Below are 121,896 nucleotides of genomic sequence, written 5' to 3' on the forward strand. Positions count from 1 at the left end.
TTAAACATATATGCATGAAATGGTGTGGCATCTAAATTCCTAAAGGAGAAGTTGAGAGTTGCAAGAAGAAAATAGACAGCAAAACTATAATAGTGGGAGATCTCAACCTTACTCTGGTCTTCTCATCAAGAAATCTTGAAAGTCCTTTATTTCATTAAGTATATATTTCTCCCCCCTCCCTCCCCACCAAGGGATTATATATTCAATTTTGCTGGATAGGTGATTATAAATTGTAATCTCCTTTTCTCTCTGGAATATCATCTTCCAAGCTCTCTCATCCTTTAATGTAGAAGCTGTTAGATACTGAAAGACTTAACAGAAGGGTTTGTTTCTATAAATTCAGAGTAGCATTTAGTAGAAGGATCAGATAAAATAAAATGTAATTGGTTCTACCTTGCTCAAGGTTAGGAGGTAGTTAAATAAGGTAAAGGTTAAGCTTTGTTTGGAGTGTTCATGTGCAATAAGTTCATAAATAATAATTTCTTCTCCTCTGGAAGAGCAAAGGCTTATTTTAGTGGTCATACAATGTATGTGGTGGGAGAGGAAACATATCTGTGTGGTAAATATGTAATAAGCATACTGGAAAGATGTACACCCTATCATTACCCATCAATGGGGAAACAGGAGAGGGACTTTGTGGTTGACAAGAGGGATATAATACTTGCTCTTGCCTCTGTAAAGTTTATTTATTCTATAGACACCTGCTACTGCAGTTGCATAAGACAGACTTTTAATCTCAACTCTTCTGAGTCCAAGAGGTTTATTTTTTCACAATCTTATGTTAATCTGACTGTGGCCCCGTGATATTTTAATTATTTCTTTCTGGATGCTTGCAATATTTTCTTCTTGAACTGGAAGCTTTGGCTTAGGCTATAATATTCCTAAGAGTTTTCATTTTGTAATCTCAGGAGGTAATTGGTGGATTCTTTCAATTTCTATTTTACCCTCTGGTTCTGATGTCAGAGCAATTTTTCTTGACAATTTCTTAGAAGATGATGTCTAGGTTCTATTTTTCATCATGGTTTTCATGTAGTCGAATAATTTTAAAAGTATCTCTTCTGGATTTATTTTCCAGGTCAGTTGTTTTTCTTATGAGATATTTCACATTCTTTTCTTTTTTCCCATTCTTTTGATTTTGTTTTAATGTTTCTTTATTTATTATGTTCAATTCTAATTTTTAAAAAAATTTCTGGTTATACACATTAAAAAATACATTTCCTTATGAATTATGTTAGGAGAGAAAATTCAAAACAAAAGGAAAAAAATGAGAAAAAAAGAAAGCATAGGATGTGGTGATTTGCATTCAGTCTTCATAGTTCTCTCTCTGGATGCAGATGACATTTTCCATCCAAAGTTTATTGGGATTGCCTTGGATCACTGAACTGAAAAACTATGTCTTTCATAGTTGATAATTGCACAATCTTGCTGTTGCTGTGTACAATGTATTCTGGTTCTGCTGGTTTCACTCAGCATCAGTTTGTGTAAATCAGCTTTTTCATATTTTTTGGTAGAATAATATCAATTCTAATTTTTAAGGAATAAATTTTCTTCAGTGAGTTTAGTATATCTCTTTTTTAATTTGGCCAATTCTATTTTTAAAGTAGTTTTTTTCCCCCTTCAGTGAACTTTTGTGCCTCTTTCCAATTGGTCTAATATTCTGGATTTTGTTTGTTTGTTTGTTTTTGCTGAGACAAGTGAGGTTAAATGACTTGTCCAGGGTCACACAGCTAAGAAGTATTAAGAGTCTAAGTCTCAGGTCTCCTGACTTCAGGGCTGATACTCTATCCACTGTACCACCTAGCTGCCCCTACTTTCTACTCTTAAGAAAAAAGTCAAGATATTGGTTCTTCCTATTACTTCTGCCATTCTTCATCTTGCACAGTTCATTCCCCCTAGCCATCCCTCAAAAATATTCAAATAGATATTTGGGCTCTACATAGTATTTAATTAGCTAGGAAGTATCCTTCTCAGCTTAGCTTCAGAGATGGTTTTGGAGGATGGGAGAGCTAATGAGGGGTTGTGTTGGGCATAATTCCAAATTGCTCTTCAGAAAATTTAGATTACTTCACAATTCTGCCAACAATGCATTAGTAAGGGACCATACTTAAGCTAAAGATTTTGTTTTCTTTCTTTCACACTTCAATGATTAACATAGTGACAACAAAGTAGATACTTTACACCTTTGAATGTATTAAAAAAAAAACTAATCAGTTAATAATTTTAATTCCCATTGATGGGAGTGAATCCTGAAACTAAATTCGGGATCTCAGACTCTGAAAAGTTTTGGGGGAAAAGCATACTTTCCCAGACAAGCCCTTCCCCAGTTAAGCAGCATCATTCAATTGGAGATCTTAGTCAAATCACTCTCCATTGATCTTTTGGGGGTGACCTGGATCCCCTTCAGCAAATTCTAGACTCTTTTTTTAAAAAAAGCCTTCAAAAGGATTTCATTCAATTGCGTACCCCGGGCCAAAATTTACCCATAAAACAGGGGTCTCTTAACACACTCTTGCAAAATTTCTTATTAGGAATTTGTCCACTAAGAGAGCTTCTTAGTGAACAATAAAAGTTCCTTTTTGCCACAAATTTTGGGTTTGTGAATTCTTTTGCATTTGGACCTGCATTTCTAGGCAGAAGGGATGTCTTCCCCTTATTCCCACACCTCATCACTATTACTCTAAATTCTTATTGTTATCAAATGAAGAATTAACTATCATGCCTCATTAACTAAACCAATTTATAAGCTATTGAGCCAAGAGAAAGGAGAATTATTCCTTTTCCAAAGGTAGAATAATTTTCTGTCTTCTAACTATTAATTAAAGTGGACACAGTGTAATATAGTGGAACTACATTAAATTTGAAATCAGTTTGAATTTCAGCTCCCTTATTACTAGGATTGATGAGAGTAAAACTCTGTATGACTTGAGTGAGCCTGTAAAATTATGTAAAATCACCAAAAAAATGTCTCCTTTGATCTACAAACCCAAATGTTCTTAAAGAAAGAAAAGCTTTCTTGGAGTAAGTCACAACTCCAGGCAACATTTCACATTCACTTGAGATTTCCCTTAGACTTATGCATAAAATGGGTTTTCAGAAAATGACTCTTTACAGATCACTTCTTTCTTGAGAATGATATAGCCACCAAGAGAATGCCTCTTGGTGTTTCTTTAACAATAAAGCTTTTTTTTTTTTTTTTTAAACCATAGCCTTTGGGTTTAGCGAATTCCTTCCCTTCTAACCCTAGCCTTGGCCTTGGATAACGGAACCCCACCCATTCCTGCCTAACCTCTCCATCTCATCCCTCATCAGGATGACCTTGAGCTAGTTTATCTCTCTCCTCTGAGCTTCAGTTTTCTTAAGCTATGAAACGAGGAGAGACAAAATGATGTTTCTTCCTTCCTCTGTTTCTCAGTCATTTTAAGAAGTTAGTAGGAGGAAAGGGAGACAGGACTGAGTGGGATAAAAGATGATTAGGGAACCAATTTTTCTCATCTTTCCTGTCCCTTTGAATTTGGCAGAAATTCTAGTCTTTTTTCTGAACATCTCAGTTGTAACTGGGAAGGTATTTGTAGTGAACTACCACAGAGGAAAGCCCCACTGGTGAGCAGAAAGAAGGAATGTATTTAGATAAAAGAACAAACAAACAGGCCTGGAAAGGGAGAAGCCAAAACAAACCCAAAGTAAAAAGGCCCATGGTCACCACCTCAGCTGGGTCTCAGCCAGGAAGAGAGGAAGAACAAGCCAAAGATACTGCTGCACATACGTGCAGGCAGACACATTGTTTACGGGACCAGAGATCTAGAATCCAAAGTGACTACTGCAAAGAATCTACACCCTTCATTTAACAGAGCAGGAAACTGAGTCCTAGGGTCACACACCTAATCAGTCAACAGAATTCATTCATTAAGTACTTACTATTTGTCAAGCACTGGGAATACAAAGAGAAGCTGATAGTCCTTTTCCTCAAGATGCCAACTTTCTAATGGGAAAACAAGGAAAAGTAACACAGAAAGTAGCTGGGAAGCATTGGAGGTGTTATGCAGAAGCATGGTATAGAAAGTACTATGGAGATAGGTCAGCAGTGCATCTTTGAGAGGAATGTAGACATCTTTGGCCTTGTAAGAACTAGGATTCACTCCATCTTCTTCAAGTTCATTTTAAAAAATTATTGTTATTATACCCTTCCTGTTCCTTCTACTTTTATTACCTTGGGCCTAAGTACCTGAAAGAAGTTAACTTGTGGGGTCTGGATCTGAGAATACCTTGTATTTATGACAGATATATTCCTTTTTCAAGATGTGAAACTCAGGTGCTAACAGCAATCCCTGACCCAGAGTAGGGATGACAATTAGTGACTAATTATCTGAGAGAGGCAGTGGAGTGCTTTTGGAGTCAAATGACCTGAATTCAAAATCAGACTGCTATTTCAGCTCATTTATCTCTCTGGACCAATTTTCTCAACTATAATTTGAAGGGATTGGACTTGACTTCTAAATTTCCTTCCACTCTAAATTCTGTCACCAAGTATAATAGAAAAATATTGACAAAAAGTTTCAGTTATTACTGTCTTGTTTTCAGGCACTTGGACTGAAAGCAACTATTTTAAAACAAATTAAAGCAGAATTATTTTATGTTCTTCCGAACCACTTATTTGATTAAAGAGACAATCACAAAATTTCAGAGTTGGAAGGAAACTCAGATGCCATATAATTGAAATGTACCCAAATAAGAATGACCTCAAGAACAAGGGTGCTTAATGCGAAGCTCAAAGATCCCCAAAGAGTCTATTGATAAGTAAGATTTCAAGATATCCATGAACTTGTAGAAGGAAAGAAAATATACATACTTATTTTCACTAAACTTTGCTTTCCTTTATAATCCTGTGTATTTTATTTTATATCTTTAAAAATATCATGTGAAAGGATTTATAGGCTTCATCAGACAGCTGTCTGGTCCATGCCACAAGAAAAGTTAGGAATCCCTATGCTGGAATATATTCAACAAATGGTCATTCAGTCTTGGAAGATCTCCAGTGAAGGAGAATCTATAATCTCCTAAAATAGTAATATTGCCTCTTATGGCCTTGCCATTGAATTCTTTACCTCCTCATTACTGAGGGAAGTTGTCAAAGTCTCTGTCCTAGATAGGCCCTGGTATCCTGGCAGATGAATGATAGCCTGGAGTTGAATATAGAAGGTTAAAGTGATAATTAGCAACCTTCTACTTCAGTCAGGGCAGCTATGCTATAGGTTGAACCTCAGAGTTGAATGAATTAGCTCCCCCCACAGAGGAAGAGTATTTAGAGAACCACATGGTCACTGTTCTAAACGGTGAAAGAAGGCAGTTGGCAAGATAGCTATGCTAGTTAGGCCCAAAATCTTACTAGGACAGCTGGATGGGGATCACTGGTCCACAAGGCCCAGCAGAAATAGATCCAACTGGATCAAAAGTAATCTTTCTAGGTCCTCTTTTATACTATAATCTGAGGATGCTGGTGGAAGTTTCAGTCCTGGAAGTCACTTTTCTCTCAACAGATCCCTAAACATTTCTGCCATCAGAACATATCTCTGGGCCTTTAGTCCTTCTTTCCCTTTCAGAGTCCCAAGCTAATTATGGCTTTTTGGGGGGAGAGGCAAGAGTTTATTAATTACAAGGTAAACAACAAAAAAATCTATAAAAGCAAACAAAAAAGCTATAAGCCCTAAGCATCTGGTCTTAGCCTCATTCTAAAACCTAGCATAATAAAACATCCCATGGCTTGTGGCCCTCTTTCAGGTAATATTTAAATGAGAGAGTGTAGAGGGCCAGAACTCTGGAGAAGTATACTTGAAATAAGCTTACAAGGTGTTTACTCAGTGTGATTGATGAGATAATAGTTCTCTAGTTCACATATATCTAGTAGGATATGATGTAATCACTCTAGTTTGATATAATGATATAATCACTTTAGTTGGCATATACTCAGTATGTTGTAATGATGTAATTATAATAGAATAAAGGGCTGAGCGAACTGGGGACATAGTCAGTCAGCCTGGGACAGACTGTGAAGGAGACAGACTGTGATGGAGACAATAAAGACTTTAGACTCTATTCCTGACCATCCTTGTGGTAACTATCCTGCTGAGAATAAGGCCTGTCTGGAGGACCTCTGGAAAGCTAGCCCCCCGACATTACATTTTGGCACCCAACATGGGGCCCATGACCCTGAGATTAAGAGTCTCGTGCTCTACGGACTGAGCTAGCCTCAGAAGGAGGGCTTCACAGGCAGGAAATGAAACACTCAAAATGTAGTATTCTGGGGAATTTCAGGGAATTAAAAAAAAAAAAAAACAGTGGTAGCAATCATGATCTTAGACAAGGCAACAATAAAGTTATATTTAAAGACACAATAGATAATATCATTACTTCATTATACACACCAAAAGGCATGCCATCTAAGTACTTGAAAGAAAAGTTCATGGAATTACCAGGAAAAATTAGTGGCTAAACTATTATTAGCTGAGGATTCCTTTTAGACTTAGATACATCTAACAAAAAGATAAATAATAAAAAATCTAAAGCTTAAAAAAGTTAATAAGATCTATGATGATTACTGAATAGGACTATAAAATGTGACTTTTTTTAATTGTCTAGGTATGACATTAGGGCATAAAACTGCACAAATACATAAAAATTGAAATATTGTTACTGATCACTATTTACTAAATATTTGCTGGCTACAATAAAATAAAAATTATACACAATAAAAAGCCTTTGAGGAGAGTTTAAAACTGTAAGGAGACTTATTAATTGAATTCTAAAGAATTAGTCATCAAGGAACAAATCACAGAAACAAAATTCTACCACAAAATTACAACATTGAGACAAAACTTTTGGGATATAGCTAAAATAATATTTGTAGGGAGATGGATATCACTGAACATTTTTCATTAACAAGAGATCAAAGAATTAAACAACTAAAAAATTATCTACTAAAGGCATGCAAAAAACAGAAATGTTGAAAATCAAAGAAACAAATTGAAAATCAAAAAAAAATGAAATGATAAAACTAGGGTCTGGCTTTAAGGGGGAAAAAACTTAATAGACAAGATATTAGCTAATATACCCAAGAGAAAAAAACCAAATTGTCAATACCCCCAAATAAAGCAATTAGAAACCCCTCAATTGGGATAAAAAATGCAATTATGGGTATGTGGATGTATAAACAGATATGATGACAACTACTGAAAAAAAAAAAAAAAAAAAGCCTGGGAAAACTTGGGTTGATCAAGTGAAATGAGCAAAACCAGAACAATTTTTATCTCATAACATTAGAAACAATCCTTGCTTTTTTGGCTATCCTTGTATATGAGATTGGTCATGATTTTCTAGTTCACAATCATTTTAAAACATGAATGGCAAGCAATGAGAAATACTAGTACATTAATACCCCTGAGAAATATAAAAGCCTCCAGCATGTTGGATATATCTTTATCATTTGCACTCCTGCTATACCTTTAGGAGTAGTAGGCCTTTTCATCTATACTGTATATGAGCCCTCCTATGAGGATCCCTCGATAGGTCTTGAGATGTGAATGAATTCCTGGAGAATGAGATTCTCTCACTTTTCTATTTTATGTCCCTAACACTTAGCATAGAGGCCTGTACAACATAAGAGCTTACTCAAATGCTTTTTCATTCATTTATCATCTAGAAAGGATTTATGAAGTAGAATGAGAAAGTGGTGAGGGAAAAACATGGATCCACCAATCAGAAGGAAGGCTTCACAGACGGGAAATGAAAGATCCCCCTCCCTTTCAGTGGCCAGGAATCCTATGGGAGAAAAACTGTGGGGTGACAGACACTAAAACAGTGATACAGAAAGGTCAGAAAGAAAGAAGATTCTGGTTTCTGAAAAAAAAATTTACTCAGACCCAAACAACAACAACAAAAAAACAAACAAATTTTTCCGTCACAGTCTTTTTTTTTTTTTTTTTTTTTAAATTTCAGGACCCTGAACCAATGGCCTTCTCTAGGATAGGGGCAGAAAACTCAAAAACCCATACCAGGATTTCTCTTTAAGAGCCTGAAAAATGGGCAGGGAAGCAAGATTCCCAAGAGCCCAGAGTAGGAAAAGTGAAAAGGAGAACCATGGTCCAGCATAATGTAGAGAGGAAAATATGGCTATCCAGGTGAGAAAGCAGAACTCCATTCCAACTACTTGGGTGTAACACGGAAGACTCGAATATGGATGGCCGAGTTATTTCGGGTTCGGGTTAATGGCTCCCGAGTGTTAGTCTCAGGCTCCAGCTCATCTACCAGTTCCACAGTGGAAGTGTTGGCAGCTACTTGCAAGGCCCCAAAGCTTCCAGCCTGCAACTGCAGGGCAATGTTGATGGCTCGATTAATGGCCAGGCCCAGGCCATGAATGTAAATCTCAGGACACCCACCCTGTCCCCTACCCCCTCCACCACCCTCCAGAAGCTTCTGACATCGAGCCAGCTGGGCCTTGAAGTCAGTCTTCATATTAACATAGATGTCATTTGGTCTTCGGGGAAGACGATGGGGAAGCCGTTTTCGAAGAGTGTACTCCACTGGGTCCAGTTCAGCCTCACTGGCTCCCCATAACTCTCCATTCTCAGCCATAGCTCCTATGTCCTGTGGATACATGGAAGGAAAGGGGTCAGCTACACTGGATCCCATTCAACCCAGGATGAGAACTTGAGGAGGGACCCACATCTGGACTTTTCCCGCTTCATTCTTCTAAATAACCCAAGAATGCTAGTTCTATCTAGAACATACCTCAGAGTTCATGCAGATTAGATGTTCTTAACCATTTTTGTGTAGGGATCTCTTTGGCCATCTGGCAAAACTTATAGATCCTTCTTAGAGTAATACTTTTAAATGTGTAACATAAAATGCATAGGATTACAGAATAAACCAATTATGTTAATATGCCATTATGAGAATATTTTTTAAAAGTTCATGAATCTTAGATTAAGAATCCCTGATCTAGGCCAATTAGCTCATTTTACAGATAAGGCAACTGATGCTCAGAAGACTCTTGCCAAAGATCACACAGATATTTAATAGTCAGCCTCTCTGACCCTAGCCCCAGTTTTCATTAGGACGGAATGGCAGATACTTAAAAGCATGCAGCATTTAATAAGTACTTGGCATAATTTTCATTTAGCCTTACGATGATCACCACCTTCTCCACACAGAGAGGTGAGGACATCAAAGTGTTAACAGCCGAGAGTCCTGAGCCCTCCCCCCCCCCTTGTTAAAAGAGGGTGAGAAAAGAACTTAGGGATCCTGGGCTCAAAGAGCCCACTAAGGTTCTCCTAAATTCTTTCTCAACACTGACTGACAGATGGAAAAGTGACACACATATGTAATTATATTTATATATCTTTGTATTTCATTCATCAGCTTCCACCCAATTTGGTTGCCCACTGACATCTACCCCCCCCCCCCAACTTACACGCACAGCCACACCTACCCCTCCTCCACACACCGTAACACACTACGTACATAACACACCCACCACACATGTACACTACACACTTACATACCATGCACACTACTCATCACACACAGATTATGCAACTACACACACCACACACACACTCTCTCCTCCGCCACAACATTCATCAAACACATCACACACACACCCCCCGCCACTTGTCCCGGTCCCACTCCGTCTCCCTACTGGCACTCACCGGCCGGGGGAGGGGGCGTCTTCCGCCCGCAGTGCTGGGGCCGGCTAGTTCCTCACACGGCAGAAGCACCTCGGGAAGGAACTGCCTGGGAGACAACGCAGCCACCCTAGCTGTAAAAGTAGTGCAAGGCTCTCAAAGCTTGAGTAACAATGCGCACGCGCACATTGCCTCCCTCTTTGCACCAATCGCCTTTCCTTTTCTTGAACTCTCCCCTTCCCTTTTCATCCCCTCCCCTTCCTTTTCCTTACTCCTCTCTTGGCTGGCTAAAGCGTATTTTGGAGTCTCGCGATGTTTCTAAAAGGTCGATGGGATCTCTCGGGTGGAAGAAAGTATCACATGAATGGAGGGGGACGGAGTTCTAAAGGAGAGGGTCGGGCGTTTGAAGGGACTTGAGTTTTCTCGGAGAGAGCTCGAGATGTACTTACTACCTTGGGGCTGCTGACTTGTAGTTACTTTGCTATGCGAGGGAAAGTGGAGGAATCTGGGCAGGCGATGGGGTAAGAAGGCCTCCGCTGGTGAATTACCTAGCCCCCGGCGTTCAGGCCAAATCTGCGGACAGCCCTGTGGAACCATCATTACCACTCTTCGTCCCCTGGGGTCAGAAAGACCTGAGTTCAAATGGGGATGAATGAAAATGTTCTAGAGACAAGAGCTTTAGTTTCTCATCTAAAATTATCCGGAGAAAGAATTAGCAAACAACTCCAGCATCTCTGCCAAGAAAACCTAAATGAGGTCGTGAAAAGTCAGATAAGACAAAGGAGTGAACACCAAAGTGCCTTATTCACATCTTATTCTTTGTAAGGAGTGAGGTAGAAGAGCAAAGAGAGGGCAGAGTACAAGAGGAAAGAGAGAAATACACAGTTATCTTAACCGGGAATTTGAATAGGATGAACTCATTAATTAAGAGAAGTGTATTAGAAATAAAATGTCTATACTTTTTGACCCAGAGATTCCACTGCTAGATATACATCCCAAGGTGTTTTATAAAACAGAATATTTATAGCAGCACTTTTTGTGGTAGCAAAGAACAGGACACAGTAGGTGCCCATCATCTGTGGAATGGCTAGACAAATTATTAAATGTAAATTAAATATTCCAGTGTTATAGGAAATGATGAAGCATGGAAAGACATGAACTGGAGTAAAATGAAATAAGTAGGGCTAGGAAAACAATACACAAATTGACTTACAATATAAATGGAAAAAAATATATAAAATAATCTAAACTTAATGTTATGAAAATATAAGAATAAGTTTAGTCCTCAGAAAGGGAAGAGACCATCTCCTGCACCTTTCTCAGAGGTTGGAGCCCATAAGTGTAGAATTTTTTTTCAATGTCACTTTTTTGTGATTTTTTAAAATCTTCCTTAAAATTTTTTTTTTTATTACATGGAGTTATTAAAATCACTGGAGATCAGCCAAAAAATTTCTTTATTGTAAAGCTCCCTCAGAAATATACAAAAGGAAATTAAGTTAATGTAAAAAACAAAAAAAGTCAAAAATGCATTTTAGAAAAAAACAACCAAGCAATAGTTTACAAGAAACACACTTGAAATAGAAAGATTCACAAAAAATTAATATAAGAGACTAGGGCAAAATTTTTTTAAAATGAGCAATCACAATCTCAAAAAAAAAAGATAAGAGCAAAAATTTGATGAAAAGAGAGAAAAAGAATTTTTATGTTTAAATATGCTTAAAGATGCCAAAAACAATATAGTAATATACTTAATATTTAATTTGCACCAAATAGCATAGCACCTAAATAAAAGGAAAAGTTAATAGATTCAGAGAAATAAAGACCAAAACTATAGTGTATACACATAGATACTACTACCACAACTTAACACTGACCATCACCACCATTGTTACTGTTCCCAATTACAATAATAGCAGGGAATCTCAATGTACTCCTCTCAAACTAAGACAATTCAAACCAAAAGATAAACAAGAAAGTTAAGGACCTGATTAGAACTTAAAAAAAAAAAAAAAAAAGAATAGTTCTCTGGTAATTCAGTGGAATTAGAAAGAAATACATATCTTTCTCAGGTATCTACAGCACCTTTACCAAAATTAACTATGCATTATAGTGTATCAGCACCCATTCCCACAATATAGGAAAACAGATATATTAAACACATCTTTTATTGACCACAGTATAATAAAAATTATGTTGAATAAAGGGTCTTTGAAGAGATGATTGAAATTTGTTGAGGTTAAATAACACAAAGAATAAATCACAGAAACAATAGACATTTTAATCAAAGAAAAAAAATACAACATATCAAAACTTTTGGGATCCAAACAAATTAGTTTTTAGGAGGAAAATTATACATCCAAACACTTTTGTCAACAAAAAAGGTAGAGAGCAGGTTGATGAATTCGCATGCAAGTAAAAAAGAAAAACAACAGATTTGAAGAAGCCCCATTTAAACACTCAAAAATAAATTTTGAAAATGAAGGAAGAGCTTGACAAAATCAGAGATAAGCTATTAAACAGATTATCTTTTAGAAATTTTAGCTAGCTTGATTTTTTTTAAAGAAAACTAAATTGTTGGTATAAAAAATTAAAAAGAAGATGGTGGAAAGGAGATACATTTTACATCTTTATCTGAGCATTTCTGATGTCTATCAGATCAACATCAAATCAAGCTTCTAAACTGGTATAACAAAACCCACAAATATTTGTAGTGTAACAAATTTATAGCAGAACATATTTTGAAAGAACTTTACAAAAAGTCTGTTTCAATGGGGAATAGGGAAAAGAAGACAGCTGAGTGCAGGCACAGTGTAGATACCAGTCCACATGCCATAGAATCTATGGAGAGGCTCTTAGCCAAAATACATCAGTTTTGGCTACTCTGTTCTGGCTACCAACCCCTGGATCAGCAGATTAACTGAGACATCCAACACAAATAGAAAAGGCAAATAGCTTCTGAACCCCAGAATAATGTGGGACTTGGCCATGCCCACTCAGCACTGGAAGTTAGTATCACCTACCCAGGTTAGCTGCTGAAGCCCGTACAGGAAGCTTGGGAAAATCTCCCCTTTGCCATAAGAGCAGATCTCAATTTTTTTTTAAATGAGCAAAAAAGCAAAAAGAACTCTGACCATAGATAGTTTTTATGGAAAAAGAAAAGAACAGACCTCAAACCCTAAGGACGCTAAAAGTAAATCATCTCCAGATGAAGCCCCAAAGGGTGACAGTAGTTTGTTCCCATCTCACATGATTTTCTTAGAAGAATTCAAAAAGGATTTTAAAAGAAAGAAGAAAAATGGGGAAAGGAAATGAGAATATTGAAGGAGAATTTTGAAAAGGAAACACAGAAATTATCTGAAGAAAACTCCTTACAAAATAGATTTAGTGAAATGGAAAAAGCATATAACTCTTTACAAAGTATATTTGACAAAAAAGGGGAAAAAACAACTCCTTGAAAGATAGAATTTGTGAAATGGAAAAAAAATCCATTGAACAAAACAACTCTTTTAAAAATTCAACTGGCCAAATACAAAAGGAGCTTAAAAAAAAAAAAGGTAACTGAAGAAAAGGTAACTCACTAAAAATTAGAATTGAATGGAAATAAATGACTCAATGAAACATCAAGAATCAGTCAAACAAGACCAAAAAAAAAAAAAAAGAAAAAGAAAAAAATAGAAGAAAATCTAAAATACCTCTTTGGAAAAACAACTGACCTGGAAAATAGATCTAGGAGAGACAATTTAAAAAAAAATATTTTATTTTATTTTATAATAACTTTATATTGACAGAATCCATGCCAGGGTAATTTTTTTACATTATCTCTGGCACTCATTTCTGTTCCGATTTTTTCCCTCCCTCCCTCCACCCCCTCCCCTAGATGGCAAGCAGTCCTATATATGTTAGATATGTTGCTATATATCCTAGATACAATAAATGTTTGCAGAACCGAACAGTTCTCTTGTTGCACAGGGAGAATTGGATTCAGAAGGTAAAAATAACCCAGGAAGAAAAACAAAAACGCAAATAGTTCACATTCGTTTCCCAGTGTTCTTTCTTTGGATGTAGCTGCTTCTGTCCATTTATCAATTGAAACTCAGTTAGGTCTCCTTGTCAAAGAAATAGGAGAGACAATTTAAGAATTATTGACTTCCTAAAAACTATAATGAATAAAAGCGCCTAGACATCATCTTTCAGGAAATCATCAAGAAAAATTGATATTCTGATGTTCTAGAACCAGAAAGTAAAATAGCTATTGAAAGAATTCACCAATCTCCTCCTAAAAGATACTCCAAAATGAAAACTCCAAGGAATATCGTACCTAAATTTCAGAATTATTGGATCAAAGAGAAAATGTTGCAAGCAGCCAAAAAGAAACAATTCAAATATTAAGGAGCCACAATCAACATTACCCACAACCTAGCAGCTTCCACTTTAAAGGATCAAAGGGCCTGGAATCTGATATTCTTAAAGGCAAAGGAACTTGAATTGTAGCCAAGAATCAACTACCCAGCAAAAGGGAAGAAGATGGACAAGTAAATACCAAATTTGAAATTCTGAAAATAAAAGGGGAGATTAATAAAATTGAAAGTAAAAAAAAATTATTGAACTACTCAACTAAGAGCTGGTTTTATGAAAAAACCAACAAAAAATAAACCTTTAGTTGATTTGATTAGAAAAAGGAAAGAAGAAAATTAAATTGTTAGTATCTAAAAGGAAAAGAGTCAACTTTCTACCAGTGAAGAGGAAATTAGAGCAATAATTAGGAGATTTTTTGCACAACTGTATGCCAATAAATATGACAATCTAAGTGAAAATAATGAATATTTACAAAAATATAGATTGCCTAACTGAACAGAGGAAATAGATTACTCTAATAGTCCCATTTTGGACAAAGAAATTGAACAAGCTATTAATCAACTCCCTAAGAAAAGATCTCTAGGGCCAGATGGATTTACAAGTGAATTCCACCAACATTTAAAGAATTAATTCCAATATTATGCAAACTTTGGGAAAAAAAAGAAGGAATCCTACCATCAGTTGGAGAATAGCTGAATAAATTATGGCATATGAATATTATAGAATATTATTGTTTTAACCAATTAGTAGGATGATTTCAGAGAGGTCTGGAGAGACTTACATGAATTAAGTGAGTGAGTGAAGTAAGCAGAGCCAGGAGATCATTGTACATGGCAACAACAAGATTATATAAACATCATTCTGATGGACATGGCTCTTCTCAACAATGAGATGATTCAGGCCAGTTCCAATGGTCTTGTGATGAAGAGAGCCATCTGTACTGAGAGAGAGGTCTGTAGAAACTGAGTGTGGATCAAAACATAGTTTTTTACTTTTTTGTTGTTTGCTTGTACTTTGTTTTCTTTCTCTTTTTTTCCCCTTTTTGATCTGATATTTCTTGTGCAGCATGATAACTGTGGAAATATGTATAGAATAACTGCATGTATTTAACATATATTGAATTATTTGCCATCTAGGAGAGGAGGTGAGAGGAAGGGATAGAAAAAAATTGGAACACAAGGTTTTGCAAGGGTGAATGTTGAAAATTATCCATGCATATATTTTGAAAATAAAATGCTTTAATAAAAAAGGGAAAAAAGACAAATTAAAAAGAAGAAACCACAAGTGTAGAAAAAAATTATGAAAATTCTTAGAAATTATTTTGTCCAATTATATGTAAACCAAACTGACAATTTAAATAAAATGGTTGAATATCTATCAAAAAAGAAAAAAAAAAAGTACAACCAGATTAACAGAACAAGAAATAAAGAATTTAAATAATTCAGTTTCTAAAAAGAAAATCTGATAAGTTATTTCCCAATGGATTAAAAAAAAAAAAGGCCAAACTACCTATAAACTTGGAAATTTTACTCCCAATAAAAAAAAATTATGCAATAGATTTGAGATATATATTAAAATTGTACTAATTTGCAGGGGAAGAAAGCCAAGACTAAAAACAATGTGAATATTTGAACTGTGATTCAGAAGCAAAAAAATATAAGATTAATAAAGTAAAATACTGAATCAATACAGAGAGGAATGTAATTCTGATTTGTAAGAATTAATTTGGATTAATCAGAGTCAATAATTGGAAAAAATTTAAAAGATTAAATTGGCACAATGTAGATTCTAAGTTTAAAATACAATGAGAAATGATAGAGATGCTCTGAAAACTGGGCTTTTTAAAAGGCAACTAAGCACATGATAAAAATTAACCTAGAACCCAAATGATTGTAATTTCTGTTTCCCTAACAATAGAAAGGTAGAACTATTGACTTTTCCCTTCAAACAGAGACCAACACAAGATCTTCATTTTTGTGTTAGCAATAAGAATTTCCACAAAGAGCCAAGTAAAAAGCAGGATGAAAAGAGAGTCTAAATTGCAAAATTTGCAATGACTTTTTTAAGGTGAGAAAAGAAAAGGAAGATAAGAAAAAAATAGCCATAATTGTTGAGCTTTGAACTGCCTTTAGAGGAATGTTATAATATGAAATATCTTGTGCACAAGGTATCCCCATCACTTATAATAAAAGCTCACATTGAATTCAAGGAATTCATGAAGAGTCCTAGAGCCAAAAGGGCGATGAAAAAAATGCTTTCCAAGCATTAGATTTGATTATACAAAATAGTGGTATTGTGAAATTGAAAAAGCAGTGGAAATCACAGTGCAACCTTTTCAATTGAACAATTTCAAATCTGGATTTGTATTTAATTTGATAAAATGATTAGGGACAATTAGCACAGATAAACTGCTCTGGATAATAATTGATCAACGGTGGTGTCTCACTTTTGTAGATTGAAACAAAAGGTGAAAACTTCTATATTGAATTCTGAATGCAATCAGCATAGAAACAATAAAATTAAAAGATGTTGATAAAAATTCTGAAGATCCTTCAAAATCCCATTCTTGTTGATGAATCTCAAGATCTAGAACAAGCTTGCATCTATTTCTCAGGGTTTGGTGATATACCAGAGAAATCCAGGTAATTCTTTTATGCCATTATGACTTGAACTTCTATGATTATATTGTCTGCCAACATTATCAATCAAGAATCATTTTAGTTAACCAGCCTAATGTCATTTTTAGATAGATACAGTATCACCTGAAATGGTACAATAAGATTTGATAAAAGAATATTCCCCCTGCAAAATCTGCAATACATTCTCTCTTACAAGTACATAGAATACAGAGGGAAATGGGCTTAAACTTAGCACATATAGTAAAAGGATAATTCACAAATCTTGGTTTCTGGCATTTATTTTTCTCTCATTTTGAGGGGGGTGGGGTTCTCAAGAAATTTCTTTTAAGCATGTTATAGTGCTTTTCTGGACTCTTTGTAGAATCATGAATTTATGTGCAGTCTAGCTTTTGCTCCCCAAAACAGAGGTCCTGAATAGTATTTTGGACCAAGAAAAACTAAAGAATTGAACCCTAAGGCAAGCAGGCAGAAGGCTCTGATAGAGATCAGTTTAGCAACATGATCCCACCCTTTAGGAAAGTGGTGCAGTCTGAAATCCAAGTTATGTCAAATTCTTGAGACCCACGTCTGTAGAAATCCCAGTCATGTCTCTGAGGTTAAATTTCCCTCAGAAAAGCTACTTGTGAGCCATCCCATGGTTGTTACCTTTCTTTGGGTTAGTCCACAATGGTACTCTGCTTCATAGTGTCTTTTTTCTTACCTCTCCTCCCCCATGGCATATAGTATCTCCCCTAACTCCATATGTTTCTCAATACAACTTTTCTTTATAACTAACTCTTTTAGAGTGCTAAGTCCCTTTCAGGATTTAGCCTGCCAACTAAGAATATGGCCCAAACTCATGGGGTTTATTTATACTGGGTAATGGTGAGTTCCACTGAGGAACTTGTCTTTCATATACTTTCCCATTCTATTTCATATTTACCATTATCAGTTTCTATTGTATCCCTTCATTTTGTCTGTAATCTTTTCCCTAAATAAAGCTACCTTTTGTCAAAGAGAATGATCATTGTGAATTATTCATGTGACTGAACCCCAACTTTGGTATCATCTGATATTTACAGTAACTACACCATTTTGGTCCTCAAACCACAACAATAGCAAGGGAGAAATGAAATAAATATAGTAAAACTACAATAGTAGGGGACTTTAATGGATTCCCCTTTCATATCTAAACAAATATAATCAAAAAGCTAAAAAAGAAAAAAGGTAGAAACTTTAATAGAGCATTAGAAGAATTAGAGATGATCAATCTCTAGGGATTACTTAATGAGAATAGAAAAAATTATACATATTTCCCAGCTGTATGTGGCACCTTTACAAAAAGTATCCATGAATTATTACATGAAAACCTCACCAAAAAAAATTACAAAAGCAGAAATACTAAGTTCATTATTTATTTTTGCTGAGGCAATTGGGGTTAAGTGACTTGCCCAGGGTCACACAGCTAGAAAGGTTAAGTGTCTGAGGTCAGACTTGAATTCAGGTCTTCCTGATGTCAGGGCTGGTGCTCTGTCCATTACATCACAGCTGCCCCTAAGTTCATTATTTAGTGTTCTAATTACTGAAAAAATATATTCAACAAATTTTAGAAACAATAGAAAAGTTCATCAAAGAAAAGGAAAACAATATGACAAAATACCAAAACACATGGGAGCAACTAAAGCAGTTCTGAAGGGAAAAAAATGTATCTCTAAATACTTTTTTTTTTCTCTTTTAAATTGCATTTTTTCCCAATCACATATAAAGACAATTTTCAGCATTCCTTTTTCAAAAGGGTTTTAGTTCCAAATTTTTCTCCATCTATCCCTCTCTCTTACCTCCCCAAGACAGCCAGCCATTTCATATAGGTTATATGCATAACAACAATGTAAAACAAAAACATATACTTTTTTTTCCCTGAAATTTTAATTCAGGTCCTCAGGAGATTTCAGAGCTGGTGCTCTATTCCCTGCGCTACCTAGCTGCCCCACATATACATTTTTTAAAAGTTCTAAACACTTTCATCAGAAAAAAAATGACAGGAAAAAACCAAATTAATGAATAATCAAGTTTTTAAAAACTTGAACAATAAATCAAGAAACTCTAAATAAAAAAGTAGAAATTCTGAAAATTAAAGAGCACTGTATTGATAAACATTTTTTTAAAGTCTAATAAAAGAACAATTAACATTATTGAAAACTACAGGAGACAAAGAATTAATTGTCTCAGGTTTTTTTGGGAAAAAAAGATAAAATAGGGGGAGGAAAATTTAGCCCCCAGACCTCAAGATACCTTGTGAAGATAAGAAATAAAAAATTATATTCCTTCGGACAAAGAACCCACATGTAAGGGTACAATTACTAATATGCACAGAGGCAACAGAAAAGAGAAGGGGAAAGGGTAGGAAAAGGAGCAGGGAAGAAGTAGTGAAAGGGACAGGCAACTTGCAATAAAATGAGAAGGAATCTTTCCAGTCTTTTTAAAACCACAAATATTATTTTGACATGAAAACCTCACCAAAAAAAATTACAAAAGCAGAAATACTAAGTTCATTATTTATTTTTGCTGAGGCAATTGGGGTTAAGTGACTTGCCCAGGGTCACACAGCTAGAAAGGTTAAGTGTCTGAGGTCAGACTTGAATTCAGGTCTTCCTGATGTCAGGGCTGGTGCTCTGTCCATTACATCACAGCTGCCCCTAAGTTCATTATTTAGTGTTCTAATTACTGAAAAAATATATTCAACAAATTTTAGAAACAATAGAAAAGTTCATCAAAGAAAAGGAAAACAATATGACAAAATACCAAAACACATGGGAGCAACTAAAGCAGTTCTGAAGGGAAAAAAATGTATCTCTAAATACTTTTTTTTTTCTCTTTTAAATTGCATTTTTTCCCAATCACATATAAAGACAATTTTCAGCATTCCTTTTTCAAAAGGGTTTTAGTTCCAAATTTTTCTCCATCTATCCCTCTCTCTTACCTCCCCAAGACAGCCAGCCATTTCATATAGGTTATATGCATAACAACAATGTAAAACAAAAACATATACTTTTTTTTCCCTGAAATTTTAATTCAGGTCCTCAGGAGATTTCAGAGCTGGTGCTCTATTCCCTGCGCTACCTAGCTGCCCCACATATACATTTTTTTAAAAGTTCTAAACACTTTCATCAGAAAAAAAATGACAGGAAAAAACCAAATTAATGAATAATCAAGTTTTTAAAAACTTGAACAATAAATCAAGAAACTCTAAATAAAAAAGTAGAAATTCTGAAAATTAAAGAGCACTGTATTGATAAACATTTTTTTAAAGTCTAATAAAAGAACAATTAACATTATTGAAAACTACAGGAGACAAAGAATTAATTGTCTCAGGTTTTTTTGGGAAAAAAAGATAAAATAGGGGGAGGAAAATTTAGCCCCCAGACCTCAAGATACCTTGTGAAGATAAGAAATAAAAAATTATATTCCTTCGGACAAAGAACCCACATGTAAGGGTACAATTACTAATATGCACAGAGGCAACAGAAAAGAGAAGGGGAAAGGGTAGGAAAAGGAGCAGGGAAGAAGTAGTGAAAGGGACAGGCAACTTGCAATAAAATGAGAAGGAATCTTTCCAGTCTTTTTAAAACCACAAATATTATTTTGACATCTAAACCAGGGAGTGACAAAATAGAAAAATAAAACTGATGAGATTGCTATAGACACGAAATGATGAAATTTGTGTAGTCACCAAATGATGAGATTTAGATGAACAATTGGCACCAAATGATGGAATTTGGTAGCAATTCACATGTGAAGAACTCAGGCCTTTGCCAAAAGTAAAGAGGTTATGAAGCTGGTTGTGGTCCTTTTAGAGCCTTTCAGATTGATTTGTGATTCAGATTACTCCCTGCCCCTCCTGGCTGATGCATTAAGCCTGCACCTTTGATTCACAAATCCTGGTCAAAAGCACCCTTTTGAATTCCAATAGGAAATCCAGACTTGTCCCAGCTCCCACTGGATCTGAGCCAACTTGGGACTCCACCCACAGGCTCCTTTAGCTAAATCTGTCATTGTAAAAGGAGCCAAATTAAAATCCTCTCTTTGAGGTTTCAAACATGCCAGCACCGTGCTTGGCACTCCAAGGAGCTTCTGCACACTGTAATACTATTTCCAATGCCCTCTTCTCTTGACCCTTACCTACTTCCTTATCTAGACTTTAATCTTACTTCCAATCCCCATAATAAACCTCTTTTATCAATCTAGGTTTTGGGGTCTGTAAATTCCTTTACAGAGGACCTTGTGCCGCCACTAGACCTCATTTAACTCCCTGACTACCAATAACCCTAATTTCATTTGGGTACCACAAATCTAAACCTCATCAGTTACAGACAAAATGAAGTAAAATAGACACCAGGAGTGGTAAATATGAAATCTATATTGGACAAGGAATTAATTGCACATAATTAGCAAGGAAAGGGATTTTAACAATTAACAATGGAAGAGAGGAGTTCACAATGGAACATACAATTAATAAAGAGGAATGGAATATGCCAGGAGGTAGGAGTATGCCAGTGATTGGCAGGCTAAATCCTAAAAGGAATTTAGCACCCTAAAAAAGATAGTTAGCTATAACAAGAAGAAAGACACCATGAGGAATGAGGGACAGGGTGCAAGGAAAGATACCATGAAGCAGAGTTCCACAGCAGGCTAATCTAAAAAGAATTTAACAAAGGTAGCATAGGCCATGGGTAGATTTATAGGGGAAATTTAACTTCTGGGGTTTGACATCATAACTTGGCTTTCTGATTGAATACAGTAAGATGGGGTTACCTAAGACCTTTAAAGAATGTGGGATTATAAGGTTGAGCTGATCCCCACCAGTATCCTTCCCTATTTGCCTGGGAATAATCTAATCAGTACTTCAGATTTTCTCTGCCAACCCCACCTAGTTACCCAGGACCACATCAAAACTATGGGTCAATATCCCTAATTAACATAGATGCAAAAATTTTAAATATAATATCAGTAAGTATACTATGACATATTAAAAATATTATGACTAGGTTGGGTTTATACTAGGAATGTGGAGTTAGTTCAATATAAGGAAGGTCACAAATATAAGTCATCTTAATAATATAAATAACAAAACTCAAATAGTTATTTCAATAAATGCTGAATAGGCCTTTTACAAAGTTCAACACTCATTTCAATTAAAAACTCTAGGAGGGAGAGGAATACAATACATATATTTATCTAAATTTAAGAATAAACATTATGTATAAAATTTATAAAAATTAGAAACCCTTTCAGTAATATCATGGGCAAAGAAAGAATTTCCATTATCACCAATACTATTTAACATAGTCTTAGATATGTCAGGTACAGAAATAAGATAAGAATAAGAAATTGCAAAAGATAAAACAAAAGTATTGCTTTTTACAGATGATATATGATAGTATCCTTAGAGAACTCAACAAAAAAATTAGTGTATTTAAAATATTTAACATGTATAGGACTACTTGCCATCTAGGGGAGAAGGTGAGGGGAAGGAGGGGAAAAGAAGGTTTTGCAAGGGTCAATGTTGAAAAATTACCCATGCATGTTTTGTATACAAAAAACTATAATAAAAAATAAAATTAAAAAAATAGTGTAAGTAATTAGTAACTTTTTTTTTGATTGAGGCAATTGGAGTTAAGGAACTTGCCCTGAGACACATTTGAATTCAGGTTCTCCTGACTCCCAGGCCAGTGCTCTATTTAATGAGTTATCCAGCTGCTCCTGTAATTAGTAACTTTAGCAAAATTGGATATAAGATAAATACACAGAAATTATCATATTATGACCAACAAAACCCAGAAAGAGAGCTAGAAAGAGGAATTGCATTAGCTATAAATATTTGGGAGCATATCTTCCAACATGTACCAAAGTCGTATATGAATATAATTACAAAATATTCTTAGCAGAAATAATGCAGACTTGCATCATTGGAAAAATATTAACTACTCATGAATAGGTTCAGCCAATATAATAAAAATGACAATATTACCCAAATAAAGCTTGTATAATGTTATAACAAATCCCCAAAATAACATCTTATAGAACTAGGGAAAAAAACTCGTAAAACCCTCACAAAAAGTCAAGAATCTTAAGGACAATAATGAAGGAAAGTCAGAGAGAAGGAGGTCTATTAACAATGTGATTTGGTAATGGTTAAATAAGGAGGAGCATGATCAGATTGGGTATTCAATGTATAGAGGGAAACCCAGCATGGTATCTGATAGACCTAAAGAATCCATTTACTAGAGGAAAAGTATTCTCTGTTTAACGGAAATGCTGGCAAAAATGGACAACAGACTGACAGAAATTAGGATTAGACCAACCATTACAGTTCTGGGTCACAAATCCAGCATGGACTGAGAAGAGAACCTATATCCTGGATAGTGCTCCTGAATAGGAAGACCCTTGGCAGTGTGCCAATAAAATAGCAAGCTCAGAAGCTATTAGCAGCCATGTGGTTCAGAACCCTGGAATAAAGCAAATTCTTAGTTATGCCTTAGTCCAGGCTGAAGTCTGCAGAGGAATAATGAGGACAAGAATACTAGATCAAAAGGAAGCCTACAATCCTGTCACTTTGAACCAGCAAAGCTTACAGAGGTTGAGCGACCCAGCATTTAATTTTACTCAGACCTAAATTCAGGTTAGGAACTAAAGCTCAGACTAGCAATTATAATTTCCCCATCCTGTCTTTGAGGTCCTGAAATAATAAAACACTCAATATCCCCAAGAAAATAAAAACAACAGTTGATACTTTCCCGCCAGAAGTATGGAGAGTCCAGATCTATCATATTTTAAATCAGGAAGTAGACTGAAAGAATGAGCAAACAGAAAAAGAATTCCACCAAATAAAATTATTATGGTATCAGGTAAGTTCAAGATACAAACAGAGAAGAAGAGAATGATTCCAAAACATCTTAAGCAATGTTTCAGAGAAAAATACAACTTGGCATAAAAGTTAAATTTTTTTGTATGTGAATTAAATGAGAATGCCTATAGAAAAAATTTAAAAAGAAATAAGAACTATGGAAGAAAGAATTGGAAAGGGAGTCAAAATCTTTCCTAAACAACAAATTCCCTGAAAATTAAAGCCAATGTCTCCATGACATTGAACAAGAAATATTAAGACATCATTATTTCAAACACTAATATTATTAATTTCAGATGCCTGAAAAATAGCAAAAGATATATGTCATCTCATAGTAAAAACAACTGACCTAGAAAAAACCAAAAGAAAAAAATTAAGAATTATTGGATTATCTATACCAAATTCAAAATCAAAAAAAAAAAAGTCTAGACATATTTTTAGAAATTTTGAAAGAAAACTGTCCAAATCTTTTAGAACCAAACAAGAAAACAGAAATAGAAAGAAACCACAGTTCACCTCTTGAAAGAAACCCCAAAATGAAAACTCTCAGGAACATCATCGATGAGCCACAATCAGAATCACATATAATTTAGCAGACACCATTATAAAAGAGTGGAGAGCCTTTATTTGTTTTAAAAAATATTTTATTGTTTCTAAATTATGTATAAAAGCAATTTTTAACTTTCATTTTAAGACATTTTAGTTCAAAATTTTCTTCTCCCCCCAAGATGGTAAGCAACTTGATATAGATTCTACATGTGCAATCATGCAAAACATATTTATGTATTCATCATATTATGGGGGAAAAAGAGCCAAAAAACACACAAAAATAAAGAAAATGAAAAATAGTATGCTTCAATCTGCATTCAAACACCATCAATTCTTTCTCTAGAGATGGATGACATTTTTCATTATGAGTCCTTCGGGATTGTCTTGGATTATTATATTGCTGAAAATAGCTGTCATTCACAATTGATCATTTTACAATATTGTTGTTACTGTGTACACTGTTCACCTGGTCTGTTTTACTTTACATCAGTTCATGAAAGTCTTTTCAGATTTTTTTTGAAATCATCCTATTTAAAACTGGGAAAACATTTTTACAATCAAAGGTTCTGATAAAGGCCTCATTTCCAAAATATATAGAGAATTGACTCTAATCTATAAGAAATCAAACCATTCTCCAATTGATAAATGGTCAAAGGATATGAACAGACAATTCTCAGACGAAGAAATTGAAACTATTTATAGACATATGAAAATATGCTTCAAATCATTATTAATCAGAGAAATGCAAATTAAGACAACTCTGAGATACCACTACACACCTGTCAGATTAGCTAGAATGACAGGGAAAGATAATGGGGAATGTTGGAGGGGATGTGGGAAAACAGGGACACTGATACATTGTTGGTGGAATTGTGAACACATCCAGCCATTCTGGAGAGCAATTTGGAACTATGCTCAAAAAGTTATCAAACTGTGCATACCCTTTGATCCAGCAGTGTTTCTACTGGGCTTATACCCCAAAGAGATACGAAAGAAAGGAAAGGGACCTGTATGTGCCAAAATGTTTGTGGCAGCCCTGTTTGTAGTGGCTAGAAGCTGGAAAATGAAAGGATGTCCATCAATTGGAGAATGGTTGAGTAAATTGTGGTATATGAATGTTATGGAATATTATTGTTCTTTCAGATGAAGAAATTGAAACTATTACCACTCACATGAAAGAGTGTTCCAAATCACTATTGATCAGAGAACTGCAAATTAAGACAACTCTGAGATATCACTACATACCTGTCAGATTGGCTAAGATGACAGGAAAAAATAATGATGAATGTTGGAGGGGATGCGGGAAAACGGGGACACTGATGCATTGTTGGTGGAGTTGTGAACGAATCCAGCCATTCTGGAGAGCAATCTGGAATTATGCCCAAAAAGTTATCAAACTGTGCATACCCTTTGATCCAGCAGTGTTTCTATTGGGCTTATACCCCAAAGAGATACTAAAAAAGGGAAAGGGACCTGTATGTGCCAAAATGTTTGTAGCAGCCCTGTTTGTAGTGGCTAGAAACTGGAAAATGAATGGATGACCATCAATTGGAGAATGGTTGAGTAAATTGTGGTATATGAATGTTATGGAATATTATTGTTTTTTCAGATGAAGAAATTGAAACTATTACCACTCACATGAAAGAGTGTTCCAAATCACTATTGATCAGAGAAATACAAATTAATACAACTCTGAGATATCACTACACACCTGTCAGATTGGCTAAGATGACAGGAAAAAATAATGATGAATGTTGGAGGGGATGCGGGAAAACGGGGACACTGATGCATTGTTGGTGGAGTTGTGAATGAATCCAGCTATTCTGGAGAGCAATCTGGAATTATGCCCAAAAAGTTATCAAACTGTGCATACCCTTTGATCCAGCAGTGTTTCTATTGGGCTTATACCCCAAAGAGATACTAAAAAAGGGAAAGGGACCTGTATGTGCCAAAATGTTTGTAGCAGCCCTGTTTGTAGTGGCTAGAAACTGGAAAATGAATGGATGCCCATCAATTGGAGAATGGCTGGGTAAATTGTGGTATATGAATGTTATGGAATATTATTGCTCTGTAAGGAATGACCAGCAGGATGAATACAGAGAGGCTTGGAGAGACCTACATGGACTGATGCTAAGTGAGATGAGCAGAACCAGGAGATCATTATACACTTCGACAACGATATTGTATGAGGATGTATTCTGATGGAAGTGGATTTCTATGACAAAGAGACCTAACTGAGTTTCAATAGATAAATGATGGACAGAAACAGCTACACCCAAAGAAGGAACACTGGGAAATGAATGTGAACTATTTGCATTTTTGATTTTCTTCCCGAGTTATTTTTACCTTCTGAATCCACTTCTCCCTGTGCAGCGGGAGAACTGTTCGGTTCTGCAAATATGTATTGTATCTAGGATATACTGCAACATATTTAACATATATAGGACTGCTTGCCATCTTGGGGGGGGGGTGGAGGGACGGAGGGGAAAAAACGAAACATAAGCAAGTGCAAGGGATAATGTTGTAAAAAAATTATCCTGGCATGGATTCTGTCAATACAAAGTTATTATTAAATAAAATAAAATTTAAAATAAAAAAAAAAGAATATTATTGTTCTGTAAGGAATGACCAGCAGGATGAATACAGAGAGGACTGGGAGACTTACATGAACTGATGCTGAGTGAAATGAGCAGAACCAGGAGATCATTATATACCTCAACAACTATACTGTTTGAGGATGTATTCTGATGGAAGTGGATCTCTTCGATAAAGAGAGCCTTAATTGATCAAAGATGGACAGAAACAGCTACACCCAAAGAAGGAACACTGGGAAATGAATGTGAACTATTTGCATTTTTGATTTTCTTCCCGAGTTATTTTTACCTTCTGAATCCACTTCTCCCTGTGCAGCGGGAGAACTGTTCGGTTCTGCAAATATGTATTGTATCTAGGATATACTGCAACATATTTAACATATATAGGACTGCTTGCCATCTTGGGGGGTGGAGGGACGGAGGGGAAAAAACGAAACATAAGCAAGTGCAAGGGATAATGTTGTAAAAAAATTATCCTGGCATGGATTCTGTCAATACAAAGTTATTATTAAATAAAATAAAATTTAAAATTAAAAAAAAAAGAATATTATTGTTCTGTAAGGAATGACCAGCAGGATGAATACAGAGAGGACTGGGAGACTTACATGAACTGATGCTGAGTGAAATGAGCAGAACCAGGAGATCATTATATACCTCAACAACTATACTGTTTGAGGATGTATTCTGATGGAAGTGGATCTCTTCGATAAAGAGAGCCTTAATTGATCAAAGATGGACAGAAGCAGCTACACCCAGAGAAAGAACACTGGGAAATGAATATAAACTGCTTGCATTTTTGTTTTTCTTCCCGGGTTATTTATACCTTCTGAATTCAATTCTCCCTGTGCAACAAGAAAACTGTTCGGTTCTGCACACATATATTGTATCTAGGATATACTGCAACCCATTCAACATGTAAAGGACTCTTGCCATCTGGGGGAAGGGGTGGAGGGAGGGAGGGGAAAAATCGGAACAGAAGTGAATGCAAGGGATAATGCTGTAAAAAATTACCCTGGCATGCATTCTATCAATAAAAAGTTATTTAAAAATTAAAAAAAAAAAGAAATCATCCTATTTATCATTTCTTATAGAAGAATAGTATTCTATTATAATTATATACCACAACTTGCTCAGCCATTCCCCAATTGATAAATATCCCCTCATTTTCCAATTTTTTGCTATCACAAAAAGAGCTGCTATAAATATTTCTGTACAAATAGGTCTTTTTGTTTGTTTGTTTGCAAAGTTTTGTTTATTGGTCTCTTTGGCAATAGTAATGCTGGACCAAATTATATGCAGTGTTTTATAGCCTTTTGGGCTTAATTCCAAATTGCTCTCCAGAATAATTGGATCAGTTTACAACTGAGTGGAGAACTTTTAATACAACATTCCATGAAGCAAATATAAACCTTCAGCCAAGAATAACTTATCCAGCAAAACTGAGTATTATGCTACAGAGGGGGGAAAAAAAGAAATTAATGAAATAGAAGAATTCCAAGTATTTCTGATTTAAAAAAACAAAACAAAACTAGAGCTGCATAAAGACTTTAAAGTTCAAACACAGGAATTAAAGGAAACAAGAAAAGGTAAAGACTAAAAGACAATACTAAGAGATCAAATAAGGATAAACTGTTTTCATTCAAATACAGGAAGATAATACATATGTCTTTTCTGAACTCCATTATCATTAAGGATGATAGTGTCATTCTGTTATATCTTGATGATCTTAAGAGAAGAATGGAAAGAAAACAGAGAACGCTAGGTAAGGAAGAGGAAGGAAAAATAGGGAAAATTATCTTATATAACTAGGATGTAGAAGTACACATCTATACAAATAAGAAGGAGGGAGTAGGGGGAGCAGATAACATTTGAACCTCCTTCTTTTCTGAATTGGGCAAAGGAGGGAGAAATACATACACATAGAAATGGGCATAGAAATACATTTCACTTAACAGGGTAATAGGAGGGAAAGGGGAAAAGGTGGAATTTGTAATTAAAGGGAGAGTAGATTAAGGGAAAACTTAGTTCTAAGTAAAACAAATTCTAAGGATGTAAAACAGTATTTATAGCTAGCTTCTTTTTTTTAAGATGGTAAAGAATAGAAACCTGAGAGGGTATCCATAAATTAGAGAATAACAACAAGTTTTGGGATGGTTGTTGTTCTTCAAGCTCGAAGAGAACCAAAATAACATCATATCAGGGTCAAGGTACAATGTGTCTGATTGAGGCTGATCAGATCATTATGAGTTCAGAAGGCTTTGCCACATATTAGGTACAGATAGTTCATATGAACTTATATAGTATGTAAATGTGATAGAATACTATTATGCTGTAAGAAATAATGATGAAGATAGTTTCAGAGGTATCTCAGAAGACTTTCATGAACTGATGAATCAGTTATTTATCAGATATTTATATCAATAAACTCAAATAAAGAGAATCAGAAGAACAATTTATATAATGACAACAAAATGTTAACGACAAATAACTTTTAAAAATTAAGAATTCTGATCATAATGACTCAGCATGATTCCAGAGAATAATAATGAAATATGGTGGTCATCTCCTGGTAGAGAGGTGAAGAATTCAGAGTGCAGAATGAAAGATTTTGTTTTTCCCCTGAGGCAACTGGGGTTAAGTGACTTGCTCAAATTTGAACTCAGGTCGTTCTGACTTCAGGGCTGGTGCTCTATCTACTGCACCACCTAGATACCCCGAAACAGATTTTTTTTTACACAAGACCAGTGTTTGGCTTGATCTTATATGTGATGGTAACAGGTATTTTGTTTTTCTTTGGTTCTCATTTGGAGGGGAGAGCAATAATGATGGACTTTTACTATTTGAAAAAATAAAATATAATTTTAAAATAGTCTAAATTCCAGTAATTGTAAAACTATACAGTAGAGCAACTATAAGTTTATATCTCATACCTAGCATACTGAGAAAAAAAAGTAAATATTGAAAGAGCTATAGAATAATAGTTACAGTAGTGCATTTTTGGTAGAATTTTGAATTCATTCATTCTGGATGGCAATTATTTTTAAATATATATTTTATTTTATTTTATGATAACTTTATATTGACAGAATCCATGCCAGGGTAATTTCTTTACAACATTATCCCTTACACTCACTTCTGTTCTGATTTTTTCCCCTCCCTCCCTCTCCCCCCTTTCCCCAGATGGCAAGCAGTCCTATATATGTTAGATATGTTGCAGTATATCCTAGATACAATATATGTTTGCAGAACCGAGCAGTTCTCTTGTTGCACAGGGAGAATTGGATTCAGAAGGTAAAAATAACCGGGAAGAAAAACAAAAATGCAAATAGTTCACATTGATTTCCCAGTGTTCTTTCTTTGGATGTAGCTGCTTCTGTCCATCATTTATCAATTGAAACTGAGTTAGATCTTCTCTTTGTCAAAGAAATCCACTTCCATCAGAATACATCCTCATACAATATTGTTGTTGAAGTGTATAATGATCTCCTGGTTCTGCTCATTTCACTTAATCTCTCCAAGCCTCTCTGTATTCATCCTGCTGGTCATTTCTGACAGAACAATAATATTCCATAAAATTCATATACCACAATTTACCCAGCCATTCTCCAATTGATGGGCATCCATTCAATTTCCAGTTTCTAGCCACTACAAACAGGGCTGCCACAAACATTTTGGCACATCCAGGTCCCTTTCCCTTCTTTAGTATTTCTTTGGGATATAAGCCCAGAAGTAACATTGCTGGATCAAAGGGTATGCACAGTTTGATAACTTTTTGGGCATAATTTCTGGATTGCAATTTGAAACTCTGCCCCAAAATTGAATAAGCTGTGCATATCCTTTGACCCAATTTTACCACTATTAGGCTATTACAGGTAAGTCTAATGCCAAAACCCTTTTAGTCCAGATTAGATGTTGGGACAGAATTAAGCACTTGAATAGTTAACAAGTGAAGGTTTATTTTGCTCTATCTGCTAAGATATACAAAAAGAATACAGTAATTTTTACATTACCTGGGCAATAGTCCTCCTCATCTCCATATGGAAAGCACCTGGCCAAAAAGACTGGATTTGGCTCCTTACACAGTTTTCAGATAACAAGTTGGTGAGGTCCAGACTCCATATGGGTGGGACTTTATAACCTTAGGAATTAGGAAGCTCAATCAAAGGGAAATGTCCCAGGTTAAAAAACAATCCATAATTGTGGGGAAATAGGCAACTCTACTCCTTTCACATAGGCCTAAACCTCAAAGAAACTAAGGTGGAAAAGGATCTTTATTATGAAAATATCATACTAGCTCTTTTTGTAGTAGCCCAAACAGGAAGCTAAGTGGATATTCTATTTGGGAATACATAAACAAATTGTAATATGTGAATATGATGGAATATTATTGTTCCATAAGAAATGAATGAAATGGTCAGTTTCAAAGGAAACTGAGATATCTATAAATCGATGCAGAAAGAAGTTATCAAAACTATAGTAATAACAAAATTGTAGAGAAAAACAGCTTCCAAAGACTTTAGAATTTTGATCAATTCAGTGATAAACTATGAATTCAAATGAATGATGATGAAACATACCACTTTCCCTGAAAGAGAGGTCATGAACTAAAAATGTCAAAAGAGTCATATTTTCAGATATGATTAATGTGGGATTTTGTTTTGCTAGACAATGTAGAAATGTATTAAAATACTTGGTTTTTTGTTTTGTTTTGTTTGTTTGTTTGCTTATCAGGGGAGAGGAGTAGTGATCCAGACAGTGTAACTTTTAAAACATATTTATTACTTGAAAAACACAAATTTAAAATCTAGAAGAAAAAAAATCCACTGATACAAACCATTTTCTATTTATAAGAATTAAGAAATAAAGAGAAAATGCTACAGAAAAAATTTGTTTTTGAGTGACTTAAAAAATAGTGGCTTAATATTGGTACCCCTTAGAGAGTTTTAAAACCATTGAATCCAGTCAAAGATGGGGAAAAAGGCAGAGTTCTTAATTTTACTTAAAAGGAAGGTGCTGCTTTTATATAGTCACTACACTTCCAGGAGATCAGAGTTCCTTTTTAAGCTCAGACTTAGTTTGTCTTTGGAAACTGGGTAGGCTTTTTTCTGAATCAAACCAAAAAACTTCAGATCAGGACAAAGTCTCCTTGACATTGTCTTCTATTCAAGGGGAAGCTGCTAAGATCCTTTATTCAGGAGATTTCCTTACATGAGTCTATCTTTTTAATATACAATACTGTGCTATCTCAATTCCTTTTAACTTTGTATTTCCACTAACTAAAGTACACCTATGCAGAACTACAGACCAGCCATTGGTTACACACTGCCAAGTCTCAGTGATACCTGTGAAATCAATTTATTGCCTAAACTACTTTGAATATTTATAAATGGATAGATAGATAAATATAATTTCTATACTACCTTCCCACCACTATCAGTTCCTCAGTCTGGGGAAAGAGAGAAGAAAATTATTAGCTTCATAGCTTCCTTCATAGTACTAGTCTAAAACATCCTTTTAGCCTTGAGTCTTGGTAACCCTGATTTCTCTAAGCTTTCCTATATATCCTACCTATAAGTGACTATAACATCTCCTTGGAATCGTATTTACAAAGTGACCATAGTTCCAACTCTCCATCCAATGATCTATCACTGGCACCTAAAACCAAGAATGACAAATGAAAGAAATATCTGCAGGCTAATTTTTCAGAGATGAAGGAGAAAGAGATGAGAAAAGAAGAGCAGGAAAAAGAAATCCTCCTCTCACTGGTTCAGTTCATGGCACCCAAGCTGTTCTGGATTCAGTGAGAAGGAGAGTGCCAGAAAGAATGCTTATTTCATTAGGCATGGACCCACACTTAACACCATATACCAAGATAAGATCAAAATGGGTCTATGACCTAGGCATAAAGAACGAGATTATAAATAAATTAGAGGAACATAGAATAGTTTATCTCTCAGACTTGTGGAGGAGAAAGAAATTTGTGACCAAAGATGAACTAGAGACCATTACTGATCACAAAATAGAAAATTTCGATTACATCAAATTAAAAAGCCTTTGTACAAATAAAACTAATGCAAACAAGATTAGAAGGGAAGCAACAAACTGGGAAAACATTTTCACAGTTAAAGGTTCTGATAAAGGCCTCATTTCCAAAATATATAGAGAACTGACTCAAATTTATAAGAAATCAAGCCATTCTCCAATTGATAAATGGTCAAAGGATATGAACAGACAATTTTCAGAGGATGAAATTGAAACTATTACCACTCACATGAAAGAGTGTTCCAAATCATTATTGATCAGAGAAATGCAAATTAAAACAACTCTGAGATACCACTACACACCTGTCAGATTGGCTAAGATGACAGGAAAAAATAATGATGAATGTTGGAGGGGATGCGGGAAAACTGGGACACTATTGCATTGTTGGTGGAGTTGTGAACAAATCCAACCATTCTGGAGAGCAATCTCTCCCAAAAAATTATCAAATTGTGCATACCCTTTGATCCAGCAGTGTTTCTATTGGGCTTATATCCCAAAGAAATACTAAAGAAGGGAAAGGGACCTGTATGTGCCAAAATGTTTGTAGCAGCCCTGTTTGTAGTGGCTAGAAACTGGAAAATGAATGGATGCCCATCAATTGGAGAATGGCTGGGTAAATTATGGTATATGAATGTTATGGAATATTATTGTTCTGTAAGAAATGACCAGCAGGATGAATACAGAGAGGACTGGCGAGACTTACATGAACTGATGCTAAGTGAAATGAGCAGAACCAGAAGATCATTATACACTTCGACAATGATATTGTATGAGGACATATTTTGATGGAAGGGGATTTCTTTGACAAAGAGACCTGAGTTTCAATTGATAAATGACGGACAAAAGCAGCTACACCCAAAGAAAGAACACTGGGAAACGAATGTGAACTATCTGCATTTTTGTTTTTCTTCCCGGGTTATTTATACCTTCTGAATCCAATTCTCCCTATGCAACAAGAGAACTGTTCGGTTCTGCAAACATATATTGTATCTAGGATATACTGCAACATATCCAACATATAAAGGACTGCTTGCCATCTAGGGGAGGGGGTGGAGGGAGGGAGGGAAAAAAAATTGGAACAGAAACGAGTGTCAATATAAAGTAATTATTAAATAAAAATTTTAAAAAATAAAAAAAAATAAAAAAGAATGCTTATTTCAGTATCTCCAGTTTTAAAGATTCACCCTTTTCCATTCTGTTCAGTATATATAACGAATCAAAGGAGGCTACACTCATCCATGTGATAGGGACAAAGAATGCCTCTATTTGGAATTGGACATGCTCCAAAAGCACTATTACATTAAGAAAGCTTACAAAAACTAGAAAGGACTTGTGAAGAATGCATGGAAAAAGTAAACTAAGTTTCCTTAGTGGTAAACTTGTAGTAAACATGGTACCATGTGGTGGTAAATATAGATGGTAAACATCAAGCACAAAGATGAAAGGGACAAACAAATTTGGACACAGCCTACTGTGTGAGTTGGTAGCAACCTAAGAGTGTGGATAGTATCGGAGGGGTACTATCTCTGAATATTCCATTCCATGAGGATAATTGTGACAAGTCGCTAAGACAAATGGAAAACTTTGAAGACTGGTTTGGAAATAGAAAAAGTAACCAACCTCAGAAAAATTCAACTTTACCTTGTTATAGAAGCAAAGAATCTTTACTAGCAAAGGAAGAGACAACAGAAAATCTGTTGAGAAATGGAACTTCAACAAAATGTTCTACTTCTTCTAAGATAAAGAATTAAGGGAACAGAGATCCTAACAGTGTGATGCAATTACACTAGCAGTGGAGTCCAAATTACCTATGAATAAAGTCACATGAAATTATTGTGAATGAGAAAGAGACAATCCCAAAATAGATGTGGGGACTTAGGAGACAAAATGAAAAATTTTCTGATTTCAGCATTTTGGAAAATTTTCTAGGTTTTTTACCTGGATCCACACAGATTCTAGAACCAGATTTTGTGTAGTCCAAACAAACTTATTAGAATTATGGCTCCTGGAAGGAAAGAGTAGCTTTCTTGTGTGTAATTGGAGTGACCCCAGGTGGCCAAAATATATACTGATTCTCCAGCCTGATTCTTAAAAGATATCAAAATACAGGGGGATTATTTAAGTAATAATTAAGTAATAATCATTACTGACATTATTAATCATACATTAAGTAATAATTAGTAAGCATCATATGTAATGGTGATAAATTGGAACCATTCCCAATAAAATCAGGAGTGAAACAAGGTTGCTCATTATCACCAGTACTATTCAATATTGTATTAGAAACACTAGCGTCAGCAATAAGAGATGAAAAAGAAATTAAAGGAATAAGAGTAGGTAATGAGGAAACCAAATTATCACTCTTTGCAGATGATATGATGGTATACTTAGAGAACTCCAGAGATTCTACTAAAAAGCTATTAGAAATAATCTACAAATTTAGCAAAGTTGCAGGATTCAAAATAAATGCACATAAATGATCAGCATTTTTACACATCACTAACAAAATCCAACAGCAAGAGATACAAAGAGAAATCCCTTTTAAAATAACTATCGATAGTATAAAATATTTAGGAATCTATCTGCCAAGGGAAGTCAGGAACTATATGAGCAAAACTACGAAACACTTTCCACACAAATAAAGTCTGATCTAAACAACTGGAAAAATATTAAGTGCTCCTGGATAGGTTGAGCGAATATAATAAAGATGACAATACTACCTAAAATAATCTATTTATTTAGTGCTTTACCAATCAGACTCCCAAGAAACTATTTTAATAACCTAGAAAAAAATAACAACAAAATTCATCTGGAAGAACAAAAGATCAAGAACTTTAAGGGAACTAATGAAAAAAAATTAAATAAAGATAGCCTACCTATACCTGATCTAAAACTATATTATAAAGCAGCAGTCACCAAAACCATTTGGTATTGGCTAAGAAATAGAGAAGTTGATCAGTGGAATAGGTTAGATTCACAGGACAAAAATAGTCAATAATTATAGCAATCTAGGGTTTGACAACCCCAAAGACCCCAGCTTTTGGTATAAGAATTCTTTATTTGACAAAAATTGCAAATTAGTATGGCAGAAACTAGGCATTGACCCCCACTTAACACTGTACATCAAGATGAGATCAAAAAGGGTCATGATCTAGGCATGAGATTATAAATAAATTAGAAGAACATAGGATTGTTTACCTCTCAGACCTGTGGAGGAGGAAGGAATTTGTGACCAAAAAAGAACTAGAGGTCATTATAGATCACAAAATAGAAAATTTCGATGACATTAAGTTAAAAAGCTTTTGTACAAATAAAACTAATGCAGACAGGATAAGAAGGGAAGCAATAAACTGGGAAAACATTTTTACAGCTAAAGGTTCTGATAAAGGCCTCATTTCCAAAATATATAGAGAATTGACTCTAATTTATAAGATGATCAAGCCATTCTCCAATTGATAAATGATCAAAGGATATTAACAGATAATCTTTGGATGAAGAAATTGAAACTATTTCTAGTCATATGAAAAGGTATTCCAAATATTGATCAGAGAAATGCAAATTATGACAACTCTGAGATACCACTACACACTTGTCAGATTGGCTAAAATGACAGGAAAAGATAATGATGAATGTTGGAGGGGATGTAGGGAAACTGGAACACTGATACACTGTTGGTGGAATTGTGAACGAATCCAACCATTCTGGAGAGCAATTTGGAACTATACTCAGAAAGTTACCAAACTGTGCATACCCTTATATATCCAACCTATCTAGGCTTATATCCCAGAGATATTAAAGAAGGGAAAGGGACCTGTATGTGCAAAAATGTTTGTGGCACAGACATGGTACTGATACCTAAACCAGGTAGGCTGAAAACAGAGAAAGAAAATTATAGACCAATCTCCCTAATGAATATTGATGCTAAAATCTTAAATAAAATATTAGCAAAAAGATTACAGAAAATCATCCCCAGGATAATACACTATGACCAAGTAGGATTTATACCAGGAATGCAGGGCTGGTTCAATATTAGGAAAATTATTAGCATAATTGACTATATCAATAACCAACCAAAAAAAAACCATATGATCATCTCAATAGATGCAGAAAAAGCATTTGATAAAATCCAACATCCATTCCTAATAAAAACACTTGAGAGCATAGGAATAAATGGACTTTTCCTTAAAATAGTCAGGAGCATATATTTAAAACCATCAGTAAGCATCATATGCAATGGGGAAAAACTGGAACCTTTCCCAGTAAGATCTGGAGTGAAGCAAGGTTGCCCACTATCACCATTATTATTTAATATCGTATTAGAAACACTAGCCTCGGCAATAAGAGTTGAGAAAGATATTAAAGGAATTAGAGTAGGCAATGAGGAAACCAAACTATCACTCTTTGCAGATGATACGATGGTATACTTAGAGAATCCCAGAGATTCTACTAAAAAGCTATTAGAAATAATTCATAATTTTAGCAAAGTAGCTGGCTACAAAATAAATCCCCATAAATCCTCAGCATTTTTATACATCACCAACAAAACCCAACAGCAAGAGATACAAAGAGAAATTCCATTCAGAATAACTGTTGATACCATAAAATATTTGGGAAGCTATCTACCAAAGGAAAGTCAGGAATTATATGAGCAAAATTATAACAAAGTCTCCACACAAATAAAGTCAGACTTAAATAATTGGAAAAATATTAAGTGCTCTTGGATCGGCCGAGCGAACATAATAAAGATGACAATACTCCCTTAACTAATCTATTTATTTAGTGCTATACCAATCAGACTTCCAAGAAAATATTTTAATGATCTAGAAAAAATAACAACAAAATTCATATGGAACAATAAAAAGTCGAGAATCTCAAGGGAATTAATGAAAAAAAAATCAAATGAAGGTGGCCTAGCTGTACCTGATCTAAAATTATATTATAAAGCAGCAGTCACCAAAACCATTTGGTATTGGCTAAGAAATAGATTAGTGGATCAGTGGAAAAGGTTAGGTTCACAAGACAGAATAGTCAACTATAGCAATCTAGTGTTTGACAAACCCAAAGCCCCTAACTTCTGGGAAAAGAATTCATTATTTGATAAAAACTGCTGGGATAATTGGAAATTAGTATGGCAGAAATTAGGCATGGACCCACACTTAACACCATATACCAAGATAAGATCAAAATGGGTCCATGACCTAGGCATAAAGAACGAGATTATAAATAAATTAGAGGAACATAGGATAGTTTATCTCTCAGACTTGTGGAGGAGAAAGAAATTTGTGACCAAAGATGAACTAGAGACCATTACTGATCACAAAATAGAAAATTTTGATTACATCAAATTAAAAAGCCTTTGTACAAATAAAACTAATGCAAACAAGATTAGAAGGGAAGCAACAAACTGGGAAAGCATCTTCACAGTTAAAGGTTCTGATAAAGGCCTCATTTCCAAAATATATAGAGAACTGACTCAAATTTATAAGAAATCAAGCCATTCTCCAATTGATAAATGGTCAAAGGATATGAACAGACAATTTTCAGAGGATGAAATTGAAACTATTACCACTCATATGAAAGAGTGTTCCAAATCATTATTGATCAGAGAAATGCAAATTAAGACAACTCTGAGATACCACTACACACCTGTCAGATTGGCTAAGATGACAGGAAAAAATAATGATGAATGTTGGAGGGGATGCGGGAAAACTGGGACACTAATGCATTGTTGGTGGAGTTGTGAACGAATCCAACCATTCTGGAGAGCAATCTGGAATTATGCCCCAAAAGTTATCAAATTGTGCATACCCTTTGATCCAGCAGTGTTTCTATTGGGCTTATATCCCAAAGAAATACTAAAGAAGGGAAAGGGACCTGTATGTGCCAAAATGTTTGTGGCAGCCCTGTTTGTAGTAGCTAGAAACTGGAAATTGAATGGATGCCCATCAATTGGAGAATGGCTGGGTAAATTGTGGTATATGAACGTTATGGAATATTATTGTTCTGTAAGAAATGACCAGCAGGATGAATACAGAGAGGCTTGGCGAGACTTACATGAGCTGATGCTAAGTGAAATGAGCAGAACCAGGAGATCATTATACACTTCGACAACGATATTGTATGAGGACATATTTTGATGGAAGTGGATTTCTTTGACAAAGAGACCTAACTGAGTTTCAATTGATAAATGATGGACAGAAGCAGCTACACCCAAAGAAAGAACACTGGGAAACGATTGTGAACTATCTGCATTTTTGTTTTTCTTCCCGAGTTATTTTTACCTTCTGAATCCAATTCTCCCTGTGCAACAAGAGAACTGTTCGGTTCTGCAAACATATATTGTATCTAGGATATACTGCAACATATCTAACATATATAAAACTGCTTGCTATCTAGGGGAGGGGGTGGAGGGAGGGAGGGGAAAAATCGGAACAGAAACGAGTGCAAGGGATAATGTTGTAAAAAAAATTACCCTGGCATGGATTCTGTCAATATAAAGTAATTATTAAATAAAATTTTAAAAAATGTTTGTGGCAGCCCTTTTCGTAGTGGCTAAAAACTGGAAATTGAATGGATACCTACCAATTGGGGAATGGCTAAATAAATTGTGGTGTGTGAATGTTATGGAATATTATTGTTCTATAATAAATTACCAGCAAGATGAACATAGGGAGGCTTGGAGAGACTTACATGAACTGATGCTGAGTGAAATGAGCAGAATGAGGCAAACATTATACACTTCAACAACATTACTATATGATGATCAATTCTGATGCCTGAGGCTCTCTTCAACAATGAGAGGATCCAAATCAATTCCAATTGATCTCTTATGAATAGAACCAGCTACATCCAGAGAAAGAAAACTGGGAAATGAATATGGACCAAATATAACATTTCCGCTCTTTCTGTTATTGTTTGCTTGCATTTTTGTCTTTCTTCTCAGATTATTTTTACCTTCTTCTAAATCTGATCTTTCTTGTACAACAAGATAACTGTATAAATACATATACATATGTTGTATTTAACATATACTTTAGCATATTTAACATATATGGGACTACCTGCCATCTAGGGAAGGAAGTGGAAGGAAGGAGGGGAAAAGTTGAAACAGAGGTTTTTGCAAGGGTCAATATTGAAAAGTTACCAGGTATATATTTTGTATATAAAAGGCTATAATAAGTAAAAAAACAAAAAACAGAATACAGAGGGATGAGACAGCTCTGACAACAACATAAAGTATACACTTGTCACATGGGTCTCATGAGAAAGAGAAATTAAGAGTTGATCCCAAAGATAAGAACAAGAACCAATGAAAGGAAGCTCAAGGGAGGCAAATTTTAGGTCAATGTAAAGAAATATTTTTAATTTAGTCTTTAAATTACTTCCCTGTTTTCCCCATTCCCCATTAGTTAGATGTTGCAATGGATAAAGCATCAACCCTGAAGTCAGGAGGACCTGAGTTCAAATGTGGTCTTAGACACTTAATACTTCCTAGTTGTGTGACCCTGGGCAAGTCACTTAACCCCAGTTGCCTCAGTAAAAAGAAAAAAGAAAAAGAAAAAAAGAAAAAGAAAAGAAATCTAAAAAAATAATAAATTATCCCCAAAATCATTTTTATATACACAGAACACGAAAAGAGATTTCTACATGAAACCATGGCCCTTTATTTCACACTGCTTGCTCTTTTAAAAATATGTAATAAATTCCACCTATTACTTTCAAAACTATCCTACTTTTCTCTTCTTTCTTCTGTGAAGTTACTGTCCAACTTATAATAATAGAAACTGAGGCAGAGCACTGAGATGTCCCTAGTCCCTTGTATCCTATTTTTATAGTGTTTGATATCTAACAAAATACAAAAGAGCCATGGTAAAATACAGAATTTTATTGGTTGATAGATTCTGCTCTTAGGAATCAAAAATTAAGATGGGAAAGGCAAAAGTCAACTCCAATGACAAAATGATGATAAAGTGATCACCTGTTCATGTTGGGCAAGAGAAGGTGGTTCAGAGGTATAAAAATAAGTTGGGGAATTTTCCGAACAATCAAGGCATCCTACCTGTGCTAGATATAGACGTGGAATTTGAATAAAATAGAATGGAGATATCTTGTCAAGCATTCTTGTAGTTATTGAAGTTAGCTTCATAACTGGTAAGCAAGCAGTGAACATTACAACGAAGTTTGAGACTTACTATAAAGACTCACTATAAGAATCTATCTTATTGTACAGATCATTTACCAATTAAAAAATAGTCAAAAGATATGAATAATTTTCAAATGAAGTTAAAGCCAGCTATAGTCATGAAAATGCTCTAAATCACTATTGATTAGAGAAATGAAAATTAAGAAACTCTGAGTACTGCTTCATATGTCTCTGATTGGCTAAGATGATAGGAAAAGATAATGATAATTGTTGGAGGGGATGTGGAAAAACTGGGACACTAATGCATTGTTGATGGAGTTGTGAATTGATTCAACCATTGTGGAGGGCAATTTGGAACTATATCCAAAGAGCTATCAAACTGTGCACACCCTTTGATCTAGCAGTTTCACTACTGGATCTGTATCCCAAAGAGATCATAAAAGACAGAAAAGGACTCACATGTGCAAAAATATTTATAGCAGTTCTTTTTGTAGTGGCAAGGAACTGGAAATTCAATAACAGATGCCCATCATTTGAGGAATGGCTAAATAAGTTTTGGTATGTGGATATAATGTAATATTATTGTTGTATAAGAAATGATGAACAGATTAATTTCAGAAAAGTCTGGAAAGGCTTACACAAACTGTTGCTGAGTAAAGTGAACAAAACCAGAACATTGTACACAATAACAATAAGATTAGATGATGACTTGGCTCTTGTCAATGTGGTGATTCAAGGAAATTCCAAAAGACTTGGGATGAAAAATGCCATCTGAATCCAGAGAGAGAACTATGGAGACTGAATGTAAATAGAAGCATAGTATTGTCACCTTTGTTTGTTTGTTTTCTTGGGGATTTCTGACAGGTGTGTAGTGGTATCTCAGAGTTGTCTTAATTTGCATTTCTGATCAATAATGATTTGGAACACCTTTTCATAATTAGAAATAGTTTCAGTTTCTTCACTGGAAAATTGTTCATATCTTTTGACCATTTATCAGTTGGAGAATGGTGAATTCTTATAAATTTGAGTCAATTCTCTATGTATTTTAGAAATGAGCAATGGCCCTCTTTTTGTAAGATCATCACTATTGCTAGCCTCCCCCAATCCTTAGAAAGAAAGGAGGGAAAAAATTGTAACAAATTAGCAGTATGAAACAGAACAGAGCCACACAGTGACCTTGTGCAAAAATGTGCATCTCTGCACTTCATGTTCATGATCTCTTCATCAACAGTCCTCTAAGGCATTGTTGGTCATCATTTTGATCACAATTCTTTTTTTTCCCTCATTCTTAATCTCATTAGAGAGAATTTGTTTCTCTCCTCATTCCTTTTTTTTTATTATAGCTTTTTATTTACAAGATACCTTTTGTTCCAATTTCTCCCCTCCTTTTCTCCTCTCTCTTCCCCAGATGGCAGGTTGACCAATACATATTCAATATGTTAAAGTATAAGTTAAATACAATATATGTATACACGTCCATACAGTTATTTTGCTGTACAAAAAGAATTGGACTTTGAAATAGTTGATCACAATTCTTTAAGTTTTTTTTTCTTTATCATATTGATATTCTTGTATAAATTGTTCTCCTGATTTGACTTGCTTCACTAAACATCACTTCATATGACTCAGAATTTTCTGAAAAATGTCTTTTTTCATTTTTTATGGGTCAATGATATTTAATTACATTCATTCATACACTAAAATTTGTTCAGTCATTCCCCAATTATCTAAGAGACACTCTAGGAAACCCATTTAGAATCTAGTTTTTTTTTAAATTGATCATCATCATTGATAGCCAGTTCCTAGTTATTTCTCCCATTGCTAAAGTCCTATTGTCTCCGTTTCTGGGAAAAATTTTAAAAAATGGGAGGAGAGGAATTGGTGGGAGAAGAAGAGATAAATTAATGAATGAAAGAAAAATTCATTTAGTACCTATTATATTTCAGGCTAAGTACTAGGGCTATAAATACAAGCAAGCAAAAAATACCAGTCCTTATGCTCTAATGAGAGGAAAACCAATATAGGAGAGTAGAGATCTATGAGGAATGATTTGTTTTTTTTGTTTTTTTTTTTTACAAAGAAAACCAATTTTATTGAAATGTAATTATTAAAAACATTACTTCCATTTTGCAAAGAAAATTCCAAGTCTCAAAGAGGCTAGTGCTTACATAGATTGTAATTCTCTTTTTTTTTATTTTTATTTAATAATTACTTTATATTGACACTCGTTTCTGTTCCGATTTTTTTTCCCTCCCTCCCTCCACCCCCTCCCCTAGATGGCAAGCAGTCCTTTATATGTTGGATATGTTGCAGTATATCCTAAATACAATATATGTTTGCAGAACCGAACAGTTCTCTTGTTGCATAGGGAGAATTGGATTCAGAAGGTAAAAATAACTCGGGAAGAAAAACAAAAATGCAGATAGTTCACAATCGTTTCCCAGTGTTCTTTCTTTGGGTGTAGCTGCTTCTGTCCATCATTTATCAATTGAAACTCAGTTAGGTCTCTTTGTCAAAGAAATCCACTTCCATCAAAATATGTCCTCATACAATATCGTTGTCGAAGTGTATAATGATCTCCTGGTTCTGCTCATTTCACTTAGCATCAGTTCATGTAAGTCTCGCCAGTCCTCTCTGTATTCATCCTGCTGGTCATTTCTTACAGAACAATAATATTCCATAACATTCATATACCACAATTTACCCAGCCATTCTCCAATTGATGGGCATCCATTCATTTTCCAGTTTCTAGCCACTACAAACAGGGCTGCTACAAACATTTTGGCACATACAGGTCCCTTTCCCTTCTTTAGTATTTCTTTGGGATATAAGCCCAATAGAAACACTGCTGGATCAAAGGGTATGCACAATTTGATAACTTTTTCAGCATAGTTCCAAATTGCTCTATGAGGAATGATTTGAATAGAGAAGTCGCAGGAATGATGATTGGAGTCACAAGCAATTTACTGATATGTGCTTTCCAGGAATAGTGTGTTGATTAGATTACTTTCCTGAGGGACGGAGTTAGAAAGAGGGGTACTTAGGGAATGAAAATGATATGAAAATAAGTAGGAAACAGTGTGATGAATATAGATCTGACCCAAATGGAGCTATTTCTTCTGCTTCTTCAAAAAGTGAATTGGAAACTGAGGTGTTAGAATCCATGTGTGATGATTATATTGTAACGATGATCAGAAGCAATGGCAAATCTGTCCTAACTCATTTCTACTGTTTCTGTCCTTCCAATTTCATCTAAAATTCTGTGCACATGTACATAATAATAAATCTATAAATCTTCTGGGATAATTTTGTTTAGTTTTTAAAGTGTGTGGGTTTCCCATGTTAAGGTTATATATGTGTCCATATGGGTCTGTCTAAATATGCCTTGCAGAAAGTCATGAACAAATATCTCTGGTTCTTCTCCCAAGGGCAATTCTAAGGAAGATTTTGATGATTGCAAGAAGTAAACTTGTTTTTATGTCAAGGAGAGGATTTCCTCCACCAAAAAAAGATAGAACATCACCTCAGAGTAATCATAGAGTAGCAGGGAAAAAAAAAGCAAGAGTCAGGACAAAGCAGATGTCCTCCTAAGACATCTTAAGAAGACCCCCAAAAGACTCAATCTCTGGTAGTGGAGCTTCCACCTGAGTAAAGTGCAAATACCTCCAAGTGGACTCTGTAGGGTTTACAAACAAGTCCTGGGGATGATTGGGCAGTTTTGGATTCAGGAAATTTCATCTTTCAGACACTGTGAGGGTTAAATGGATGAATAGAGACTGAAGAACCTTCTACTGTGGAGGTCAGTTGCGCTGACCTGATGTGGTCCTAGGCTGTGGGTGTGGATATGAACTAGCATTTGTCTCAGAAGTGCGGTAGTAGAGAGGCAGGGATTTTGCTGGTTTTCAGCAAATCAAAGTCCCTGGTTTCATTTACAGGGCAGAGAAGACAGCTGTAGTTTGCCATCACCAAAGGAAGCACAGGGAACAAGATCATTTGTGGGCCAATGGAGCTGGGATCGCTAGTTATGGCTTAAAATTGGAAAGGAATGCCCCAAGTTGGAGCCTGGGACAGAGTTAAAAAAAAAACACTAAGAAGGACCTGAGGCTTAGAGCATCATTCTTCACTTCTTACAACTAGAATTTGATTATAATAATAGCTGTTTAAAACAAAATTAAAATGAGTAAACAAAGGAGAAAGAAACTAATCATAGATAGCTGCTATAGGGATAGAAAAAAATCTAGGTTCATAATCAGAGGAAGATAATGGATCTGAAAGCTACTCTTTTTTCAATGAGAAACATCAAATTGTCACACGTCCAAAAAGAAGTTCTTGGAAAAACTTAAAAAGGACTTTAAAAATAAGAGAGATCAAAGAAAGTAAAAAAGCAATCCAAGAAAATCAAGAAAACTATGAAAAGAAAGTCAATCAACTGGAAATAGAGAATCAAAACTTAAGGAAGAAAATAATTCCTTGAAAACTAGAATAGGGCAAGGGGAAGCTAATGATATTATAAGACACTAAGAAATAATTTTTTAAAGTCGAAAGAATGAAAAAATAGAAGAAAATGTGAATCATCTCATCAGGAAAAAAAATTGATCTGGAGAATAGATTGAGGAGGGACAATATAAGAATAGTTGGGATACCTGAAAGTTATGCTCAAAAAAGAATCTTGATACAATATTATAAGAAATTATCAAGGAAAATTGCACTGAAGTTCTAGAACAAGAAGGCAAAACAAATAGAAAAAATCCATCAATCATCACCTCAAAGAGAGCCAAGGAGGAAAACTTATTAGGAATATCAAAGCCAAGTTGAGTAAAAAATAATACAAACAACAAGAAGAAAAGAAAGAAACAATTTAAATATTATGGTGCTACAATTAGGATTATACAAGACCTAGAAGCTACTATGTTGAAAGATGATGTGTCTTGCAATATGATATTTACTGAGCAAAAGGGGTAAGATTATGACCAAGGGTATTACCCAGCAAAGTTAAATATAATCCTATATGGAAAAAAAATTGATGTTTAATGAATTAACTTTTAAGTATTTGTGACAAAAACATTAGAACTTACTGGAAAATTCAACGTATAAGATCTAGGAGAAATATGAAGTGAACACTAAAGACCAATTAAGAAGGACTCAATAAGGTCAAATTGTTTACTTCTTATATATGAAAATGTTAGCAGTACTCTGTCATCATTTTGGGGGTAGTTTGAAAGAAAAGTTTTGGCTGAGCTGTGTATGATGGGGTGAATATTAAAAAATAAAACTGTTTGGAGATATAAAAAGAATAATTATGAGGCATGAAAGGAAGAACTGATACAAAAGAAGAAAGGTGAGGACCAAGTTCAAGGTAGTGTTGGAGCCTTAGTTTTATCAAAAATGGGTTAAAGAGGGAGCAAGATGTGTGTGTGTGTGTGTGTGTGTGTGTGTGTGTGTGTGTGTATAAAAATCTTCTAAATTTTGAAAGAAATTAGGACAAGGAGATAGGACAGGAGTAGAGGATGAGAGGGACTCTTAGTGGGATGGATAGGTTAAGGAATTTCTTGTATAAATAAAATCAATGTAGCCAATAATAAAAGGAAAGCAGAAAATTGGAGGGGGGGGGAGGTGAGGAAAGTCTTAATCCCTCAGGTAGGATGTGATTGTGATACAATATTGCTGTAGTGTAGGAAATGACGAACTGGTTGATTTAGAAAAACATAGAAAGACTTGGACCTATGAAAGAAAGTGCTATCCACTTCCAGAGAAAGAGATGACAAGTAGAAATATATGCATTATAGTCTTACATGTATGTATTTGAATATATATGTATATTATACATATATGTTTATGTTTTTGCTTATAGATATCTATGTATCTATCCAAGTTTAATTGTAGCCTTCTCTACAGGGCAGGGAAGGAGGAAGGAAGAAAAAAAAAATAAAGTAAAAAGTGTCCAGCAGAAAACAAAAGAAAACTGAGAAAGAAGCAAAGAAAACCTGGGAAGTTTTGAAAACAATAGGTAATATTTATTATATAGGTTTTCTTGAAATGGAAATTGATTGTTTTATATTGAATATTTTTGTGTTTTGCTGTATACATGGAAATGATATTTTTTCTTTTCTAGTTTTATACTTAAATTTTAAATGAATAAAACATTTACAAAAAAAAAAAACTTTGCCAAACCTCAATGTCTTCATCTGAAAAAGAGAAAAATAATATTTTTACTATTTACCTAATATTATTTTGCACAAAGTACTTTGTGAACTTAAAAACACTATGTAAATGTAAACTGACTTCTCAAATTTCTTCATGTATTCGATACCCAATTTACTTCCTCTTTCAAATCTGTACTCCTTTCTTCATCCTGGCTGACAACACTGAACCACTACTTATTTATACTGGCTTCCTTACTCTTTTCATGCTTATTCCCAAGTTGCCTATCAAAATCAGACTTGACCTTTAAATTCTAATTCAAGTCTCAGTTTTCTTTGTTTTATCCCATTCCACAGTGATTTTTTTCTTTTCTAAATTTCTGTAGCATTTATAGTTTGTATCATATAGCTTCACATTTGTTTAATCAAATAATAGTACCACTATTTACTAAAAGGTCAGATTCCCAGCAATAAAGTCATCTGAAATACATTTGTGAACTTAAGTGAAAAAAGTCTTACTGTCCAAAAGGTTTCACTACAGATTCCCCAGTAGAGAATGTTCATTTTATTTTTAAAATTTATTTAAAGTTCATTTTTAAAAATTTTACTTTATTTTATTTTTAGCTCTGAATTTTCTCCCTCTCACTTCTCCCATTCATTAAGGTGGTAAGAAAAACTAAAATCACTTGTTTAGGCTCTTTATGACCCCATTTGAAGTTTTCTTGGCAAAGATATTAGAATGCTTTGCCATTTCCTTCTCCAGCTCATTTTAAAAATGGGGAACTGATGTAAACAGGGTTAATTGGCTGATATAGGATCACACAGCTATTAAGTATCTGAGATACTTAATATCTAGATTTGAACTCAAGAAGTCTTTTTGACTTCAAGCCAACCATTCTCTCCACTGTAAAATCTAACTTCAACCCAAGTCCCAAAATCAATTGGCATGGATAATTGGTGGAGATCAATACCTCATACCTATGTGACAGGTGGTATGGAGCAGGTGAGGAGAGTTTCTTTATACTCTTCAGTCTTGTTAGACTAGGCAATTGTTTTAGGTATTTGTGACCCTGGAAAGATAAGATGGACAATATAAGATTCTGAGAAGAAGTAAACATGAAGGGAATTGCATTCTTCATCAGGTCCCCATCCCTAGATTGCTGCACTAGAGACTTCAGGGAATTTCCCTGTTGGATGAAATGTAGGACTCTACAATTTGACTTGGTTGAGCTGAGAAATCTTCCTAATGGGAGAGTTCCTTCACTTAATACATCTGGAATATATTCTCCTATGTATATTTTTCTCTGACTTCTGCTTTGCTGTCGACTTGGATATAGAATTGGTATTTGTTGGGAAAAGGGTCAAACCTTGAATATAGAACTTGGGAGTCTTCCTTCCTCCATTAGTGACTAGTAATCAGAAGTGTACCTTTAAGATGAAAGTTACATCCCTTAGAGTGGTAATATTTAAGGGAGCAGACAAATATGATTCTAGTCTTGTATTCTCTCCTTCCGGGAAGATTAAAGTGGCCAATCTTTGACCCCTCTTCTATTTTCCCTTCTGGCAGAAAATAAGGTCAAATTGGGAGAAGAGGCTAAAGATGTCTATTCTGCCTACCTTTGAATCATATGTGGCACAAGCAAAACAAATTTCCAGGAGGCAGAGCCCAGATGGAAGCGTCAAGGCAAGGAGTTGCCTGAACTCTCCCCCAAACTTCTCCAAATATCTTTAAATAATGATTCTAAACAAAGTCTAGAGCAACAGGACCACAAAAATATAGTGAAATAATGTTCCAGCCCAGGACAACTTGGGAAGTCAGCAGAAAAGTTTTGACCAGGGTGAAAGTAGGGTATAATCCAGCTCAGGTCACATCAGCATTAGCCCTAGCTACAGCAAACCAGAAACAAGTCTTGGGAGCCGCTGAATCAGCAGAGCCAACAGTGGCATCTGGAGGTCTTGGTGCACAGACAGCAAGGGAATGGACAACTGGTCAGAGGAAGTTAAAATGAGAATCTGCTTCCAGGATAGAGGGTCACTGTCTCAAGATTCAGGGGTTGTGTACAGCTGTTTTCAGTGATTCTTCTAGGGTCATGAAAAGCTCAAAAAGAATATTGGAAATCAAGTGGGAGAAATAGAGGAAATGTTGGAAAAAGAAATAGGAGTGAAGGAAGAAAATCTAGAGGAATAAGTTAGTAGTTTGGCAGGGAAAGATGCTAAAGAAAAACTGAGAAAGAAAACAAAATGCAAGCAAATAACAACAGGGAGAGTGAGAATGATATGTTGTGTTCCACATTTTGTTCCGACGGTTTTCTCTCTGGGTGTAGATGGCTCTCTTCATCACTGAATAAATGCAACTGGTTTGAATCCTCTCATTGCTGAAGAGAGCCACGTCCATCAAAATTGATGGTCATCTAGTTTTGTTGTTGCCATGTATAATGATCTGCTAATTCTGCTGATTTCACTTAGTATTAGATCATGTAGGACTCCCCAAGCCTCTCTGAAATCATGCTGCTGGTTGTTTCTTACAGAACAATAATATTCCATAGCATTCATATACCATAATTTATTAAGCCATTCTCCTATTGATGGGCATCCACTCACTTGCCAATTTCTTGCCACTACAAAGAGAGCTGCTACAAACATTTTTGCACATATGAGTCTGTTTCCCTCCTTTAAGATCTCTTTGGGATATAATCCTAGCAAAAACACTGCTGGGTCAAAGGATATGTACCAGTTGATAACTTTTTGAGCATAATTCCAAACTGCTCTCAGGAATGGTTGGATCTGATCATAGTTCCATCAACAATATATCAGTGTCCCCGTTTTCCCACATCCCCTCTAACATTTGTTGTTATCTTTTCCTGTCATCTTATCCAATCTGACAGGTGTGTAGTGGTATCTCAGAGTTGTCTTAATTTGCATTTCTCTGATCAATAGTGATTTGGACCACCTTTTCATGTGATTACAAATAGTTTCAATTTCTTTATCTGAAAATTGTCTGTTCATATCCTTTGACCATTTACCAATTGGAGAATGGCTTGAACTATTATAAATTTGAGTCAATTCTCTATATATTTTAGAAATGAGGCCTTTATCAGATCCTTTGGCTATAAAAATGTTTTCTCAGTTTATTGCTTCCCTTCTAATCTTGTCTGCATTACTTTTGTTTGTACAAAAACTTTTTAATGTAATCAAAATTATCCATTTTGTGATCAATAATGATCTTTAGTTCTTCTTTGGTCACAAATTCCTTCCTCCTCCACAAATCTGAGAGGTAAACTATCCTATGTTCTATTTTTTTTTATAATATCATTCTTTATGTCTAGATTATGAACCCATTTTGATCTTATCTTGGTATACGGTGTTAGGTGTGGGTCTATGCCTACTTTCTGCCATACTAGTTTCCAATTTTCCCAGCAATTTTTGTCAAGTAGTGAATTCTTCTCCCAAAAGCTGTGGCCTTAAAGATCACTTTCACAAAAGATCAAAGGAAAAAGAAAAAAATATACACAGGTGAACAAGTTATAATTGTGTAACAACATTATAAAGACCAACAACTTTGAAAGATTTAAGCATTGCAGTAGTTGAACATAATTTTAAGAGAGGTAGGTTCTAGTCATCTGAGAAATTATGTACTCAAGATTCAGAATAAGGCACATTTTCAGTCAAAGTATAGGAATGTTTGCATATTTATGACAAGATCTTTTGGGTTTTTTCCTCCTAGTATGTGGGTTGGAGATGGAGAGAGCAAGGGAAAACAGGGACAGACTATGAACAGAAAACAATGAAAAGAAACTTAGGAAATAAGGTCATTGAAACATTTTAAATGTACAGAAAAAAATAAAAGAAAGTCTAGAAAAAAAAGACAAGCAGAAATGTGTTAAAGGTTACATATTAAATTATTGTATATTTAAAAAGAAAAATAAGTTTTATTGCCACCTCAGTTGAGCTACTGTTCTTTTCTAATGCCATTGGTTTCAACTTTCACCTATTGTGTTCTTCCTATTTATTAAAGGGCCAATGAATAGCACACAGTTCCATTGAATTGCCAAACATCAGGTAACAAAAGATTAGCTTTAACAAAATGAGGTTTATTTCAAAAATAAAGCAAGAGCAAATATACAAATATTACACACATATTCCTTCATACTACCTTACTTTCTGGGGTAGTAAATTCAAATTTTAATTCAATTCCCACATAATCTCAATCCCACCTAGTTCAGGCCTAGAAGTTCCAAATGAGTTCTTATCTTGGCTATTATCAGTTTGGAATCCTGATGATCCCTCCTTTTTCTTCATCAGTGTCAATGTTTCCCTGGTTATAAACTTGAGTTGTAGAACTCCAGGTTGTAGAAGATAACTCTAGTTATATCTTGGGGACAAATGTTGCTCTAACTCTAAACCTTAATTCTGGAATAACCAAATCATTGAGGAACTCTCTGGATCTTTAAAATTCACAAGGTCATAAAGATCTACTCCTTCACTTGTTCCCAAGCTTCCGCAGAGTGCTGAGGAAGAGACAATAGCTGAAGCTGACAGACCTTTGATTGCCTCCTCAGCAAATGGAAGAGCCTACTTTCAACATATGGTTAGCTAACCAGAACCAGTTACAAAATGTCTATTCATGCTGTTTTTCTAAGACAATCTCTTATACATCTTCATAATTCTGTCAGAAACAGTTCCCTAGCATCTTGATGGGGGAGACACCGTTTTCTTTTTAGCTTCTTCCACAGCTATCTTGTTCCAGGAATGCAACAGATCCTTGCTAAATGTACATAATAGAAATTTGAAGTTTCACATACAATCTCCTTTTACTTTTCTATTATATAAAAAAATGGTATGCTCATTTTATTTGATGTTGGTTATGTTTTGAATAAAAAGGACCAATGATGATGCTGGTATAGATGTGCTGGGCTCAAGGTAGTGATAAGGATATACATTTTTGGATAAAGGCAATGTAAGAGTTTGAATATCCATATTTATTACAAGGATTTTTTTTCCCCTTTTTTGAGAGGCAGAGAAGAGTTACAAGGTTGAGAATACAAGAAAAAATAAAGTTACTAAAAATCTACGAAAACTTAGAAGGAAATGGAGACAACACATTTTTTCAAATTGGTTGAATTTATTTTATACTTGAAAGGAAAAAACAAGTTGTGCAGCAATCAATCAATAAACATCTATTAAACACCTACTATGTGCCAGGTATTGTGCTAAGTATTCTAATCTTTTCATAACAGAGATTTAAGGTTTCATATAAAATATTCCTTTTCTGTTCTACTTTTTTGGTATTTAAGTTGAGAATAAATTAATTTATATATGTGTGAGACAATTGGGGTTGAGTGACTTGTCTAGGGTCACACAGCTAGTAAGTAGTATCCGAAGTTGATGAGGGCAGGGTACCAAAGGAGAGGTGCGGCAGGAATGGGTGTGGGTTTCCTCGTTCTCCAACATGCAAGATTTGCAGCGAAGGAAATTCACTTAACTCAAAGGCTGTGGTAAAAAAGCTTTTACATCAGAGACACCAAAAGAAAGACTTCCTTGGCGGGCAATATCATTTTCAAGAGAGAAGTGATTTGCAAAGAGACATTTTCTGAAGACCTATTTTATACATGAATCTAAGAATTGACATTCTGTATGCAAGACCATTTGAGTTTGTATATGAAAGGAGGCATTTTCTGAAGACTCATCTTCTTGTCTCCAGAAGATATAAGACCATTTGAGTTTGTATAACTTTTTGATGGTGATTTTACATAACTTTACAGGGTTGTCTCAAGTCAGAGTTTTACTCTCATCAAAGTTAGATTTGAACTGAGTTTCTTCTGACTTCAGGGCTAATGCTCTATCCACTGTGCCATGTAGCTGCCCTGAGAAGAAATTAATTTTTAAAAGAACAATAGATTAGAAGCCAATAAACAGTACCTTGCAACTTAGGGTGCTTAATTAATGTTTGGTCTACTCCACTACAAATATATTGAATGAATATATTGAAGACTCAGTTCTCTCCTAGATCTCCTACCTGTTTGATTTAATCTCCTTTTGCTGGATTTTCATTCAGGTCATGCCCACTAACCACAGACCCTCATATCTTCTCCTTCTAGAAGATCATTAGGTTTTTTCCATTAATTCCCATAGGTTCAATCAGCATCACTAGTCAGATGATTCTAAGATCTATAGATTTAGCCCTAATTTCTCTATTGAAGTCCAATTTTCTGGATGACAGCCCTCATTTCTTTTCATTTGGATTACTGCAATACCTTCAGGTTAGTGTTTCTGCCTCAAGTCTCTTCTCAAATGAGGACATGCCATGCTGCATGATCTTGTGGTCTCTCATGTCGTACAATAAATCCTAAAGTTTTAAAGAGAAACTTTGAAAATATCCTTGTATCACTGTTTTCCCCCCTTTTATTCTAATGAATCAAGTAAGCTCCTGGGGGACAGTGATCAAATTTTTTCCTTTCTTTGTAATCCCAGTGCTTGAGTCGGGATCTGGAATATCAGTAAACCCTTAATAAATAATTGTTGACTGGTTGAATATTTTTGTAATTCAATAGGCTATGAAAAATCTCCACTGTAGTACAGTATCAGTACACTAGATAAACTGATATTCATAAAGTTGACATGAATGTTTTTGAGAGTCAGCTAGCATTTAAACACCCACTATGTGCCAATTACCGTGCTAATTAGGCACCAGAGATACAAAGAAAGATAAAACAGTTTCTGTATTCAAGGACCTTCCAGTCCAATGGGGAAACAACTTAAAAAACAAGATATAGACAGAATAAAAATGACAGCAGCCAGCTAAGTGCAAGAACTGAATAGATTACCGGATTGGAGTCAGAAGACCTGAGTTCAAACCCAGACTCAGACACTTACTAGTTGTGTGACCCTGGGCAAGTCACTTAACCCCTGGCTGCCAATTTTCTTCCCCTGTGAAATGGGGTCATAGTAGAACCTACTTGTCAAGGTGATTGTGAGAATCAAATATTTGTCAAGCTCTTCCCACACCTTGAAGCACTACACAAATGCTATTATCATTGTTGTTGTTGAAACTCACATCCATGATCTCATGTGAGCCTCACAATAATAAGCCGGGGAGGGGCGCACTCCCGCGCTACCGTCCCACTCTGCCTGGGGCTGTGTGTGCCCCGGCAAAGCCAGAAGTCTTACTCCTCTTTTGTGATTCTGATTGCAAGCGATCCTCGGGGCTTTGAGTCGCCCAGCTAAATAGGACTCTCGGAAGAGATGCTGCTTGACTGCTAATGTTCGAAGCTCGATGACGCCATGAAGCGCCCTGACGTATGTCCGTCAGTCCGTCTGTTCAGAGCCGCAGGGCAAGCCGCCTGTCAAGTGTCGGGGGAGGGGGCGCGCTTAATTGGGGGAATAGTAGAAGGGGAGGAGGGAGGGGCGGTATAAAACAACCTAACAACCCATCTCAACTGGCTCCGGGTCACGTGACGCGCTAAGCTGGGCTCCCCGATCACGTGCAAATCGGTTTCGGCGCACCTACTGGAGCCCCCATGTGAAGGTGTGTGTGTGTGGTGTGTGCGTGTCTGCGTGCCCGCGTGGATCTGTATGTGTACAGCGGAGCCCAAGGCGGGGGCTTGGGGTAGTTGTTGTTGGGGGTCGAGGGGGGGGTTGGGCGCAGAGCGTTCCCTCGTCACGTGGTGCAAGGCGGGCAGCCATCTTGCTACAAACACAAACACTGAGGAGCGGCTGCAGCGGGAGCGCCAGCGTGCGCCACCCCCCCCCCCTCGCCTCCCTCCCCCTCCCCCTTCGCGGGCTAGTCTGCCGCGCGCCCTAGCCTCGCGCCACCAACGCCCCGGAACTGGAGCCCGAGCCTGGCGCAGTCTGCCCGGGATCGCCCGCCCGCCCACCAGCGGTAAGGAGCGTGTCCATCCCATCCAGCCAGTTCCCCAGCTTTGCCGGGGAGCGCCTGGGGCCTACGGGCCAGCATCCCCACCCCTAACCCTCCTCTAGTCCTAGCTGCCACTCGAGGGACCCCGGAGGCTGGAGGGGTGGCAGGCCATAGTGAAGCTCTCTCCCCGCCCCCCCCTCCCCGCTCCTTGCCAGGGCCAACCCTTCTTCCCCTGAGGGCGGGCCTGGGCGGGCCTAGCCCCTCCTGCAGCTTCTGCTGGAAGCCCAAACGCACGGGGCACCGGCAGCATCCCAGCCTCCACTGGAGACCCAACCCCATCCGGTGTTGCCTTCCAGTCACACCCCCAACCCCCTCGTCCGGCTCTGCGTAGCCACTGTGGTGATAGGAGACCACAGACTCACAGCCTTTCTGGGCTTTTTGGGGAAAGGTCTCCGTATCTCGGCTAGGGGTGTGCAGCATGTGTATCGGGTCCTTGAGACTGCCCTTTCTCTCCCCACAGATCTGACCTCTCCTTCCCCCCTCTTCTTTAAGATTGTCGCCCTTCTCATTGTACCCAGGTCTCTCATCTGGTGAAACGAGATGGTTGGACTAGACTGATCCCAATTCTAGCTTTGACATTGTGTGTCTTCACTTTTAACATAGAAGTTCTTTCCCCATAAACAAATCACTCTAAATTGAGGCTCTTCTAAACTCTCTACAACAACATACTCATCTCATTTCCCCAATGGCTCTATTTTGGCAAAGAAATACATCTCCACACAAAGTCGTAATCCCTACTTTTCTAATCATAGGTCATAAGATCTTATTTAGAGCTGGAAGGGACCTTAAGAGTTTGTAGAATCCAACCTTATCATCTTGAACCTAGGTCTCACCGATGCCAAGTCCATAACACTGTCCACTAGACCATGCTACCTTTAGTGTGTTTGGATTTTTTCCCCTCTAAATTTTCTGTCAATGAGGAATAACTGGCACTTTCATAAACCCCATTCTTTTCAGAACTTCAGCCTTTCTGATAGCTCTCATAAAATTCAGAATGCTGCTTTCATAGTGCTGGTCATATTTAATATTTACAAAACAAGACCATCTCTAGAGACTATCTCAGTAAATTGTTTGAATCTCTGTCAAAAGAATCCCTTCCCAAATTACTATTAATTAAATCCCCATAAAAAGATCATAACTTAAAGATCATCTCAACTTAATCATCCTTGCAAATTATGTCTTCAATCCTATTCATTTCATCAGCATTTTCTTCCGCAAGAAGCACTAAATTTAGATAAATAGTAATAATATCGTATAACTGGTTTGAATCTTAGCTGTGCTGTTTTCTTGGAGGTAAATCACTTAATATTTCTGGGTCTTAATTTTTGTCATCTGTATTAGAGAATATGGTAAGAGATTATTTCTAAAGTTCATATGATTCTATGAACATGATGACTTTCCCACCTTTGCCCTGTAACTGAATTACAGACCCCAGCTCTTGTTTCTCTTTAAGAATAAGCCACCTGTCTAGATAATATTTTGATTTATGCAAGTATGAATAGATTGAAGAATATTTGGAAGGGTTGTTCTGGTGATGTTTGGTTATATTTAATCATGTCACACTGGGCCTTGTTCAGCCAAGAAATCTATTGGATTGGAGTGTACTGGAATATAGAGTACTACTCAAAGAGAAAAGAGTTTGGGCTACCTCTCCTGATGTTTCAGTCCATGTAAGAAGATGTGGGAATTAATGGACTTTTGAGTCACGAAAATGGGATTTTTGAATTTTAATCTTATGATTGTTACTCAGGGTTTTTATTAGAACTTTTTTTTTTTGGTACTGTTGAGTTCTTAGAAACTAATAAAAACTATAAGTAACTGGGAAGGAAGTGACTGGGGAGGACTTTTTAACTGGAGCATTGAACTCTTGTTTGAAATTGGATGTAAAGTAAGGAAAAGCAATACAACAAATAAAATGTCAGAAACTATAGCATTCCTAGGAATTAGGAATGATAAGAGAAGAGTTGCAGTTGCTATAAAATCCTTCTCAGTCTGTACCTAGGGACAAGAGTCTGTGTTTTAGAGAGCAACAATTTTTCATATGGCAAGCAATAAATGGTTTTAGTTCATTCAGATCCCATCAACTTGGAGGAATCAGTAGAAGAGCTCAAACAAGATAAAGGCTTGTGAAAACATTTCAGCACCGTGCAAATGTGAATTATCATTTTGATGGTTTCAAGAAATATAGTTAGGGACGATGCCCCCCCAAATAGACTCCCTCCTTTTTGAAGCTACAAAGAAAATTTTCAGCAAGATAGAAGAAAAGTCTGGTCTTTTTGAAATTGGAGGAATCTTGAAGACCCAAGCATGGACAGCTACTTTGCTAATAGAGATTTGAGTGAGATTCTTCAATCATAGACATATCCCTTTATGTTCCAGGAACATCACTTTTGAATGGAGCTAATAGGAGAATTAGAAAGATAAAGGATCTACAGTCTTAATGATTTGAGTCCATCCTTCATCAATACAAAATCTGACCCCTTTGTGATTTAGTAAGTGGCAAAAGTTGCTGTGGCTAACAGATGTCATTTTGTGGCTGACCTGGTGATGAACCTCTGCAGTTTAGCCAGGCTTGTTCTCATACATACAGCCTTGGAGAGTTTGTGTTTTGCTGGCATTGCTTTTAAGAGCTATGGTGTTCATATTATGATGAGGCATTGAGGTAGACCCTTGTTAAATAGAGACCTAATTTTCACCTATCTTTTTTTCCTTTCCTATTTCATGTTAAGAGCCAGTCCTGACAAACCTGACAATAGCTAAGACTCTTTTCCATTGTCCCATTTTCTTGGTAGTGTTTCTCTTATATTCAAAGAAGAGAAAGTTTAAATTGAAATGCTGACGCGTGTATGTGTGCGTGCTTGTGTGTACACTCAAGTGCATGCATATGTGTGTGTTTGAGAGGAATGAGGCTCAAGGATAAAGAGAAGTTGGGAGAAGGGAAGTATGGAGTAAGTTCCAGAAGCAAAAAAAAATAATCTATGTGCGCTTCTCTTCCTTTTACCTTGAATCTGACAAAAATTTAGAACATTCAAGGCTCCCAGTCCTTAGTTCCTTAACATTCTCCCCTGGGATAGGATATCTAAATTTTAAAAACTATTCCTTTCCCAAGAATCTCTTCATGATCTCTTCATCCAGAGTAGAATGCTTCCCATCAGTAAAGATGGGAAAACTGAACCATTGTGGCTAATATTGACTCTGTCTTTCTCAGTATATTCTGTCTTTCCCTATGGTTACACTTTAGAAATGCAGATATCTCCCAAATTTTATATCCAGGCATTATCTTGCTCTTGAATTCCAGTCATATATTACTTGCTGCCTGCTGAACATCTCCACCTGGAGATGTCTGAAATTCAACATGTTCAAAACAGAATTTATTTCATATTACTCATCTGAAAATCCATACGTCCTTTGATCTACACATTCTTGTTAATGGAACCACTTTCCTTCAAGTCATCAGGTTTATAACCTTGTTCTTTTTTTTTTTCTTCCTTAGTCATGTACAATCATTTGTCACATTTTATTTAGCCCGCCTCCACAACATTTTTTCATCTATTCCCTTGTCCACTACTCATACAACTTTGACCCTAGCCTATTGGGAGGGTTTCTACTCTCTCTTTTTTCTAAGCCAGCTTCCAACTTGATATTCCTAGAACAAAGATCTAATCATGTGACACTTCTCCCAATATATACACAAATCTTCTTCAGTAGCTCCCTATCATAGGATAAAATATAAACTACTCAGCCTGTCATTTAATGCTTTTTATGATCTTGACTACTGAAGACTTTTCCAGTCTTTATTTCCATATTATTCACCTTTGTATGCTTTCCATTTTAGTCAGATTGTCAATTGTTTCTTAACAACAAGATTCTATCTCTTACCTTATCAAGATACTATCCCTTACCTCAGTGTCTTCACACAAATGGTGTGAAATTAAACTTCTTTGGGGGGGGGGGTGGAGTTCCCCTCTACTTAATAGAATTCTTAGCTTCTTTAAAAGCATAACTTACATTCATCTTGTGTATCATAATTCTGTCCCTCCACTCTCTTTAAGTTCAAGTCTTGGAAATTACTTTTATCTTTTTATTAATGTATATGTTATCTACTAGAGTATAAGCTTCTTTAGGACAAAGACTTTTATTTTTTGTGTCCACAGTTTCTGGGATATAATAAGTATATTTCTTTTTGCTGAATTAAATGAACACAGGGAATTGAGAATTGGTCCTGTATATAAAAAAGACACATAATAACTATTTTTTTTTTTTTTTGAGTAGAATAAGGAATGTTTGAGCAAGCCTAATACCTTATAGTGCAATTAGGATTGGCTGCAGGAAGAAAAGCAAAAATGTGACTGATAACTACTTCATTTGGGAGGCTTGTTCTCTTCTTTCCTTTTTCTTTCCAAAGTGTGGGAGCATTGTACATATTTAATAAATTGAATGACTTTAATTTAAATTATAGCCTCCAGTGGGGTTTCTTTTCTCCCAATCCATTTACACTTTCTTGTTTCTCATGCCTCATATACCTGCATTTGTTTCTGATAACCTGGGTAGAGAGATTAGAGATTAAGAAAGAAAGCAAAGTGCTTTACCCTTCTTATCACTAAACACTGACTCCCAAAGCTAATCTGGCAACAGCACATTTGCATTGGAATAGTCCAAAAAATGAAGAAAACTACCTCTTTTCCCTGATTCCCTGTTAGTTATGAGAACTTTTTCATAGATTCTTTTCCTCCTTCCCACCTAGTCACTTTTGTAACTTTTACATTTTTGTAGCTCTTAAACCTTATTCTTTCTCTGTGACATAAAAGCCTTCAGTTTCTATCCTTTAATTCCCATTTATGCAAGCAAAAGAACCTTCTGCCCAACTTTTCTTTTTCTACTCAACTTTTTCTTCTCCCTGGGGAGAGGAAAGGAAGTCCATTTCTGCCACATAATCAAATCTTACCTTGAAGTGCACTTCTGAACTTTTTCATCCTAGATGGAACATCTCAGTTCCATCCCAAAATCCGAGAGATTTTAATACTTTTCAGAACTTGAAACAAGCATTTATTAATTGATTAATAAATGCTTGTTTCAAGTTCTGAAAAGAATCTTCAAGGGCTGGTAATTCAAAATAGCAAACAAAAAAAAAAGACACTTTCTCTGTGGCTACCAGGGTTCATATCAATAACCCTTAAAGAACCTCCTTTCTCTGTCCGGATAACATTCTTCCTATTCCTGATCGATTTCCTTCAAGTACACAATTTATCATGAGAACCAGTTTTTCCCTTGTGTGTCTGTATGGCCACCTCCTCTCTGATTATCTTTAGATTTAGTGTATAGGGGTTCTTAGCCTGTTTTGTATCTTGGACTCCTTTGGTAATCTGGTGAATCTATGAGCCCCTTCTCAGAATGATAGAATGATGGTTTTAAATGTATAACTCAAATACATGGGATTACAAAATAAACCATATTGAAAAGAAATATATTGAAATCATTATCAAAATATTAAAAGTTCCATATTCACAAACCCCCTGAAATTTATCTATATACCCCAGGTTAAGAATCCCTAGTCTAAATTCTTCCCCTTCCCGAAGTGAACCTTTCACAAAATGGTTTATGAAGTACTTTTTCCATCCTTTTCTTACTTTGTCTTACTCTGGTAGGGATTCTGGTCATTTGGCAGTATGTAATGGAGGAGGGGGTAAAGAGATTAGGGGTTTTGGTAATCTATGCAATGGATAAACAGCTACTAAGTTTTTTATGTAGGCAGTAATCTGTACTTTGTACAAAAGTAAGATTTGAAATGATCTGTGAAATTTGTAGTGACTGAAAATTCAAGGGCAGGGACAAATAAATATCTTTTCCTCATCCTATTTTAAGGAACTTTCCCAGATGTTAAGGGCCCCTGGTCACCATTATACTAAGGACCATATCTGATAACTGGTGACTCCTGGCTCAACCTCTTTACCATCCTCTGCCTGAAGAGAGCCATCTCCTCTATTCCCTGTCTCCAGGTACCTGGGGGACAATTTGCCAGGTAAGCTCTGGGATAGAGTGAAGAACCAAGGACTTAGCTTAGCATCTCCCAAGAAGTCCCTTTCAGGGACCAAAGAGGAAAACAAGAATCAGATTTATTTAACTAATCCATTTTTCTCCATCTCCAGGTAATCCTCCTACATTGGTTTATCTCTGGCCATCTTATGTTGTGAATGGCCCTGCACAACTTTTTATAATCAGGTATTCTAAAGTAGCCTCTACTTTTATCCCTAGACCCAGATGCCTTTGATTGATCCCTTTCTCTGACTTCTGGTTCCCCAGTGCTCCATCTTTCTTCCCTGTTTCCATTTAAGTGTTTGGATATCAAGTGTTAAGCCTCTACCTTCCTGTCATACTCTCCCCATCTCCTCCCAACTTCCAGCCTTGAGGAAACTTAAGCAGCTTCACAATGGCAGCAGAAACTCTCAACTTTGGTCCAGAGTGGTGAGTTGGGCCCTATTGAGAGGGTGGAAGAACCATGGGGGGGAGAGAGGAAATCCCTCGGTTACCTTATATTTGCTTCCCTACCCTACCTTAGGCTACGGGCACTGTCAAGTGGGAGTAGTGTGATCTCCCCACCTCCTTCCCCTGCCATGCCTAAATATAAGCTGGCTGAGCATCGTTATGGTCGTGAGGAGATGCTGGCACTCTATGTCAAGGAAAATAAGGTGGGTAGGCTTCCCCCAAAGAAAATCTAACTAGAGAAACTATTTTGTTCTTTAGTGTGCCTACCCCGTCAGGCAAGTATGTGGGAATATAGTGTTTCAACTTTTCTACTTCTGGGACTAGCAGGTCCCAGATGAATTGCAGGACAAAGAATTTGCTGCAGTGTTACAGGAGGAACCACTGCAGCCATTGGCACTGGAACCTCTGACAGAAGAGGAGCAGGTGGGCCTTAAGAACTAGATAGCTGTGTTTTAGAAAGTAAATGGACAGGGAAGTCAGACAGCTGGTTTGGGGGAGGGGAATGATTTTTGAAGGTGGGGTATTAAGGACTTGTAGAGAGCCAGGAGCACATTACCCTGAGTTCTCATTCCCAGCACTGGTTTCTTCCTCAGAGAAACTTCTCCCTGTCAGTGAATAGTGTGGCTGTGCTGAGGCTGATGGGGAAGGGGGCTGGCCCCCCTCCAGGTGGTATCTCTCGTGGCAGAGGCAGCACTCGGAGCAGAGGTAGTAGGGGATTACTGGGATTTCTGTAGGTTGAAGGAAGAGAGAGAGAGAGAGTGTGTGTGTGTGTGTGTGTGTGTGTGTGTGTGTGTGAATTGATCCTAAAGATACCTAATAGTGGTATCTGGTAAGTTCTTCTACCAACCAATTTATGGTGTCTAGCCCCTCTTTTTCCAGGCCGGGGCAGAGGTGATAGTGGCTTTTACCAAAGAAGCATTGAAGAAGGAGATGGAGCTTTTGGAAGAAGTCCTCGGGAGATCCAGCGCAGCCAAAGCTGGGATGATAGGTATGGGTTGAAAAAAGGGGAGGAATATACAGAGAGGGAAAATAACTTGGGCAGAGAGGTAAGGTCACTAGAAAATCTGTTATTTTCACATGTTTCTTTTTGGATCTTTTGTTAAGTTCATTTCTGGTCCTGTGTTTCTATTCTTACTTCCTCCCCTTTTTCCCTCTCTTCCTTCCACTTCCCCCCGCCCCTCCCCAGGCTCAAATACCCTTTGACCTAGGCCTCTTTCCTTCTAGCTTCTTTCTGTATCCTCTTCCTTCTGCTTTCTTTGTGTAAAATGATGAGAGAACTATAGAACTTTGTACAGTTCAGGATAATGGGAATTTTTCTGATTTTAGCTGACATCTTCCCCATCACTTTACCCTTTACAGAGGCGAGAGGCGATTTGAGAAGTCAACAAGGAGAGATGGAGGTACAGAGGATATGGAAAGAGTATAGTGGGGTACTGGGAACCTGGGAGGAAAAAGGATTGGGAACTCCCTCTCCCCCTTCCCCCCCCCCCCCGAAAAGTTTGGGAATCATTCAAAGGATGAATGTCTCATTTTCTAGAAAGGTTCATATCAATGGGTCTTCCATATACCTTCCCCCAATGCTAATTTTTAAAATAATTTTTCCCCTACTGCCAGTACGTTCTGGGTTTGAGGAGGGAGGATCAGGACCCCGGAAGGAACATGCCCGTTCAGACAGTGAGAATTGGCGTTCTTTACGGGAGGACCAAGAAGAGGAAGATGAGGGCAGCTGGCGACTTGGGGCAGGTCCCCGTCGAGATGGGGATCGATGGCGTTCCACCAGTCCTGGTGAGGGGAAATAAGTGAAAAAGGCATGGAGGTTAAAGAGAAATCTCTGCAGCTATAGAGTCCCAAGGCAGAGAGGAAGGGAGAGTAGAAAATCTTGAGAAAATAAGGAAGTAGCTTCTTGAACTTAAACAATTTTTCCAAGATTATTGAGGTTAGTCAGAACTAAAGAGTTCAGATAATGATCATTTCCCTATCTCCTTTTGTTCCTCAGATGGTGGACCCCGATCTGCTGGCTGGCGGGAGCATGGGGAGAGGAGAAGAAAATTTGAATTTGAGTTGCGAGGGGAGCGGGCTGGGGGTGTTGAGGAAGAGGGGCGGGGTGGGGGAGGCTCCCATCCCCGGAAATCTCGGGGTCCTGATGGCTTTGATGATGACAAGGATGGACTCCCTGAATGGTGTCTGGAGGATGAAGATGAGGAAATGGGCACCTTTGACTCATCTGGGGCCTTCTTGCCCCTTAAGGTATCTTAAGAGAAAGATTGGGAAAGGATAGGTTGGGAGAACTGGTAATAACTTTACAATGACTTGATCTTCTCATTTTTCACCCTTCCTTCACTTCCCTCCCTCCTCTCTTCCCCCCTTCCCCCCCCCCCCCCAATAAATAAATAAATGGTACAGAAGGGTCCCAAGGAGCCAATCCCTGAGGAACAAGAGCTAGACTTCCAGGGTCTAGAAGAAGAGGAGGAGGAGAAGCTGGATGGACAGAGTGGAGAGGGAACTGAATCAGGTAAGATTAAAGAACTGAATGGCCAAGATATGAAACTTGAAAGGCTAGGAAATAAGATAATATATTTTGATGGATTTATTTAACTATGGGATGGTTTCAGACTATCTGACCATGAAGAAAGTACTTGATTCACACTTCCAGTGATGGAAATAACATTGAATTTTAGTCAAAAATCCAAATTCTTACATTGTATAGTTAGGTAGCCTTGGGAAAAAAGATAATAATTTCCCTGGTTTAATTTTCCTCAGCTTTAAACTATGTACAGGGACCATGTTACCTTTTTATCTTATCAAGTTCTGTGATTTTTATAATACTTTTTTATGTCACTTCTTTTTTAGGCATGGAGCCACCCATCCAGGAGGAAAAAATGCATCCTTCATCTCCCCTGCCCACTCTGGATTCTCTCTGGAGACCTGATGGGGAAGGGGATGAGGCTACTGAGAAAGATCTTCCAGTGGTTGAAGGTAGTAGAAGGCAGTGATTTTAGGGTTTGGTGGGAATATCCTTGGGGAAGAGTAATAAATGGAGCAGAGCTTTTTGTTTTAGTTGCTCTAAAGCTGTAGGTAAGATGTGTGGTCATACGCTGCTGTTCCTTTATTTTTCCCTTTCTTCACTTTTAGGGGATGAAACTAGAGTGAACCCAGAAGCTGGCTTACCACCTGATTCTCCTGGAGACACAGAAGATGATGAGGGCATGAAGCATCTGCAGCAGGTGATAAAGGGGCTGCTTTGAGGACTTTGATCTTATCTTTGCCTGATTTCAATTTGCCATGTTCCTACCCTTACTGATCTTTTTCATCTTTTTGCCCCTGACCTCAGCTACTAATTCCATGTCATTATTTCCCTGGGGTCCTAGGAAGCAGAAAAACTGGTAGCATCACTACAGGATAGTTCCCTAGAGGAGGAACAGTTCACAGCTGCCATGCAGGGTCAAGGACTTCGACACTCAGCTGCTGCTGCTGCTGCTCTTCCACTTAGTCATGGGGCTGCCCGAAAGTGGTTTTACAAGGACCCACAGGGAGAAATCCAAGGTATTTCAGAGGGTGAGGGAATTGATAAATTGGTCTAAGAAAACATGAATTAGAGATTAGAGGAAGGGACATCCATGTGGTTTTTGTTCTTCTTGACCTCAATGTATTCTTTCTGGTCTAGGCCCCTTCACAACACAGGAGATGGCAGAATGGTTCCAAGCTGGCTATTTCTCCATGGCATTGCTGGTGAAACGGGGCTGTGATGAAGGTTTCCAACCACTGGGTGAAGTTATCAAGATGTGGGGGCGTGTGCCCTTTGCCCCAGGACCCTCACCCCCCCCACTGCTGGTAAGTATACTCAATATATTGCCCAAGCCACTAGGACTTTTTGAGAGTTCTACTTCATGGGAAGACCTAGGAAGAATTTGGTTAAAAGATAGGGGAAATACTGAGAAAGTGAGGTTAGGTATTCCTTCGAGAGGAAGAATGTTTCCTTCTGGAATGCTTTCCCATGGTGCTCTTTTCTTTTTACCACATTGAACATTGTTGTGTCTCTGTGTTTCTGTCCCTCTCTCTCTCTCAGGGAAACATGGATCAAGAGCGGCTGAAGAAGCAACAGGAGTTAGCAACAGCTGCACTGTACCAGCAACTGCAGCACCAGCAGTTCCTTCAGCTAATCAACAGGTAGTACTGAGATGGGCGGGCAGAGGTGGGGGAGTCCCTTCCCCTAGCTCTGTGGAATATAGATTTGAAGTCCTGCCATAAGAAGTAGAAATTGACTGTCCTGCATGCTACCCAGCCGCCAGTTCCCACAGTGTGCACTCCAGCAAAAGGCAGCTATGGGAGACCTGACACCTCAGCAGCAGCAACAGCTCACTGTGTTTCTGCAGCAGCTACAGGCTCTCAAACCCAGGTATAATCAGGACATGAGATCCTTCTTTTCTTTCTTCTGTCCCCAAAATGTGTAAGGAAGGGCCACAGTTAGGAATAAGATTAGAGTCCTAAGTCAGACCTATTCCTTCTCAGAGGTGGGGACCAGAACCTCCTTCCAACGATAAACCGTTCCTTGTCGGTGCCAGACTCAGGCACCCTCTGGGATTTGCATACCTCAGCTTCATCACAGTCAGGTATGTATATGACTAGGCAAGACCATCTGAATTCTTTCCCATCCCTTCTCTGTCATTCTACAACTCTGCCTCCATCTGAAAAGACAAAGTATCTATTTTCCCATCAGAAAGGAACCTCACTCAAAATTTGCCTTCCTTTCCAGTCCTTGCTGGAAAGCTAGGAAGCAGTTGATTTTCCTTTACCTAGAATAACATCCATCAGAGTCCCGACCATAAAGGTCTGATCTGTGCCTTTATCTGATTTCTTGTCATGCTATCCTTTTTCTGAGCAAAGGCTTTCTGAAAATCTTTTATCCTCCCTTGCTCTTTTCAGGTGGTGAGGCCAGTCTGTGGGACATACCAATTAATTCTTCGACTCAGGGTCCAATTCTAGAACAACTCCAGCTGCAACATAAAGTGAGTCCCTTTAAGGCTGAACACAAGGATGGGATTGACCCAAGAGGGCAGGGTTTTGTATACTGTTTTCCTTCTCAGCTCCAGGAGCGGAGAGATGTGGAACTCAGGGTAAAACGAGAGGAGGAGGAACGGAAACGCCGGGAAGAAAAGCGGAGGCAGCAGCAGGAAGAACAGAAACGGAGACAGGAGGAGGAGGAGCTGTATCGGCGCAAGCAAGTAAGGGAGCATACTTCTTCCAAAGAATTAACAGTCAGGAAGTCAAATCCCTTCATTTTGACATAGTGAAACCTCCTTGACTTTCTTCCCAGGTTAGACAGCAAGAACTGCTCCTGAAGCTGCTGCAGCAGCAGCAGGCAGTGCCTCCATCACCAGGCTCCCCTCCTCCACTCTGGGCAAAGCAAGGCCTCTCCATGAAAACTCTGTTGGAGCTACAGCTGGAGGGTGATCGGCAGTTGCACAAACAGCAACATCGGGAGCCTCCTCGAGCGCAAGCCCCAGCCCAGCGGGCGGTAAGCCAGAATCAGACTTGAGCAGTGTTTTCATAACCTCTCCTTTGATGCTCCTTCATCTTCTTTTCATCATCTTTTCTAATTTTTCAAACCATATATAAGAATAGTATCTTAGAACCTGAGGAGGAACCCCCAACTTTCTTATTGTCCTCAGCTTCCTAGAGTGACTTAGAACTTGACACAGTACATCTAGAAGTAGAAGAACACTCACATGCATATATTCCCCTCCCTCTTATCCTATTTGTTTTATTTGTGGAAGGGTTTTTTGGGGGGAGGGCGGGGGCGGAGTTAGAGGGAGGCAATCAGGATTAAGTGACTTGCCCATATTCACATAGCTGGTAAATGTCTTATCTTGATTTGAATTCCTGATTCCAGGGCCAGTTACTCTAGCCACTGCTCCACTTTTCTCTCCCTGTCTTCTTATTCTAAAGCCTTGTTTTAATTTTGAGGATCTTACATTTTTTATAGATTTGTGTCCTTCACCTCCCGTATCCCCTTCTCCATCCCCATATAAATACCAAAAATAGGTTTCTCCCACCCAGCTCTCTTGGCAGTTTTCTAGAAAGCCCTCCTATCCTGTTGTCCTTACTAATCTGACTCCTCCTACTCTGTGTTTCTGCAGCATGGGGGCCTGGGCAGCGCTCCTCTATCCCAGTGGGTGGCAGAGACAGGACCCCTATGGGGTGGGCTAGAGAAGAGCGGGGGCAGTGGAAGTCTTGGGCTCTGGGAGGAAACACTCAAGGGCAGCAGCAACCTGGCCAGGAGTCTGGGCCTCAAGAACAGCCGAAGCAGTCCTTTGCTCAGGTGGGTGTAGAGCCTGAACTAGTCTGGGAGGAAGGAGGGCTGGGAAAAGTAGCAGGGTGAAGGATGGGGCAGGGTCAGCTCTGAGCCCTCACTTCACTCTGTTTTTCTGACACAGCGATTCCTATGGCCACCCTTCTGGCCGACCTGGTCGAAAGAAGACAGATGAGGAAGAGAAATTGCTGAAGCTGTTGCAGGGCATTCCTAAGCCCCAGGATGGCTTTACCCAGTGGTGTGAACAGATGCTTCATACATTGAGCACCACTGGGAGCTTAGATGGTATGGGCAGGGCACAGTGGGGGAGCCAGGGGCCTGTGTAACCATACTCAGGTGGTCCCTGATATTTCCCACAAACCCCTACAGTGCCCATGGCTGTGGCGATCCTGAAAGAGGTGGAATCCCCCTATGATGTCCATGATTACATCCGGTCCTGTCTAGGGGACACGTTGGAAGCCAAAGAATTTGCCAAACAATTTTTAGAGCGGAGGGCCAAGAATAAGGCTAGTCAGCAACGGCAGCAGCAGCAGGTGGGGGACCAATGCTCTTTGCTCTAATTATGACAGTGGAAATGATGTCTCTCAGATTTTCTTCTGATCATCTGTGTCCTTACAGGAGGCATGGCTTAATAATACAAGTTCCTTACAAGCTGCTTTCCAAACCAATCACAACACCAAGCTGGGTCCGGGAGAGGGCAGCAAGGCTAAGAGGAGAGCATTGATGCTGCATGCAGATCCCAGCATCCTGGGTAGGTATGATGGTTGGAAATCCCCTTCTATGGAGTTAGAACTGGATGGGGAGAGTTGGGTTATATGTGAGGGATATAGGAGCAATGGAACTAGTTGGTGATGGAGAATATTGATTTTGTTTTCAAAACCTTTACTCCTTGGCCTCAGGCTACTCCCTGCATGGATCCCCCAGTGAGATCGAGAGTGTAGAGGACTACTGAACAGCCAGCCCCTCAGCCCCACCTGAGGAAGGGGGAAGGAGGTGGCTTGGACACCTGGGACCCTGAGCCTGGCCAGGTTCCCCTTGGATAGGGGGAAAGCAGAAGCTGGAGGAAGAAGAGGCAGAGTCCGCAGCACTTGTTACAAACCACATGATGCACCTTAACTCACCCACCACGAGGCACTTTATAGATTTGGGGGAGTGGGGGTTGGGGGGAGGGAATTTTTTAAAAAATTAAAACCTGAAGAAAATGTTTAAAAAAAAAAAAAAAACTAGATTTCCCCTCCCATCCCAGTACCTTTTCTCCCCTTTGGGAGTTAATGGGTTTGGGATCTGATTGGGGTGGTAAGAGTCCCTTTTTAAGAAATGAGAGGGGAGGAGGGTGGGTTCTGATTTAAAAAAACTAAACACTGTTATTTGGGGGTGATAAGGGAACTGAGGCCCGGGGACCTGCCTAGTCCATGTTCCTCCTCCCCTAGGCTGCACTTAGCCTTTGCCACCCCATACACCAGCTCTGTGTAACTGGAAGCTTGGACAAGAACAGTTTGCACTGTAGGGTCTCCTTTGACTGTTGGACCCGCTGTGAACTGCTTGGGGTGATTCCTGTGATTGTTGATGTTTCTGGGGGGTAGGGGCTGAGAAAGCCATTCCTGCTCTGCTGCTTTAGGGGTAAGTTGCACAAATCTGATGGGCCTGGGAATGGGGCCTTGTGTCAGTGTTAGCTCTGTTAAGGGAGCTAGAAGCAGTGACTCCTGAGTTGAGGGGTTCTTCCATCTCTGCCATTTGGAGGGGGCGGATATCGTTAGTGTTGGGTAACCCAATTCCCCAGTCCCCCATTTGAATGTATTTTTTGGGACATGGCACCTATGCCCTTCCATTTTTTCCGCAGAAGGAATAGGGAATGGACAACCCCTTCCAGCAGCTGCCCTTCTTTTGAGATAGAAGAGTAGGAACACAGAGAAAGGCAGCTTGGAGATGGGTTTTTTGCGGGGTGGGGTAAGGGTGGGGTTAAGAGGTGTGCTTAAATTTGACCAAATTGGAGAGGAACAAATGGTTTCTCTCTACTCCGTCCCTTTTTACAAATACTGTGATGGGGAAGGGGGGAATTATATCAAGACATGTTTCTCTTGTGTAAAGGGTAGGATGGGATTTGTTTTTATCATCTAATAGTTAACCATCTGGGTTTCTTAAATTGTCTCCCCAACATCCACACTGCTCTCAACCCACCAGAGTGCACAGTATTAGGCTAGGGTTCTGCCTCTACCTCCCCCTCATGAATGTACTTGTTCCCCTACCCTGGGGGAGGAGAGGAGGAGGTAGAGCAACATTATCCCCTTGGATCCCATATTTTTTTTAATTTTTATTTTTGCACCAAAGTGGCAACTGGTTTGGAGTTGGTCATGGCCTTGGGTGGGGGAGCTCCTGTACTTGCTTCCCCTTGGCTTCTTCAACAGTGTTAAATGTCTGTGTAATACTCTCTCAAGCAATAATGGGGGGATGGTGTTTTTTTTTTCGTTGTTGTTGCTGCTGGCCTCCCTGACTCCCCCTTCCCTTCACTCCCTGCCCTCCTTTGCCAGTATTCAGTGGCATTAAGAGGTGGGGGGAGGGCTACTATTGTGACTGAATGTAACCAACCATCCTCCTGCCACAGCCAGTGTGTGTAGGAAGGCTGATTATCCCCTTCCTCATGTCTTCCCCTTCCCTCCCCCCAGCTGTAGAGACTTTTGAACTTAGGGGACTCTTGAGCCTGGAGTGGCCTTAACCCTGTGAGGAAGCTGGAAGGAGGGAACCCCCCCCACCCTCACCCCCTTTCTGAGAGTGGTCAATGTTTACAAATCTCTGAGCCCCTCAGCCCAGGGACTCTTATGTACCCTGTTTCCATTCTATTTTTCCCCCACCTCCCACAAACCGGTCTTCCTGGGTCCTGGCTGCTCCCTCTTTCCTGGGGCAGAGAGGCAAGGAAGGGGCCAGTCTGTTTGGTCTGCCTTTTTGTCCATACCCAAATTCTATGTGATCCTCACCTCCCCCATGTAAATACCTATCCCCTCCCCCCCAATAAAACTTAGTGTGTGTTCTCCCTTAAGCCTCAGCTTGTCTTGTTTATTGGTGGCATGTCAATTTCAGGGACTTGGATCCACTTTGCTCCTGGGACAGTAGTCCAACCAAGAAAGTGGTTGGAACGCCTTCAAAGATAATTTCTTTAGCCTTATTTTTGTGGCTTAGGTAAGGAAATTTCACATCTCATCTTTGCCAATATTTGACTAAAGGTCAAATGGAGCTCTGAAAAATGAGAAGGGGGCAAAATTGTAGCCGCCTTCCTTCCCTCAGATCTCAAGATTCTCAGCAGCTTCATCAGTCCTTTGGATAGCATGATACACACTTGTGGCTCATATGCTTATCACCTAACCTTTTGTTTTTTCACACCCACATTCTTCTAATCTAAGGGAATATGGGTCTACCTTATTTTCCGATAGAGCTGAAACTAGTTTTTCTGGGCAATCAAATGCCCAGAAAGGGACTTTTGGGAGGTAGAGAGGCAAAGCAGGGGCAGAGGCTGGGTACAGAGTTGAAATTGATTCCTTTATGGAAAAACAGAAAATATAATAAAAATTAAAATAAAACCAGTTTTAAAAAGCCACTTCCTAGAGCTTCCCATTCTTGGTCCTGACCCTGGCCCTCCAGCAAAGAAAGGCTCCTGGCCAGGGAAGGCAAAAAAGGTAGGGAGGTTCCCCTCAATCCCATCCCCATCTCTGAGGGAGGAAATGAGCTCCAAGGAGGAGGGAGCCAGGCCCAGGTGTGTGCCACCAGTTACCCCCACCCCCACCCCAGCTCCTGGCCTGTAGTGCAGGGCATGTCCCCTCCCCCTTGGCCTGATAAATTGTGGGTATGGCAACTAATTCCAGATCTTGAGGAAGGAGTCCCAGGAACCTGTGGCTACAGCCATACCATCATCAGTCACCCCAAGACAGCTAACACGGTTATCATGGCCAGCAAGAACACCTGAGAAGAAGTTGATTGGAATCAGCCCGATATTTCTTCAAGCCTGGCTCCCCACACATTTTCTCATGCACCCAGATCCCTCCCCATAATAATTCTCACCTGCTCGATCGCCTTTCATGGCATCCCAGATGTTGCAGTTAAAGTCATCATAGCCAGCCAGCAGGAGCCGGCCACTTCGGGAGAAGGCAACTGAGGTGATGCCACAGATGATGTTGTCATGAGAGTACATGAGTAGTTCCTGATCAGCCCGAAGGTCAAAGAGGCGGCATGTGGCATCATCAGACCCCGTGGTGAAGGCATAGCCATTTGGAAAGAACTGGAAGGATGAGAAGGGGGAGAGAAGCAGAGTTAGGAAAAAAGTGAAAGGAAGAGAAAGAAAAGACTACCAAAACCATCATCTTCTGTCCCCCCCCTCCCTTCCTTCACTCACGGCCACAGCATTGATGTCAGACTCATGGCCTGTAAAAGTTTGACGGCACATGGAATCCCGAACATCCCACAGCTTGATGGAAGCATCACAGGCACCAGAAACAAAGCTTCGACCATCCGGAGCCAGAGACAGGGACATTACATCCCCACTGTGTCCTGCAAAGCCCACTGTCTGCTGTCCTGTTTCTATATCCCACAGGGCACTGATGGGAGATCATAGGACATAAGAGGTAAGCAACAGAACACCTGCTGTGTTCCCTCTTCAAATTCCCCTCCTCTCCCAATCCCTAGTTTAAAAATCCTCAAGGAAAAGGATGCTGAAACTACTTTGGCAGAAGTTAGGGGAAAGAGTTTCCAAGGAGAGCGGTTAACTGAAGCTTAATAGGAATGGAACAGAGTAGAGACCTCAAGTGCTTCATTCAAGTTGAATCTTACTACTATACCCAATGTATGAAAGAGCTTTAGCCAAGCAGAAAAGTTACAAAGTAATCCAGAACTGGCCTGAGGGTGATTTTCCCCAGGGACTGACCAGGTGGTATCTCCAGAGCTAGTGATGATCTGGTTATCATCTAAGAAGCGGCAGCAGGATAGGTATCCTAGATGGGAGAAGAGGAGTATGATGTTAGGGGGAAGGGGAAAAGAGGGGGAGGGGAGGGGAGGAGTGTTCAGGATGATTGCCATGAAAAGGAAGAAAATGTATCCCAATTGACTTCCCCAAGCCAGCATCCTCTTACCAGTGTGGCCTGGCAGCTCTCTGCTGACCCTAACATTGCCCTCTCGGGTTTTGAGGCTGTAGATGGAGCAGATGTTGTCTAACCCCCCACAAGCCACAAAATTCCCTGAAGGCGCATAGGCACAGGTCATGACCCAAGAGGATCGGAGAGGGATAGCATGGACCTGAAGGGGAAAATGGTACATAGGACATGGGGTCACAATTTAGCCTAGTCTTCAATCCAGACTTCTTGCCCAACAACTTCAATCACCTCAACCCCCTGCCCCCATTTCCCAAAGGATTTCTTTCAATGATCCACATATGCTGATCCTACTTACCTTATTGGTGGTATAACTGTCCCAGATGATGAGTTTTCCATCCTGTGAAGCACTGACCAGCAGCCTAAGGAGGAAGAAGCCAAGGCAGAAGAAAGATTTGGGAGTTTGGGTGGAAAAGGGATTAATTGTGGCCTAGTCTCCCACCCAGAACTATTTTTTCCTAGCTTTAATGGGTTCCTTAATGGGTTCTCCTAGCTTTGACCTTGAAAAAAATTGAATTCCCACTCTTTAGTTTATTTTCTAGTCTAAAACAAGAGAGAGTATACTGGACATTTTTCAAGTAAGATATTCTGTGGTTCTAGAGCAGTCACTTCCAGATGATAATACACTCCTTGATACTAAGGGTATGGTTAAAAAAAAAAAAAAGTAGGAAGGCAGGAATGAAAAGGCAATCACGATTTGTTCAATATAAGAGCACGAGCACAACTGACAATGCTCTCCTTCAAAACTACTCAAATCATTCCTAATGGGTCCAGCTCTACACTAAAGCTTTCAATGATCCACCAAAGGAAAGATTGCTACCACTGAAGGTCAACCGCCCTAGGTATGATGGGGAAATACATAATGCTGAAGTTTTTGAACATTATCCACCTTCCTTGGTGTACCTTGAGTCTGTTCCCCAGTGCATGGCATAGATTTTTGCCAGGTGACCACGGAGGGTCCGTCTTGTTCTCATTTGGATTCTTCCAACAGGGTCCAGCCCAGCTGTTATCTAGGAAGAGGAGTCGAAGGTACAATGTAATATAAGTGAGAGTGACAAGGTCCAGAACTCAAAATATTTTCTCTTGTTCCCTCTCCCCCACCTCCCAAATCCTCCTTACCTGGGTCAATGTTGAATCCCCACATGCTTTCCGAGCATCCTGTGTGATGAGAGGAAGGATTTGAGGGGAGGGAGAAGAGACCAGACAAGATGTCAGAGCACGAAATTGAGGTGGGGGAGGATACAAAAACAAAAAGGGCAGGAAGTAGACAGGAGAAAAAAGACAAGACAGATGTCAATAAGAAACGGGGGGAGAAGAGAAGATAGGAAGAAAATTTAGAAGGAAAAAAGTCAGAGGAAAGTAGAGAAAGATAGGATTAAAGAGAGAGATCAGGAAACAAGAAAAGGAAACCCCCTCCTCCTAACCACTTTATGGTAACAACTGTGAATCAACACCCTTGACTCCCCACCTTGACCCTAGGACCGGCCCACTCCTCCACCCTCCAGCCTGCCCCTTACCCGTATCTGATTCCGGAGCTGCTCAGCCTCCTGTCTCAGCTGCTCCAATTCACTCATGGTGGCAGCAGGGCAGCAGGGCCCCGGGGGCTACACAGCTAGCTCTTCAGTGTCCAAGGAGATCTGGAGAGATGGCTGAATCAGAAATTGGTGCCTCCGAGGGCATTCAGGGGCCACAAGGGCCTGTATCCAAAGGGCAAGGAAAACAAGATGCCCCTTCCTTCCTCCAGCTTCCCACCCCAATCACAGAAAATGACTTGTGTCATTTGAGCCTTCCTTCTGCCTAGGAAAATAAAGTTGAAATCTGAGGATTAAATATATACAAATAGCAGTAAACTTTCCCTCTGCACCTTCACCAACACAGACAAGGTAAGACTGCCAATCCTTTCCCTTTCTGAGCCAGCAAAGGACTCCCACCCTCAGAGTTGGAAGCCAAGATTGTGGTTGAAACAGTTACAGAGACATCCCACTTGCTTTCACTTCTGCCCTCTCCCACTCCCTGTGCCCCACTGTTACCCAGGAAATAGTAAAAGAAAAATGCAAGAGAGATCTGTCTCTTCCTACCCCCCAAAAAAAATTCTGGGAAAAAGGGCCAATTTAAATCCAACCCCCACTCCTACCTCATATATATATATATCTGGGAAAAAGGGCCAATTTAAATCCAACCCCCACTCCCACCTCATATATATATATATGTATATGCATATATATACACACACACACCACCACTTTGAAAGGGAAAGCTGGATTGGTTCGTGGGGTTGCCTAGGCAACTGTCATCCAAAGAACACCTCATTGGTGTTCTTCATTGGCAGAATGCCCCACCACTGCCTGTAGCCCCGGCAACAACATCCCCAGCTAAGTCCCAAGGGGAACAGTGACCCTTCCCCTTCCAGCTTCCAAGGGTTTGGGGCCTAGCTGTCCTCCAGGTTCTGGGGTGGTTTGTTTACATTGATTTCAGAAAGCCCATGAAGAGATGTGGGCTTAGGGACAGCTCAACAGGACTCATCCCAAAACTAGCTGCATCCTCCTAGCCTATTGTATGTGATCCTGCTACTACCCAACCATGGTTTGGGAACCCCCAGGCTGCTTCCTGCAAGTCTCTTGGCCTTAATACTTCCTTTTCTCTCCAGGGTACTCAAATGATAGCAAGCATAAGCCCCAGGGAGCCACTCTGGAGTAATTAAGATTCCTCCAAAGGACTGACACTGGCAGTGTTTCTCCTGGCAGAGAAACAGCGCTGCTCTCTCCCAGTTAAACGCCTGCCCTAGTCCTACCACACTGGAAGGGACTCAAGTATTCTGGCTCTGCTTTGTTCTGGGGCTTCATTCCACTCTGAATTCAGTATTCTGTCTTTCCCTACTCCAGGGACCTAGGAGTCCTGCTGAGATCCAAGATTCTGGTTCCAATTTTCGATACAAATCCAAGTCACAGAATCATACATTTTTTGAAATGTCATCCATCTAGTCCAAGGGCTCTTAACTTTTTTTTTTTTTTTTTGTATCATAGATCTCTTTGGCAGCCTGAAGTCGCTCCTGGACCCATCTCAGAATATTATTAAATGCATAAAATAAAGTACATAGGGATGACAAAATCAATTATGTGAAAGTCATAATTTTAAGTTTATAAACTTTAAGTTAAGAACCTTTGATTAATCTCTCTTGATGAAGGAAATTGAGAACTAGAGAAGTGACAACATCTCATGTACAAATACGATGTGAAATTTGAACTCAGATCCACTACTCCACTATTCCACAAATTTTGCTCTGATATACTCGTAAGACTCTGATCCATCTGGTGTTTTTCACCTTTTGGGAACCAAAGCATGTTTTCCTATAGTTTCTAATTTTCTACTACGATTTCTAATTCCCACCAGTCTTTCTCGTTTTCCCCAATATCTGGACCATGAAGATGCCCTCCCTACAGGATATATTGAGGAACAGGGGTTGGGAGAGGAAGTTAAGATGACAGAGAGGCAGGCAAAACCTTTCTTCTATTAACAGCTTAGCCCAGCTCTCACCCCAAAATGAGGAAAAGGATGAATGCCATTCATCACTCTTACAAGACTCTTTAGCCTGAAAGAATCTTGGGGTGCAGGAAATCCCAAGGGAGTTTAAAAGGAGGGACGCAAATGTAGGACAGATTTAGGCTTAAGGGTACCAAAGGTTGACCCCTATCCTCCCTGAAAGCTAGGGAGTTTGGCAACTGAGTAGAAGACCCAGTTCCCAGTTACACCAAATAGGAAAGCATTCAGCGACTCCCACCCCCAACCTATCCCATGTCCTCCCAGAGCTTTTTTGAAGGTCCAAAAAAATGGCTGGAATGGAAGTTAGAGACTAAACTTGCTTAGGAGGTGGAATCTCCAGGTGCGGAAAGTGGGAAGTGAAACCACTGGATGGAAGGTAAAGGGGAGGAGGGGGGAGTAAAACGAGAGAGGGAAAGGAGAAATGTCTCCCGCCACCCCTAGCCTTCACCCCAAACCCACCACGATCAACAAGAAAAAAACAAAAGCCACGGGAAGAAAAAGAGTACGGAGGGGGCCCACCTCAAATCAACGACCCCACCCCCAACGCGGGAGGCGGCCGGGGGCGTGGCCCACAGGGTCTCGGGCAGGAGAGGGGGCGCGCAGAACGTTCTTGGGGGGCGAGGGTCCCCCGCTTCCACTTCCGGGTTTGGAAGTGAACTAGGCACGACTAGGAGAAAAAGGTTAGGAGGAAGAGTTACGTCCGCTCCCAGGAGGCCAGGCCCCAGAGGCGGAAGGAAGATAAGCTACCCAAACGCTGGGGGTAAGGGTGGAGGTGGGAAAGATTGGGGCATCTGAGGGGAGCGGAGGACTCCTTTTGCCCGCGGAGGTACCTGTGGTGGTGGATCTCTGCGATAGGAAGGGGGGGTCGCAGGGACGCGCTCAGGGTCCCTGTCTCCCTCCGCGGCGGAGGCGGTGGCGGATGGATCTTTCAAAGTCTTCCCTCAAGTGAGTGCAACCTACACTGGTCTACCCGCGGCGGAGGGATCCCACCGCTCGTGACGTGACTTGAGCGTTGGGGCCCGCCGCGCCCTGGGTCCGGCTGAGGATGAGACCAACTGACGTAGGAGGGTACAGCGCGAAAAAGCACGCCACACAACTCGAATGTTAGCTCGGACCCAGGCAAAGAGACAAATTCACCTTCTTCCTGCGGAAAGAAGCCGTCGGGAGAAAATCGTGTCCTCGAAGCTGATCAGTGGCTCTCTCCAGGGATTGGGCCCGTTGGTACCAGCCCAGAGAGGATTAGGGCATGAAGCCGCTTGGCAAGTCACATGACCGCCCCTCTTCCCCTCCCGGAATAGGTGGTTCCGGAATGGGAGGAGGGAGTGAGATCTCTTGGTTGCCAATTCTGACCGCACCCCCAATCGACCCAGAGACCCGCGGGTCCTCGGTGCAGACTTTACCCGACGCCGGAGGCGGCGGAAAAACAAGTAACCTCTTGGAAGGGCGGATTAGGTAGAGTTCTGGTGGGTAGTCCTGGAAGCAAGTAGATCTGAGTTCAAGTTTACCTCATATTCTTATTCATATTCTATGTGATCCTGGGTGAGTCACTTAAAGCTCAGTGTACCTCAAAATTCTTCACCGGTAAAATAAGACGACTGAACTTTACCTTAAAGGTTCTTTCCAGCTCCTAATCCATGAATTTACAAAATGATGTCAAATCGAAATTTATGAGAAGCAGTGGTAAATTGAAGAGCACTGGATTTAAAGTTAGACGTTTGAATATCGATTCAGACGCTCACTAGCTATATGACCCTGGTGAAGTCACTGCATCAAGTTTCTAACCTGTAAAATGAGGAAGTTAGGCTGGATGCCTACTAAGGTCCCCGCCAGCTCTAAGTCTGTATTTTGCTTTTTTGTACACGGCAGCCTTTTATAATGAAAATCTGGGTCCAAGATTTAGTCTTGCCTCAAACTCCCGGTGTGATCTTTCCCCCTTTCTGTCAAGTCCCTTCATCCCACATGCTTCAGTCATCTTTGTAAAATGAGGGTAATTAATGGTTACCTTGCCCCTTATAGAAGACTTGGAAATCATGAAGGTCATGAATATGAAAGGACTTTGGAAAGGCAATGACAATGATTTCATATTAAGGTAGCCTGCTCTTTAATGTTTGTAGATCGTTTTCTTTTCACCTTTGGTGAAAGGTTGTAAAAGTATTACTAAGCTTTTAACCTCTAGTTTAGTATTTTTTTCCATTGAACAAATACCATCCAGAAAGTCCATGTCCCTCCAGTAACTTAGTTTGGGGGCGCCAGAGAAATAATGACATTAAAAAGGAAGATTATTGAACTTCATTTATGATCTTGAGCAAATCACTTCTCAGTTTAATAAGCCTGTTGGGCATCGTGGTGGTGTTTAATAAAAGGTATGCAGTATTTGTAGTCGGGATACCCTTCAACTAAGGTTCTTTAAGCTTGTGTCTTTTATAAAATGAGGATAATACTGAAGAGGAATGCCCAGTGGTTACTGCGATTGACCTTTACATTGTGTTAATTGCTTCATGTTCCAGAACTTTTCACAAGTGCTCGGAAGAGATCCATAACTACTCACCTCTGCTTACTATGGAGAAAAAAAAAAAAAAAGTGGATGAAGGTCTATTGTCCAAAGTAGAGCATGCATTTGGATGGAACATCATCTAGTTCATTTTCAGCAGCTAGGTGGAAAAGTGGATAGAGTGCTGGACAGTCAGAAAGAAATGAATTTACATCCTGTCTCAGATCCTATGTAACCTGGGCAAGTTGCTCTACTTCTCTATACCCTTTATTTGTATGAAAGAAATGTGTATAGTTTAAAGTTTAAAACAGTCTTAAGACTTGTGGAATACCATGTATGTATAAAGTTAATCAAACAAATCCTAATGTACTTAATATTCCCCTGGGTGTATGTGAGTGTATGACAAACAATACAAGTGGATAATAATTTGAGTACATAATTTGTAGAAGAGAGCAAATTGGATTGCATTTGGGAAATTACAGAGCTTTAATTATTCCAAACTTCTCCAAAAAACAAAGGTTTCATTTTTTAAATACCAGTATTTTATTGGTGTTTATACATCTGTAAGTTATACTTGCAGTAAACACTATACTCTCTTAAAAACTAAAAATGAATATCACACAGAATGGTGAATGCATGATAAGCTGATGCCACATATGACAAACCAGAAACTTTATAGAAGAACCAGAGTAAAAGTTTTCAGGGAAGTGTATGATTGAAAAAGATGGGTTCGTCATATTGGAAGAGACATAACTATTGGACAGTCCATGAGCTTCATTCGTGTGCTCCACTTGTATCCTCACAGTATCCTAAACAAATAAAGTTCTTAGCAATGTGTGGGCCCCCAGTGACAAACTTAAGATCATTCATGGTGAGCTTCAATCTGCATAATTTGAGAGAATGGCCTCGATGAGAATAATACATTTTACTTCAAAAAGTTGTTTTTAAGGGTAAGTTATTTATAAACCTTTGAGTTTACAGTAAATAAAGAGTTTTGTTACTTTATCTCTACAGCCCCTTTAACTCATGATTTATATATGCAGCCTGCTAAATTTCAGAGGAATGCTAAGTACAAGAAGATAAAAATGTCTAGCATTTTATAGTTTACAAAAGGCTCCTTATCTTATTTGATCTTCACAAGTCTCTGAACTAGAGAAAGTATAAAAATTGAGGAGCTACACAAAAGACTCAAAAAAAAAAAAAAAAAGGACGGGTGTGTGAATTATCTTGTCCATACATGTGTGCCTCACTACCATTGTAATCTTAATTTTGTTCCCACTTTTCTCATTGGTATTGTGAATATTTGTGGGACAATGCTCTGAAGGCTTATGGAGACAGTGTTCTATAATTATTGTTTTTACTATGTCATATTTAGTTCAGATCTATTACATTCATTTAGGAAATTTCTGGAGCGAAAATCCTTGCCACCATTATAGATAAGCATCTCTCCTATAATTTATAGCCCTAAGGATTTTATCTGCATCATTAGTCACTCAGCTTCATGTATCTGAGGCAGGACTTGAACTCAGGTCTTTCAGAACTTCAATCTTTGCACTGGCCATTGTGGAAATGAAGAATGAAGAGGAGAACAGGTATTTGCTCCAAGGAGAATTATGTGGAGATTGTGAGTAAAGATCTCTACTACCTAATCTTGCTTTCTGCCTCCTTTCTCTTGTTTTCTCTTTGAAGAGTCTGTCCTTTTCTGTCCACTTTTTCCAGTCCTCCACCAGAAGAAAGCAGCTCTATCTTTAGTGGGGAGTAAAGTCCTCAGAATTAGGATATATCCCCAGTAACCATGATACCTGAGTTTGAGGTTGAAGGGTACTTTAGGAATATCAGTTTGGTAGCATTTTGTTGTGAAGAGAGTCTCTTCTTTCTAAGGTACATCATCTACACAATTGTCAAGTTAATATTCTTGAAGTACAGGTCTGCCTATGCCACTCATTGTTCAGGAAACGCCAGTGGTTCATTCTTGCCTTAGAGTCAAATGCAAAGTCCATAGTATGACTTCAGAAACCCTTTACAATTTGGTTCCAGCCTACCTGTCCAGGGTTATTGAATATTACTCCCCTTCATATAATCTATCTTCTAGGGCAGATGTCCTGCCTGCTTTTCCTAGTACATAAGATTATTTGTCCTCATCCCTTATATGCCTATAATCACCCATGGATTTCCTTAGACTATTTGAACACAACTATTCAAAGACACTCAGGTTTGGCCTTTGAAACTTATTCACACCTCATTAAGGTATCAAGGCATACCTTATTTTGGGATGGGGTGTCTTGACTGAGTAAATCCATGGACTTCAAAAATCCAAATATATTTTGTATTTTTAATTTTTTTCGTACATGGTAATTTTTATGGTACAAATAGAATAAACTTGAGGGCCAGGAGATAGTTTCATTCTTTTGTCTTGGTATCACTAGCAGTTGGCTGGCACAAACTAGGGTGAGTATTTAAGAAATGCTTGTGGAACAAATATTGAATGAACAAATTCTACATTACTCATGGACAAATACTGCAAATTTAAGTGAATACGTGGCTACATATATAAATATGCATGTCAAGTAAACAATCATCTAGTATTAAGTACCCACTATGTGCAGTGTGGCAGAATAGAGGAGCCAGCCTCAAAATCAGGAAAACTTGAGTTCAAATCCTGCCTTTTAGATCTTCTGGGCCAAAATATTAAACTTGGAGTTTGCCAGCCATCTGTGACCTTGCAATAATTAAACTAATTGGGACATATCACAATAAAAATACATTAGAGCATAATGTTAATATGTGATTTACTAAGTATGCAGAGTGCAAATGTGTTGGGTTTTTTTTGTTTCACACCATTGCGCTAAAACTCTATAAGACTATAATCGTAAAGAAGGTACCAACCTGCATTGGAAGAAGAGATCTGCTCACTTTAGAGCTCACTTATAAAATCATTGGTTCAGACTCTATTCTTACAATGTCCCCAGTCTCTGAACTAGATGCTTAAATGTATTTAAATTATTTAAAATAAATTTAGCTATATATGATGACAATCCTTTTCAGAAAAAGCCTATTTGTTTTAAAAGAAAAAAAATGCCCTGAGCCAATAAGACATCAGCTGCACAGGACCTTAGAATATTTAGGATAATCCTATTCTGTCTGCCTTTTGCTCCCATCACCTTAAAAAAAATCCCTAAGCACCTATAACGTTCAGTGTATACACACAATTCTTTGCTGAGGGCAGACTCATTGAAGGAGCTGTATTGAAGCTGGTGTCACATTTATATTTGGCTAAAATATGACTTTGTGCCTTACTTTCTGTATCTTTCTGTATCTATCTTTTTCTTCTCTCCTTGTTTCTCTCCCCTTCCTATTGCTTCCATAAAGTAGAAAACAGCACAGTAGACTTAAGTCAAGAAGACCTAGGATGGAATCTCATCTCACTAATCAACTTTATCACACCGCAAATCACTGAACTTTCAATGTCTTCAAAATGAGATGTTTGGATTCAATGACTTTCAAGATAACTTTTAGTTCTAGATCTATATTAAGCCTTTTATTCCAACAATGTCTGATCCCTACTCTGCATAACAAACTTTAAAATATTTAAAGATATAACTCCCCTACATATTTTTTTTTTGCTCCTACAGGTTTCTTATTGAAACACCACCTCCAGTGTACCAAATTCATTGTCTTAAGAAATGGGGAGTGAAGAGCCAAATCAAGGTTACAGGATCACTGGAGCTATCAACTTGGTTTTCATTTGATCATTTTCAAGGCTAAACAAGGAAAGATCTTCATAGTTTCAAAAAGGCTTAAAAAGGCAAAAATCAGCAAGAGACAAGGATAGAAAGAGGATTAGACCTGAATTCAATTGCAGGAATTCTTGGCCAGGTGTCTCTGAATTTTGTATGAATGTGTACATATGTATGTATGTATATACTCATATATTATATATGTATTGTGTGCATATGTATATAAAAACATTTAATACAATTGGTTTCCTTTTTAATTCTATGCGTTTTATGCATTTAAAAACATTCTGAGATGGAGTACACAAGACTGTCCGGGAGATTTATAACACAAACAGTTGTCACCAAGTTAAAGATTAGATATAGGGAAAGAGAGGATTCTTCAATTCTGTTTCGTTTCTTCTTCTTCCCCTCACTTTTTTCCTCCTTTCTCTCCCTTTCTTCCTTCTCAGTTTCTTCTATTTCTCTCACCCTTTAGCCTTCAGTATTCTCTTAAGCCTGTGTTAGCACCACATTGGCTAATTAGATTTTAGTCTCAGTCCAATTAAATCACTAAGAGTCCTCTAGGAGACTTAGCTTAAGCCAAAAATCACACCTACTAACCGTCTCCTCTGGGCCCTGACCTCAGGATGGATCTCGGGGTTTTCCTATCTCCCCTCTCCCATTTTTATAGCTATTCCAGCCTCTATCCTCCTAGACAGAAATTCCTAGGGGCGCCTGGCCCTTTAAGACGGAGGCGCAGGCCTGGGTTATTGTCTGCGCTCCCCACCAATTAGAAGCGTGAGTGGGGGTGGGGGATCCCGTACTCTGATTGGCCAGTCCCTAAGTACCCTTTCCCTACCTCCTGGATCCCTGGAGCTGTCCAGTTATCTCGGTGCTGATCCCGCTGCTGCTTCTTGGGTCCACGGCCTGGAACCACCGCAGGAACTGGAGCCAGAGTGGAAGCAGCCACCATGAGCGGAGGTGTCTATGGGGGAGGTGAGCAAGCCCCGAGACCCCGGCCTTTAAGACAGGTCATTTCACACCACACCCCTAATCTAGTGTACCCAGTCCCTGCAGCCCCAGCCCTGGTTCATACCTGCAGGGCTAGTGTCTCGTGGCTAGCATTCCCTCAATCATTCCTCACCTCCCTTAGGGCCCTAATTGCTCCCACTGCCCCGTCATCAGCTGCTCATCGACTACCTCTTATACCTTTCTCTGAGGTAGTCTTCACCCTAACACAGAATCTCAGATCTTGTCGATGTTAAGACCTCCCATCCACGTACAATTGCCCCCTCCATGTCCTGCATTCTACAAATCTCCCTGTATCTAAGTTCCTACTGTTCCTTCAAATCCAGGGATGGTCTCATGCCCAAAATGCCCATCTGAATTGTGGTTTGTGGAGGAGACTCCTCCCTCCCCTTTGATCTCATGATATCCCTATGGCCTTCCTTATGTGGAGTTGGGGGAAAAGGAGAGTCCCTTGTCCCTGATTCCATTTCTCCTAGGATCTTCTGAGGTAGAGTTTGGGGGTGCAGGGGAAAGCCCCTCTACTCTGACCTACAATCTTCTCTCCTCCTTGTCCTCTGCTCCACCTCCCACATACAGATGAAGTTGGAGCACTGGTTTTTGATATAGGTTCCTTCTCAGTTCGAGCAGGGTATGCTGGGGAGGACTGCCCCAAGGTGAGCCTTCTAGTTTTCCACCCCCATTTCAACTTACCTAAAGTCCACATCAGTCCTACTTCTCTCCCCCTTGGTCCCTAGAACCCCATTCCCTTCTATCATGGATAAATACCCTGAAAGAGTTATGGGAAAGCTCCTGATAGTTTGGGAAAGTCCTAACATGGGGTCAATAAAATGGTGATGAGAGCCCAGGGAAGGGTAGGGGTTGGCAAGAACTATGGCATGTGGCAATTGGGAAGGGGTGTTCAGGGATATAAGGTAAGTAAAGAAAAGAAAAGGTGACCATAATCTGCTCTCCCTTCCTCCCCCCAGGCTGACTTCCCCACTACAGTAGGGTTGCTGACCTTGGAGGAGGGGGGTGGGCTAGAGCTGGATGGAGAGAAGGAGAAGAAGGGGAAAACATTCCACATCGACACCAATGCCTTGCATGTGCCAAGGGATGGGGCTGAGGTCATGTCACCCCTCAAGAATGGCATGAGTAAGGGAGACCCCAATCTCCAGTCCTGGGGACACTACTGCTGCAACCTTTGACCCTGTCCCATTCCCCATGACTACAGTATGCCCCTGACCAACTCCCACCCCAGACACATAGCCAACTATTCCAAAGCTGATCAGGACCTCCCCTTACAAGGTCCTAGGGTTACCCAGTTTTCCTTATTTCCTCTCTGCCCCGCCTCCCCCAGCTTCAATCATACTCACTTCCCAAGTCCCTAGAGTAGGGAAAGGGGTTTGGCTTTTCTACTCAGGCCTACCACCACATTTTTCTCTCCCCTCCTCTTCCCACCTTTCCTACCTACACCTGTCTTTGTCTCTTTCTTATCATACAAACGCCCTGAAACATGCTCTTGTCTATTTCCTTCTTCATTTCATTTACTGTCTTTCACCCTGAAACATTTGTCTGTCTGAATCTTTTTCTCTGTATTTCTTTCTTTTTTCTCTGTTCCTTTCTGCTACATTCCAAATCTCTTTCTGACTTTCCTTTTTTTTTTTTCACTATCACCCTATCTACCTCCTCTGTCTATTTCCCTTCTTTGTCTCCCTTTCCCTCATATCTGTCTGTCTCTCCCTCTTTCACCACCCCTCGTCTCCCATGCCTCTGTTTCCTCCTCCCCTCCCCGGTGCCCAGTTGAGGACTGGGAGTGTTTCCGGGCCATTCTGGATCACACTTACAGCAAACATGTCAAATCGGAGCCTAATCTGCACCCTGTACTCATGTCTGAGGCCCCGGTACGTACTCCCAGTTCTGGGTCCCCTTGCTTCTGGAGTCTGTCCTCCATCTTAATCAGCCTACCTCAGAATCCTTCATCTATCACCCTTATTTCTACATTTGGCCTCAACCCTTGGATCCCATTTAGCCACTCCATCTCTCTCCCCTTCAAAGTCTTCATCAAAATTGAACCCACTCTCCCCCCTTCCTCCAGTTATCATTTCTCCACCTATCTTCTCCACAAGTGCTCCTCATTTTCATATTCATGTACCTCTGTGAATGGGGATAGGACTCATTCACTGGGGGGTAGGGAGGACTTATGATAGTAAAGATCATTTTATATTATGTTAGTTGGCTTGGTCCCTGGCTTCTCTGCTTTCCATTCTAAGTGTGATTGTTATTTTGGTATATATGTACCTGCATGTTAGTGCATAATTGTGTATGTGTGCATGTTAGTATATTTTTCTTCAACCTAAAGCCTTCCTTATTCTTTCTTCCCTTCCTCCCATAGTGGAATACTCGAGCCAAAAGGGAAAAGCTCACAGAGCTAATGTTTGAACAGTACAACATTCCTGCCTTCTTCCTGTGCAAGACAGCAGTGCTCACTGCGTATCCCCCTGGGCTGACCAAAAAAGGGGGAGTCATGGGGGCACGCTAGGAGCACCAAGTGAGGAAGGTAGTTGGTTGCTGAAGCAAACTGAGTCTGGGCCTGATTCCTTGGAGTGAGTGGTTAAGGAGGTTAAGGAGATAAAGCCTAATCCCACAATGGAGGACTGAGTAATGGTATTTTCTCTTAAACCCACCCCCCTCCCCACTCTCCTCAAAACAGCTTAAAGGACATGCTCAAGAACAGCAGAATGACAGGGGTGAGAGAAGGAGAAATTCTCTTCTCACACTAACTCACCCCCATACAGAATAAGATGAGGCAGGAAGAAATGATACTCAAAGAAGAGGAGATGGGGTGGAAATGGGAGGGGATAGCTAAGCAAAGAAGTGACCTGGCCAAAGGAGTGGTAGATAAGTGTGGGAAAAGGTAAAAGGAGTGTGTCTTGAAAAAAGAATTATCAATGAATATATTAGCAAATACTACCCGGAGAGGTCTATGGCTGAACCCTGATTCATTAGCAATTAACTGCTGTACTCTAGGGAGCTACAGGAAGGTAGGTAGGTCAGTGTTCTAGAGTAGGCAGACCTGAGTTCAAAACCTTAGCTTTAGACACTTACTAGCCATGTGATCCTGAACAAGTCACTTAATCTATTTGCCTGAATCCACTGGAGAGGGAAATAGCAAACCACTCTAGTATACTTGTCAAGAAAACCCCATGAACAATGTTGGTGTTCATGGGATCACAGAAAGTTGGATATGAGTCAACAAGAAGTCTAGGAACTAATTTGAGTTCTGAGAAGCTCATCATCCAGTTGATTTTAGAATAATGAATCATTTGGCCACATCTCTCAAAAACCACTTGCTAAGGAAGAAAGTAGATATATATGTGGGTGAAAATTACAGACCTTAAAAAAATATTGAAATAAGTATACAGAGAAGTAGGAGACAGGATCCCTGCCTTTAGGGAGCTTAAAATCTAGCTGATTAAGGAGACAATACACATGAAAAACAAGTTAGAAATGTTGTGTGTAGGGAGGTGGGGGTAAAGCAGAAGATATAGGGATGATCAGAACTCAATGAGTATAATTGGCAATAAATACTCTAAGGCCCTAGAGAGAGAGAAACTCCAGGAGGCTGGGGGGATTCAGGGAAGACTAGAAAGTCTCCAGAAGGAGGAGGTGAAATTTGAATCTGAAAGTCTGAGACGTGGAAAGACCCTTTCAGGAGATAGACCTAGGTATGATAAATGTTGTAAATTGACCAATGGTGGGGATCAGAGGGTTTTTTCTCCCACCACCATCTTCACTTTGTTATTGTCTCTTTGACTTATTCCAACTGGGCCAGCTTTGCAAATGGGCGCTCAACAGGCCTGGTGCTGGACAGTGGGGCCACCCACACCACAGCCATACCTGTGCATGATGGCTATGTGTTGCAGCAAGGTAGGACCCTGGTGGGGAAGGATCAAAAATTGAGTTATGTGATGATGGGGTTTTAGGGAATCCCACAGCCCAATGCCTGGGGTTTTATAATCCAATCCCTACCTTGTTTATTAGGCATCGTTAAATCACCCCTGGCTGGGGACTTCATCTCTATGCAGTGCCGAGAACTGTTTCAAGAAATGGCTATTGACATCATTCCACCTTACATGATTGCAGCAAAGGTAAGACCCCATGCAGAAGCATAAGAACCATCAGTCTCCCAGAGAATCAGGGAACCATCATGTCATCAAAATCATGGAATTATAGCATCTATCCAATCAAAACACATTTGTTAATTGTCTATTACTTGACAAACATAGGGAGATACAAAGACAGAAAACAGCACCTGACCTTAAGGAATTTATAGGGGAAATTATAAAACCATGAAACATCAGAACCAGGAGTTATTTCAACTCCTTCATTTTAAAAATGAAGGAAACTGAGGCCCTGAGGAAAGAATTTTTGCTCAATATCATCCAGTCAGTGGCAGATATAAGTCTAGAACTCAGTTTTGGTGAATCCCAGAACTTTCTGCCCGTCCTGAAACTTCAGTTAACTCCTTTCCTATGTCCTTTCTTTCAGATTCTTGGTTTTCAGCTGACTTTCCATTAATTAATCCCTATTAAGGAGTTAGGTGCAGCTAAGTGGCAAAATGGATAGAGTACTTGGCTTGGAATCAGGAAAATTCATCTTCTTGAGTTCAAATCTGGTTTTAAATACAAGCCCTGCAAGTCACTTAATCCTTTTTGCCTCAATTTTCTCATCTGTAAAATGAGCAAGAGAGGGAAATGACAAAGCAGTCCAGTATCTTTGCCAATAAAACTCCAAATGGAGGTATGAAAAGCCTGAACAACAACATTAAGGAACAGCAACATCTTTATTTTAATAGGAGATTCTTAAAAACTCCAAAGACTGAAGCTCTAATGATGAAATTTTAAACACAAGGACATAATCAGACCTTAGAAATCACATAATCCAACCCCATCTTGCTTTATATATGGAGAAATGAGATTCAGATGAGGAAGTGCTTTCAGAGAGTTGGTAGGCAAACTGAGACCGAATCTAAATTGATTTCTAGTCCATTATTAAGGAGACTCAATTAGACCTATTCTTTTTCTCTCCTAGTGAATTTCTCTAGTTTTAGTTTCCTGTTTGAGAATATCAGGTTGAATGGTACCTCCTTGCATATTGGATGATAAGGATGCTCTCACATCTTTCTTGACTGATGGCTTGACTCCATCTTTTTGTCCATTCACAGAAAAGCTATAGTACACTGTTGTTGTTGTTTAAGGTTTTCATCGGGGTGGAGGTGGGGTGGAGATACTGAGAGGAGCTCCCAAAGCAGTTATAGACTCTTCAGTTTGATACTGACAGTGGAAAGAGTAAAAGACTTGGCGTCAGACATACACAAAAACACTACCACTTAACTAGTTATTTGGACACTTCATTTGTTTATGGTAATAACAAAATCTCTAATGTCTACTTTGCTGTACAGGGCAAAATTTATAGACTGGATGATGATGTAGATCCAGAACCAACTCATCTTAATGAGGGGGAGGTAAAGAAAGCCACAGTGAAGAAAGGGTAGGGCCTATGGTAAGTAGGGTAAAGTGAGATGATCATTCTGTACCTTTCTACCACCACAGGAACCAGTCCGGGAAGGAGCGCCCCCAAACTGGAAAAAGAAGGAGAAACTACCCCAGGTGTCCAAGTCCTGGCACAATTACATGTGCAATGTGAGGCACCTGAGACTTTACATAATTTCCCTGCCCACCCCCTTACAACTTCCAGAGTCCTCTCATTCCTACCCACTGGACAGTTTCTTCTTCCCTGCCCTGCCCCCATTCTGGTCCAGACTTCTACTTTTAGCCCTGTCATTGCTATTGCCCCCAGAACTCCCTTCCATACTGTTTTCCAGGCTTTCCTTTCCTCTTTGTCCCTCTTTCTCCTGCTCCCTAATCCCCTTATAGAACTTCCCAGTCCTGGGGAAGGGAAGGGAAAATTGGGATGGGGTCTCAGGAATTCCTATCTTCCTCAACCCCTTCCTGGAGGATAGGAGGTGATCCAGGATTTCCAAGCTTCTGTGCTGCAGGTCTCTGACTCTCCCTATGATGAGCAGTAAGTGAGACTCTCTAGAGGCAAGGGCTGGGACTGTTGTTGGCTGGGATTCCATGGCTGGGGCCCCTAGAAGGTGAATGTTGGGAAAGAACACTTGTTTCTCAGGAGGACAATAACAGTGTCTGGTATGGGAAAACCAATGATATGTGAGTTTATATATGCACTCCAGGTTCTGTGCACCCCTGCCTTTTTCACATATATACATATACATATATATATCCAAGACTGAGACAATGCCAGAGCTAGGGCTAAAGGGAGAGCAAATAAAGAGATTGAAGTTAGGATCAAAAGGAAGGTAGAAACTCAATTTTAGAGCTATTCCCATATACTAATCTTTCACTAATAGTTTCAGATTGCCTCTCACCTCCACTATTTCTCTCAGAAACACCTGTTCTTGGCTAGCTACTGCACTAAACTTACTTTTCCCTATGCCCTGGGCAGGGTGGCTGCACAGATGCCCACGGTGCACTATGAGATGCCTAATGGGTACAACACAGATTATGGGGCTGAGAGGCTCCGCATCCCTGAGGGGCTGTTTGATCCCTCCAATGTCAAGGTGAGACCAGGGTCCCGGAGTGGGAGTAGAAGGATACTGGGAAACTACATGTTTGGATACCTAAGTTAAACAGGTCCTAGGATGTCCTGAGGGGAATGGGCCTTGGACCAGTACACTGGGGCCAGATGGGAGTTTAGCCTGGGGTACTGTACCCTGGGATCTTGAGGGGAATGAAAGGTTGGCAGTGGAGGACTTGGGATAATGGAGAAAGTTCATGAGGTAGACAGACAACTATAGTCTCAGGTATCTTGTCTTCCTCCAGGGTCTGTCGGGAAATACCATGCTGGGAGTTGGCCACGTAGTGACTACTAGTATTGGGATGTGTGACATTGACATTCGGCCGGTGAGTGAAGCTGCTTTTGGGCCTCTGTGAATGGGAATGGGAGGTGAGATGAAGAGAAAGAGAGGGAAGAGTTGGGCTAAACCAGAATTCATCTCTTTAATATCAGTTCATCCTCATCTCATACCACACAGGGTCTCTACGGCAGTGTCATTGTCACTGGAGGGAACACACTGTTGCAAGGTTTTACTGACCGACTCAACCGAGAACTGTCCCAGAAAACACCCCCGGTAGGGACTCTTTTAGGCCCCAGGGATTCTGGCTCTTCACTTTCAAGACCCAAGCCTCTTTACTTGTATCCCTTTCTCTTATTCTAGGCCACACTTCCTTCTTAGGTCTGATGCATTGCCCTTCTTAGAGGGGAGAATGATCCATATGGAGATCCCTATTTTTTTCTTTCTTCCCATGTAGCTGCTCCAGGCTTTCCCCCACACCAGGCCCTGAGCCCACTTCCCAGGACCTGGGTGTCCTACCTTCCCCAATCCAGACTTCTCTTCCTACAGAGCATGCGGCTGAAACTCATTGCCAGCAACAGCACTATGGAACGAAAATTCAGTCCCTGGATTGGGGGTTCCATTTTGGCCTCTCTGGTAAGGGGAGAATAGAAGATGGATGGGAAGAGTAGAGGAGTAGGATTGAGTGGGATTCAGAATGGAGAAAATGGTTAGGAGAACAGGGTAGCAAAGAATGATCTTGGGAATAGGTCAAGGTATGGAGAAACACAATACATTAGTATCCCAAACATTGCCTTGCTCACAATGGATACATGAATCTAATCCATCAAACATGTAACATCTACTTTGTGAAGTAGTAGGTAGAGTTTACATAGAAACAAAAATGTTCTCAGATTTGGCCTTTCGGAAATTATTAGTAACCTTAGAAAAAATTATTGCAGTAGAAAAGTGGGGATAGAAGCTATCATGCTAAGGAGGAAGGAGCTTGGGGAAATGGTTCCATGAAGTCTGTCATGAAAACAGCTATTTCTTAAGAGTTTGCAAATGAAGATTAAGGTGAGAGAGTAGCTATGGAGGCTAATATAACTAAGGATAGAGGATAAATTAGATAGATTTTTTTTTTTAGGACAGGGAGAGCCAAACATTTTTGAGGCCTAAAGAAGAAGGAGGCAGTGAAGAGGGACAGACTAAAGATGTAGAAAAAGGAAAGAAGTGTTAAAAGAGCAAGGATTGAGTGAGATTCCAGAGCACAGATGAGTAGATTATACTGGGGAAGGAGGAGGTATATATAGTTCTTTCTATGGATGTGATGGAAGAGGGAGAATAGGGGCCTAGTAATGGGAGTAAAAGAGGAGGCCAATACAGGAGAAGGAAAAAACTGGACTAAAAGGAGTGGAATAAGAGGTATCCTCAAATGGCTTTCTAAGGGGGTGGAAAGGAGAGAATAGGATTCAAAATGGAAGGAAATCTCCCTTTCCCTACAAGTTCTGAGGCATTCCCCCTTCCCTAGGGCACCTTCCAGCAGATGTGGATCTCCAAACAGGAGTATGAGGAGGGAGGGAAGCAGTGTGTGGAGCGCAAATGCCCCTGAGATGCTGAGCCCAGTGTGGGGAGGCAGAAAAGAGGGCGTCTGAGGAGAAAAAATCCCAGCCTGCTTTTCCCAACTCTCCTTCCCCAAGATGCTGCCGGGAGAGGATGCTCCCCTCCCACTACACTCTCACTTTCTTTTTCTTTTTCTCTTTCTTACCTACCACTCCTACAAGCTCATCCCCTACATACAGAGAATATCCATGAGACCCATTCTACTGTTTCTGTTGTGATCTCTCAGTTTGGCAAATAATAAAAAAAAAGTTTTTAAAAAATAAAAAAGAAAAATAATTTAGCTCCAGAGTAGGGGATTCCTGGGGAGGGAGGGGAGGAAGAGCTAGAGAGTGGAATTGCTGGGAAGGATAGAGCTTGAGGGATTGGGGAGGGGAGGTGCAGGGTTACAGTGTCTACACCTCTAACTGAGATCTGTGATCCCAGCATTACATCAAATCTCACACAGGAGACAACAGATTTCATAGAGGCAGGGGCAACCTAAAACAGGGGTTAAAAAAAAATGAAGACTACTCTATGATAAGCTCTTGACCTCCCATTACCACCCACCACCAAAATCCTAGGAAACAGCCTATCCTACATACTACTCAAGCTGTCCTGATGAGACTTCATATCTATTTCTCTATTCTGCCCTACCTACTCCTCTTAATTTGATTTCTGAGCAGTTAAATGGATCTAGCTTCATATCTAGTTCCTATCTAGCTTCAGACCCTTAGAAGCTAGCTATTTGACCCTGGGCAAATCTTTTTGAATATAGAGTGGAGATAATAGTATCTACCTCCTAGGGAAAGTGCTTAGCATAGTACCTGGCAGATAGCAGACCCTATATAAATGTTTTGGTGCTTATTATTCAGTGTTGTCTGACTCTGTGACCCCATTTAGGTTTTTCTGACCTGAGTGGTCTGCTGTTTCTTTCTCTGGCTCATTTTTACAGATGAGAAAAACTGAGGCAAATAGAGTTAAGTGACTTGCCCAGAGTCATACAACTAGTAAGTGTCTGAGTCCAGATTTAGCTTAGGAAAATAAGTCTTCCTTACTCCAGGCTCAGCCCTCTGCCCATAGACTATTTATAGTACTATAGTACTAATATAGTACTATCTTATTTCACATTTTATTTTGTTTTGTTTTTTTACCTTGGCCAATGTAGAGGTGCAACTTTCTGCAATTTCTAGTCTTAGAAAATTGCATGAAGCACAGAAAAGATTAACTGTTTTGCCCAGGGTCACATAACCAGTATGTCAGCCATATTTTTATAAAGGGACAGGAAATAGTTGGTAAGGAGGGGCCAGTGGCTTCTTCCAAAAGAGATAGAAACCAGATCATCTAATGAAAATGGGAGATGGATGAAGAGACAGGAGAACTTGGACAGAATAAAGCAGTAGAAATAAGAAGGAAACTGAGCATCATTACAACCCTGGATGGTAGCAGAAGCAATAATTGCTCTGGCCTAGCCAGACACCATCACTGAGGTGAGTGAATGAGTTGGGCAAATAAGTTTCCATTTCTATCCCCAAGAGAGGTGGAAGTGAGGAGAATATTTTTAGAGGCCCATTCTGAAAGGGGCAAAAAGAGGGCAGGATAAAAAGATCAGAAGAGCATATTCCCCAAACATACCACCCTTCCTGTCCAAGGATTTGGATATCAGAGCACACTCCTCCATCTGTTCACCATGTCACTGTGATATGAAACACAGACACTTATATACCACATAGTCTATCATAAGACAGATCCTCGGTCACTTACCAAACAATCCCTCTGGGGATAGAGATTTGAGAAAGGAAAGAGACAGGTTAATGTATAACAGGAAATGGAGTCTCACCCAAGAGAAACCGGAGGCCAGAGTACAGAGAATGCCTGGACTTGGGTAGCTGTAGGGAGTGGGGGAGGCATGTGGCAGGATGGGATGAGGGAGGGAGAGGGTGTTTCTGTGTGGGCCCCAGGGCAGTCTCTTGGATTCCAAAAAAAGCATCAGAAACTTCGAGAAAGAAGCAGTTAGAGCAGGTGGGAAAATTAGTGCATGAGTGTGCCAAGGGTACAAGGAAAGGTGTAAGGTTTAGCTGTCTGAATAGGAGGAAGCCAGATGGAGAAGGGAAAATAGGGGCCAACCTTCTAAATTCACCACATCCCAACCCCCCTCACTTGTACCTATATCTTCAATCACACTCTCATTTGGGACCCAGAGGTCAAAGTCTGTTCAACCCCAGAAAATTGATTTTACTGCAGAGAAGGGGTGGAGTGGGAGTGGGAGGAGAGAGGGGTGGAGTTTCTTGATGTTTGACTTATTTCCCACCTCACCCCCAAACTCATTTCCCCAGGAACCCAAGGGGAAAGTGTGTGCATAGTGAAAACAATCACAAAGTTGGAGTTAAAGCCCTAGTGAATTGTTTTCTTGAAGAGAGGACCTAGTTGCTAGAGCTAAAGGGGACTTGAGGGCTTGTTCTCAGGCACAGCACTGAGAAGACACCAGAGGAATGGAAAGGGTTCGAGGGTTCTTCAGGAAAACGGTAAGACTTTTGGAAGCTGGAGAAGAAATGCTATTCCCCAACTCAAACTCACCCCCTTCCCACAACCTGAAACAATATGCATCCCTATGCCCAATTTGTAGAGTATCTCACCCCTAATGGTCTTTCCTCTGGTACTTCTGTCTCCTTCCAGATATCTGTCTTCTAGTTCCATAGACTTCTGATAGCCATAAGCTGGAGTATCTTAAGAAAACTTGTTTCAAAGAGTTCTAGAAAGGGGAAGCAATAGGGGAGGGGAAGATGTGGAGGGAAACTTGTTCATAATAAAACAGGATTCTAGAGGCCAGACAGTGAAAGATAAGGACTAGGAAGGGGTAGGACTAGTCTGGATAGTAATGGGAAGAAGTTTTGAAGGAAAGTGTCCGTAGGAGAGAGAGATCTTGAGCTCAGGTGTAAGGTCAAGGCACAAGTTAACAGATGAACACAAGGCAGCCTTCAGATTATAGTAAGGGAGTAAATGGTGCCCCTAGATGCCAGTTTCTGAGAAAGTCTCAGCTGCCTCAACATAGTTATGGTTTTGTGTGCTTTCCCTCAATCTTCTTTGCTCCCTCATTTTCCTGTCCTCCCCTATCTCTCTGTCTTTTGTCAACTCCCTATCTTACTCCAATCCCACCATTACACCTCTCCCTCATTCTTTATCCCTCATTCTCCTCCCCCAGCCCATTCCCCTGATTTCATCTCCATTGTCTTTTTCCAGTTTCCTTTCCTACACCATCCACCTGTCTTTTCCATCTCTTTATCTTCTCTCATCTCGATGTCCTGTCCCTCATATCCTTCTCTTATGAAATATCCTCTCCTCCCTCAATTCCCCAAAGGCTTTTCCATGGATTTCTGTCCATCTATCCACTCATCTCAAGGTCCCTCTGCTCCCAGAATCAAGAGCTGTCCCACCATTTCTACACCATCTACAAACAAGTAGAAGAGAACCAGGGAAAACAACTGGAGGAAGATGAGAAGCAAGAGGAAGAAGAAGATCCAGCTGCTTTCATCATGAACATGGAGCTAAGGACCACAAACCAAAAGGGGCAAAAGCAGGGGGAATCTGGGAGGCAGAATCTGACTCCCAAGATAATTACCCACTTCATACTCATCAATCTCTTTGTCTTTATTGTGGGTGAGAACACATTTCCTGCTATGGCACTGGGATGAGTTTGGGAGGTGAGGAGAGGACTTGATGATACAGTGGAAGACCCAGAAAGGAGGATGCTAAGTCAGGGATTTGGGGAAAGTTGCAGCTCTGGACTCCCAAGTCCTGAATTGGGAGAAGCAGATGAAGAGTGAACAAAGAAAGAGTAAATGGTATGGGGGAAGAGCTGATTTCTTGAATGCCTCAGTCTCAGGAGGGTGGAATAAAGGAGGGTAGAACACAGTCCTAGAGGCAACCCATATGTATGGCAGGAGATGGAAGGAACTCAAATTCTGAGAGAGGAGGGAAAAGAAGAGGAAGCATTAGACGGAAATCAATCACTTGACTTTCCTTATCCCAGCCTTCCTTTTAGCCTACTTTGCCTTTCGAGATTCATGCCATTCTTGTAAGGATTCTGTGTCAGAAGTGAGTGATGAGTTAGGCTATGATCTGAATCCAGACACCAGTGGTTCCAACCTATACTGGGCTGACCTTCGGGAGATGTTCCACAAATACTTGGGTGAGGAGCAACTGAAAAATTCTATCCGGTAAGACCCAGAATTGGATCTTTAGCACTTCAAATAGAATCTTGCACTTCTCCTAGCCAGAGACTCCTATCTTTTCTTCCAATGTCATGGTCCCTGTCTCGTTTAACTTCAATTCTTGGTATCCAGGCAGTCCACTCTCCCTCATTTCAGTTAATGTTCACTGAGAAACTGGGTACAATATACTGTGTAATTGCTACAAAGATGCAAATAGTTATAACTTGGCCTCAGGACTCAGATATCCAGAAAGTACACTGCTTTTGGCCCAGATGACTGCTATCTCCATGAAATAAAATGGCTTCCTATTGCCTATTAGTAACTCCCTTGGAAATGAAAGCTGAATTGCTCCCTTTCCATTTTGACTGCATCTGTGTTTGTGATTGATTTCCTTTTCTCCCTTTCCCTGAATAAATCACACACACTATTTTTTCCTACAAATGAAAAGAAAACTAATTACAGCTCAGTTGTGGATAATGATGATGATGATAACCATAATAATAACTACTATTTATACAGCACTTTAAGATTTGTAAATCACTTTACAAATATTTCATTTTAATCTCATGAAATCCTGGGAGGTACTTTGCCTGCCTTCATAAAGCTCATAGTCAGTTAATGAGAGTTTCATAGGAAAGAGATAATGATTAACATAATAAATATAGGAGCTAAATACAGAAAGGAAGTGTTCTGGGGATAAAAGATAGGAATGATCTGAGAGTGGTCAATAAGGCTTTATGAAGTTTGGACTCATGGTAGGAATTTAGATAGAGAAGAGAGAAGGCCAAACGACAGAAGTGATGATAGGGTAATCAAAAGAACATAATGGGACTCAGTAAGATGTGTTCAAAAAACTGTGTGAATCAATTTGTTGAAGTATAAGATTTACATTACTGGTCATTCAATAATTACCAAAACAAACAAAAACAAAAAAAAAACAAAAAAAAAAAAAAAACAGAGAAAGGCCGTTTAACATGAACACAGCCCTTAGCATGAGAGATGTGGCTCTTGCCTTCATAGTAAAATGGATCTGGTAAATAGAGAAGGGTGAGGTGACTTATAAGGCAGACTTTGAAGAGGGTCAGCCCTTTTTATGCACTTAGGTTTCCAGGAAACCATATCAGCATAGTCTGAGAAGAACAAGAAGCTGTGTCAACAGAGAACTTGTGCTTTAGCCTCCAGGCCACTCTAGTCTTGGGGATAGCTTTCTTGCCTTTTATTGAAATAATTGGTACAACCTACATGGTAGAATTGATCCTTTCATACAAAGTTAAGGAGTTTGGAAATTGTAAGGCTCTTAGGAAGAAAATTACTTCACACTGAAGCATACTTCAACTGCTACCTCCTCTGATTGAAGACCTCCAATGAGGAAAAGCTCAACACCTCCTGAAGCAACCTATTTCACATTTGCATAGCTTTAATCATAAGAAATATTTTTCATAATATGAAACTTATTTAATTTCTTTAATTTCTTCCTATACATTCCTGATCTAGCTCTCTGGGGCATACAGGACCCAGCTTACAGCTTTTGAGATTCAGAAGGGACTCCTAAATGTTGGGGGTCGCAGACCAGTGTCATTAGGTGTCTCAAAAGAATTCGCAGGCTTGAACCCATATCCAAGTCAAGAGGCAAAGTTTATTATAATTGTAATGCCAATTGAAGCAGGCTAAGTTCCAAAAAGAATCTAGCAAAGCACCTGGAACAAGGAGACAAATTTATCCAGTTCTTCATGTTACTGATATGCTAATTTTATGACCTAGAGGTAGAACTGAGGAATGGTCTCAGAAATTTGGTTATCACAGACCAAAAGATTATGTATCTGACAACAATGTTTGTAAGACTATTCTAAGATTTTAGAATCATTGACAGACAAATTTAGAACAATAGCACTCAGAGGGCCTCAGGATTCCTAATATATTTACCCTAAATTCTAAGGAAAGAGATTATTATTATATTCCCAGAAGATTTTTATAAACATTGTCAGATTGTTAGAATAATGACCCCTCTAAGGTCAGGGGTGGGAAGGGGGACCTCAGGAACACTGATTCTAAAGCTAGGAGACTTTAGAATCATTGATAGATAAGGTCCTTAAAATTATTGCTATATTCCTCCTAGAAACTGTACTATGTCAGTCTTATTTATCCATACCTTTCAGATGCCTGAAGCTAGCTATCCTGTCTCCCTAAAATCTTCAGTTTAAATATTCTCAGTTCCTTCAGCTGTTTCCAGACAATATGGATTCATTAATCTATCAATTTCTGAATTATGTCCAGCTGTTTAATGATCCTCCCTCAACAGTGAGAGCTCTTTTGGTATGGTGGGAAAAGCCTTGGATCTGGGTCAAGTTTTCACTTCAAAATCTTCCCTCAGATATTAATTACTTTTGTCATATGTAAAATAAGGGAGTATAGGTAGCCTTTGAGATCTGAGAAAGAGAGAGAGAGAGAGAGAGAGAGAGAGAGAGAGAGAGAGAGAGAGAGAGAGAGAGAGAGAGAGAGAGAGAGAAATCACCATTGTACATGGCAGTGATGAAATCAGGACCAGTTGGTATATATCTGACTTTTCCTCCTATCTCTCCCACTCATGATGTGCAGATTGAATATCCAGGAAAGGGAGAAGCTGAAACAGAAAGATTGAAGTGGAAAGAGCCCAGAGACTATAGAACCAGTTTTAAGATCAAGTTATTACAGTAAATCCAGGTGCAAAGTGATGAGGACCTGAGCTAAGGTAATTGCAGTAGGAAAGGAGAAGATGAATAATAAAGATATTTGAAAAAGTAAGATGATAAGAGTTGGTAAGAACTTGGATTGGATATAAGAGATGAAAGAGAGGAAAGAATCAAATGTAACTCCTAGGTGTGTAGTCTGGGAAACTAGAAAAAAGGGAAGCTAACATTAACTGAAATGAAGTCTTTGGGAAGGACACTTGCTTTTCAGAAAAAGTTGAATTTCATTTTGGACATGTTGAGTTTGGGATAATATCTTTAGAAGATGTCATGTAAAGGAATAAAGATGTAAACATGATGGTGATGATAGTGATATTCATCCCACAAATAACTTGAAGATGGATTCTTTTGAGATGAATTTAATCCTATCACTCAAGCAGAGATTTAGTTCTACTTGGACAATTATCATAACTTGCCACAAGTTATCCAAACAGTGCCAACTTATATTCCAGCTTCAAGTGACTCAAAAGAAAAATACTCTATAATCATATTTGCTACAAGAAAGAGATATAATATTATATATTAATATCCCCAAAATATGCTCTGTGTGGATTTAAAAAAAAAAAAGAATTAGATATCTATAAGTCTAATAACTGTCTAGGTTAAATTGCTGAGTTCACATGTGACTACTCTTAAACGAACTGGGATCTGAGCACCTTCCCCCAAAACCCCATTCATCCCAGAACCCTTGTAAAGGAGAACTGTCATTCATCACTCTCCCCTTACTCCCTACCTACTGGGCTCCAATATTATAGTCATAACTCAGGGAAGAGGGGCATCCTCATTCCATATTCTGAGTGGTCCCATACTCCCACTCTCTAGGTTAATGGATACATAACCTTGGCTTATCAACAAATGACTCTGAAGTCTTCCAGAATGCAACAATTCACTGCAGGCAAATCAGCACTGCTTCTCTGGCTACAAAGCAGGAACATCTTGTTTATTCCTCCTGGAACCTCCAAGGTTTCAGGCAATTGAGATTTGTATCCCTCTTTCAAGGCAAACCTCTCTCATGCCAAATGATAACTGGATTTGACTCTCTCTCTGTTCTTATGTCTCTGGCAGCAATGGCAGCTCTAGCTGCATGTTCCAGCCTACTTTTAAAGGACCCTATTAATTTTTATCTTTTTATGACAGGAGAGGGTTATACAATCAGCTATAAGATTAAGTTATTACAGTAGTCCAGATGCAAGGTAGACCACTCCTTATTCCTCCCATGCTGGACATTTTCACTTAGCTTTCTATGGTTTCATAGATGCAAAGCCCTAGGTGACCAGTTCTCCCAGAAAGACTATATTTTGAAGGAAGAATTACCAAGGTTTGACAACTGATAGAATCTGATATGTCAAGAGATAAGGAAGAGCCAAATATTACATTTCTTTTTTTGTTAAGATTATCAGATCATGAGAGAAAGATTATAAGAATAGTTTATTTGTATTTCAGCAATACTTTTAGCAAAAATTTTCATAATATTTTTATGGGCAAGATGTATACTGGTGAAGATTAGGACTTGAAACCGAATGATATCAATAATTTTCTTTAAAAAAAAAATCCAGAAGAATCGAGCAAAAGGACCTGGAAATCTTTAACATAGAGAAGACTTAGAGTTCGGGACCCCAGTAATACCAACAATTTCCATGTACTTGTAGGACTTCCCAGACATGGAGGTCAGTCTGTGGGAAGGTATGTAGCAACAGGAAGGATGTTTGATTGGGCTGTGGAGATCATGAAGGAGTAGGAAAGGTAAATTAGAGTCAGGTGGTAAAGGGCTTTAACTATCAAAGAGGGGAGTTTGAATTTGGCTTAGAGATAATAGTAAACTGGCGTTTACTAAGCAGGGAAATGGCCTGTGCTTTAGAAGTGTCAATTTGTGGCTATGTGAAAGATAGAAAAAAGAGAGGAGAGATCAGAAGCTACTGACATGATGACATTAGCACCACTGGCAGTGGCAGAACTTTAGCTAAAGGATAAGCTTAACAATACATAATATCATATTTCCATAAAGATTTCTAAGATTTATTAAGGTACTTTCCTATTAACAATTCTGTGAAGAATTCTGAGCAAGCTGCTCTCATTTTTAAGTGAGAAAACTGAGAACTCTGGTTAAAAGACATGCCTAACATTCATGGTTAGTAAGATTGAACCAAACTCATACTCAGTTCTCCTGTGGCCAGATCTTATGTTTTTCCACTATACCTCAATGCCTAGGAACAAGAAATGAAGAAATCATTCATAAAATCATGGGAATCCAGAAGCATATTGATATAATCCAATATAATAATTATATCAATATGTAATTGATATGATATTGTTTAATCATTTCAGATTCATGACCTCACTTGAGGATTTTCTTGGAAAAGATATTGGAATGGTTTGCTATTTTCTTCTCCAGTTCATTTTACAGATGAGGAAACAGACTAACATGGTTAAGCAATTTGCCCAAGATCACACAGCTAATAAGTGTCTGAAGTGGAGCCAAATTTGAACTCAGAAAGATGAGTCTTCGAGTCTAGGTCAGGTAAAGTGGATACACTTTGCCATCTAGCTACCCTATAACGATAATAGCTAGCATTTATGTAGTATTTTATGGTTTTCTAATCTCTTTTCAAATCTTGTGAGCCTTATAACAACCCTAGGTGCTAATGGATTATCCCCATTTTACAGATAAGGAAAGTGAGACAGAGTGTTTTTAACTATCCTAGGTTACATAGATAGTGTATCTGTGTCCGAAGCTGAATTTGAATTAGGTCTTCCAGACTTCAGGTCCTCCTAGGTTGCCTATTATATTGGGGGAGTTCCAAGACACCCAAAAGAAGGAAGGCTCCCTCATGAAAACAAAAAATCTGGCATTCAAGAATCATATTAGGTTGTGCTAGATAAATTCAAGCAATAAAAAGACTGAAAAAACTAGAATTTGATTCCTTTAAGGAAAGCTTATCAGGCTATATATTATAATTTGTTCAGCTACTTCCCATTGATGCAAAAAAATTTGACTTGAAATGATTCCCTCCTATTGTGATTCTTCCTCTTAACTTTCCTCTCTTAGTATCCATCTGTTTCTAATAAGTTTAATGTAGTTTATACTATTTCTTTGTGTATGATGTGTTCAGTCCTCCTTTGTCAGGTACAGATAAGAGTGAGGTTTATCTGATGCCCACTCCTTCCCGTAATCCTTCTTCCATTTTTCTTATATATTTCAGTCATGAGAAACTTTAAATACCACCCCATTCTTCCTCCTTTCTACACAAATATATTCCTTTTACTCTCCTCTTTCTTCCACCTATTAAAATCTTAATGGGGAATCAGAAAAGGCTTCCTGTATCACATGAAATTTTAAGTCAGTCTGAAGACCAAAAGGTGGAGATGAGGAAGGAGAGCAATCCAGGCATGACAGATGTCTAATGAAAATGTCAGTCAGGAAATTGAATTTTCTGTTGTAAGGAACAATAAGACTAGTATCATTGGTGATGTGTAGATAGAGCCCCAGGCCTGAGGTTAGGAAAATTCTTTTTCTTTTCAAATCAGGCCTCAATCAGGCCTCAAACACTTATTATCTATGTGACCCTGAGCAAGTCACTTAACTCTGTTAGCCTCAGTCTCTTTATTTGTAAAGTGAGCTGGAGAAGGAAGTGGCAAATCACTTCAGTATCTTTGCCAAGAAAACTCCAAATGGGGTCACGAAGAATCCGCCACAACTGAAATGACTGAACAACAAATCACTGGAATGTAGAGTATGGAGTGGGTGGGATAGCCTGGGAAGAGAAGAAAGTCAAGGGGCAAAAAGAGGATTTGATACTTCTCTATCCTGAGTTTGTTGAGTAGAAGGGAGTGTCATGGTCAGATCTATGATTTAAGATCACTTTAACAGCTGAGTGGAGAATGGATTGGAGTGGAGTTAAGACTTATGACAGGCAGATCAACCAGCAGGCTATTGCAGTAGTTCAAATGGGAGGTAAAAAAGGCCTGTATTAGGTTAGGGTGTCTCAGAGAAGAGAAAGAAAGCATATGAGAAATGTTACAAAAATAAAATCAAAACCATCCCCTATGGGGGTAAAGAGTTGAGGATGACACCTAGGTTTTAGATCTGGGAGTTGAAAAGATGTTTTGTTTACCTAATAAGATTGAATGTTGATGGTGTCCTCCTTTCCTATTACCCATAGAACTTCTGGCTGTCTTTTGTGCAGATTTGGGATAGAAGTAATATATTGGAGTTTCTTATTGGATTTTTTTTTTATCATCATGCCCTCTGGTATAATTTTTAGGTTTGGAGTAGGTATATGGGAACTGGGGTGCTTGTCTCTGTTCTGGAAGTCATTTTGATTTGAAGTACCCCTCTTTATAAAAAGGGGGAAAAATGAAGCCCAGAAATGTTAAAATGAATTATTTAAGGTTTCATGGTTCATATAAATAGTATAAGTGTTTGAGCAGTATTTGAAATGAAGTCTTCTCACTTTATATTCAACGTCCTTTCTATAATGTGATTGAGATAGAACCCTGGGCACCAATATCAGGGAATGATGATGGAATCTTGAAGATCAAAAAAACTTCTTAGATCATCTGATATACTCTGGACCTCACAAAGAATACCCTCTATGATTTCTATAGCTAGTAATCTTCCAGCTTTCACAAGAAGACTTCTAGGGGACTTTACTGTCTTATGAGAAAGGAAGAAAAGAAGGAAACTTAACATTTATTAGGTACCTACCACAATATGTATGTAGCACTATGCTATGTGTTTTGCAAATATATCATTTGATTTGAAGTAGATATTATTATCTTACATTTGAGGAAACTGAAGCAGTATGTGACTTACCAAGAGTCACATGAGTAGGAAGAATCTGAATCCAGCTTTGAAGATCTTCCTGATTCTAGTTCCTACCTCCACTAGTTGCCTTTAGGTGACTTGCAGGGGATGGAAGTAGGGTTGCTAGTAGACAGCACTAAGAATTCAATCTTGATCTCCAGACACCTTCCCCCCATTCCTGCAAACCAGCCTTCTTTTTACTGTACTGTTCTGTAGAATAGATTTTCTGGGGGTCTGGGGAACACAGTGTGATATAGTAAAGACAATTCTTGAACTATTGTCTCCAAATGAAGCCTATTCCATCATGAGGAATCTGTCGACTTCAAAATCTTCCTGACCTGCTTTGCATATGGGCACTGCCTCCTAAAAGAACACAGTCACTAACCCTCTTCATAATTTCATCTCCATCCCAAACTGACTTTTGGCTTTTTCCTATGGGCAAGACTAGGCCAATCTGCTAGCAGAAATACTGCTCCAGCTGTTCAGGGATGCTGTGCCCTATGATGGAAGAAAAGTTCAGTCACATCAGTGACACAGCCAGGACTACAACTCTTTACTCATAATTTCCTACTAGGAGAGGCAGCCAGGTGGCACAGAAAATAGATTGCCAAGCCTACAGTCAGGAGGTTTTAAATTCAAATCCACTTTACTACCTGTTTGCCTCAATTTCCTCTTCTGCAAAATAGGTATGATATCAGCACTTACCAAATGAGATAATTTTTGTGTAGTGGCTGGCACATAGTAGATGCTTAATGAGTACTTATTTTCTTCCTTCTGTCAGAGGGCTAAACAGTGGAAGATATAGGAAGGCAGCTTTTTGCCCACTATAAGGACATGCTTCTAAGGATTAGAGCTGTGCAACAACAGAATGGGTTGATTTCACTGTGATGTTTCTATTACAAGAAGTATTCAAGTATATCGATTATCTAGGAAGTTGTAGAATGAGTTTTTGCACTGGGTAGAAAGTTGACCTCTAAGGTCCTTCTCTTACTTTCACTTACCCATCTGTGAAGTGGAAATAATATTTGCAATAAATCTCCTGGTTTGCTGTGAGAAAGGTGCTTTATAAATCTTAAAGCAATATATAAATGTGAATGACTATTATAATTATGACATGTCTAAAACTGAGGGGTTGAACAGAAGATAACAGAAATGGATGACAACTTTTTGAGGCTATAAATTACATTAATGATCTCTATTAGTGGATGGATTTCCCCACATCAATGAAATCCCAAGTCTGAAACCCTTCTCCCCCATGGGGAAAAAATACTTGCAGTTTTAAGCACAAGAAAGTATGGTGGCTCTATTATCAGAAGACGGAAGTCAAGAGGAGGTTTCAAGTCATAATCAGTTTTAGGAACTTGTGGCTCATTCAAAGGATATCTAGTAGTTGGAGTTACAGGACTGGAAAGACTCAGAAAATGTAGATTTGGGAGATGAGCATTAAAGGGGCAGTTTTTGTTGAATGGTGAATAGAGGACTAAATGACATGCTGGTATTGTGGAGAGCCAAAGGATGGGGGGAAATTTTGTTTTGGAGTTGAGGAGATTTGAGAATGTTTAATGGTGAAAGAAAAGGAGTGGAAATTGAAAAGAACTGAGAAAGGGAGTGATTTAGCACAAAAGAATTCACATTTCTTTATAAGAAGCAGATATCTAATCCTTTAATGATCATCTTTTGCCCAGAATCCAAGTGTCCTGCCCTTCAGCCTCCTTTTCTTCCCAAACAGAAGTATCAGCCTGCTGGATCGATTCTCAGGTTCCCCTGGAATGACTACTCTTTCTCACCAAATCCGAGATATGTTCTCCCAGCAGAAGCTAGACCATGTGTGGATGGATACCCATTATGTGGGGCTGCAGTTTCCAGACCCGTGAGTTGGGAGGGTGTTAGACCTGATCATCTTTGCTCTGAAAGAGAATATGGGCTGATAGAACATGGGGACTAGGCAGAGGATGAGGGATGGGAGGATTCTGACTTTTTTCTCTTTGCAGGATACGGCCAAACACACTGCATTGGGTTGATCAGTCTGGCAATGTTTTGGGAGAGTTACATTTGGAGGATCCTGATGTCTATTGTCCCTACAGTGCCAAAGGCAGTGCTATTGTAAGGGGATTTCCAGGGGCCCAGATGTTTTTTTCCAGCCCCACCTACATCCCTTTAGTTTCTAGATTCAGACAAACTTGTTTTCTAGACTCCCTACCCCTCTCCTGGTGCCCTTTGGCCTCTTTTGGGTCCAGAAGTACTACCCTCTAGTTCTACACTCTTCTAATTCCTTATATGAGGGCCAGGCTCAGGGTGGGGATGGGAGAGGAAGCTATTGACTTGGTCGCTGTCTGTCTTGCTGGACTCTGTAGGGAGGACTCATCTATGCCAACTATGGGAGACTGAAGGATATGGAAGCTCTCCAAGAGAAGGATTTGGACCCCAAGGGGCACCTGCTACTGATGCGAATAGGACATGTTAGCTTTGCAGAGAAGGTGAGGGACCTCTCTGAGACAGTGAAGATTGAAAAGGGGGGACAAAACTAGGCAACAGAGACAGACCACACAATCCTACCAGCTTCTACTCCTTCCCAACAAGTTTGCTAGAATTAGAGCTCTTATCATAGAAAGCTAGTAGAAAGTAGAGGGTGAAAAGAAATAGAAAAGAGCCTTGGACTTGAATCAATAGACTCAAACTTGAGTTTTAACTATCACTCAACAGTTGTGTGAATTTAGAGAAATCTAAGTTTTAATCTCTTTGAACTTCAATATCCTCCTCTGTTAATGAAGAATAACAATAGTCCTCACAGATTTCTCATGATTGCAGATGTGAAAACACTTTATAACCTTAAAGTGCTGCATAATGTGAGCTATTATTGATTGTTGTTTTTATTAGGAAGTAAGCAATGGAAGGAAAATAGAAGGAATCAAAAAAATCTCTTTAGAAAGAGGAAATAACTTATGAAGAAACAGGGAAGTAGTGGCTGTTATGGAAGTAGGAACCATATAGAGAAACTGGAAATAGATTTTGGAGAAATAAATGTGAGTACAGGAAACAGGATGTGGATTCTTGAGGTTCAGAAATGGAAAACATGGGGATATAGCAAGGATTCAGGAGGGTCTGAGGACTGGGAATTTGGATGCATGCTGATTTAGGAAAATGATGTTGCCTGACTTTTATACTAGGTATCGAATGCTGAGGCCTTTGGGGCTCTGGGTGTCCTCATTTACCCAGATCCTGCTGACATACACCCAGATCCTCACAGGAAGCTAAGGCTGTCTAACCACACAGCTGTGTATGGACATGTGAGTCTGGTACCTGGGAATCAAAGGGTCATTCAGGACCCTGACATCATCAGAAAGGAAGACCAGGCATGAGGTCAAGTCCAAAATATCTAGATTCTATGATTTATGTAGGAGGAAGACTGGATGGGGAATGGGAATAGGGAGATAAATATAGGGATGATGCTCAGTTGTGTTTCTATACTTGTCAGATATGCCCCAATTCCCCCCAACAGGTTCATTTAGGAACAGGGGATCCCTATACTCCTGGCTTCCCCTCCTATAATCAAACCCAGTTCCCACCTGTGGAATCCTCTGGCCTCCCTAGTATCCCAGTACAACCCATCAGTGCCAACATCACTGCACAGCTGCTAGGGTGAGTAAGGGGAAGGCAGGGAGGGAAAAAAAGCCGTTATTTCTGCTTAGTCACAAGGATGACAACACCCAAAGACAGAAAACACCTGTCTTTTCTATTTTTCTCTTCTTCTCAGTCCCATTCCATCCCCATTTACCTCTCTGTGTCTCTTTCTCTCTGTCTCTCATTTCTATTTCCCTCTTTACTTCATCTCTGGCCCCTCTCAATCTTCAGCTCCTAGAAACAAAATCTCTGCAACAGGTCTATGACCTTTTCCCTCAACCCTGTTATTTCCCTGGTCCTGTTCTAGAGATGTCTTGTCTCCCTGACTTAGTTCATGCTCCTAGGAAGCTATCAGGCCCCAAGGCCCCCCAAGAATGGAAAGGGACTCTTTCTGACACTCCATACCGACTGGGCCCTGGACCAACTTTGCGCCTTGCTGTCAACAATCATCAAAACTCAACTCCAATTGTCAGCATCTTCGGCTGCATTGAGGGTCACTCGGAGCCTGGTAGGAGATGTGGGCTTTGGTTTAAATTCAACTTCTAATTTGCACTTAAGTATATGTGTTACCTATGCCAGATATGTCTAAATGGATTGTCTAAACAAATGTTCTGAGGAAGGCACTGGTATAATCTGAAGTCTGGATTATCTATGAAGGGGAAAAGGAAATAGAATAGTAGGAGGGAGACAAACCAGAACACAGCAAGGCTGAGTACTTGGCATTCTTTTTCTTGGTCTTCAAAAGGGGTATCAAACTAGAATTATATTTATCCATCCCATTATATTATTGGTTTATGAATATATAGATTCAGAACAAAGCTACTTTCCTGGCTACTTTACCTTAAATTGGAGAAAGTTGTTCCAATCTCAAGTCTACCATCTTCCCCTTTTCTCATTAAATTTTACTTAAAAGTAGAATTCTACTATAAAAGACCATCACAAATAGAAAACAATGAATAAACCCATTTTCCCAAGTAGAGGGCAAATAGAAATTAGAGTATTTATATAATTTTAAATATAAGGGAAATGCACAAAAATGGCTCTTTATATGGTAGTGAGATGAGATTCAACCAAGACAGAGGTCCTGATTTCTTTCTCCAGTTACTCCCTCCTCCCCAAAGCTGGAGTCAATCAGCTGAGGAGCTGACCTTCCCAAAGTCTCTCTTTCTGTGTTTGAAGTTGGTCTCCCAACTCCTAACTCCCCAAAGATTTTAAAACCATTGCTCTTCCCCTGTCTATGTGTATTTCTGTATGTCACATTGGAGGATAACTGAAAAAAAACAAAACAAGACAACCTATCTATTCTTTCTTAGGTAGCATTAAAGATTCAAATCTAACCCCTTTACTTCACACTTTTACTCTTTGTTCCTGCCCCAGATCATTACATTGTCATTGGGGCCCAGAGAGATGCCTGGGGTCCAGGGGCAGCCAAGTCTGCTGTGGGCACAGCCATCCTGCTGGAGCTGGTGCGCATCTTTTCTACCATGGTGAGGAATGGTAAGGCCAGGGCCAAGATACTAGGATCATGGAGGTAGAAAGCGAGGGAAGGTTCAGGAATGAGAAGTTTCCAGGGTCCTAAGAGGAGGTCTAAGGACAGAATTGGGTGAGGCAAGAAAGAGGGCTTGGAGGTATGGTCCAGGGAACAAATAGGGAGAAAAAAGTTAAGATCAGGGGTTGGAAAGGGAGGTGAAAATACTTGGGAGTATGTGAAGAATTAAAAGCAGGACAAAGTGATAAGTCTAGAAGTGGTCAGTTAAATAAGGATGAGAAAGGTAATTACTCTTCCTCAGTCCTTTCTTTCCCAATCATCAGGTTTTCAGCCTCGACGAAGTCTGCTTTTTGTCAGCTGGGATGGTGGTGACTTTGGGAATGTGGGAGTCACTGAATGGTTGGAGGTAATGAGCCAGAAATTGAGAGAATCTGGGGTGGGGGTGGTCCTGGGTGCTGAGTAGGGTTTGTCCTTAATTTTCTCTTTCCTTCAGGGCTACCTCACCATGTTACACCTCAAAGCTGCTGTCTATGTGAGCCTGGACAATGCTGTGCTTGGTGAGCTGAGACCTAAGCTTCCCATGGAAAAAGTTAGGACTTGAGACCTGAATTTAATTGTCTTCATCTCTCCACTTCTCTCCTCAGGGGATGACCAGTTCCATGTGAAAACCAGCCCTCTTCTCACCAGCCTCATCGAGAGCATCCTAAAGCAGGTATGAGACACAGATCTATAGATTATTAAATCTGAAAGAAACACTAGAGGATTTGAAAAATGACTTGTCCAATGCCACAGAGGCTAGAGAAAACAAAAGGAAAAACCTAGGAAAAAAAGAGGGGGGGTGTTCAGAGGTCTAGGTAAAATATCACTGAAGTCTTTTCTTCTAACCTCTCCTGATCCAGGTGGATTCTCCCAACTATAGTGGTCAAACCCTCTATGATCAGGTGGTGGTTCCAGGACATAACTGGGAAGCTGAGGTGTAAGTAATAGGCCTCCAGGGGATAGGATGTTCAAGTCTGGAATGGAAAGGGAGGGAAAGGAGAGGAACTGACCTTGGTGGTAATAGTAGTGCTGATATCCTACTGGGACCTGGAAAATCTGAGGAAGGAAGTGTTTTCCATTGTTGGATACTCTCGATCATGCCTCCCATACTTAGGATCCGGCCTCTGCCCATGGATAGCAGTGCTTACTCCTTTACAGCTTTTGGAGGGGTCCCTGCTATTGAGTTCTCATTCACTGAGGTAAGCCTTATCCCAACCCCCCCAACTATGTCTCCTCTGTCACAACCCCATAATTCTAACCTTACCCTCCATTCCATATCTTAGATTCATGGTCCTATCAAAACTCTACCCTTACTTCTGTATCCCTAGCTGTTATGGACCTTGTTCTTCCCTATCTTTTGTCATCAGGAGGGCCCAGCTTACCCCTTCCTGAACACTAAAGAAGACACATATAAGAATCTACATGGAGCATTGCAAGGACGGCTGCCAGCTGTGACCCGGACTATGGCCATGGTAGTAGGTCAACTACTCATCCGGCTCAGCCATGATCACCTGCTACCCTTAGACTTTGGCTGCTATGGTGATGTCATCTTGAAGCACATTGGCAGACTCAATGAGTTCTCTGGAGATCTCAAGGTTAGAACCTAGATATCAGTCCCTAGCCATTGCTGAAATTTCTTCATTGAATCCTGTTTTTCCAACTCTCAGTCCCTATGGGACTTGGTCCTGCCTCTATTTCTATTTATTTTCATTTTTCTGAACCTGTGTCTTGATCCCCCGCCTTTACCTTCTCTATGTCTTAAAGTCCCTAAATTATACTTCTGATTTCCTTCCTTAGCATCCTGGCACTATTCTTAGCCCCTTTCTACTCTCTAGGCCCGGGGCCTGACCCTGCAGTGGATCTACTCAGCGCGAGGAGACTACATCCGGTCAGCTGAGAAGCTGCAAAAGGAGATCCACAGTTCAGAGGAGAGCAATGAAAGATTGATTCGAATGTACAACGTCCGAATCATGAGAGTGAGTCAGACTCACATGTTAGCCTTATCCTAATCTCTGAAATATACAGCTTCAACTCCAGCAACCTCAGTTAACAGTATTATTCCTTGACTGTTATTGCTTCTCTTCTCTGCTTTTGGGTCTTACATCCCAAGTCTCTTCTTTTGACTTTTTCCTATCTTCATTTTCTTTCTTGTGCCTAACTCCAATCCTACTACTACCACTTCCCTGTTTGTTTCCTATGTTTATCTCCCCTCCCCTTTCCCATCTCTTTTCTCCAATTCTTTTATTCTTCCTCCTTTCCCTACTTGCTTATCTTTCTTCTCACCCACCTGGGATCACTAGGGAAGAATGAACAAAGAGAAGAGGGTCAAGGATTAAAATATTGAGATTTGGGGAACATCCAGATTTGACAAGGATTAAATTATCGAAGTAGAGAGAATATTAGGAAAAAGAATCAGGGCTACACTCAAAGAAAGAACACTGGGAAATGAATATAAACTGCTTGCATTTTTGTTTTTCTTTCCGGATTATTTATACCTTCTGAATTCAATTCTCTCTGTGCAATAAGAAAACTGTTCGGTTCTGCACACATATAGCGTATCTAGGATATACTGTAACCTATTCAACATGTAAAGGACTGCTTGCCATCTGGGGGAGGGGGTGGAGGGAGGGAGGGAAAAAATCGGAACAGAAGTGAATGGAAGGGATACTGCTGTAAAAAAAATTACCCTGGCATGAGTTCTATCAATAAAAAGTTATTTTTAAAAAGTGGGGAAAAAAACAAATTAATAGAAGAGAATTACCAGGCCTTGACATTTGTCTCATCATTGCATTTATTTTTTTTAATTTAAATTTTATTTTATTTAATAATAACTTTGTATTGACAGAATCCATGCCAGGATAATTTTTTTACAACATTATCCCTTGCACTCGCTTATGTTTCGTTTTTTCCCCTCCCTCCCTCCACCCCCCCCCCAAGATGGCAAGCAGTCCTATATATGTTAAATATGTTGCAGTATATCCTAGATACAATACATATTTGCAGAACCTAACAGTTCTCCAGCTGCACAGGGAGAATTGGATTCAGAAGGTAAAAATAATTCGGGAAGAAAATCAAAAATGCAAATAGTTCACATTCATTCCCCAGTGTTCCTTCTTTGGGTGTAGCTGTTTCTGTCCATCATTTATCCATTGAAACTCAGTTAAGTCTCTTTGTCATAGAAATCCACTTCCATCAGAATACATCCTCATACAATATCGTTGTCGAAGTGTATAATGATCTCCTGGTTCTGCTCATCTCACTTAGCATCAGTCCATGTAGGTCTCTCCAAGCCTCTCTGTATTCATCCTGCTCATCATTGCATTTAAAGGTCTTATTATGTTCCCCAGATTTGTGTCTTCTGATTTGCTGATGTATGATAAGGATCTCAGAGCTTTTATTCCATTGCTCTACTTTTGAAATATCTGATCTGTAGCTTAATTCTCTTATATCTATTGTCTCCCCAAATTATAATATGAGGTTCTAGAGCAAAATACTTCTAGGACACAGATTACCTTATTTTTTCTGTTTGTACCTCCAGTGAGTGACCCTTTGGCTCAGAGATTTCTTCTTGTTCATAGACTGGAAAGATATTTCCCTCCTTTCTTTAAAAAATAATGATATGAATTTATATATTTAGTTAAAGTACCCTCGTGGAGTTTATTGTTTCATATAGTTTATGATAATTAAATAAATCTACCCTATACTGAAAAAAAAAGAAAAGAGAAGAAAAAGAATCAGGGAAAGACATCTACCCTTAGGCAGGAGAAAATTAAAGAAGAAAATTAGGAAAGAATAATGCCAAAGAAACCAATACAATGAAATTCAAAGAGGATAAGGAATGAGAAAAGGCCATTGGATTTTGCAGCCATTCAGGGAAGAACTGGTTTAGAAGACTAATGGGGTTTGAGTTGTGGTTAATGAGGGTTGCCCTGGAAAGCTCAGATTGTTTAAGAATATGGAGGGGGACATTAAATGGAATTGGGAAATGTGAACAAGGAAAATGGGAGAGAGAGTCAGGATAGCTATAGAAACAAGTGGGGAAGTGAGAAGTACCAGATTTCCTATGTGACACCAGGCAAATCTTTTTACCTTTCTGGCTTCTTCATAAAAAAGAAAAAAAAAAAGGGGGGGGGGGGGATTTGGCTAGATGATCAATGGTTCTTTCCAGATCCAAATTCTAAAAAAAAGCAGGGGAACTTGAGAAAGCATAAAGAGCTGGAAAGAATTAGGAAAGTACTGGAGGGAGTTGGGAAAACTAGGCAAAGAGAAAATGACTAGTGTTGAGGTCTAGATTTGGGGTATCTAAATGAAATTAGGGTTTGGCTGAGGTCTAGTGGCAGGTTTGGGGTACAGGAAGTCAAGCAAAGGTCCCCTGCAACCGCCCTTGCATTCAGCGCAAGGATAGGGCAGCAAATGAAGTCTAGGAGCAGGGCGAGTCCCCAATAAAGGCATTTATTGGCCCAAAAGCTAGATTGATAAAAGAGGTTTTCTATTGGGTTTGGAAGCAAGGTTAAAGCATATTTAAGGAAATAGGTGAAGGTAGAGATAAGGAGGGCACTAGACAGAAGGTCCAGTGGACAGAGGGTCCAGTGGACCTGACATGGCTAGCATGTGGGACCTCTGCAAAGAGGGGGTCCCAGTGTGTCCCTTTTATAATGGGAAATTTAGCTCGAGGGGCTTTTGGGTGTAGCCCCAAAGTTGGCTCAGATCCAGTTGGGGGCTGGGACAGGCCTGGATCTTCTATTGGAATACAAAGGGACCAGGATTTGTGAGTTAAAGCTTAATTACATTAACTTGGGGGGGGGAGAAGAGGGGGGGTTTGGGAACCACAAAGAAAGGAATCTTTCCCACATCAACTAGGAATGCCTGAGGGAGACTGAAGCTGTGATATTGATGGGGTGGTTAAAGTAGGGTTCAAGAAGAAAAATGATCCTCTGCTTTCTCCCTGACGATTCTCTATTCCCTTGTGGCAGGTAGAATTCTACTTCCTATCCCAGTATGTGTCACCAGCAATCTACCCATTCCGCCACATCTTCCTTGGTCAAGGAGACCACACTCTGAGGGCCTTGCTCGAGCACCTGCAGCTCCTGAGGGGTAAGAGGGCTGGGGCTGGCTCCCTAACATATTCAAGACCTCGTTTTGAAGAGGGCCTATTTCGACGCCAGCTGGCTTTGCTCACTTGGACTGTGCAGGGAGCAGCTAATGCCCTCAGTGGAGATGTCTGGAACATTGATTAACAACTTGTGAAGATGAAGGATCACAACACCCAGTCTTATATATCTCCCTTTCTCAGGACCATCCATTTTCTAGACTTATTCTAAACCTTCTTTAAAAGTCTCCTTTTCTTACACATCCTTTTCCGTTAAGTTCCAGCATGTTAGCCTGCTAGTTAGCTGCTGATCCCAATTCTTATTTTGCCCCCCTTCTTTTTTATAGTGTAAGAGAGAGCAGTAATATGTGATGATCATACAGTTGAGAGCAATATTTGCTCTTTCTTATGGCCACTTTCCTTTTCCCAAGTCCATGCCTTCCCCCCCAAAAAACAAAAAAAAAAACAAAAAAAAAACAGAGGAAGAGGATTCAAAGTCCAACTTGAAATCCTGTTTTTGTGCACTGGACCTTCTCGTGAGCTTGGAGGTCCAGGTCTGCCAACACTTTTCTGATGGAGAGAATCTGAGGATAGTCCTGCCTTTCCAGAGAAATCACTTTCCTGGCTTGCTTAGAGCTCTCCCAACAAGCCCTCTTTTGTCCTATCCACTTTCATTCCTTGTCTTAGGAAGCATTTCTACTTTTAATGCCATGGATCTATTCAATGACTGAGGATTTAAAAAAAAAAATTATTCTACTAAAAATCACAACACTCGACAAAAAGCCTAGAATAGGGGAGGGAGCAGGGCAACCAAGGAAGTGTCTTTCCTTTTTTATCCCAGTGACTATTGTGATTAAATGTCTGTATGTTTTATATATGTGTACACCTAGGTAACAAAATTGGCCATGAATAGCCCTCAAACAAAAGGCTATTATTATCAATTCAATTTCAATGAAAGTTTATTAAGCCATATGCCTGGGGATAACAAGAAGAATCCCTGTTCTGTACTCCTGGCATGATTTGGACAGAAGGTTTGGCTCCCTTTTCTCATCAAGGGTTTCCTCCAAAAGGGGAAGTTTAAAAAAAGAATACTCAGTTACAATATGAACTGGGTAACTGAATCCTTTGTTCCCATATAAAAGAAATGTTAAACATATTTTTTTTTTTTTTGCATTTAACAAAAAGAATTAAAACAGGATTCTGTAAAAACTTAGAGCTACTATTAAAATCTGTGGAGAGTCTGAAACTGTAATGCCAGACAAACTGAGGCAAGATAGAATTAGAGAGTTTTTAATATTTTATTTGAGAGGGAGAGATTGTGTTGGGAGCAAAACAGGATCCATGTTTCCCCAGGACTAGATTGTACCTGCATCTCAAAGAATCCAGCAAGGAGTGAAGAATTCCAGGGATTCTTATAGGGCTCCAGCAATCATCGGGAAAAAAGAAGGGTGTGGTTAGAGCTCTGTTGAATGGAGACTTCTAGGAATGGACCATAATTCAGTCCTAAACGGTTGGGGGTAAGGACCATAAATTCTGATAATTTAGAAGGCTCTAGAAGCCAGAATGTCTGGTTCTGAGGATCCCACAATCTGCATTTTATGGCTCTATGGAATGATAGTAATCAGGGCTAGTTATTTCTGTCCTAATTTATATCAGTTCTAATAGTCAGGAAGTGAGGTTGCCATTGAGGCAGAACAATTCAGGGAAACTGAAGTAGACAATTTAGGGAAACCAAGGCAGAACAATTAAAGGAAACTGTGGCATAACATTACCTAATCTCAGAAGGTGGAAAACAGGTTTTTAGGACTGTTAACTATGCTTTTTTTTTTTTTTTAGGGCCACAAGGTGGCACAGTGAATAAAACATCCACCTCTATTTTCCCCAGCCATCCATACCCATACCCTAGTTGGGGAGGCTTGAGTTTAAATTCAACCTCAAACACTTACTAGATGTGGGACTCTGGGCAAGTCAGTTTACCTTGTTTGCTTCAGTTTACCCATCTATAAAATGAGCTGGAGAAGAAAATGGCGAAGCTATTCCAGCATCTTTGCCAAGAATACCCCAAATGGAGTCACAGATATAACCAAGCAATTGTACATTTTACTTTTACTTAGTATCATCTCCCCAAAACTGCCAAAAAGGGCCAATTTTCTCTAAGAGAGCTAAAGAAGTTGCCCTGGACTCTGCTCTTATTATCATTCAGTTCCACCTCTTTGACTCAGGAACTCTATCATTCAGAAGATTACCTCTGAGCCATTATGGGATAAATATTTGCTTTGCCTAAAATCAGATAAGAATACACATACAAAAGGCAGTCTAAACCCAGGCTTAGGTAAGACAGGCATTAGAAGCCATGTGTTCATAGCTACATGGAAGTCAAGGTTGGAGTTAGGATAGCCTACCTATCCCACAGAAATGACATGATTTGTCAACTAAAAGGAAAAGAAATGAGGGGGCAGTCTATCCCTACATTCGTTGTGTCATCATCTCTTCCAGCTCCATGTCTAATAAAAGGACTCATTTTCATTTCAAAGTGCAAGCCTTGAGTCACAAATAGCTGGAAGCAGGCTCCCAAAGTTTCCATGTGGTCAACCAGAACCAGTAATGGCAACTGAGCATTCTCTATGGATTAACCCGATGGGTCAATTCAACCTCACTACACACAGATACACAACATAATCTGAGAGAGAAGAACACTAATAACTAGGAGATTTGGGGAAACTTCCTGGAGGGCACAGTGACTGAAGTATGTCCTAAGGAAAAATAAAGTTTCTGAAAGTCAGAAGTAAGGAATGACAGGGCAGAGGACAGTTTGTGAAAATACATAAAGGTAAGCATGTTGAGTTTTATGGAGAGGTACATAGTTTATTTTGGTTGAAAAGTAGTAACTATTTAGATGAAAAGTTGAGTCAAAGCCAGATTATGTTAAATGTTAAGGATAGAGGATTTCTATTTTAACCAAAAGATATTAGAGAGCCATTATAGATTTTTGGCCAGGGAAGTGGCATGGTCAAATGGTTTTTTGACAGCTATGTGAAATAGATCCTGGATTGGGAATGGAAGTTCTGAAAAAGAAGAGATTATGAAAGTATAATCACCAGAACTTGACTACTGATTGGATATGTAAAGTGAAGGAGAGTGAAGAATCAAAGATGATGCTGAGACCATAAACTTTGTTGACTGGGAAGATGATGGTATCCTCAATACAAATAAGGAAGTTTGGGCTTTTCCCCACTCCTTTATTTGTCTATGTGCTTATTTTTAATATTTTCAAAAAATTTTGTTTTCCAAATTTTCTCTATTGTCCCTCTTCTACCCATTGAGAAGAAAGCAATGTGCTATCAATTATACGTGTGAAGTAACACAAAACATAATAGCCATGGAAGTTTGGAGGAAATTCCCGGATTTGGGGCCGAGAGGGGTGAGGAGAAGCTAAGAGTTCCATTTTGACGTGAGTTTGAGATATTAATGAAACATACATTTGTTGGCATTGTAAAATGACTAAAGTTCAGGAAAGAAATTATGATCAGATTTAGAGATATATCAAACAGAGGGATATATAAGTTTCCTGCACATAAACAAAAATTGAACCTAAGGGGAGTGAAGAGATTACCAAGAGACAAATTATAAGTAGGAGAGGCATGTCGAAGATGCCAAGAAAAGAGAGAATATTTAGGCAAAGATAAGTCTGCTATTGACCCACACTTAACACCGTACACCAAGATAAGGTCAAAATGGGTTCATGACCTAGGCATAAAGAATGAGATTATAAATAAATTGGAAGAGCATAGGATAGTTTACCTTGCAGACCTGTGGAAGAGGAAGAATTTATGACCAAAGAAGAATTAGAGATCACTATTGACCACAAAATAGAAAAATTTGATTATATCAAATTGAAATGTTTTTGTACAAACAAAACAAATGCAGACAAGATTAGAAGGAAAACAATAAACTGGGAAAACATTTTTACAATCAAAGATTCTGATAAAGGCCTCATTTCCAAAATATATAGAGAATTGACTCTAATCTATAAGAAATCAAACCATTCTCCAATTGATAAATGGTCAAAGGATATGAACAGACAGTTCTCAGACTAAGAAATTGAAACTATTTATAGACATATGAAAATATGCTCCAAATCATTATTAATCAGAGAAATGCAAATTAAGACAACTCTGAGTGTCAGATTGGCTAGAATGACAGGGAAAGATAATGTGGAATGTTGGAGGGGATGTGGGAAAACAGGGACACTGATACATTGTTGGTGGAATTGTGAACACATCCAGCCATTCTGGAGAGCAATTTGGAACTATGCTCAAAAAGTTATCAAGCTGTGCATACCCTTTGATCCAGCAGTGTTTCTACTGGGCTTATACCCCAAAGAGATACTAACGAAGGGAAAGGGACCTGTATGTGCCAAAATGTTTGTGGCAGCCCTGTTTGTAGTGGCTAGAAGCTGGAAAATGAAAAGATGCCCATCAATTGGAGAATGGTTGAGTAAATTGTGGTATATGAATGTTATGGAATATTATTGTTCTGTAAGGAATGACCAGCAGGATGAATACAGAGAAGACTGGTGAGACTTACATGAACTGATGCTAAGTGAAATGAGCAGAACCAGGAGATCATTATATATCTCAACAACGATACTGTTTGAGGATGTATTCTGATGGAAGTGGATCTCTTCAATAAAGAGAGCTTTCAAAGATGGACAGAAGCAGCCACACCCAAAGAAAGAACACTGGGAAACGAATGTGAACTATTTGCGTTTTTGTTTTTCTTCCCGGGTTATTTCTACCTTCTGAATTCAATTCTCCCTGTGCAACAAGAAAACTGTTTGGTTCTGCACATGTATGTTGTATCTAGGATATACTGTAACCTATTCAACATATAAAGGACTGCTTGCCATCTGGGGGAGGGAGTGGAGGGAGGGAGGGGAAAAATCGGAACAGAAGTGAATGCAAGGGATAATGCTGTAAAAAATTACCCTGGCATGTGTTCTATCAATAAAAAGTTATTAAAAAAAAAAAGATTAAGTCTGCTAACACCTGTGTGGCAGGGCCAACAAAACAACCGTTTCAATGCTTTCCATAATGTTTGATTTCTGTAATTCTTTCTATACCCTTTTAATTATGATTTGTATTTTGTAACTTCTAGTTAACTGCCCAAATCTGTCATCTCCCTCTTTGCCTAGCAACAAATTTCCTGGGCCCAGGTAATCTCATTGCCCCTGGTATGATAAATAAGAATTTCTTAACTAGCCTTGAGTAAAGGAACATTTCATTCCTATATTCTCCTTCTCTTTAACTGACAACTGTACTCCAAGATCCCAAATTGTTGCTCTGGAAACAGGAAAGGCAGATAATATCCTGGCCTCAACCAATCACCATCCTGACATCCAAGAAAAGGAGGAAAGGAACATGTCTAGTACACCACAAAAATGTGACACTTCCTATACAAAAATGGAAAGAGAAGAAGCTATCTTTGGAATAGCTACATTGCCCATATTTGGGGTACTGCCAAACTAGTTACTCTATCTGGATGCATCTGCAGCAGCCCACTTCCATCTTCAACTGGCTAACCCTAAATATATGAAATTTTCCTAATTAATTGAATTTTCATTATATTAGCATATGTAAAATCTATGACCAAAAAAATTAGGAATAAGAACGACCTCTGTGAAGTAATATAATTACAAAACCAAATTTATGCACTCACATTTATTTCCTACTCTCCACTCAACTATCACCCTATTTAGACTCCCTCTTACTTGAACTATAGTAGTGCCTAATTAGAATCCCTAATTCTAGTCTATCTCCCATCCCCATATCCTCTCCCCAAAACAATCTTCTTATGATCATTAATACTTTCAGCTTAAAAAACTTCAAATGTCTCAAGGATTAATCAATTAACAAATATTAAGTAGCTACAGGTACCATGTTTGTGTTGGGGATACAAGTACAAAAGTGAGAGACTCTCTCACTTTTTGATCCTATGGTCAAAAAGAACTATGGGAAGGAAGGTAATAGGGTCAGACATATGTGTTAAAATAATATTCTGGGGACAATGTGAATAAGCACATTTATTTTTCCTTTTTGTTTTAGCTTTTCCCTTTTGTTCTGATTTTTTCTCCCCACCCCAACACTATTCATACAGAAATATGTATTTAAAAATTTATGTACATTTGTAACTAGGAAAAAAATATTCTCATAGTTCTATGAAAGATGGAATAGAATATGGAGAGAATGGATGCAGGAAGAACAATTAAGTAGGCAGTTGGAGACATAACATTGATGCTCCGAAGAGGGGTGAGGGCTAGATGTATATTCTACATAGGTGATAATTGAATACATGGGAGTAAATGAGATCACTAAAAGAGAGGCTGTTCTAAGAAGAGAGGGCCAGAAACAGATTCTTAGGTGATATCGTTATACATGAGAAGCAGAAAACAAATTAACCACCTAAAAAGATAATACTTTTAACAGGTAAAAAAAGAACTAATACAGAACTTTTTTTATAATAGGTTTTAATTTTTCAAAATACATGCAAAGATAGTTTTCAACATTCACCCTTGCAAACCTTGTGTTCCAAATTTTTTTCTTCCCTTCCTCCCACCTTCTTCTAGACAGCAAGTAATCTAATATATAATAATATAATATATCTAATATGCAATTCTTCTAAACATATTTCCACATTTATCATGCTGCACAAGAAAAATCAGACAAAAAAGGAAAAAAATTAAGAAAATAAAAAGCAAACAACAACAAAGAAAGGTGAAAATACTATGTTGTGATGCACATTCAGTCCTCATAGTCCTTCCTCTGGATGCAGATGGCTCTCTCCATCACAAGTCTATTGGAATTGTCCTGAATCACCTTATTGTTAGTAGAAAAAAGCCACATCCACCAGAGTTGATCATTACATAATTTTGGTTTTGCTATGTCTAATGTTCTCTTGGTTCTACTCACTTTACTCTCTCCAGAGATCTATTTTTGCTTTTGTTTGACCTGAGGATCAGAATTGCTACCCCTGATTTTTTATTTCAGCTGTAGCATAATGTATACTACTCCAACCTTTTACCTTTACTCGGTATCACTCTCCTTTAAATATCTTTCTTGTAAACAACATATTGTAGGATTCTAGCTATCTGCTAGTCTGCTATCTACTTCTGTTTTATGGGAAAGTTCCTCCCATTCATATTCACAGTTAAAATTACTATTTCCTGTGATCCTATTTTTCCCCAAGTTAAACTTTTTTTCTCCCTTTTCTTCCTCTCACCAGTATTTTAGTTCTGACCACCACCTGTCTCAATCTGCACTCCCTTTTTTTCAGTTCCTCCCCCCTTTCTTATCCCTTTTCCTCTTTTATTTCTGTCCTCCTTTCTATTAGCCTTGTCCTTTCCTTTTACCTTTTCACACTTACTTCCCTATAGGGTGAGACAAGTTTCTATATCAAACTAAATATGTATGACATTCTCTCTTTGAGCCAAATCTGATGAGATTAAGGTTCAAACAATGTTCCTCCCCCTTCCTTCTTTCCTTCAAATGTAATAGGTCTTTTTTGCCTCTTCATGTGATGTAATTTACCTCATTTTACGTCCCCTTTCCCTTTCTTCCAATACAATGCTTTTTCCAAGCCTCGTTTCTTTTTTTATATCATCACATTAAAATCAGTTTATGCCTACACTCTCTACCTATATACCCTCAACAAAGATATAGTTCTCAAAAGTTACACATATCATCTTCTTGAGGGATGTAAACATTTTAATTTTTTAAATGGGGTTTTTC

At 39.1% G+C, this 121,896-nt stretch overlaps 5 protein-coding genes across 17 annotated transcripts; 3 read left to right on the top strand and 2 right to left on the bottom strand.

Moving 5' to 3' along the window:
• Positions 1-6,348: 6,348 nt before the first annotated feature.
• POP7 (POP7 homolog, ribonuclease P/MRP subunit) lies at positions 6,349-9,890 on the bottom strand. Its single transcript, XM_051995977.1, has 2 exons — positions 9,702-9,890; positions 6,349-8,637 (listed from the first exon to the last, which is right to left on the bottom strand). Exon 2 carries the CDS (start codon positions 8,623-8,625, stop codon positions 8,197-8,199), a length of 429 nt encoding a protein of 142 aa, XP_051851937.1. The 5' UTR covers positions 8,626-8,637; positions 9,702-9,890; the 3' UTR covers positions 6,349-8,196.
• Positions 9,891-54,440: 44,550 nt separating this feature from the next.
• Positions 54,441-70,765, top strand: GIGYF1 (GRB10 interacting GYF protein 1). Of its 10 annotated transcripts, none has more exons than XM_051995983.1 (27): positions 54,582-54,902; positions 60,801-60,957; positions 61,085-61,157; positions 61,339-61,400; positions 61,495-61,624; positions 61,746-61,844; positions 62,015-62,126; positions 62,286-62,409; positions 62,781-62,821; positions 63,036-63,206; positions 63,418-63,668; positions 63,825-63,933; positions 64,272-64,397; positions 64,554-64,645; positions 64,790-64,964; positions 65,086-65,252; positions 65,488-65,588; positions 65,704-65,817; positions 65,931-66,031; positions 66,345-66,427; positions 66,506-66,643; positions 66,736-66,936; positions 67,559-67,740; positions 67,856-68,016; positions 68,101-68,264; positions 68,350-68,482; positions 68,631-70,765. In XM_051995983.1, exons 4-27 carry the CDS (start codon positions 61,366-61,368, stop codon positions 68,681-68,683), a joined length of 3,063 nt encoding a protein of 1,020 aa, XP_051851943.1. In that variant the 5' UTR covers positions 54,582-54,902; positions 60,801-60,957; positions 61,085-61,157; positions 61,339-61,365; the 3' UTR covers positions 68,684-70,765. The 10 variants fall into 10 exon arrangements, with proteins under 10 accessions (XP_051851939.1, XP_051851943.1, XP_051851941.1 ...); XM_051995981.1 differs by having other exon boundaries at positions 54,583-54,902; positions 61,239-61,400; XM_051995978.1 differs by having other exon boundaries at positions 54,583-54,902; positions 61,271-61,400.
• Positions 70,766-71,241: 476 nt separating this feature from the next.
• On the bottom strand, positions 71,242-77,767 carry GNB2 (G protein subunit beta 2). 3 transcript variants are annotated; one of them, XM_051995992.1, is made up of 11 exons: positions 77,234-77,534; positions 76,923-77,070; positions 74,381-74,500; positions 73,983-74,021; positions 73,767-73,873; positions 73,162-73,225; positions 72,846-73,008; positions 72,641-72,707; positions 72,113-72,314; positions 71,782-71,998; positions 71,242-71,682 (listed from the first exon to the last, which is right to left on the bottom strand). In XM_051995992.1, exons 3-11 carry the CDS (start codon positions 74,435-74,437, stop codon positions 71,576-71,578), a joined length of 1,023 nt encoding a protein of 340 aa, XP_051851952.1. In that variant the 5' UTR covers positions 74,438-74,500; positions 76,923-77,070; positions 77,234-77,534; the 3' UTR covers positions 71,242-71,575. The 3 variants fall into 3 exon arrangements, with proteins under 3 accessions (XP_051851952.1, XP_051851953.1, XP_051851951.1); XM_051995993.1 differs by lacking the exons at positions 76,923-77,070; positions 77,234-77,534 and adding an exon at positions 77,541-77,767; XM_051995991.1 differs by lacking the exon at positions 76,923-77,070.
• Positions 77,768-83,488: 5,721 nt separating this feature from the next.
• ACTL6B (actin like 6B) lies at positions 83,489-92,434 on the top strand. 2 transcript variants are annotated; one of them, XM_051995989.1, is made up of 14 exons: positions 83,491-83,606; positions 84,216-84,292; positions 84,605-84,770; positions 85,419-85,519; positions 86,011-86,108; positions 87,451-87,545; positions 87,660-87,766; positions 89,231-89,320; positions 89,641-89,702; positions 90,144-90,258; positions 90,521-90,601; positions 90,733-90,828; positions 91,102-91,188; positions 92,063-92,434. In XM_051995989.1, exons 1-14 carry the CDS (start codon positions 83,582-83,584, stop codon positions 92,141-92,143), a joined length of 1,281 nt encoding a protein of 426 aa, XP_051851949.1. In that variant the 5' UTR covers positions 83,491-83,581; the 3' UTR covers positions 92,144-92,434. The 2 variants fall into 2 exon arrangements, with proteins under 2 accessions (XP_051851950.1, XP_051851949.1); XM_051995990.1 differs by lacking the exons at positions 91,102-91,188; positions 92,063-92,434 and adding an exon at positions 91,010-91,099 and having other exon boundaries at positions 83,489-83,606.
• A 53-nt stretch (positions 92,435-92,487) lies between these two features.
• On the top strand, positions 92,488-115,322 carry TFR2 (transferrin receptor 2). The gene is made up of 18 exons (XM_051995994.1): positions 92,488-94,655; positions 95,547-95,787; positions 96,161-96,347; positions 105,601-105,741; positions 105,863-105,974; positions 106,226-106,348; positions 107,039-107,158; positions 107,371-107,510; positions 107,837-108,000; positions 108,870-108,989; positions 109,305-109,387; positions 109,475-109,538; positions 109,626-109,693; positions 109,881-109,957; positions 110,135-110,219; positions 110,388-110,615; positions 110,856-110,996; positions 113,994-115,322. The coding sequence occupies exons 1-18, from the start codon at positions 94,623-94,625 to the stop codon at positions 114,255-114,257; spliced, it is 2,391 nt and encodes a 796-aa protein (XP_051851954.1). The 5' UTR covers positions 92,488-94,622; the 3' UTR covers positions 114,258-115,322.
• The last annotated feature ends 6,574 nt before the right edge of the window (positions 115,323-121,896 follow it).

The sequence above is a fragment of the Antechinus flavipes genome, chromosome 4 (genome assembly GCF_016432865.1).
Source record: "Antechinus flavipes isolate AdamAnt ecotype Samford, QLD, Australia chromosome 4, AdamAnt_v2, whole genome shotgun sequence".
In the NCBI taxonomy this organism is placed as follows: Eukaryota; Metazoa; Chordata; class Mammalia; order Dasyuromorphia; family Dasyuridae; genus Antechinus; species Antechinus flavipes.

Coding starts and splice junctions, on each gene's coding strand:
- POP7 (XM_051995977.1), bottom strand. CDS start 8,625: ATGGCTGAGAATGGAGAGTTATGGGGAGCCAGTGAGGCTGAACTGGAC.
- GIGYF1 (XM_051995979.1), top strand. CDS start 61,366: ATGGCAGCAGAAACTCTCAACTTTGGTCCAGAGTG. Junction 65,253..65,487: donor CCTCACCCCCCCCACTGCTG/GTAAGTATACTC, acceptor TCTCTCTCTCAG/GGAAACATGGATCAAGAGCG. Junction 66,428..66,505: donor AACTCCAGCTGCAACATAAA/GTGAGTCCCTTT, acceptor TTTCCTTCTCAG/CTCCAGGAGCGGAGAGATGT.
- GNB2 (XM_051995993.1), bottom strand. CDS start 74,437: ATGAGTGAATTGGAGCAGCTGAGACAGGAGGCTGAGCAGCTCCGGAAT. Junction 72,315..72,640: donor AGCTCTGGAGATACCACCTG/GTCAGTCCCTGG, acceptor ATCTCCCATCAG/TGCCCTGTGGGATATAGAAA. Junction 71,999..72,112: donor CTGACATCAATGCTGTGGCC/GTGAGTGAAGGA, acceptor TCATCCTTCCAG/TTCTTTCCAAATGGCTATGC.
- ACTL6B (XM_051995989.1), top strand. CDS start 83,582: ATGAGCGGAGGTGTCTATGGGGGAG. Junction 87,546..87,659: donor TGGCTATGTGTTGCAGCAAG/GTAGGACCCTGG, acceptor CTTGTTTATTAG/GCATCGTTAAATCACCCCTG. Junction 89,703..90,143: donor GACTCTCCCTATGATGAGCA/GTAAGTGAGACT, acceptor TGCCCTGGGCAG/GGTGGCTGCACAGATGCCCA.
- TFR2 (XM_051995994.1), top strand. CDS start 94,623: ATGGAAAGGGTTCGAGGGTTCTTCAGGAAAACG. Junction 106,349..107,038: donor ATGTTAGCTTTGCAGAGAAG/GTGAGGGACCTC, acceptor CTTTTATACTAG/GTATCGAATGCTGAGGCCTT. Junction 109,958..110,134: donor CATAACTGGGAAGCTGAGGT/GTAAGTAATAGG, acceptor TCCCATACTTAG/GATCCGGCCTCTGCCCATGG.